Source organism: Phoenix dactylifera, chromosome 11 (genome assembly GCF_051530095.1).
Source record: "Phoenix dactylifera cultivar Ajwa chromosome 11, Ajwa_hap1_PhDact_Kaust_v1.1, whole genome shotgun sequence".
Taxonomy (NCBI): domain Eukaryota; kingdom Viridiplantae; phylum Streptophyta; class Magnoliopsida; order Arecales; family Arecaceae; genus Phoenix; species Phoenix dactylifera.
In genome coordinates, this window is record NC_143200.1 from 26,425,282 (window position 1) to 26,539,843 (window position 114,562).

At 38.0% G+C, this 114,562-nt stretch overlaps 9 protein-coding genes across 21 annotated transcripts; 5 read left to right on the plus strand and 4 right to left on the minus strand.

Moving 5' to 3' along the window:
- Nucleotides 1–3,113: 3,113 nt before the first annotated feature.
- Nucleotides 3,114–13,592, minus strand: LOC103702319 (uncharacterized). Of its 2 annotated transcripts, XM_008784687.6 has the most exons (6): nucleotides 12,977–13,592; nucleotides 9,385–9,496; nucleotides 9,097–9,268; nucleotides 8,824–9,014; nucleotides 5,160–5,297; nucleotides 3,114–3,456 (listed from the first exon to the last, which is right to left on the minus strand). In XM_008784687.6, the coding sequence occupies exons 1-5, from the start codon at nucleotides 13,387–13,389 to the stop codon at nucleotides 5,178–5,180; spliced, it is 1,008 nt and encodes a 335-aa protein (XP_008782909.3). In that variant the 5' UTR covers nucleotides 13,390–13,592; the 3' UTR covers nucleotides 3,114–3,456; nucleotides 5,160–5,177. The 2 variants fall into 2 exon arrangements, with proteins under 2 accessions (XP_008782909.3, XP_088563653.2); XM_088707527.2 differs by lacking the exon at nucleotides 5,160–5,297 and having other exon boundaries at nucleotides 12,977–13,515.
- A 4,654-nt stretch (nucleotides 13,593–18,246) lies between these two features.
- Nucleotides 18,247–24,356, plus strand: LOC103702320 (ER membrane protein complex subunit-like protein (Protein of unknown function DUF106, transmembrane)). The gene is made up of 8 exons (XM_008784689.5): nucleotides 18,247–18,468; nucleotides 18,707–18,800; nucleotides 19,608–19,727; nucleotides 19,799–19,847; nucleotides 21,301–21,400; nucleotides 21,482–21,543; nucleotides 21,675–21,733; nucleotides 24,049–24,356. The coding sequence occupies exons 1-8, from the start codon at nucleotides 18,317–18,319 to the stop codon at nucleotides 24,151–24,153; spliced, it is 741 nt and encodes a 246-aa protein (XP_008782911.2). The 5' UTR covers nucleotides 18,247–18,316; the 3' UTR covers nucleotides 24,154–24,356.
- Nucleotides 24,357–28,663: 4,307 nt separating this feature from the next.
- LOC103702321 (protein ENHANCED DOWNY MILDEW 2-like) lies at nucleotides 28,664–49,274 on the plus strand. 8 transcript variants are annotated; one of them, XM_088707531.2, is made up of 21 exons: nucleotides 28,741–28,900; nucleotides 29,035–29,137; nucleotides 29,326–29,364; nucleotides 29,458–29,980; nucleotides 30,057–30,153; nucleotides 33,294–33,341; nucleotides 33,451–33,611; nucleotides 35,717–35,813; nucleotides 35,900–35,998; nucleotides 36,443–36,690; nucleotides 36,789–36,878; nucleotides 36,980–37,420; nucleotides 37,845–37,989; nucleotides 38,102–38,203; nucleotides 40,308–40,400; nucleotides 41,161–41,202; nucleotides 42,985–43,095; nucleotides 46,978–47,049; nucleotides 47,155–47,273; nucleotides 47,403–47,466; nucleotides 47,566–49,274. In XM_088707531.2, exons 4-21 carry the CDS (start codon nucleotides 29,571–29,573, stop codon nucleotides 48,790–48,792), a joined length of 3,666 nt encoding a protein of 1,221 aa, XP_088563657.2. In that variant the 5' UTR covers nucleotides 28,741–28,900; nucleotides 29,035–29,137; nucleotides 29,326–29,364; nucleotides 29,458–29,570; the 3' UTR covers nucleotides 48,793–49,274. The 8 variants fall into 8 exon arrangements, with proteins under 8 accessions (XP_008782914.3, XP_088563656.2, XP_088563659.2 ...); XM_088707529.2 differs by having other exon boundaries at nucleotides 28,761–28,900; nucleotides 33,448–33,611; XM_008784692.6 differs by lacking the exon at nucleotides 29,035–29,137 and having other exon boundaries at nucleotides 28,664–28,900.
- Nucleotides 49,275–49,996: 722 nt separating this feature from the next.
- Nucleotides 49,997–55,315, minus strand: LOC103702322 (uncharacterized). The gene is made up of 7 exons (XM_008784693.6): nucleotides 53,907–55,315; nucleotides 52,570–52,686; nucleotides 52,267–52,445; nucleotides 52,084–52,177; nucleotides 51,473–51,550; nucleotides 51,180–51,281; nucleotides 49,997–50,366 (listed from the first exon to the last, which is right to left on the minus strand). Exons 1-7 carry the CDS (start codon nucleotides 54,447–54,449, stop codon nucleotides 50,232–50,234), a joined length of 1,248 nt encoding a protein of 415 aa, XP_008782915.2. The 5' UTR covers nucleotides 54,450–55,315; the 3' UTR covers nucleotides 49,997–50,231.
- Nucleotides 55,316–60,929: 5,614 nt separating this feature from the next.
- Nucleotides 60,930–73,930, plus strand: LOC103702323 (DNA topoisomerase 1 beta-like). Of its 2 annotated transcripts, none has more exons than XM_008784694.5 (16): nucleotides 60,930–61,192; nucleotides 64,752–66,063; nucleotides 66,288–66,482; nucleotides 67,558–67,638; nucleotides 69,444–69,503; nucleotides 69,710–69,804; nucleotides 69,934–70,090; nucleotides 70,244–70,369; nucleotides 71,649–71,729; nucleotides 71,819–71,909; nucleotides 71,990–72,144; nucleotides 72,681–72,749; nucleotides 72,829–72,918; nucleotides 73,018–73,121; nucleotides 73,201–73,369; nucleotides 73,656–73,930. In XM_008784694.5, the coding sequence occupies exons 2-16, from the start codon at nucleotides 64,792–64,794 to the stop codon at nucleotides 73,722–73,724; spliced, it is 2,814 nt and encodes a 937-aa protein (XP_008782916.4). In that variant the 5' UTR covers nucleotides 60,930–61,192; nucleotides 64,752–64,791; the 3' UTR covers nucleotides 73,725–73,930. The 2 variants fall into 2 exon arrangements, with proteins under 2 accessions (XP_008782916.4, XP_088563661.1); XM_088707535.1 differs by having other exon boundaries at nucleotides 60,994–61,192; nucleotides 69,444–69,552.
- A 3,099-nt stretch (nucleotides 73,931–77,029) lies between these two features.
- LOC103702324 (cell division protein FtsZ homolog 1, chloroplastic-like) lies at nucleotides 77,030–82,768 on the plus strand. The gene is made up of 6 exons (XM_008784695.5): nucleotides 77,030–77,474; nucleotides 79,870–79,969; nucleotides 80,301–80,530; nucleotides 81,327–81,494; nucleotides 81,608–81,841; nucleotides 82,356–82,768. Exons 1-6 carry the CDS (start codon nucleotides 77,223–77,225, stop codon nucleotides 82,605–82,607), a joined length of 1,236 nt encoding a protein of 411 aa, XP_008782917.3. The 5' UTR covers nucleotides 77,030–77,222; the 3' UTR covers nucleotides 82,608–82,768.
- A 900-nt stretch (nucleotides 82,769–83,668) lies between these two features.
- LOC103702325 (Beta-ketoacyl synthase) lies at nucleotides 83,669–91,811 on the minus strand. Its single transcript, XM_008784697.5, has 14 exons — nucleotides 91,567–91,811; nucleotides 91,245–91,474; nucleotides 90,539–90,646; nucleotides 90,394–90,465; nucleotides 90,137–90,223; nucleotides 89,845–89,996; nucleotides 88,403–88,483; nucleotides 88,292–88,325; nucleotides 85,604–85,670; nucleotides 85,437–85,513; nucleotides 85,041–85,101; nucleotides 84,835–84,917; nucleotides 84,389–84,460; nucleotides 83,669–84,229 (listed from the first exon to the last, which is right to left on the minus strand). Exons 1-14 carry the CDS (start codon nucleotides 91,676–91,678, stop codon nucleotides 84,065–84,067), a joined length of 1,401 nt encoding a protein of 466 aa, XP_008782919.1. The 5' UTR covers nucleotides 91,679–91,811; the 3' UTR covers nucleotides 83,669–84,064.
- A 9,626-nt stretch (nucleotides 91,812–101,437) lies between these two features.
- Nucleotides 101,438–104,261, plus strand: IAMT1 (IAA carboxylmethyltransferase 1). Its single transcript, XM_008784698.4, has 4 exons — nucleotides 101,438–101,622; nucleotides 102,212–102,634; nucleotides 103,244–103,519; nucleotides 103,688–104,261. Exons 1-4 carry the CDS (start codon nucleotides 101,512–101,514, stop codon nucleotides 104,039–104,041), a joined length of 1,164 nt encoding a protein of 387 aa, XP_008782920.3. The 5' UTR covers nucleotides 101,438–101,511; the 3' UTR covers nucleotides 104,042–104,261.
- A 492-nt stretch (nucleotides 104,262–104,753) lies between these two features.
- LOC103702328 (65-kDa microtubule-associated protein 1-like) lies at nucleotides 104,754–113,823 on the minus strand. 4 transcript variants are annotated; one of them, XM_017841638.5, is made up of 12 exons: nucleotides 113,650–113,823; nucleotides 113,056–113,111; nucleotides 112,541–112,619; nucleotides 112,374–112,462; nucleotides 112,086–112,289; nucleotides 109,670–109,927; nucleotides 109,380–109,595; nucleotides 107,548–107,703; nucleotides 107,112–107,423; nucleotides 106,554–106,641; nucleotides 105,377–105,525; nucleotides 104,754–105,288 (listed from the first exon to the last, which is right to left on the minus strand). In XM_017841638.5, the coding sequence occupies exons 4-12, from the start codon at nucleotides 112,443–112,445 to the stop codon at nucleotides 104,974–104,976; spliced, it is 1,770 nt and encodes a 589-aa protein (XP_017697127.3). In that variant the 5' UTR covers nucleotides 112,446–112,462; nucleotides 112,541–112,619; nucleotides 113,056–113,111; nucleotides 113,650–113,823; the 3' UTR covers nucleotides 104,754–104,973. The 4 variants fall into 4 exon arrangements, with proteins under 4 accessions (XP_017697127.3, XP_008782929.3, XP_038983903.3 ...); XM_008784707.6 differs by lacking the exon at nucleotides 113,056–113,111 and having other exon boundaries at nucleotides 113,650–113,795; XM_039127975.3 differs by having other exon boundaries at nucleotides 112,699–113,775.
- Nucleotides 113,824–114,562: the final 739 nt, after the last annotated feature.

A 114,562-nucleotide genomic window follows, 5' to 3' on the forward strand; every position in this document is an offset into this window, starting at 1 on the left:
TTGGGTTAGGCTCAATCCAAAATTACCCACACAGTCAACCTGATCATTGGATGAAAGTCGGAGGAAGTTTTAAAAACTTAGATTGAGCTTGGGCACAAAACTTCCAACCTGACTTTAAATACAGTTGCGGGTTAAGGTTGACCTTCAACCCAACCCAATCTGAACCCGGCACGGCTTAACCTAATTAGACCAAATATATAAATAATAAATAATTTATATTTATATTTCATATATATTCATATAATTAGCAATTGTATTGTTGAAATTATTCATGATCGGATCTCAATTCAATAAAAATTTTCTGAACATTTTTCCGATCCTAGAATTACTATTCAATTTAATTTAATCTAATCAACATGGCACAACCCAACTCATCTAGACTAATATGAGCCAAATTTGGCTAGCCAATTTGGGATGAATTAGCAATGAGGGATTTAGATGTTGTGTTGGGCTAGGGTTTGCACTAATCTCAATCCAATCTAGCTGTGTTGTTATAGCTAGCTTTGGGAAGCATTTATGGCACCTATTAAAGCTCCTAGAAAGCGCCAGGAAGCTGCTGACCTATGAGGGCATTGGCGGTTGGATAAAGAAACATGAGAGGAAAGGATAGGATATGTTGATTGTTGCAGAGAGATTTGGTTGGAGAGGAATGAAAGGCTATCTAGGGATCATGGATATCATCTGCAAGGAGAAAAAGATGTGTTCTTGGCTGCCTCCAGTAGTTAAGAAGGATGTTAATGCTGTGAAGTTCTCAAGGAACATTAGAATTAAAGAAGCTTCTGTCTTACAATACCCCTCTTTTTAGAAGCCTTGTTTGCTTTCATCTTCCTTTGCAACTTTGCTAATTTATTTCAGCAAATATCTTCAGGCACTCTGTGCCTAGTGCTCTCTCAAAAAGATGTAATGGCCTAGCGTGGCCGTATGTAGGCTTGAAATCCGCCCATTAGACAAGACTTAAATGGCTCCAAAACATTGAGGGCTCGTTTGGTTCGCGGGAAAAGAAGGAGGGAAAGTGTGGTCAACGGGAAAGTAATGATATGCCTCTTGTTTGGTTGGAGTTTTCAAAGGAGAGACAAGGAAAAGTTGTATTCCCATGGGAATGTGATTCCCACATTTCGGGCTCGTTTGGTTCGCGGGAAAAGAAGGGGGGAAAGTGTGGTCAACGGGAAAGTAATGAGATGCCTCTTGTTTGGTTGGAGTTTTCAAAGGAGAGAGAAGGGAAAGTTATATTCCCATGGGAATGTGATTCCCACATTTCATGGAAAAGTCTTTCCCATGAGAAACATGGGAAAGTTACTTTCCCATGAGGCGGGAATCACTCCATTTTTACTTTTTCCCAAAAAGTCCTTTCAGCATTAAAGAAGCATTAAAGAGGCATTAAAAACCTAATTTTTATTAAGGGCATAATAGGAATTATATATAACTTTCCTAGGAAAGTGGATGGCCAACCAAACATAAGCACCTTGGAAATTTGTCAATTTCCCATGGTCAACCAAACGAACCAAAAGTACTTTCCTAGGCATCCTCTTCCTAGGAATTTGTTTCCCAGGAATCATATTCCTAGGAAGGAAAATGCTTCCCGCGAACCAAACGAGCCCTTCATGGGAAAGTTACTTTCCCATGAGGCGGAAATCACTCCATTTTTACTTTTTTCCAAAAAGTCCCTTCAGCATTAAAGAAGCATTAAAGAGGCATTAAAAACCTAATTTTTATTAAGGGCATAATAGGAATTATATATAACTTTCTTAGAAAAGTGGATGGCCAACCAAACATAAGCACCTTGGAAATTTGTCACTTTCCCATGGTCAACCAAACATGCTAAAAGTACTTTCCTAGGCATTCTCTTCCTAGAAATTTGTTTCTCAAGAATCATGTTCCTAGGAATCATGTTCCTAGGAAGGAAAATGCTTCCTGCGAACCAAACGAGCCCTGAACTGTGGGAAATAAACGTTTTAATTCGCCATTATCTGATCTTGGTCGCATGGCCATCTGACTTGAAACGAGCGAATTGATATTTTCGAAATTATGGGCTTGGATTCTTGGATCAGAAGGTTGCAGGGTCCCATAAAATGAATGCAATCTCCTATCATCATCATTATCATCTTATCATTCTTCTTCTTCATTCTTCTGCGGCTATGAAAAATTAAATGAGCTTCTAACGACAGATACATACTTGGGCGAATCCCACTAATTTCTGATAAGGGCGAGCCCATGAAATAAGCACCTCGCTGTTGAAGGTCCAAAACTACATCTAAAAGTGTTCTAAGTATCAGTCAGGCCAGAGCTATGAAAAGAACCGATGGTGGTGGGAAAATATAATATTAACTGAAAGCATGATTCATTTGGTTGGATCAAAGATCATGTTGTTGGATTAATACATACCTACCGCACATCCGATACACACTTATTAAACATCCAATTCATATTTATTTAGATTACCATCTGTCCAGTATGAGACTCAAATTCAGAAAAATGATCATAGACAGCCCCTTCACAAAATAAATGAATCTAACTTTTTAATGTCTACAAGGAAAACAAAGTTAACTTTTTATACAAAATTAATAATTATTATCATTTTTTTTTTAGCAAAATCCACTCGAAACAAAGTCCAACGACCTTCACTTAATCTCCACCACTAATGCTGAATATGATCATTAGATTCGTCACTGCTTGAATAAAGCTACGAGGTGATAGAGAGATCTAACGAGTTGGTTTAGGTGGACCAAACGGAAGGGCCCCAGGTGCCACCAAGTGAGAGAGTCCACTCTACATGTTAACAGCAACTCTGACCAACGACCAGAGACATGTTCCTTCTGTTATTTTAGATGTTTTTTCCTGACACGGAATTTTACAGGTTGCAAAAGAACCTAGATACACTTGGTCAAATGCAATTCAGAGTAAGTTTGACGTTTTATCTTTACTACATTTCGAGTAATTATAAATGCTAAAGAATTTAGTGCATCTACTTCAAAAAGTTTAAAAGAAAATAATTTTGTTTAAAATAAAAATGAAAATCAAGTATAGTGGGGGAGAAACAAAACTTGTTACCTTGTGCGTCTTGAATTCCTCATGCATGGTACCACCGCATTGTTGATGACACGGACATGATATCATATATGTGATTTTGAGTTCTTATTTATATTGTCGGGAAGGAGGGAACACACCCAAATTGCTACCTGGTATCAACCTTCCTTCAAATCTTCTATTCTACATGGATTAAAAGTTAGCAAGGGAAACTGAGACCGTTGTCAATAAATCTTCAGAACAGCACACCAACTACAATCATTTTCAATACCACTAACCTAAAATAAATTACAGATTTTTCTCTCAGTATATAACCTACTATGTTTCACATAATCACATACAAGCAATCAAGCATATAACAAATTGGTTTTTTTCCAATCAAGTTTTCTATGTTGTACTGTTAGAAGAACTTGATGCCGCTGGAATGCACGTCTGCAAGCAAAAGAGAAAACATGACCTATCATTTCTTTCAGTCTTGCTGACTTCAAAAGAAAAATAATCAGTTTGAGTAACAAAGAAATGCATGACATCTAATTGGTAAAGCCTAATATTAGAAGCAAGCATAAACCCAGCAAGTGACCATAGAGCCCAATTCACGATAAATAATAAACATCATGCTAATCATCACCCTCAGGTAGCAAGACAAAATGAACTCGAGAATTTAATTTCAAAAATAGTCATCGGTTTTGTTCTTGAAAACTGACTGACTTAAATGATTATGTGAAGTTATGGACAACTCTCAAGAATGCTCATAGGGGTAAATCTAGTACCAAATCCTGCTGAGTATTGTACTCAGAAATGTCTTGAACAAGCATGAGCAAGCCATATGACCAAAAAACTGACACTGTCAGAGGAAGGACACAAAAGTTCCAGTACAGAAGTTGATAATATGACCACAGTTACCTATTTCAATAAATCAAAAGCATACTACGAACTGGGAACAAAATCAACCAGCTTGCACTATTTTTCAGTCTTAGACGAAAAAGATAAAGCGACCAGATTCAGAAGTTTGAACAGAGGTTTCTATCCAATTAATTCCTTGAGGTCATTATCTCCTTGCCCTTCTCTTTCTAGATCTCAATTAAAATATTATTTATCATGTTACAGTTTTATCTTCTCAGCAATTGATGATACTAAACCATGCCATTGCTATAAAAATTTATCGAAATGTGATGTTGAATTTTATATATCAACAAAAAGGAACATTCTCATTCTACTCCCAGCAGACTTAATTTATTAGAAAAGGCAGGTTTTGAATACTGAACTTATACCAAGTACACCACCAAACCAGGCATATCTGGATAAAAATAACTCTGGAGGGTCGGCTACATGTTGGCTCCCGAGCATGACTTGTTGAACTACAGTCCTGCCTTGCAAATGATTGACAGCCCATCAGGCTAGCCATCAATTCACGATTAGGGATTCTTTAAGTTGAAAAAAATGAATACATATTTTGAATTATAGTTGCAACATGGGAACACCAGTTTCTGTAATATATATATATATATATATAGGAATTCAATTTTCACATGCTTGTACACATCTATATATGTACATATTTTATATTCATAATGCCATCTCAAGATATCAGCAAGCCTAATTAAAGAATTTAGGCATCAATTTGGCCCTTGAATTCGTACCCCAAAAAAATGTCCCAGCCAATCTTATGCAGAAGACAATGACTGATATATCATGACATGCTATATGTATTTGAAATAACTTGCAATGTGAATTGACAACACTCCTCCAGCAGTGAAGCAGTATCACAGGAACTGTTGTCTAATATGCTATCCATGTGCATGATCTTTGAGTTAGATTTTCGCATAGTACACAAATCATCTCACTGTCATCACCTTCATCATCAAAATCATCCAAGGCTCCAATCCTTTTCGTCTTCTATGTCAAGATGATCCATGGAATGATTGAGCAGTTAAATAAATTAAAACAGTTGGCTGTTCTAGAAGTATACCAAGCCTCCAACTAATTAAGCCGAAAGGCAAAAATAGATAACAATTGCATGACACACCAAAGATTGTCCCACCAAAATCAGCATGAGGAACATGATAATGTATCTAGAGAGGGAAGTGACATATTGAGAAGCAAAAGAAAGTGTGTAGAGGCATAGATGACGTAACCAGTAAATGCCACCCATGTCATGACCGCTTGACTAGATGGCCAGCCAATATCTCAGATAACCCCGAGGCAGGAAGGCTTTCACATCCAAAAAGTTCCTGAAGCTTAGGGTCACACAGTATCGATACATTCTCTGCATCCTATAAGAAGTTAAAGCAAACACACTCAAAGTCAAGAGAAATCAACTCTAAGAGGGTCAGGATTGAAATTAGTCTAAACATAATAAAATAAAGAAGGAAATAGAAACTCAGGTTTAAAAAAAATGTTAACTTATCATAGCCAGAACGTACAAAACAAAGGTGTGGAGATATCCTGTAGAATTAGCTAGATGTGTTTTTCTGTATATGTAACTACATTTGCATACGTGTCTATACTACCATCAGAAGCCGATATGTTTTACTACTATCAGAAGCCGATATGTTTCACTGCAACTTTAACTTCGCTCGTAAAACTGTCCAAAATAATATAAATTAAAGGTCAATGGTCTGAACATACAAAACTGAAGTCCAAATGTTTAGATTCCTCTTCAACAACTAAGACAAATATACTTAACATAATTAAATTAACATCAAACCGTGTATATCAAAATAAAAATATAAAGAGACAGTATAGAGCTGATCACGGGCCTTCCAGCCCGCCCAGCCCGGCCCGAAATTTTTCGGGCTTGGGTATTAAAAAAAGGCCCATGGGTCGGGCCTAGGCAAGAAAAGCGGCCCGACCAAAAAAAATCGGGTCGGGCCTGGTCGGGCCATTCTGGCCCATTTCCAGATTCCAAACAAAGAAAAAATCGGACCTGTCGGGTTGGGCCTATCGGGTCAGGCCGGGCTAGACGGGCCTAGAACTAGATTTATAAAGTCGGGTCGGGCCTTGACAAAAATTTAAGCCCGACAGTCGGGCCGGATCGGGCCTAGGCATAGCCATCGGGCCTAATTTCTACTGTAGAGCCCGGCCCGAGCCTGGCCCGGCCCGGATTTTGATCAGCTCTAAGACAGTATTATGCAGGTCATCATACATGTTCTCTATATTATTTTAAGTTTTGGTGATTAAATTGGAAATTTTTCTATACCCTAAATAAATTGCTTGTGCTTTTTCAAAAGACTACTTAGAAGGATATTTGTACCGTGTTTGATATATTTATTGTTATCTTGTTATAGCAAAATGTGGTCATAGATTTGGTGTTTTTCATACCACATATGAAAATTTTAAATATTAATACAATTTGTAGCAGATCAAGCTTTTAATTAGAAATATATATCATAGTCCTATGCCGCCTGGACTTAGCTTAGCCAAGGGCCCCTCCACATACAGGAGAGGTCCCGGGATCGAAACCAAGTGGCGCATCCCCACCAATGTTTTAAACACCGGACCAAACCCATAGAGGTTTTCCATCGAAACAGTATCGTATTTGTAATGGTACCAATACGGTCAGTACAGACCGAGACTAAAAGAACCAAAATGAATGAAAAGCAAATTGGTCAGTATGCATCGGTCCAACCAGTTTCAGTGTACCTAGGCCCATAGAGGTGCCGGTTTTCCATCAAAATGGTACAGTATTCCAATGGTACTAGAAGAATTCTACATATTTCTGACTGAAAACAAAATAGAAAAACATAACTCTACATGAATACATAATATAATTGCAAGATCAAGATCAAGGAGGATCATGTATGATCAGTGGTTGCAAAATTGATGCCAAGTTACCTTTTCTTCCCCTAACAATGAATTCATATATTTTATATGAAGGCACATAGAGATAGAAAAGTTAATGTGTTAGGTTGTACCACGTGCATCATTCTTGCTTAGCAATGTCTACCAAAAATAACATGCGATTCAAGTTGCAGAACTGCATTTTCACTATTCATGAAACCGCTAAGAGTGTTAGGGAAAAAATGAAACATATGATCATTGCATTGCATTAAGAATAAGACCATTACACAGACTGCAACATATAGATATTACATAGGAAGGCATATATAAGAATTAATGAACATACATGGACAACTAAGGTTTCAGGTGCCCGCCCATGCCAGGGCAATACTGGAGCCCAACATAGGTCAACCAGTACCAATTGATTTATTTTTTAAAAATATTTTTCGTTTTAGTAAAGAAGGTATGAAATCTTTTACATATATATCTTAAAAAGGTAGAGCACATGTGCCAAAACAGCATGGCATGACCATGCTGGCCAGTGGCCAGCACAATCACCGGCATCGGCACTTGCAAGCTTGTGGAAACACAATGAAACATTGAGACACCGAGGTACATATCAAAGTATAAGCTGCGGAGACTCTACAATACCACCCATCAAACTTGGGGCAGGGAATGCACCAGCCCCAAGAACCGACCAGAAGATATACAGTCCATTTGCTTAGAGGGCAGAAGGAGCAGAAGGTACATCTAGGTTGAATCAAAGATGGGCAAGCTATTGAGTCCGGCAAATGCCATCAGATGCTCAAGGATGTACAACCACTAATGATTAGCGAAAGATTAACAGAGTCTATGATATGCAGTGCTGATGGCAATGCGGGTCAGCAGACAACCCAAGAATCTCTAAAGAGAAGTTTTAAATAGTGCAAGCAGTAACCTTGCAGGTTGCATATGCCAAAGAACACGAGACGATAAATGCTGAAGGAATGGTCCAGCCTCTAAAGGGCCAGATAAATATCAAAGAAACAGTCCAGCCTCTAAGGAAGCCTCAAGCAACAGTGGAGATATTTAAGAAACACATGAAATGGTAGCACTGGCGTTATAGAACTGAGAGCCAAAGCCTGCAATGAAGGCCAGCGGCAAAATGGAGGGAATTACGCTGGATAATACAAATTGATATAATACGCATCTTCATGTTAATTCTAAAAGAGTGGATTTCATTTTAGACTAGAATATCAAAGGAGTGGATCAGACCCAAATATAATATCACCAAATACATGGAACCTACCCAGCAAAAAAAAAAAAGAAATTTTATCTAATTATATAAGTATTCATTTAAAATTTGGAAACAAATTATAGCTGTTCCTGTTTTCAAAAATACATGACTGCAAACCAGCTCGTACTGAAAAATTAGAAAATAAATCTAACTACACTAATCAGCGATGTGGGAACCCCCACTTAACCAATGCAAAGCAAAATAAATAAATAAAAACTCACAAGCTACTAAAAGTGGTCCTGCTTTAACAAATTTTGCTGCTCATTAAAAAATCAGCATAACTATCTGTCAAGAAGAAATCTTCCATATAAATTATTTTTTCAAACTCTTGTTTTCCTTTCTTCCTCTCTTTTTTATGAGGGTGGACTTACCGGCTCATACTACGGCTAACTAAAATAAAACAAGTGCAAGCAGATGTTTTCATATCAAAACTTATGGAAAAAACAAAATAGAAAGGTCTTGAATCAAAAAAAAAAAAACTCATTATTATAAGGGAGAAGTTTAACTACAGCTATTTTAATTTGGACCTCATCACTTAAAAAGCAAAAAAAGTAAAGACCCTCTATGGTAGCTGAATGATAAAGCAGGTCCCCACTTTTGGAACAAAGCTTACTAACCACAGAATATTTTTTAACAACTGCAAACTTTTGTGTGCATCCATTCAATAGAGAAGAACATAAGATATCAGTTGTTTAAAAATAATAATTAAAAAAAAACTGCATAGTTATGCATATGGTTGATACCTCCAGTTGGTTAGCCTTTATGTAGTCCCATACACGCCTCAAAGCCTCAGTTTCGAGCATTTCCTTTTCTTCAGTACCAAAAAAGTTAGCCAGTGCATCAGAAACAACCACGTGATATTGACTAGCATCAGGTTCAGCTGGGGCAACCGCATCTTCAGTCTTTAATTTTTTAGAGTCCGGTTCTGCATCCTCTGCAAGAATAAGAAGAAGATCCAATTTCATCCTCACTATCGTGACTTTAAATATAGTACACATTTAAAACTGACCACATACTTGTGGTATCAAGTGGAATGATGTGCTTAGCTAACAGCTTGTTCATTTTAAACATGTCAGTACAGTCTGTCTCAAAAACTACACGAAGTTCATCATTGCAGATGATCTTCCTCCTGTTATTAGGATCTTGCAGATTGTTTTTCCTGATATATGCCCATAGCTGCTTCACAATCTAAGGGAGATAAGCATGATTAGTATTTCCAAATACACAAACAACACTAAGTTCCAATGTGTACCAAGCAGGAGAAGAAGTGAATGCTTCAGAGAAAAATTCGTTGAAAATAGAACCTGAGTTCTTGGCATGGTTGCCTCACCAACAATGGCCTGAAGTTCAGGTGAAACACCACACATTTTATTTAGACCACCTGGGCCACCCCTTCTTTTAACTCCAGTAGAAGCACTACAATAAAACAATTAACTGCCAAAAATCAGCACAAATACAATAAAAATAAAGAAGACATGTCAAAATGTCTAGAAAGCATGGATGCAATGCAGGTTGGTAAAGTCAATGTGACTTATTGTAGAAGATCGAAATGTAGAACTGATTTGCAAAAGATCGAAATGTAAAACTGGTACCAAGGAAATATGGATTAGGGGCTTTCCTTAAGTCATATGTTCTTTTAGAAAATCATGAGTACAATGTGACCTACATTCTAGGATTTAATTAGGGAAAAAATTAGTTGGCATTTGAGTTTATTTTGAAATTTCTACATGGAATATAAACTTGAATCTCTACTATAAGCAATGAAGTTATATTCAAAACCTTCTATGTTGCTTTATATGTAAGAATAGGCACAGCAAGAAATTTAGGGTGAATTAAATATGAAACTAGTTTATTTTCATAGTGATTCCAGGTTATATTTCTTCTTTCTTGTCCTATTTCTCCCCCTCCCTTCTTCTTCCTTTTTCTAGGGCCCTTCATCACTGCAATACTACTTTTAGAATAATCTCTATCATAAGGTGTTATCTGTATTTTACTTGTTATGGTGCATTCAAGCCAAAAAATAAATAAATAAATAAAAGGCTACCTGCAAGCCCATTAGGTGAATAACTGCTCATTTATATCTAGCCAAAGACCTTTTGTTGTACCTAAAAACATGACAATAAAGCAGCAGGGATTTAAGGAGAGAAATAAGTGGAGGTTCACTAACAAATCTGAGGGCAATAAATGGCAGATACCATGAATTGAAGTACTAGAATTGAAGTACCAGTGCCTACTGGTCCATACCAGCCATATTGCACCGGTGACACGTCAGCACCTGTATGGCCCTCGATACAATACCATATCAATGCATGGTACAACAGCTCAATTCTACTGTACTAGCCCCAACAGGAGTGCTATGTGTTGGTATAGTATGGTACAATACCAGTCCATATCATAGTGGTAAGACACCAGCAATTTATTGGTATCACCGAGCTTGTACCTTAAATATTGCAAGATATAGTTCTTTTCCACATGACTAAATAGAGGCATATATATGTACAACAGAAAAAAGGTCCTGCCATATACAGATGGAAGATTTGTTATTCTCAAGCACAATGTCTGTCCAACAAACACCCCAGCTTAACTGTCATGATGTGGATTGCGCAGCATATCATTAGCCAAATGGTATGAGACACTAATGATACATTATCATTCTTTCCCTTTATGTTAATAATCCCTAAAATCAGGAGAAATACTATTACTTCATTTCATTATCCATAAAATAAAAAAGGAAAAAGAAACAAAAAGCAAATTGCTGATGGTGGATACACAGAGTAACTATTACAGCAAAAATTAGCATTCTATTAATCATCATTTCTTGCAATTTAACAAAAAGTATGTGAATCATATACAAGGGAATTTGTCATATATCCTGGTGGAAAGATAAAGTGGGAGAGGAGTGAATTTTGATACATGAGTAATGTGTTTAAACTTACAGAATGTCCTGTTGCATATGGGTCCATAAGTAACTTATATTTTTCAGTTTTATTTTGCTGATAAGATTCCTAGTCAAGGTAGAATTCTTACTCAAAATAAAAATTCTACATAAAATACAATTTCTACATTATTCACCCAAGAAAACAATACCTACATGGAGCAATTGGAAGGTTCTACTGGTTTAAGCAAATTCAAAGCTCGTGAGGTCTTAGTTCATGCTCTGGTAATTTGGATATTGATTTTAAGTCTCATTGCCCTAATTTGGGTGACAATTAGACAAGTTTAAGAGACCTGTGTTGTATATAGGTTGGCAACTTGGCACTGATCAAAGCTTGTCTTTTTAGATCAGCTTCCATGGAAATTCAATAGAAAATTTAGCAACTTTTGGTTACCTTTTTCAATAGAAAGAACTTGGCTTTGAGAAAGAGTCAGTGGAGGTTTTTATCTTCTTGTAATCAGCATATGCAGAACGTAACAAGATTTTGAATTTTCTTTCTCTCGCTCTTCTTTCTTCAAAAAAATCATGGGTGTGATGCCCATCTATTTTCCAATACAGTGAAAATATTGTAGCATTTCCTCTATAAGTTACTGAGAAATTAATTCATACCATGATACAAGTACTCGAGGTAAGTCCTCTAGCAACTTATCTACCTTGAAGTGTATGTCTTATGATGATTAAAACCAGTAGAACCCAAGCACATGCAATGTATGTCCTGAAGAACATTAATTAAACATTACACATCATGGCCGAAATATAAGTATTTAATTCATTAAGTAATCAGTTTTTTTATTCTAATTATTTATATTAAATAATCAACATATATTATTTATCTATAAATATCACCCCTTTCACATTTAACAAAAGGGATGCAAGACAAAGATAGAAGGTCTTGTAATTAAAACATAGGCCCTGATCATGGGTCATCTTGAAGGAACATACAGAAGTTTGGGATGTTTTCGAATATATTTTACAGAGAAAACGTTAGAACAGGTCTACAGACCGATTAGATCAAACCCCTCCATATGGTGGAATCAAAATATTTGAGGTTGAATATGCAAATTGAATAGACAAATGGAACCATCTTGCCATGATCCCAGCATCCCGATCAGCGCATTCTAGGATATCCACCGTCCCAAGTGTGGGGACAAGGCTGGAGGATGGCACATCCGATTCGACGAGAAATCTAGGACAGCCCCCTCGTTGATTAGAGATCATAGCACATGGACAACCTAACTCTTTGCAGTGCCCCTGAGCACAAACAATAGCTCACCATTTAACTATATTCTAAAGAACCTCTCCTTCCCTCCAAACCTTCCTCTGTCACGACCAACATCAGACTCTTCTCCCAACATGCTATATGCAAAATATTTAATTGAAGATATTAATTGATGAGACCTTCCGGGGAAACTAAAAGAAAATTCCACTATTATAAATCGAAGGAATTTTTTTGATGATAAACTTCCCGTGTGAGCATTAATCTCATTTCAATCCTTCTAGGTTATTCAATAGGTAAGAAAGAATCAGATTCCCCACATCAAAGCTGCAACATGCAAAATAGATAAATAAAGAAACCAATAAACAAACAAATAGACTTATTAACTCCAAATTTATGGGGTACAGTTAGAAAATTGCGATTACGACAATAATAATGAAAAACAAAACCTATTTTTTTAGAAGTAGAGCCAAAGTCTCCACCTTTCCACGTCAGCCGTGCATCCCTCATTTGGGTACAAGAAACAAAGAAAAAACCTAACTATTTTCATCCATTTACAAGAAGATTAAGAAAAAGAAAACAAGGCAAAACCTACTTCAAAAAGTTACACGGTTAGAAGCGTAAGGGAGACGCCATTCCGTCAGAAACTCGAACAATACCTACTTCCGTTCACAGAAAAGCGGATTGCCGCAAGATAAAGCAAAGATGATGGCAAAAGAGAAATTAGAAGCAAAAAAGGAGGCACCTTTCCTTGGGGGCCATAGCCGCAGGTCGAACTGCGGCAGGGACCGCCGGGGGCGGCTGCTGGAGCTGCTGCTGGAGATGGTAGGCGGCGACGACGGCGGCTGCGGGGAGGGGCGGGGGGTACTGGTAGGCGAGGCCCGGTTGGTGGGGGAAGGAGCCGGAGGCTGGGGGCGCGTGACCCTGCTGAAGGAGGTGGCGGTGGTGGTTGGGCGGCGGCGGGGGCGCGGGGCGAGGAGGGCCAAGGAGGAGCTCGATCTGGTCGCGGATGAAGCCGGCCTTGTGGGAGAGGTCGAGCCCTAGCTTGGCCTCAACCTGGCGGACAACGGCGCTAAGGTTGGCACCGGCGACGGTGGAGGGGTCGGACTGGCGGAGGAGTGACTCGACGCAACTCGCAATCTCCTGGTCGGAAACCATGGCGGCCGGCCGGCATGCGTCGGCGATTTCGCGGCAGGGGACGGAGGAGGAGAACCGAAACGAAACGAAACTCAAATCCCTCTCCCTCCCCGCCCTCGGCCCCGACCCTTTCTCGTTCTCCCTGTGGATCTCCCTCAATATAAACGGGATCAATGGATTGGCGAAAATGCCCTCGAGGGAAGTCGGCAAGTAATGCGTTTGGTTTGGTTGTTGGGGGGGGTTTCCATTTTTAATTATAAGGCCCAGTTTTCCGGATATCTGCAGTACTTGTCCTAAACTTTCCCATTTAGGCATTTACCTTGGCTCTTTAATTTTTTTCTCTATATTAAAAAAATAAAATATTAGACAAGACCGCTTGGGCCCAGGCTGCCGATGTGGCTGACGTGGTGCTCGCTGAATGGCTGGAGTGCACACTTGTACTGTGCATTGTGCCAATCCCTGGTTGACAAATGGGTCTGCAACTGGGAAACCAAATTGGACTGGTGACCCGTAGTAATACTTTTCAAGAAAAGAAAATAAAAATGTAAATTACATTGTATACAAATTATAAAATGATTTTTTATAAAAATAATATTATATAAAATGGATCATTGTGAGAATAGAAACAATGATGTGAGATAGAAAATTCTAGAGTTAGTAGGTATGTAATTTAAAATTTGAATTTGAAAAAACAATAAATCTTAAATATTTTAATTGATTTGTGATCCGAGATATATATTTTAAAAGATGAAAGTAGAGTAGAGGTAAGAAAGTTAATACATTACCGTATTTATTTTTTTAAAAAAATAATTGTCAATTAGCTAAATTTTTTATTTTTAGTAAAATTTATTTGGATTGATAGGTGAAATTTACACAGGAATTTGATAAGATTCAATAATATTTTTTTAACATGGCATCGAAAAGAGCTAAATTAGGTTACCATGTTAAATAATTTGGAATATCAAGATTGCTGTGCCACTCGTAATTTTACACTCTAGTTTTGGAGCTATGCAATTGAAGACCGGACTGCATAAGAAACAATCTAAATAGAGTGAAAAAATTGAACTAAAGCTGGAAGTAAAACAATAGGAAGCAAAATTTAAATTTTGACTAAAGGAAACTGAGGATTGAACTAAGCACAACCATACCATCTTAGTGAGATATCAGGAGGGCTTTTCGTGACCAAGCACTTAACCAATACTATCATGACATACCATGACTAAAAGAACTCCACAAACTGGCCTCACTATTGGATACCTAAATTCCATCATAGAATAATAATTAAGAGCAAACACGAGTAAACATAAAAGATAATTTCTTCCTATAGTGAACTAGTTAGTATTGAAAAGATTCAAATGACAATTATGTTGCCATTGAATATCGTCTGATGGTGGTAGGTCTACAATTTGGTGTACCTCTTAACTCTGTCATCTTCAAATGATAATTTGTGGTCTTTTCCGGTTAATTTGCCGTTGTCAGATACGATGGAGTCCATCTTGAATTTGGTTGCTTCCCAAGCAAGTCTTAGAAGTTTCCCTTTGATGGTGACATGGGCACCATTGGTTAGCTCCTAGCAGCATTAACAACCTTATCGGAATAGTATGGTTGGGGTATGGACCCTCTTACTCCTGGTGGTGATCTTGTGAGCATTCGATTATCTTCCAATGGTGAATAGTAAATCATCAATTTTGTATCGAAAGATATTATTTGGATTTCTTGATCCTATATAAGTACCCAAAATCTACCGAGTAAATAACCGATGTGGAACTAAACACACGTCCGTACGGATCCTCACATTCTCCCTCCATTCAAGCCTTGACGTCCTCGTCAGGCTAAGAGTTCAAATTCATTAAATCTAATCACAAATACCACGATTGACTCATGGTCAGCTCCAATGGATATGTGCTGCAGTGTTCCCTAGTCCATATAGGTTATGGGCCAGGTCTGCTCTGATACCATTTGTAATAACCTAGGATTTTACCCAAAAATGGTTAGTCGAAAGGTATTATTTGGATTTTTTGATCCTGTTTAAGTATCCAAGATCTATCCAACAAATAACCGATGTGGAACTAAACACACGCCCGCACGGATCCTCACAACTAGTTTATGGTTTGGTGATAACAAACTCTTCATCCTCGTTCTTAGAAGTTCCAAAACATTAAGCCTAATATAATTTGAGCCAAGATTAATTGCCAGATTGTGGGGTCGTATTTATCGGGCTGCATCATTTGGTTTATTCTCCTTCTTCTTCTTTTCTTTTCTTTCTTGGGAGTTCCAAAACACGAAGCCCAGTATACTTTAAGACTGTAGTGTCGGATTTCTCTGGCTCACATCATTTGCCTCCTCTCTTATTTTTCTTCTTCTTCTTCTATAAAAAAAACTCACCATTAGACCAGTGTTTTTGCATATGTTCAGCTATTGATAAAATGCATGGTAGAAGTAAATTTGTAATATTGCAAACTCCAAGTAAAGCTTTCAATCAATCTATCTCGGCATTAAAATTAAACTTCCATGCAGTGCATGTTCTTCTGAACTCACCATTAGACCAGTGTTTTAGCATATGTTCAGTTGTTGATAAACTGCATGGTAGAAGTAAATTTTTAATATTGCAAACTCCAAGTAAAGCTTTTTTTAATCAATCTATCTCAGTATTAAAATCAAACTTCCATGCAGTGCGTGATGCTTTGACCATGTGCTGAGGAGGAGGAAGCCTAGGGGATTGGAGACCTCGTGGCTGTGGTTAGTGAGGCCTAAAAGGGCGAACATTACAGACAACTCTCAAACCGCTAGTCCTGATGATGCCAAGCAGCTACACTTTCTCGCAACACTGACTCTAACCTTTAATATGAAGGTGGTCAAGACTTGCATCCCCGACTTCAAGCTGGCTTCATATAGGGCCCGTTTGGTTCGTGGAAAAAGAAGGAAGAAAAGTATGATCAATGGAAAAGTAATGAGATGCCTCTTGTTTGCTTGGAGTTTTCAAAGGAGAGAGATAGGAAAGTTCATGGGAATATGATTCTCACATTTCATGGAAAAATCTTTTCTATAAGAAACATAGAAAAATCTTTTCCATGAGAAACATGAAAAAGTTACTTTCTCATGAGGCGGAAATAACTTTATTTTTATTTTTTCCCAAAAAGGCCCTTCAGCATTAAAGAAGCATTAAAGAGGCATTAAAGACCTAATTTTTATTAAGGGCATAATAAGAATTATACATAACTTTTCTAGGAAAGTGGATGGCCAACCAAACATAAGTAATTTGGAAATTTGTTACTTTCCCATGATCAACCAAACATGTCAAAAGTACTTTCCTAAGCATCCTCTTCCTAGGAATTTGTTTCCCAGAAATCATATTCCTAGGAGGGAAAATGCTTCCCGCGAACCAAACTAGCCCATAGGAATTCTCTCGCTGCAAGGGATTGGATCCAACCACAACACTCAAGCAAAACACTTGAAGCATGTGAATTGGGCGATACTTTTTTAGCACAAAAAAAATCAGCACAGACACCTGAAAAAACTTTATCAACCAACGTGGAAGATATCAAGTTCTTGTGGGGCATTCTTTGAACAATTAATTGGAGGGTGGATTCCACATTGTTGGAGCCAATGAGCATATAGATAAAATTGCATTCAAGAAACTTGGCTCCTTCATGGAATTTGTTCGAATATCGACTCGTTCTACAGCATTTGTTCAAATATCTCGTCTCCACCTGGCCATTGCTCCTACATCCGTGATTATCTTTGTCGGGTCAGGAAAACCAGGAGCTTTGGCATTGCTTATCAAATCAAAGCTCTCTAACGGGTTTGATTTTGGATTTTTGACCTATTTAATAACAACCTAGGTTTGAGTTGATAAATTTTCGATCTATTTGTATCCGGCGTGACCAATTGTGGCTTTATGAGAGGAGGTGGGCCGCCCTAGCTAGATCATTGTAGCAAGCAGTAGGACAAAATATATAATATAATATAAATTTTTTTAAAATTTAAAATATAATATATTATAAAGATAAATTTTTAAGAAATTTAAAAAATACCAAAAAATAATTGCGTGTTATGCATATAAAGATACACAAGGTAAGACTCTCTCACGTAGTCAATGTGGGACTATGCTACTATGCTACCGAAGAGCTTGACGTCCATACTCTCCTATACTTAGGGGTGCAAATAGATTGAGTCGGGTCGAATCATGAGTGATCCCGACCCAATTCAGTTTCTTATTCGGATTCTAATTTTGGATCCAAATCTGACCCAATAGAAGATCGGATCGGATCGGGTCGGGTCCATCGTTGCAATTTTTGACCAAATGGGTCATTCGAGCTAGATCCATGTATACCCCGAATTCGACCCAAAAAATTTGAATATGGTTCGAATTAATCCATCCATGGCTTCGGAACTTGTGTTTGTACTCTCGCAGGCTGCAGCTTGCGGACCCAAATAATTTTATAGATTCGGATCGGATCAGATCAAGTCGTAGATGGAAAACCCCAAATTACCCAATTCTCAAATAGGTCAGGTCGGGTTGGAATTCAGTAAACCAGATCCAAAAAATGGAACAAGTCCAAATTTAAGACCCGACCCGGCCTTATGGGTCCTCCAAAATGGGTTGGGTCGGATTGGGTCACGACTCAACCCCTGACCCATTTGCAGCATTACCTATAGACTATAGTCGTCCAGCCGTCCCACGTTTTAACGGCAGAGATAATCCCGCATATGAAATTCTATGAGACGCTTTAAAGTCGGGAATTTCCCATAATCATTCCGATCAGAACTCCACCGTCCATCAAGCACAATCTAAAACAAACTCGAAGATGGGATCTCCGCCGTTGAAGCGATCGAGTTCCACGTTTTTGATCTATTTACAAGGAGATGAGAAGACCGCTGAGGAGAGAACGAAACCTTACCCCCCACCCCCCTCCCACGCTTCCGACTCCCCGTCGCTCGGTCTCCCATGGCGGAAGATCTGGTCCTGGACACGGCCATCAGGGACTGGGTCCTCATCCCTCTCTCGGCGGTCATGGTTCTTATCGGCATCCTCCGCTACTTCGTCGCCAAGCTCATGCGCTCCTTCCAGTCCCCCGACCCCAAGGTCCTCAAGGAAGGGTTTGTTCCTATCCTAACCCTAATTCCTCCCCAGATCCCAACCTTAATATTTTCTTGTTCTTATTCTTTTTTTGTTCCTCGGCGAAATTGCTTTCTTGATCTTGATCGCGATCCAAATTTCTCCTTTTTTCGTTGATCTGCCCCTACCCCCCAACAAAACCCTGATTTTGATTTTAAACTCTGTCGGGTTATTGTTCTTGGCTGCGTTCGGCTTATCTTGGCTTTGGATGGTCTCTAGGCAGGTGCTTCTTAGAGCTAGGAACTTAAAGGCGGGCGCCAATTTCATCCCGGCGAAGTCCTTTCGGGCGCGAAGGTTCTATTTTACGAACGAGGTAGCTGAACGTTTCATAGACCCGTATCTGTTGCTCTGACGCTTTCTGAGTTCTATTTTACTCATGATTTTCTATGTCTTGGAGGAAGGTGTAAAGACTGTTGAACTTCATGTGCAGAAATTTGTTAATCTTCATGTATTCTTCATTTTTGGGTTCTAAACTGACATGTTAAATATTTTTGTGCAAGTATAAATTGGTTTTGATTTGCTGGAGAGAAAAAATATTCAGAAAACCCATTAGAAATCGGTTCAATTCAGTAGAAGCTATCATATGGTTTTATATAATCACATCATAAAGTTGTTAGACATTCATGAGGAATTTTAGAGTGTCATTACTAAAGGAAGTCTCGTAATATTGCTTGAAATATTCTAGGAAAGCAGCAACTGCAAACATAGAGAACCTAGTTAAATCTCCTTAATGTCGGAGAATTTGTTGCAACCATGCATACCTATGTAAGGTCGTACAGTAACCCTTTTATGCTTCCTCTATCAAATTCCCATCACATATCTAGATGTTATTTTAGGCATTCATCCAGTCATCTAATGCAGTCTAGCCCATTTTTACTAGTCTTGTGGGGCTCACTTTGCTTATGGGCACTAGATTAGAAGTCAGTTTGAATCTAACTAATAATCTAGTGTCCACAGGGATTTATGGAAAGTGAGCCCTGCAAAATAAGTGAGAACTGGAACACGATAAATTTAAATTGTGGAAGGTATAGATATCTATCCACATTAAAAGAGGTGCATTTGGTGTTGATAGTTCATTGCTTATTTTTTAAAATGAAAATTGCCTTACTTCTTGATGCAGGAGAATGGCCTACTGCATGTTCCCAAAGAGCAGGCCCAGAATGCCCAAGCACAAATGTTTTCAGATCCAAATATGGCTATGGACATGATGAAGAAAAACCTTTCAATGATCATTCCACAGGTATTGCAAAACATACTTTTGAAGGTTCATAAGCTCATCTTTTCCAATGAAGTTATTCTCTTCTCTTTCAGACGCTTACTTTTGCATGGGTGAACTTTTTCTTCTCAGGATTTGTGGCAGGTATGTTGTTTCACATCATTGTTAGATGCAAGTTTCTTCAATTCTATTAGTACCTGTCATTAATGGGCCTGACTCAAATTTTCTCCTTCATTCGCTGCACCATTTTTGAGTTACTGTCTTTTGTATTAATATTCTTATGATGCAATCATCCTATTGTTGTTTGTTAAATTAGTGTATCCTACCTACCTTCATGTACGGTCGTTTTGGTTCTTGAAAAAGGTAAACTTCATATCTGATGTAATGTACGCGCGCACAAAAGTAGAAAAATTGAGGGGGTGGGGGGTGGGGGGTGGGGGGGTTGCGGTGGAGGAAACACTCAAATAGACAGTTCACCTTTATAATAGTTCATGCACAGTCACAACAATTAATATTTTCCTCTGTCTTTCACAAATGAGTTCTAATTTCTTAGGTTCTTCTCATTTTTCACTTGCCTCCTTACGGTGCTCTTTTTCCGATAGAATCACTCAAATGTGAAGTTAGAGATAACAATTTTATTATAAGAAATGACCCATATTTGTTATAAGAAACTTGAAGTTAGTCACTCAAACTCTCTCAAACCCTTGATATCTGAGCTTTGCTTGTGTGAACCTTTAAACCTTTGGTTCTGTAAACCAGTGGCAGATGTGAGAATGTGGGAGTGATCATTAAGGTAAAATGTAGTAACTAAGTTCTGAAGCATGTCCAAAGCTACAATAGTGTCAGTTTTTCAGCTAATTATAATCTATGATTTATATGACATCTACTTTCATTATAAAGTCACAGAACAGGTGACTACACATTAGGGCTAAATTTATAGGTCAAAATATTTTTCGTGTTGAGCCAAATCAAGTATCTCCTAGGAATGATTGGTTCTCTTTATTGTTGCTTTTCTCAGCATTCACTTTACAATGATGCATCACTTTTGTTTTTTAAAAGTATCCATATGCTTATTCACACTGAGTATTCCATCCAAGATTTGTCCACCTTCTATTAAACCTCTCAGAGTATGCAAAAGCTAGACACAATCCAGAAGATTTTATTTGGAAAACCAATTCATAAGTAATCAAAATGAGAACAATAAGTTTATTGTATCCTTTCCTTAGAAAAATATTTTTATTTTCATGATAAGAGTAAATTCACCTTATTTGCCAACCAAACGATTTTATGCAATTCTTCAGTCACAAGAACAAATTCCAAAATTCTGCATGTCTGTATTTGCAGATATTGTTCTAGCCACTGGCATCTTGTCTTGTTTTCTGTAACCACCATGTCTTATATTCAGTTGAACTGTTTTGCCAGCGCCATTATACATGATGTGATATTTCATTATTCTTATGGAAGATATATAATTTCAAATACTCTTCCCTTCTACAAGTTCTTTTGCATCCAACACCATAATATAGATTAGGCTTTTATGTGATGTTTACTTCTTTTGTTGATGATATGCATCCGATCCTGGTTGTCTTCTTTCCAGCAAAAATACCCTTCCCATTGACCCAAAGGTTTAGGTCAATGCTGCAGAATGGTATTGACCTCAGCACCGTTGATGTGAGCTATGTCAGTAGTCGTTCCTGGTATGCCTTGTTACATAAAGATCTACTCAACTATTTTTGCCCACTTGAACAAAACTGATGATTTTCTGTTATGTTCATTAGGTATTTTCTTAATTTGTTTGGATTGAGGGGTTTATTCAGCCTTATTCTTGGGGAGGAGAATGGTCAGTATTAAACGCTCAGTTTGTTATACAACTTTTTTCAATTTATTTTTTACTGATCTGTCGGATAAACACTTTATTTATAATCAATCTCAATCATTAATTAAAAACTATTTTATCATTTTCTTATTCAGCCCAGGATGACACACAAAAGATGATGCAAATGAGTGGATTTGGTTTTGATGCATCAAAGGTATAATGCTTCTAATTATGTGAAATTATGTCTCATTACAGTCAAATTGCCTTCGTTGCATATCGTTTTCAGCTAGTTTTTCATGGAATTTTTTGTCCAGACTCCTGAACATCTTTCCTAACCATAAAAATACTTAGGACCTACCTCGTTGTTCTCCATCCTTTTTCACTTTTTCCTATTGTTTTCTTCTATGAGAGATGCATGTTTGTTGCTTTCAATTGATTCAACAACTCAAGGTTTCTCACCGAGGTGGCGGCAAGGAGAGGGCAGGATGTGGAGCAACAACAATGTGATGCAGTTGAAAATGGATTATCTGATTATACTTCTTTCCATTTTGAAATTGTCTGAATATGAATAATCTGGGCATATCCATCATGGATTCAGATTCTGAACTGGATACCTTAGCTCCAACCATAATTGTTGAGCCTTCTACCAACTACTTGTAGTCGGTTAGCTTTACATATCTTCATTCTCAAATCATCCCTATTAAAGGTTATCTCCAATGGTTTTATTAGCATCCAAATCCTTTATCTCGACTGTTATCCATACTACCTTAGATCCCCCTCCCTTTCCTTTCCTAGATATGTCAACAAGGATTTGATATTTCACTCCTTAGTGAAGCTTCCCCAAATCTTTGTCTTGCATGCCCATAATAGTTATTGATGTTTTATCTGGATATGGATATAAGGAATGGTTCTAGTTTGATGGTAATGATGAAGTTGATTTTTGAATCTTAGTGGACATTTAGTTTTATATTGTTTACTCCAAAAGGCTAATCTTTATTAGATTTTCTTGATTTATTCCAATGGATTTGCTATATCTAACGTATGTATATTATAAAACAAGTATAGATATGATGAATGTTCAATTATCATATGTGTCTTCTAAGTAAATATTAATATTGCAGATACGCTATTGATATCAACAATTGCTTGCAAGAAATATGAACATTATTCACATCCAATATCTATTCATATATGTAGTTTGGACAAATATGGCTACTGCTGTGCCCAATTCATATGTTTATTTTTTGAGAGCAATTACAGATATATGCATGTGTGCACATATGAAGTATCCGATTATCATGTGTTTGTTTAAGTAAAACAGAATACAGCAAATATGATATTCATATCGACACTTGCTTATAAGGATTATGAAATTATTGATATCCAATTTGTGTGCATTTACATAGTTTGAACAAATATAATATTATTTTACCTGATTCATTTATATGCTTATTTAGAGCAACCATGGTTATATGTATGTATGCACATATGTTGTATCCAATTGGTATCTGTATCCTTTTATTTGTATGTAACTAACCCTGACTAATTGATTCATATCATTATCTGTATCAGTTTAAATGAAAGTGGATAAGCTAATGGATAAACCAATATCTGACCCATATCTAGTCCATTTTCAGCCCTTTAGTGCAGTATCCAGTTTTTGGAAGCCTTGGTTTGTGTAGCTGTTGTTGTTGGGGATGGTCCAGTCCAGACCTTTGGCCTCCTGTTAGCCTATTGGATATGCATTCTGTAAGAAAAGATACCCTGGATAATAAAAAATGTCATTATAGCTGCTGGTTTCTGTTGCACAATATCAAAAGTTAGTCTGAAAAGCTTTCTTTTGTGCTTTTTTGGGTAATAACTTTCTTTTGCTCTTTGCATGTTTGCAACAAGATCATATATTTACAGCCATTATGGACTCTGATCATGGATACAAAACAATATTGCTAGAAGTAACCTTTGCATCATCACCTTTGTTACCCATATTGCTAAAATAGTTAACAATCTAATTATTTTTAATGAATTAATGCTTTTCGAACAAGAAAAAGAAAGAGTTGAAGCGTTGGGCTAAATGCATATATGAAACAGCATTTTATACTAATATTGTTATATAAACTTTTTTGATGAGAATAGATGGCGTCCCCGAGACTGCAATTCCTAATGCAGTTGAGATTTCCTTAGGTTGGTTAAGTTGTTTTTCTCACTACATCATGAGTTAAATTTTTTTAACCTCATAAATAGTGTTCTAGATTACTTGTCCAGAAGTATATTTCAGTTCAGAACAATTAGATTTGAATTCAGTCTACAATAGCATGTTCAGGTCATACATCATTGCTGGAACATTAGGGCAATTGACTACTAGTTTTAATCTTACATCCAGATTTACTCTCACAGTCAGCTTACTTTGAAGCCTCTTGTTATTGTTCATAGCCGAGCACATTTATATGACGCATTATTTTTTTTTAATCTATTCGTCACAATTTATATTTTGAAAATTAAGCCAGCGGGGTTTTCTTCTGGATGTTTCAGAGCTTGAGTGCAGAGAAAGACAGCCTGGACATTATTCAGCATGAGTGGGTCCTTCCGAAGATGGAGCAACGTGCTGAAGAAATGTTGAGAAAATTTGTTAAGTAAAACATTTGCCCATTTAGTTAAGTGAAATCACCTGTCAACAAAGTGGAAGTTATATGGTTGCATACTGGATTTTAGACACTCCAGTGTTGGTGTGTTTCTAGCTAATGTATTTTATTCTGCCGTTATGGAAGTCCCAGAGCCCTAATCTGCAAAGACACAGCAGGCTAATTTTTCCTGAAAGAAATGTAGACTGGTTTTATGAATTTTGTTTTCATTTGGTTAAACAAGATTAACTGATGCATATGCCATAATTCTAGTTGCATTTTATAGTGATATGCTGCTTATAGTCTTTACAAGTTAGCGTAGCATCCAACTCTGGACTTTGAAGGCTTCCATGTTTATGAAGACAAGTATAAATTATACATGGTGCATATAGTGTATATGGACACTTCAATCCAAAGTCGATTATGGTGAAAGGTTCTTTTGTGGCTTTTTTGTAATCAAATGGTGCCTGAAAACTTTACCTGCTGCATATATTGGTTGTGTCGATGAGATTTTCCTTGAGACCGAGGCCCATAACTGCTTATTTGACAAATTGCATGCTGTTAGCTCCTGACTACAGCTAACTTGTTTTCCTTGGAAGCCCCTCCAATGTATGAGGTGCTTAAAAATATATTCTGGATTGTTGATAGAATAAAATTGTCTGAATGGAACAGCAGGGACTAAGAAATAGTGCTGTATCAAATGACGTATTGAATAGCGTTTTTTTTTTCTTTTCTTATTCATTTGGGTAAGTTTCGTTTTTCTAAATGCTAGTAATGACTCATGGGAGCTGCATTACCATTATTTGTTGTCCAACTACTCTTGCTTCATTTGGCAAGCAATTCAAGAGGGGAACATGAGTATGCCGGATGGGCAACTATAACTCCAATCCTTTAAATAAAAATTAGCAGAGTTACTCGAGACCCCTTATCAGGAGTGGGATGGGTCATATTTGGGAATTGGTTGGGTAAGGTCAACTTTCAGGTCTAGCTGCATTTGGATTGAACTGATGAAGTCCAATTCACTACATTAAAAGAAAGCTGGATGTAAAATTCTGATTCTTGTCCAACATGTTGACTAATATTCAAGAAACATGTTAATTACTTGACTCTGGTGATTTCTGCTAATTTCCCTGAATGCAAAATTGTCCAACATGGAAACTAATGTCCCTTACTCCACTTGTTGATGGCTTGCTGTCATCCCTTTCTCCGGTGGCACTGAACAAAACAAAATACTGACTTTGCCAACGGCCTCAGCCTTCTCATTCCGTTAAACAGCCTTCACTCTTCAACTTGATCCGAGACCAGTTCAAGTCTCCGCTCCTCTTTTATGCCCTCTCCAAGTACATATTTATCTGTGTTCAGCACTTGGGTGATCCTAACACCGTCAGTACATTTGCTAGAGGCCGGTGCACTTGGAATATAGCTGATTCTTTTGGAAAAATTCACGTCGATTCTTGGTGGATGAACCAGAGTATTAGTAGCAGTGCGTATACATCATTTCCAGCTGCAGTCCCAGGAAATATCCTGGTAACTATTAAGTCTGGTGCTCTAGGATTGTTGCGGTTGTTCTTGATTTTTTCTGGGTAAATTTAACTAGTGTTGCTTGGTTCATGGCTGGCTCCATAAGCCAGGTAAACAGAGAAGGCGATCAGGTGGAAGTCGACAGAGAATTACTCCGCAAAAAGTTTACTAAAAAACAACTCATTTTCTACGTCATTATCTCTCGACAAGACATCTAAATCTACTAGAACACCATCTTCGTCGCTGTGGAGGGGACCTCCACTGCTGCTGCATGTCCCTGAGCTCTCTCATTTTGGCCATCGAGATGCATCTTGTTTTTATTTTAAGGGATGGATCCTATATCTTGTATGTGTCTATCGAATGATTTTGTCAGCTTGGTTTCTTTCAGCTTTTGGCTTCGTTTTAATTGCAAATAGATGTTCTTCCACATTTAGATCCTATATCAGGGCCAGCTTGATATGATTCACAGAAGCACAGCGCAGCACTCGGCTTTTTGTTTCTCTTACTTTTTGGCAACTTCTCATGGATTACAAACTGCAAGCTCCGAAGCCTTCGTCTTTTGTCCATTAGCCAGAGCAGGCTCAAACTTTTGTCAATCCATGGTGCACCTTTGCAGTGCATCAGTGCATGTTATTGCACACCATACAAACACTGTTTTACTTGCATAAAATAGCATGTATTTTTGGACCGGAAGAGTCATTTTGTTAAAAGGTCATAACATAGGAGGACATGACCTATGATAAAATTGTGGCCATTTGTAGGAATGATCAGCCTGATCTGTTAACCTAATCATATATTGAAGGCTTAGTCGTTATAATTATTATGGTCGGATCTATATTGGCCAGCCATGATACTTTCTTTAGCTTCACAAAACCAACTACACATTAATAGGTCAAAAACCATGAGTTTCTCTATTTTTTTTTAATATATTTAAAGTGAGAGTCAAGTAAAGGCTGCCCATTGATCAAGTTCTCTCACTAGCTATCCACCCATAGGAACTGCCCATTCCTGCAACCATAATTTATTCAAAAATCCAGGTAAATCATTCAACTTATTTCCATGTCGTGAAGTATGATAAGGTCTCGGTGCAGGAATTCCTCCCAAGTTCATATCTATTCTCTTATTTTCTTCAGAGGAACCCTGCAAAGTAAAACCACAGAAGAACACATAATTTAGTAAATAACCGACCCGATAACCCGTTCCTCAAAATAAATGGAGAGTGACCTGCCAATGAGAGGGCTGAGAGAGAAAACTCTGATTCCTTTTCAGGTTGTAGGCCAACAGCAAGCTCTCATTCATGGAGGGGCGGTCGCTGTAAAAGACGGCATGCTCCGTCTCCTCCGTCTTCGCGGGCTCAGCAGAGAAAAAGGATTCTTTTTCCACCCTATGTTCTTCTCTTTGTTCCCCTTGACTTCCTTTTCTCCGGCGCTCCATCACCGTCTCTCGGCTGTGAGACATCGAAGGAGGATTAAAAACCGGCGACTGCGTCTTCTGGTTTTTGAATTTCGCACTGAATTGAGCTCAAAAGGGGAATATCTTGAACCGATGGCAGTGAATGTGGTTACAAGATCAAATAAATTGAAAAGGAAGAAAAAATGTCTGGTTATGTTGGGGTTCTTGTCTCCCATCCCTGGCTCATTGGTGGCGGCAAATTAAATGATGGGTGATTTTGATACCATGTTAAAATATTTACAGAAGAAAAAAAAATAAAAAAAATTATTTCCCTGTTCTATTATATTCGGTACGTTCCAGAGGTTATATATATATATCCATATACAAACTCCATACAAGAAAAAAAAATATATTGATGTAGGATTATGCTAACAAAGAAAAATAATGTTCGCCGATACAAATTATTATGTGATCTCTAAAATCACTCGAATAAAATTATGCCGACAAAAAAAATAATACTGACCGATATAGGATCATGTTAATAAAAAAAATAATATGAACTGATATATGTTGTTAACAATAGTAGTACAAGACGTGGCTATTAAGAGGTTCATTGGCAAAACCAAATGCATAAAACTAGTGATTAATTGTAGTATAGCCATTAGATTTGAGAGCATTTCATTATCTACATAACATTTATAAGTGCATCGCATATGCTTAAGTGTTCGACTGGTAGCTATTTTAGAGGAGAGAGTTCCACGACCGATACAATATTAAAAACTCAATTTTGAAAAGAGATCCAACCAACCATGTATTTCTATCTATAAGCAGTAACCTAAGGAAGGTCCAACATGCTTTGCTAAGCTCGATAATCAAGTAAAAAATAATAAAATATTCTATATTTCATCATTTCCTATAGTACCAATGATGTGTTACCTAATCCATTCAATGTCTATGTTGTTAACTTTTTTTTCTTGTGTAAATTTGTATTCTACCAATTTAAGAAGCAAAAACCTAGTGGAAGCACATTTATTAGTTATTTTCTAACGTTAATTTTAATAGATAAATAATTTTGGGATGAAATTACAACCGGGTGCATGGGATGGGTTCCATGGTTATTACTACCTGATTATTTTTCAATTAATATTTTTTTTATTATTGTTAGTACACTTACACGCAACGAGTGGAGCCCATAACATGAGAAAGAAGCAAAAAAATATAAAGTAGACGGAACAGAGCCGTATTTTTTTTTCAGATAACACCTCCGAAGTATTGGGCCACATAGGGTGCCACCCACGCAGCACTATTGGCCTTTTTGAGAAGACCGGGAGGCAATGCATTCACATATTTTTATCATTCATTGGTTCCATAAATAAACGCTCTATTTTGGTTCGTGCACTCCTGGAGATGGGGAAAGGGTCGGGGCGGGGTGGATTTATCAAATATGGGAGTAATGGTATTGATGCGGGGCGCGTGGTCGGCTGCAGGAGGCCTCCGGACGCTTGGAGTGAGCGTTAACAGATCGGACGACGCGTGGCGCGTGGCGCGTGGAGCCCGAAGTCCGGGTAGGGTTCGGTAGGGTTTTAGCCGCCATATATGTTGCGTCCCGGGCCGGGGTCGGCACTTCTTTGTTCCTTTCTCTCTCTCCCGCCTACCTTTCTTCTCGCTCTCTATCGCGTCCGGGCTTTTCGTTCTGGGCCGAAAATTTAGGTCTTTTTGGGCCGGCTCGCCTTTTTGTGCAGGGTAAACCACACCGCCAAGGTTTCCATGAACGATATCTGCGCCGCTGAAGGTGCTCTTCCGCCGGTAGCGGCTCTTTTTTCTTCCGGTTTCTGATTTCCGGAGATAAGGTACCACGCACTTCTCTTTGTAACCCTAATTTCTGTATATGAAGAGAATCTAGGGCTAGGGTTTATGTTTCCGTTATTCCACCTCGGAAATTCCTTTTCTGCCGATGTATTTGTTGATTTGTTCCCTCTTTAAGGTTGAAAGCGGTGGGGCTTTTGGTTCATGGTAAGATAAATTCCTTTGGTTGCGGTTCTATTTCCAGTTCTACCAATCATCGGTATTTCTTGGGAAATTAAGCGGTTCGTGTTTTTTTCTTTGATTTTTGAACTTTATCTCCGTGCATTAGTAGTTGCTTGTTTTAAATTTCGGTTCTTGGGATTCGGGAATGTTGTGGAGAGTAAATTTCGGTTTTTTTTTTTTACTGCAAATTTTGGTGCATTTTCATTGTTGTCATCTAGATTCCATGCTAAAGAATTAATCCTTGCAGGCCTAGGTTGTTGATTGCCAATCTGAAGAGACGTTGATAGTATGTTTTAGATCGTTGTTCTTGATTGATACTTTTTTTTATTGATTAAGAGACATCATGCCTGATAGGTTTTGTTCCTCTCTGTCTTTGCAGGTTCGTCCCTTTTGAACAGATCGACCTGTTGTTTTGTTTTCCCAAATCAAGGGATAAGGAGGTGTAGTTCTGCCTTGTTAAATCGCTTTCATTGCATTGGGTATTGGTAAATCATGGAATCTTCAGATGACGAGGAGATTATGCCGCAATCTGTCACGAATTATTATTTCATAGATGAGGAGGAGTCACCCATCTCGTTTGCAGTCTTGCCTGTCCTGTTTGATGATGCAGAGAGACCAGGTGCTGCTCAGAGGGAAGTATTCTTGCGTGGAACTGCTGATGAAGGCCTTCAGAAAGTATACAAACAGGTTACTGCCTGGAAGTTGGGATTTCAAGATGATCGGCCTAACGTCATGGTGCTTTTGACGGAAAACAAATGGATAAATCTTCTGAAGCCGAGGAAGAGCTACTATGAGGATACTATTAGAGCAACAATGATCACATTGGAGATGCTTCACTTTCTCAAGAAAAGACCAGAGTCATCAGAAAAGGGCCTTTGGGATCATCTGCGTAGAGTTTTCAGGTGGGGATTTGCTTTGTGGACCGTTTCATTTTCTGTGTGATTCGTCTAAATTCTTAAAGTTTGCTGAACTGTGCAGCACATTTGAGGTCAGACCTTCTGAGGATGACTTCAGGGATCATCTTTCACTTATTAAGCTGTTCACTGAGAGAGATGAGACACTAGCAAAATGCCAGGTATATTGGCATTTGTTATCTATGAATAATTTAATGGAATATTCATGGTGCAGATACATACAATGATATAGTATTTTTTATATGCTTATGTGGTAGGTCATTTATGTGTTTTTAATTAGCCAAATGCAAAAGTAGAGTTCAAAATGATAACCAGACACTTAGCATCTTTTCTTGAATGCAAATTCCCTATAACCCTCCAGTGCACATAATCTATAATCCTGGTAGGTATTTTATGCATTCAGGTATATGGCAAATTTTTACTTGTCATGCACTTCTAGCCTAGCCTATGTCCAACTCGAAAAAGGGAAGGTTGGCTTGAAATAGAAGGAGAATCCAACTAGATTCTTTGACGGGCCTATCAAAATATGCCAAAGGGAATCTGCTGCCACTCTTTTTTGAAATTTGCAGGCTTTCATTGTGAATCATAGAGCAGGAAGAGTGGAAATTCTTTTAAAGATTGGTGGAAACTTCCTGTTATGATAAAAAACTGAGAACACATAATCATGTCTTTTATTGTCATTGTTCAACTTCACTCATAGTAAAGTGGGACACTCGGTGTAATCATAATGGTTTCAGATATATACTAGCTTCTTTATATCTTAAATTCTTTTCTTAATCAATAGAAAGGAAGAGACAAGGCCCTCAACAAAAAGAATCATTACCTTAATGCATAGGGAATCAAACTGATGATTAAGGGCCTCTGACCAAACAAAGGATAATCATAAAAAGATCATTATTAGCTTCTGTGGAAGCTCCTATGGCACTGTAGAAACCCTACATCAATCATAAGTTCGTAACGGTAATTTAAATCATCTTATTTCATGTAAAACATGTGTTCTATGTCAATAAATCTGTTACTAGTGAGCTCTATTTTATCTAACAAGGCATTCTAAAAAATAGCTATAGAATAAACTCCATGTATATTCATACCATATTAGAAAAAAAAGTGAGTTTTGATTTTTCGAACAGTCCATCGAGATATGTCTATAATTTTTGAATAGTCATCTCCCCCTCCCAAAAAACCCTCTTATTCTATAATTAAATATCCGTGCATGCGCGCACGCGCACACACATATATCAGGTATATGAGCATGATATTATGGACTTTTTTTAAAAAATTCTCATGCAAATAATTGCTTATCGGTGACCCATTTTCCACAAGTAATAGGTAGGAGGACAGAAACAAGCCACAAATGAGTCTACTAGAGACAAAAAGGTGGGCTTTCAAGGACAGAATACCCGATCTAATTATCCGTTTTCCTGGTGGGCCTGTCTCTTGCTTTACTTGCTGTATGATCATGCATAGGGCATTTTAAGAAAACTTGGATTGAAGAAGTGTTGAAAGTGCTTAGGCAGCAATTGAAGGTATATGTTTCCATGGAGTTTTTGAAGCGTATGCTACCTAAATAGGAGTTTCATAGTACTAAGATTCATGTACAGATGCTTCACATGCGATCCATATGTTATAATATTATAATGGGCAAACATCAGTGATTATTTAGATTTCTTTTGTTTATATCCAAAACATGAGGGGATGGGCCAGCCATTATATTAGTTATAATATTATTTCACCATTATTTTGCATATGGATACTAATCAGCCAAATTCAATTTTTTATATATAGTTTATTAAACTTCAACATTAATATGGCTGCATGGTTTATTGCTTGTTGCTTCTGCACGAGGCACTGAGGTGTGTCACCGTCACCAGAATTGTGGAAGAAAATCTTAATATCTTCTCCTTTTTTATATAATTTATATTCCCTTTTGTTTCTCCCCCATTTTTTCTCTAAAGAGAAAAAAAGTATATCAACCAAAAAATAAGAGTGCATTTAATAATAGACATAAATATAAGATAAAATAATAACTTCAAATATTATCAGCATTGAAGATATTGCATCCACCCATCAAAAACTCTTCTATTTTTATATCTTTATTTCTATTTTAAATTTTATTTCCCATTGTTTTTTTAGTTTATTATGTTTTGCAATTTATTTTTGTTTTGGTAGTGTGGCATTTTCTATTTTATTTTTTGGTTTATCTTACTGTTCTTTTTTTTTTTATTTTGCATTTGAAGTTCATTTTTTTTTTCTTTATTTGGTTCTATATATTTTTTTCCATGTGCATTGCAGATGTTGGTATGCTAGTAAGTTAATATTCACAACCATGCTAAATTTTTTAAAACAAGGCATGACACATATCATAAACCTCCTATTTCTCTTCAGTAAAAATGATCTTAATTTATGTCATTGATGTGGTGCCTTAGTTTTTGTGGAACCATAGCTTTTCTAGGGTTAGTCAGATGGCATATTTTGGGTGAGGTGGTTGAGCTACTTTTCAGGTCATGACTCAAAATATTCTCAAGACTAGAATATTTGTTCAAATTGTTCATTAGTTGATTGCCAAAAAAAGAGATCTGCTTTGGCCTATATAGATGAATTAGACTTGTCTTATTCAGTTGCATGGCTTCAAAGGAACTTTTTGAGTTTTGCAATGAAAGGTCTTTGGCCATTGTGCAATTCTACATGGTTTGCTATGATTGACTGAAAACTGATGATTTTTTGATCCGCTTTACTTTCAGCAATTTATTTTGTCACTTAGTAACTTTTGGCTGGATTTATTTATGTGAAGTGCTTGATTCTCGGTGCATTGGCCTCTTCTTCCTTCTATTGTTTCTGTGGATGCTATTCTTTTAGGTGTGTTGTTTTTATTACCATCTCAACATTGGATCTGTTTGAGGTGTCTGGGGCTTTTGTTTCTTCTTCCTTGTACCTTGTTCTTTACAGGGTCCTTGGTGGTGCTACTATGACTTAAAAAGAAAATTATTAATATGAAGTACTTGGCAATTGAGATTTGTCTCTAACAAACTTGTCTTGTTGAAGGGTGGTATCTTCCACTTATCATTATGAAATGATTGGTTGGGGATTATAGTTTAGTTTACCATTGTTCTGGGGCCAGCACTTTCCCCTTTATATTTTGGATTTACAACTGCACTTGTTCACTTAACTTTTGTTGGAAGAGTCATTTTTCTCAAGTATATGCCATTTGACAGTTGTAATTTACTTATTTTCTTTATATGTTAGAATATATTGCTGGTATTTTTTTAAAAGTATATATCTCATTACAATTTTACTTGAACAGTTGTTGCTGGGGTTCCTTACAGATAAGCCCAGAAAGAGAACTGGAGAGGTCAGTACTGACCTGTAAATCTTTCTTTCTGTTAGATTTTCGCTTAAAGATTATTTGTACAGAAAATGTAGTCCGGTATCTATCCACCACTGAACCGTTGTTCTAGCAGGAAAAATCTCGAAATGATCCAGATGTAAAGCCGTCATTTGTTACTGCTGATGATGATTTGGATGAGGATACAGGAGATGATGATGGAGATGACTCTGACGAAGAGTCGGATTTGTTTGATTCAGTTTGTGCTATTTGTGATAATGGAGGCGAACTTATATGGTACTCTGTTTTAATTTAGATTATCTTTCCAGTGTTGTCCATAACTTATTACATACATCTATATGGACACATCCATATGCAAGCCATAAAAGTAGCACTTCTGGTTATGGCATCTGTATTCATATGTCCCACTACTGTGAATTCAGCTTTTTCTTGTTAATCCATCTTTCTTAATAATAAGGACCACATTGGTTAACTTTGCATTGATTAGTAAATCAAATGAATTTGGAAAAAATAGATGTATCATGCCCGCAATTTTGTATGATTTTCTATTTTGGGTGCATATCATGATAAATAACTCCATCCTAAGATAATATACTTCTTGCTGAATTGCCTTCATAGCTCACCTCATATATAGCATTCTTATTTTCTGTTTCTCTCTTTTCACCTTCTTCCTCCTGTTTTATGCGATGCTAATAAAATTTAAGTTGGTTTGAGCAGTCATTCTTATCCAAGTTGTAATGTATTCTGACATGTCTCATTTAAAAAATTGCTTTGTTTAAGAAATAATGCATTAGCATGGATGTTTGAGTAATTCTAAGTTATTTGAAGTGCAGTTTGGTTTCATATGAAATGATGGAAGATGATGTGGAGTACGGAAACCTTTTTAGGATTTTTTTAATTTCTAAAGTAGACTACCTCTCCCATATCATTTGGGCCATGTGAATTGCACAGAAATTTGCATGTGTTTTTAATAATCAATATAGAGGAAGATGTACCTGTTGTGGTTACAATGTCAAACTCTGTACACGTGTCTTGGGTATGGTCATGTCTGGGTGTTTCCATTCGAGACAATGGTATATCCTTTTTCACTAATTACGGGATTTTCGAAGTTCAGATTTCTGGTAGGGTTTGTTTTGAATGTTAGACTTTTTTAAGAAAATGATAATATGAGAGGAGGGAAATCATAATATCCAAAAAATCTACTTGATGGGCAAATTTTCAAATTTTAACCAATTTTTTAATTCTTTAGAGCCCTTCCAAACATATTTTCATTTGAAACTGCGACTTCTCTAAGATCTGTCATGATTTGATGGCCCGTTTGCATCATGTTCTCAAGGTACTTGTCACAAGTGCACACGTCTAGCTTGATCTGTTACGCATTCTTTATCTAGTAGGAACACCCTTTATACTTTGTCCCATTTGTTTTGAACCCTACTGAGGTGCCCCTTTTATCACTGGCAAGTGTCTTATGTACTTTGCATCTCCCAATCTAGCATTCCACATGTCCTTTGTGTCAGGATGGATTTATTGTTCTTGTACTAGTACAGGGTGCATCTATCCTAATTCTTATGCGTACTTTGATACTTATGAGAAACATTAGTCACTCCATGCTGAAATCATCCAAATTGATGCTGATTTGGTTAGTAATTGTGTCGGCCCATTTTCTTCTCCTGGCTACCTTGGCTTCTTTGGAGATTCTTTTTCTATTCTAAAAGCAAGAAGAATTACATAGTCTCTCGTTCAATAAGTTCAGTTGGTTAATAATGTCCAGTGCTTCAGTATTTAGCTTTCTAGCTTTATTTATTACTTAGGCTTTGCTTGCAATTACCTCATCCGCTATAATGTGATCAGTTCAGTGCTAATTAGAATTTTGATGGACAATAGGACAGTTTTTATAAAATGCACAATGTTTATCATTTCACTTGTTGCCTGTACTTATATTTCTTCTCTATACTTTTTTGATTTTCCAAAACCTCAAGGACTTCTCACTATCGTCCAAAGCATGGATTAAATGCACAAACATTGGGCCTGTAATCCTTCTATCAGGTTGCATACCTGGTAGAGGTAAATATTGTATACTAGACTCTATGTGGTCATATTTTTGTTTACGTAAGATGCTTGCATTTGCTATATGCTGGTCTGTGTCTCATTGTTATTGTATATAGTTGGGTGTTTGAACAGAATCATTTTTCTGTTTCATAGTCCATCATATCCGCTTTAATTATTAGATAATTTCAGAACATCACTGAAGATATGCATGTGTAAAAGTATATTAGTGATGTAAAGGGTATGAACAATTGGTGCTGGCAGGCATCTGTTCTATAATTCTCCATGTTTTTTCTTTTCTTCGAGTGATAATGAAACATATTTATATAATGCAGTTGTGAAGGGAGGTGCATGAGGTCCTTCCATGCAACCAGACATGCTGGTGAAGATTCAGATTGTAAATCTCTTGGCTACACTAGGGCACAAATTCAGGTATATGGAGCTTGGCATGGTTATTTTTTGTTCTGGTTTGGCTGAGCACGTTCTGCTTTTGTGACCATTCTTGAGTTACTTTGCAGGCAATCCAGAACTTCCTGTGCAAGAATTGCCAATATAATCAGCATCAATGCTTTGCTTGTGGTAAACTAGGCTCCTCTGACAAATCTGCAGGTGCTGAGGTAAGATATCACTTAGTGGGAATGCACTTCAGTTCCATCGTTGTCCTTTGAACATATTTTTAGTTATTGTTTGCCCTGTCTTAATATACATATAGACATATGTATACACATATGCAGCACACATAACAGACATACAGGCATGCACATTCATACACACACATGTATGTATTTATGTATGTGTCTTGGAAAAGTTGCTATGATGTTGACTTTGTCCGGGGATACCACCAAGTAGGTCCCTATTTATCTTGGTGTCCTAGTATGATGGGCATCGAGCTACCTATCAAGTTATAAAAATCCAGATTGTTCAATTTTTATACCTTAAATTCTACCTTGCTATTGATTTCTCCAGTGTAGCTTTTGGATGTGTTAACTTTGTGGATTAGTATATCTTTTGCTTTACATTCTTAAAGAATATGCTAATTTTTTGCTCATGTTGTGAATTAGGTATTTCGTTGTGTTTCTGCAACTTGTGGTCATTTTTACCATCCAAAGTGCGTTGCAGAATTACTATTCGCAGACAAACCAGCTGAAGCATCTGAGTATCAGAAAAAGATTGCAGCTGGGGAGTCATTTACTTGCCCCGTCCATAAATGTATCATTTGTAAAGAAGGAGAAAACAAAGAGGTTAAGGAGTTGCAGTTTGCAATGTGTAGACGGTGTCCAAAGTCGTACCACAGAAAGTGCTTGCCAAGGTACTTGGATTCTTCATGAGGTTACTTCTAGGTAATGATTTCAGCAAATAAATAGTGCTTCTGTATGTTTCTTGCTAAGGTCTAATTAAATTGTGCAGAAACATTGCCTTTGAGGATATAGAAGAAGAAGATATTATCCAGAGGGCTTGGGATGATCTTCTTCCTAATCGCATTTTGATTTACTGCCTGTATGTTTTATGTTTCTGTTGTGAATTTTGTATTTAGTAGATGAACATATTTACATGCTGTTAGTACTTCATTTCTTTTTTTTTTTCTTTTTTCTGGCCAGGAAGCATACAATTGATGAAGATCTTGGAACTCCAATAAGAAATCATATCATATTTCCTGATATTCCAGAAAAGAAAAAACTCACAGATGTGCAGAAAAATAAAGTTAAGCTTCTGGCTGAGAAGAAAAGGCAGGTTTCTGATGACTTGCCCGGAGATCAAACCTCCATAAAGTTAATAAAGGTGGCAGAAAAGCCTTCTAGTGGAGAGAAAAGCCATTCCACAGGAAAAAATAGCAAAGGCATTACAGAGCAAGTACTTCACTCCCAGAAGAAAGTAAAGGCTTTAAAGGAAAGGTCACAAACTCCCTCATATAAAGCTGATGGGGCTGTTATTGAGGTCAATAAGATATCTAAGAAAGAGAAGGCACTTACTGTTATTCCAGAATCTCGTGGGAAAATATTAAGCTCCTTTCCTGAGATAGACAATGAAACAGAAAAGAAGTAAGATACTTGCCTTTCTTGTTTTCATTTTAATGTTAACTGTAGCATGTGGACTTCTTCATTTGTTGAGTATGCTTGACTGTACTTGTTCTCAAATCAAGCCTAATTTCTAACTCACCAAATGAATGGATCAGCAACATGAAAGTGCTCTACAGCCCAAGTTGCATAACATGTTTACTCTTCCTTATGGTAAAGAATTTCTATAGAATATTTGACCAGTAAAAATGTTGAATCCTTGGTTGATTCCATGGTGAACTTTGCCAAAATTAGTCAAGGTTTGAGTCAAAGTTGAAAGGTAGAAATGAGGTGATAAAGCTTTTTACAGAATGTAGAGTTCTGGTGCATTTTGTTGGTCTTGAATGTGATTTTGTATTCTTAAACCTCCTGACTGTAAATTAACCTGCTCTAATTTTTTGCGTTGCAGAATGAGTGCTCTAATGGAGGAGGCATCATCTTCTTTAACATTGGAAGATGTCAGGAGAAAGTGCAAAGTACCTTCAACTCATGCATATTCCGCTAGGCACATTGACAAAAGCATTACACAGGGCAAGGTTGAGGTTTCTGTTGAGGTATGTTGTTGATGGCAATGGTGATATCTAAAACTGATAAAATTTGATTTCAGAATATTTCAACTTGGTACTTCTTGTTTGCTGATTTGGCTAATTAAATCTGTATGCATAGGCCATTCGAGCAGCTTTACAAAAGCTAGAAAAAGGGGGCAGTGTCGAGGATGCCAAAGCTGTTTGTGAACCAGATATTCTGAAGCAGATACTGAAGTGGAGTGTATGTACATATTGTTAACCAATTGACATAAGAATGCTGAATACTTATTTTTCTTGATCTATATTTGATATAATATGAAACAAAGCTGGTGTTCCAAGAATTTTATACTATTCTCATCCACAGTCTGTTGACCTTTTTCCCATTTCTTGTTTGTTTAGCCTTTACTGGTACATGATAAATTGTCATATTGGTTAAATTCTGTTTTGGTATTTGCACATATTTTTTGTCATTTGCACAGTTTGCCTTTACACTGTCAGCTAGTGCTGGCTATATGTGGTACATGTCATCTGTTCAGGAGGGGGAAGCATTTTGTGGATGGCTGTGATACCATTTTTTCTGCTTTCTTTCTCTTTCTCATTTATTAAGGAATATATATATATCTACTAAAAGAATAGTGTATTTAGAAACAAAGTGAGACGTGTGACCTCATGCGCGAACATCCTGCCATGATGTGTGTGTCCGTATATAGCAGAGATAATTTGTATAGTTATTTATGTAGCTGTTTTTGTCGGTGTTTGGCCATACCAGTCTTCATGGAGACACTAAGTGACCAATGGAATTAATGTATTCACCCAAGACATGCATTGGGGGTACCATCTAATCCTTAAATATGCATGATGACCAAAGTTCGCAATCTTGGTGCCCAATACGGTACTGGTCAGGTATAGGTATGATATGGTACTGAACTGAACCATATGGACACTAGTATGCAGATATGTACGTATGCGGTACTGGTTCAATATTTTTTTGCCTTTTTTGTTTTTTCTTTCTTTTTGGTCTTGAAGGTATTTTAAGGTTTATGGATCTATAAATTATGATTTTATTGATCTCGAGAGACTATATGATTTTTGAATGAATGCAATTGTAATAACTAAACATAGATTTGTATCTTGTTATGCAGATGCGTATCATTGAATGTCCTAGTTTTCGTCATCTACATCTTTCTTTCAGTTGTTACCTTCGTTTTAAATTCTTGCTTTTGACTTTGTTATCCTCTCCTTACTTTTTAACTTACTATTTTTCCTTCATTTCGTAGATTTATATAGGCTACATTAGAAATTAATTTTATTTGTATTAATGTTGAATTAGGGTATGATAAAATTTTTTGCATGATTTTCCTAATTTTACCAATTCTCAACCTATTTAAGGTATAATGTAAATAAAAAAGAGAAGATTGAAGAGAAGAGAGGAGATTGTACTTGATTTGGCTTTGGATTTAGTCTCAAAATCTGCAAACCTTCCCCCTTTCCTGAATTTTCCTCACAAGATCCACTCTCTTTTTGAAGAAAAGGAGAGAGAAGGCCATGGGATGCCTTCTCCTCTATTACTAGGGTCAGTAAGGGGCTGAACTATCCCAGATTGCTCCAAACTGAGAGGAACCACGTGATTCCACTCAGTTTGGGCCGGTTTGAGCCCCTTACTGACCTGACCAGCCTTTTCGACCCGATACTGCACCGGTTCCGGTTGGTATGCCCCGAACCGGGCGGTTTAGGTTGCTTTGGCATACCTTGGTTCTAATCTATATTTGTTCTTAATTTATTTTTTGTGCATCTATGATTGATTATTATTTTTTGAGCTCTAGAAATTACATATTAATCAAGGCCTGATTTTGCCATTGCGGACAAAGTTAAACTGACATTATGAAAAATTTACTTTTTTGTTTGGCTAAAATACAATTTTGATGTCTACATTTATTTCATATCTTGATTTACTTGTCATCCTTTTTTCACTCTCAAAAGCCATTTTTTAAGGTATTAAAAATGCTGACATGTACCAAGTTCAAAATAAAATAAATATTTAACATAAAAAAAGACTTATGCAATATATTCATTTGATTTGAGAGCATATTAATAATTGAAACAAATATGTGACACCATAGGAAGGCATGTCAAGAACAGTTATTATGGTAGTGTGTCCTTGCAGAACAAAACTCGAAGCATGCCGACAAACAAGCAAAAAGTAAAAAATAAATTAATCTTCAAAAGAAACATGTTCTGATATTCAATAGATTCATCTGGTTTGAGAGCGTGCTGATTGAAACAAGATGTGATGCTACAAGACAATATGTTAACAATTGTTATTTATTGGTACCGTGTTTTTGCAGAACAAACTCAAAGTTTATCTTGCACCTTTTCTCCATGGCATGCGTTACACATCTTTTGGACGCCATTTCACAAAAGTGGACAAGCTTAAAGAGGTTCGTGCAAAATAGTAGGAAGTCAAAAAATGTTTAATATATTCTACATTTTGTTCAGCAGTCTACATATTGTTGAAAGGCTTGTTGCTGGGTTATGTTTGATTTGGCTTTTTGATATGACAATTTTATTTAAGATGAGTTCTCATGGAGTGCATCATCCCTTGCTAAATATGTTTCCCTTTTTGAATAGTTTTATATCCACAAAATAAAGAAAAGTTACCTAGTTTTGAGAAAATTCTTAGCATACATGATTTCTTGACCTATTTGTTAAAAAGTCAACAACTCCTGGTCTTGTTCATGAAATTTTCTGGTAGGTTATCCCAGATTGCTCCTTGAGAAATTCATTATCATTTATAGGAAGTATATAAAAAAATATAGCAAGTCTGCTTGGTCTTGTCGCACATCATACCACATATTATGTTAGGGATTTCTTTAGTAAATTAATTAGCCTGCTAGAGTGGAGTTTATGCTTGTTTTGTTCACACATATATGACACGAATAAGATTTTCTGATCTGCTTGTTTTCCATGATTTGGGGATTTATTCTATTGTTCTCCTGTTAAGCCAATCCTGTTTGTATATTCTTTTATTAGTTTTCTCTTCCATATATATGCTTTTCGTCAATTGTTGTTTGTTTGTTTTTTTTTTTTTCCTTTTTTTTTTATTGTGGGGATGGGGGAGGGGAGGGGTTTTTGTCTTTCATGTGGCATTTGGCTGTTTTTTTTTTAAAATTTCTGCCAGTAACACATCTTCATGTGTAGATTGCTGATAAGCTTCAGTGGTACGTGCAAAAGGGTGATATGGTATGGCCTTTTTCTTTCATTTTCATTATTCTGTATTTTATATGAACAATATTTTGCTTAGAAACTCTTTTAACTGTATTTTAATGGAGATGTGGAGTGGGCCAAGTATCAAAGTATGTCTTATCGTACCTGTGCTAGTCCATAGTTGGCTGCAATTGTGCCAGAACTGGGCATGCACCAACATGGAAGAAAACACCAGGTTTTAATGGATTTGAAGATTACATATGAGAACATGCAATTTAGTTCTGCTGCTTTATTGAACTTTCTAACTTGGACCAATTTTTTTCTTTATTTATATTGGTGTCAGAACAAATGAATGTAGTTTTTAACTGGTGTATGTAATTTGTAGCAGCATAAGCTGTCCTATATGTCTGCTTTGATTGTGGTTTAGGATGTGTATAACATACTTTTGTGTAAATACTTGTAACATTGTGCAAGTACATTTGCATATTAGCAACAAAAACCATATCATAGTTCATGACAAAATCTGTAAGGAATATATGACTTTGTTTACATCATACGTATTTGTTCAGTCTAGGTCATCTTTTCTTCTTGGGTTTCTGAAAGCAAAAGGAGATAACAAAATCAATATCTAACAGGCCCTAATATAAAATGTAAAATATATAAGCTCAGTGGAAGTTGTTTAAAATTTATACATCTTCTGTGCCTCTCCTTATCCGTGGAAGGGAACTGCAAATTTTGATATCAAATCCTGATCCACTTGTGGAGATGTGATTGCTGTATAAAACCATGTGCAACATGATATTCAACAAGTCCTAGTGAAGTAATGTGAAACATAAAAAATCAGTGACTTAAGGATGAAGGCAATACTAGAACACCAAATATCCTTCCTTGCAGATGCTTGTTCTTTCTAGATTATTCCTGCGCAATGTCTAGTATGAGGAAATCCATGGTGAACATCACCCCGTTAGAGATGAATATGCAGTCAATGCCTTGTACAAGATTAAATTAACAACTCTGTATATGAACTTCTTAACCAATCTTAGGATGTATCCTATCAGGAATAACCGAAATCTCCTCTTGAGATGCTTGTTTGCAATTGTATCATGTTCAATAACGAGGCTAAATGATTTACTTTGATTTTTTCAATGCCACGACGAGCATCAAGTTTCTATAGTTCCATGGAGACCTGATGCAGTTATGAGATCAAGTTTCAGAAACTCTGGGTTGGCCATAAGTTTTGCCATGCTTTCTTATCTCAATCATGTAGACCTATTAGGTAGCATAAATGCCATTTAACAAATGGGAAGATTCTAAATATTTATTTGATTTGACCTTTTGACTAGTCAGATTTATTAACCAATCACTTAAAGAATTCAATCTAGATCGACACATTGCATGGGAAGCATGTAGTTTGGTTTCTGTCTTTTTTCCTTGTCATTCAAAACATTAGTACCTGATGGAAATCCTATGAGAGCATTAAAATTCAACCCTATTCTTTTCATCTATGCGGCTAATGCCATAAGTATCACATAGAATATGTGATGCAAGCTTGTATTACGAAGAAAACAGTGGAGTTGAATGATTAACCATTTTTAGCAATTCCATTTGATGAACGTAGAAACAGCATGAAGCGCTCAAATTATTTGTTTCCATATAGCTTTTTTCTTAAAGCTTTGCTGATATGCAAAACCTTTTTAGATTTTGCGCTTCCTTTCATGTCAACAATACAATAACAATTGTTAAATTGTTGGACTGTAACTTGGATAGTTTGATTCAGGTTTTGTCTAGCTATTTTAATACTATGTTGTTTCTTTTCAGATAGTTGACTTCTGTTGTGGCGCTAATGACTTCTGTCAAATAATGAAAGAAAAGCTTGATGCTGCTGGGAAGAAGTGTAGTTTTAAAAATTATGATGTCATTCAGCCAAAGGTAATCTTTGTTATGTACAATAGTTCAATTTGCAATTTGTAACTTTGGTTCTTCTTTCATGTTATTCTGTGTTTCTTGTTATAGCCCTTCACTATTAAAGATAACATGTTGCACTATTCTTACAACCTAACCCCTCCTTTTTTGAAGGTATCAATCTAATAATCTTGTCATCAATACCCTGTTGGTTTTCACATAAGTTTAATTGGCACATTTAAATAGGTGAATAACTTTAGGTACTTATTCCTCTTCGACTATAAAAGTTTGGTCAAACTGGCTGAATGATTTTAACCAGACTGAAGAGGAGTCTGTGCCTAAAAAGTGCTTTGCAGATTTTCTGAATTCACAAAAGTATCCTTCCCTGTTCCTTCTTTATTGAGGTGCTAAAATGGCTGTTCACCTGAATAAAGATGGGTAAGTGTACTTCATTCAGGTTTGGTCAAGGATATTTGCTAACCAAAATGGGATCAAAGTCTCATAAAGCTGGTTGTGTATCTTAGACATAGATTGGTCCAGAGTGAAGGAAAGCTCAAGTTTGTAAAGAGAAAGCTCAAGGTGCGGGATGAGGAATTTTTTTGTCTGAGTTAGTTACTATAGAATATTTGAACTTTGAAGGAGGGTCTTACATTCAAACATGAGTCTGATGAGGGTAGGAGAACACTTCTAGTAAGTCGATCATTAGTGGGGACAGAAATTCTATGAAAATGGAGATGTTTGATGATTTCTGAAAACAATACACAAAAGACAATATCCTTCCATATGGTGCTGAATAGGAAAGGTAGAACAATTTACACATTGGGTAAGGCAATAAGCAGCATTTTGATTTGAGGGGTAAGCCAAATAATCATGTGTCGCTTATTCAATTAGCAACATGTTGTTCTTTCTTATTGTTAGAGTAACTCAATAACGGAAGCATCCAATTTTGAATAGAGATCAAATTTGAAGGTTCTGTCTCAAGTCTCAAGTTACTTCTTGAATGTAGAAGGGAAAAACAAGTTTTTATTTTTTTTGGCTTGCTCCTTTGTGTAGGATTGAAGTAATAAGCCACACTCTGCCCTTCATTGCAGTTTAGTATGAGCTACTAGTCTTGGTGGGTGAACATCACATTCTAGTCCAAAGCTTACCTAAAAGGAAGAAGGAAATTGAGAAGATGTGGCACCTAATAATAGCTCATGCATTTTGATGGCAAATCTATCAGTGAGAGATACAGAGATAGTGCTATTTCTTATGCTTGGCAAGAACGTGGAGGGTTATTGGTATATCATGTAATCCATTTCTATGACACTAGGCAGACACATTTTTTCCCCTCCAAATTACTGGCAGTGATAGCAAGTTTAGCTTACTTGGGAGCCTTTTGCCAGCATTTCCTTTTTTGTTCCTTTGTTGTAATCTATGTTCTACTTGTCCTATTCTTTTTTAATTTTCTTCTTTATTCTGCTTCTTTTGTTCCTTCTTATTTTCATATTATCTGGTATGGTGTGGAGTGCAGCTCACGCAGGAGCTCTTTGCACTCTTTTCTTGTTCCCCTTCTTTCTTTTTTCCTTCTAATCTTCCTTCTCCTTCAACTAGCAATCTGATTATTGTAATTCTTCTCAGCTTTCGAATGAATATTGCTGTGTCTTGGGAATTTAGAGTGTTAGCACTATTCTAGAGTTTAGACTATCAATCTGATTATTGTAATTTTTATCAGCTTTCGAATGAATATTGCTGTGTCTTGGGAATTTAGAGTGTTAGCATTATTCTAGAGTGGCTGCTTTAATTTAATGATTATCAGTCCATCTCACTTTATTATAGTCAGGTAAATCACTTGGTCTTAGAGAGGGTAAGTTTGCTAGCTGATAAGATTTCCAGTTGTTCCTGAATCTTTCACATTTCAAATTCTAGCATTAACTACGATGATGTTATTGTTTTCTTTCTTTTTCTTTCTTTAAAGCTTCCTTTCTTTTTGCTATATCTCTCCAATTCCTTTTTATGTTCATCTTCTTAATTTTAGTAACTTCTAACAGTTTTCTGTTGTCTCCCATATTTTAACTTTTGTATACTTCTTGTTAAGCCTATCCTTGGTCCCAAGTTCTTGACCATGAATAATGGACTGAAAACACTGGTTAGAAAAGGAAGCACAGATACTTCAAATCTCATGCCTTGTCCGTATCAGATACTGATACTTGACAAATACTTCTTGAATATATATTCGATACTTGTGTTAAGTGACCTATTTTTCACTTGAGATAACCGGATATTTCTTGCACACTTGAGGTACTTTTCCGATACCTCCTGAGGGAAAGGGCTTTATTGAGGTTAACATTTTAATAGTGAATGATCAATTATAGAGTCTATTAATATTAGAATATGAAGTATTGATTGGGGTCTATGAATTTGAATGCTGACCAAATAATGACTTTATGAGAGTTAATGTTATCGCTTGAGTTTGGATGACATCAATTTAATAGCCTACTCCCTGCTATGCTTTATAGATTTTTTTACATGCATGGATATGTACATACACATATACATGTACATGAATGTGTGCACATGTGCATGTTTTTACATATAGAATGCATACACACACACAAACATATACTTATATATATATATACGTATACATTAACATGTCCTAGCCATATCATATCCTCTTTTTACAAAATTTGTTGTACCGGTGTACCCACAGCATGCTGTATTTATATCCCGTATCCATATCCATGCTTCCTAGGTTAAAACCATTAAGGATACTGTTGAAAGAGAAACCTACACAGTACACACCATATCCATGCCTTACATCTCTGCGTATATGTCAGGTGCTTTGCTCTACTCAAAATACTATTTGTAATGAAGTGTAATGTGAAAATGGATTGAGCCCATTGTTATAAATCTTGTTCTTAGGATCTTATTGGCAAATAAAAACCTTGAGAGGTTTTGAAAGATTTGTTTTTTCTTAGAGTTTCATGCAAGAAATTTTAGAATAAAAAGTTTACATATAGCTATGAAAGCTGTAAAAAGAAGTGAAGCAAGTTTTTTATATGTTTTAGAGCAAGGTTCACCGTACATAGCGGAATTCATGATTTTACTATACAAAAACCTAAATTAATGTTATTGTTGGTTAACACCAATAATTCAAGTCCCGATGTTACCGGCATATCTCGCCAGTACCATACCCCGTTCCAACAAGGGTGGCAATGGGTTGGGTCAAAACCCCTTGCCATACCCACCCCGTCTTGGCACCCATGACCCAAAATGACCCATTCGACCTAAACCTAATCTATTTTGTAATACTCAGTGGGACCTAAAATATCAAATCCAATCCTTACACTTCATAATGGCTCATTTCCAAAATGATTTTAACTAGCACTAAAGAAAGAGACCAACCATTAAAAAAAATTCTTATCCAACATCATGGCTCAACCTGACCTAAATTGTTTCCATTTAAATAGAGCTCCATCCTCATAAGTCATAACCCGAGTGGGGTCGAAGCTTGGACCCATCCCTATGTCCCTAATCGAAACCCAGCCCAAACAGGGTTGGGTTGGGTCACATTTTTTCTGGTAAGGTCAACTTTTGCTGCCCCTATGTTCTAGCAATAAGTGAATGGTACTCTGGAAGGGTGCAGGATGCTGGTTCTTTCATGAACCCGGACGTCCCGACTATCCAAGTTGGTACCGGTCAGGATGGAACAGGACAGTTGCGCCCCAACACTTGGGACCATGATATTTTTTATTTTCTTTATTTATTGTTAGTGACTGTTTCAGTCCATTCTGACCTGTCTCAACCCTGTATCAACCTGGGAACAAACTGGGACAAGACTCGGAACTGAGATTTAAACCATTGGTAAACAACATTTTATTTATTTCTTTATTTTTGTGAAATGAGGCTAGATTTTTTTTCCTGCAGAATGATTTCAATTTTGAAAAGAGAGATTGGATGAAGGTGCAGCCAAAGGAATTGCCTACTGGATCACAGTTGGTATGATTTAGATTTTCCCACTCTTTTCAGGGAGGATGCCTTGAAACAGCATAGTTTAAGAGATTTTTTTTTAAATTGCAAATTTGTAATCCTAGTCATGAACAGATCATGGGCCTTAATCCACCTTTTGGGGTTAAAGGAGCTCTTGCGGACAAGTTCATTGACAAAGCTCTAACTTTTAGGCCAAAGCTCCTTGTTCTTATTGTTCCTGAGGAGACGGAGAGGTACAACCTTTTTTGCTTCTCCATGCATCCCTTTTGCTACAGTTCTGAAGCAGCAAAATGGAGAAGGATCCGCAACTGTTCTTTCTCATTATTGTTTTTCTTTTCCATTTTGGGTTTTTGTGTGGCCAGATTAGATAAGAAGAAGCATCCATATGATTTAATCTGGGAGGACAATCAAAGCCTCTCTGGGAAGGTAAAGAGAAATATTTAACATTATCATGTAATTTAGATGAGTCTTGTCTGAATGACTTTTGCTGCAGTTTGATGATTTTGTTTCATATCTTGTCTCCAGTCCTTTTATTTGCCTGGGTCTGTTGATGTCAATGACAAGCAAATCGAGCAGTGGAATCTGAAACCACCAGGGCTCTATCTGTGGAGCCGTCCAGACTGGACAATGAAGCACAAGGGCATAGCCATGAAGCATGGTCATGCATCTGCAGAGCAGCAGGAGCATCCTGCTGATGAGGAAAGCCAAGTGGAAAAGCAGGCAGAGGCTATTCTAGCAAAGGAGCACAAAGAAGGATATGAAGAGAAAGATGCCACCATAGTAGATGCGGACATCAGAAGAGAAGACAATAAGAGCAGTCGACAAGGCAACAAGAGGAAACCCGTAGAAAATAGAAAAAATAAATCTAGGAAGAGGAGAAAATCACAGAAAAGGGCTGAGGTATCTGAAGGACGAAAGCTGGATGGGTTTATGGACATGAGCAGCCGCTCATCTCCCAAAAATAGGGACACCAGAAATCATTCTGAGAGTCATCTCACATCAGAACCAATTAAAACTCCCTTAGAGCGGGGAAATCATCACAGTTCTAACTCTGGGTCTGGAGTGGAATTTGGAACATTTTCTGGAACTGGCCGAAGCACTGCTTTTCATCATGAGGACTTTGATGAGATTGCAACGAATTATATGACTGCCTCAAATAGAGACAATCCATATAATAGCAACTCTAATAATTGGTCCAATGGTGGAACGAGCAGTCGGGAATATGGGATCCGGAACTCGGAAGAACGGTACTCAGGCTATAAGAGAGATAACAGCGTCAACCCTTTTGGCGGTAGCCCATATGCCGGTAATTTTGATGCTTATGGGAGACCATCAGAAGCAGATTATGGGAGACCATCAGAAGAAGATTTGCGGGTGGAACAGAGGTTATATGGCATTCAAGGCCAAGATGATTTCTCACTGAGGAACAGATTTTCACTGGGGGGTTTAGATTCAGGATTGGCACAGGCAGGGTTCTCATCATCTTCCTATGGGCTCTCTAGTCCAAATGTAGGAACATCAACAATGCAGAGGTACGCTCCTCGTCTTGACGAGACAAACTATGGAAGGCCCGGAAGTCTTGGTCCAGGTGTGCCCCTTCATGGCAGAAGTGACATGTATGACATGCCTGGAATGAGACGGGAAATGCCTCCCAACCCGATGAACTTTGCATCTGGATCATATCCCCCAATCCCTCCATCTGTATTATATCCCCCACACCCTCCATCCTCTGGCGGGTGGCTCTCTGACTGATAAGGCAGCAAGACTATTATGTCTATCAACAACTTTGACTCCTTTGCAGTTTGTGTCAAGAGAGTTGTGTGACATGTGACTTTGTTTGGGTTTAACGTGCTAAAAATCTGATGGGTTGCTTGGCCTCGACAATAAGTAGTTGCATCTGGGCAGCATACAATTGGTTTACTGAGACTTGTATCTGGGCAGCATACAATTGGTTTACTGAGACTTGTATCTGGGCAGCATACAATTGGTTTACTGGAGACCAGGGAGATGCTATTGCTAAGGTGTTACTGCTGTAAAATATACTAGGAGTCTATCATCTTGGTTGGAATCAGTTAATGGCTTGTCTCTTTTGCTTTCTTGGTTGTAATCTCTTGGCTTTATCTGACATCAGCAGTGCTGCCTGCATTGTTTTGCATCTCTGGTGATTTTGAAATGTGATTGAACAGGGATGGTGCGAAAACAAAGATGACGAATCCATATTATTAGTTCATTCATTAGCTAGCCTTTGAAGATGCTGGTCTTTGTGGTATACATCCGGGACTAGAAGGATGTGAGGAAAAATATTAACACGCATAGGTGTGAAAAGTGAAGGTTTTGAGTGCCCCTACTAAGGGTTTAGGTCAACTGAGTTTTCATCAATACAATAATGATTTTTCTGTTTCCTACATAGTTGCATTCTTTCTTAATGAGCAGGTCATGTTTAGTCGGCATTGCTAGCTTGAAAAATCTGTTTGTAATTTTGTGCCAATTTGATACTTGTCTGACAATGAGCTCTCATGAACAAGACATACTTGAAAATGAGCAAATACGAGGGCAGACAAACCGCTCGAAAATGCTTTCAGCGCAGAACGAAATTGTCTCTGGTTGAAGACTCTGAATTTGTCCTATTTTGCGGGCTGTTGATCTGGTAGCTCGTCACCAAAGAGAAAAATCTGCGAGCTAATATAAAACCAGCAAATCTTGCAGAGAAGTAGAACTCCCTGAAGGTTTCATGTCTAAGATTTGAACTCATTTTAGACATGGCATTCCGCAAAGAAGGGAAACGAGCCAAAGTGAATATGGAAGAGACGATTTAACACTAAACCTATTGAACAGTTACCAGGAAGCAAATGTTCCCAACTACGACAGAGACGATGCACCATGGCTGGTGGCTGCATTGATCATTTCTCTGTTTTTGACACTTAATCTCTCTGTTTAAACAAATAAATATAAAGGCTTGAAGCTACAACCTTGCGACTGTTCATTGCATTACGAAGAACGAACAGAATCCTTATACATGACCAAAGAAGACTTATAGGGCTGGTGAATAACCAAACCCCAGTTACATACATGACATTTTCAGATTGAGTTTTTAGCTCATAGAGATGCAAGCCTTACACCATCTCTCTAAAAGAGCACCAACCTTCTCAATGATTAGAGAACTATTCTGGCTTCGAACTCATCGAAACTGATTATTTTTCATCCGTCTTCAAAGAATTCAGCCGTCTCAGTCTTTGGTCAAGCTCGGCCATAACTGCTGTTTCCTGCTTTTTTCTTTGCTTTGTTATTGTGTTCGTTGTCATAGAACCAATCTTATCAAAAGCAACCTGTCACAGACCAAAACGAGTTGCATTAGTTGAGGTTGGGATGACTAATCAAGGATAAGGAAATCTCCCTTGCAAAAATATTTTACTTGTGAACAGGAATTAAACATATCAATAATTTTTGATGAACGACAGTCATCATCCAGGTCTTTTCCCATCAAAATGGGGCTTGCTAAGAAGGCTCCATGAAGGACTGAATAGATTCTTACAACCAAGTGTCAAATTGATATTTACCTCTACTGGTCGGCGCAGAATAGCTGGCCTAAGGCAGCGCATGCAAGAAAGAGGCAGAAACCTAGGTGGCTTGCACAAGCCCTTCTTTATTAGCCCGTTAGACACAACACGTTTCTTAATTTCAACTTGCATTGATTGAATAGGTCTACCGTTACCAGTGGATCTATATTTGCTCAACTGACTTGAAACAGCATTATGCCACTAATGACCAGCCAGAAAGTAGAGGGTTGACACTTATCACAAGTTCACAACCATGTGTTATGAGAACCATATTATCGGGGCTCGCAATGAACCTCTCTGCAGTAAGTTAAACCAATTTTGCCTGCTTTGAACTGATATTCAGTACATAGTGTTGAAGCACTAGGACATTGGGTATCATAATCAATGTCGTTCAAGAGTTCGAAGTTCCGATACCAGAAGCTGGCTCGCTAAGTTAAAAGAATTGCCATTACTCACAAGATTATGGACTTAACCCTTCAACAGAAGTATCAAAGCTCTTCTACAGTTGAATATCTATTTAATTGAAAAGATTTGTATTTTCAATTCTCTAAGGTAAAGAAATGTTTCAGAAAATCTTCTTACCCTCAGCAGCTCATCGGGGTCATATAGATGATGGGTGGTCGTTTGCAAAATATCAATCACATCACCAATTTGATGGGCATGTAGTAACTCCTCTTCCTTCATCTGCAGTTATCTCTTAAAGCTTAGAAAATGTGGCATAGGTGACTGTTACCATCATTTGTGTTTATGTTTTATAAAAATAGACTTGCAACAAATTCCACATTTTTTTGTTACTATGCAACACAAATCAATGAAACAAGAATATTTGTAATGGTGAAGTAAATAAAACCAATAGATCAGTTCCGACAGCATACCTTAAATATTGCCAGGGCTACATGAAACAGAACCTTTGCTCCCTCATTGAATAAAACATCCCAGACCCGCAGTGTTGTCTGGGAACAAATACCAAAATAACATAAGTTAATTCTCAAAGGAGATTAATCGAGAGAGTTTTAGGTAAAAGTATTAGATGTCACATCAACAGAATGATGACAAACTAAAGCACGATTAGATCTTGCATTATCCAAGTGGCATATACTAAATGAAGCCACTAATAAAAGGCCAGCCTCATGAAGCTCTGCAGTTTTGTCAAGCATAGTTGCTGCTAGGGAGAAAATAGTGAGGCAAAATAAGGTTAAAAGAAACTTGATCAGGTCATTTGAGCGTGAAACATGAGCTTTCTTTCCAAGTCAAATGGCTAAGAATGCAGTTCAACCCATATCAAGTTATATTTCAAAAGGTGGATTCATCATGTTCAAACATTAAGGTAACATTTCTCACTAGTAACAAATATACAGAGCCTATGTCGAAAAAATGGTCATGTCAAGGTACAAGACAATCCTTTATTCATATTATCTGGTTTTAGATTTTACCCCCCCCCCCCCACAAAAAAAAAAAAAAGAAATTTGCAGTGGAGTCATCTAACCTCTGAAGGTAAGCTCTTGGAGAAGAGGCATAGGAACCACTCTGTGGCTACAAGAGAGACATCAAACTCCATGGCTTCGAGATGAGCAGCTATCCTGCATTTTTATAATTCTAGAAGTGAAAAAAAGAAATGTACGAGCATTGACAAGTTGTAGAGATTGATGTTAAAGAAGATGACATAAACCTGGGGCATTTTTTGGCTAGCAGGTCTTTGAACACCCTTTGTTCAACGTGGCAACCAGAAAGGTTATCAGTGTAGCAATCATTTACCAATACATTTTCCAGCAAGACAGCAAGCATCCAAAATGCATCTTCCTCTGTTTTCATTACTAGCAACAACAGTGCAGCTACATAATTTAAACCCTGTAAATTATTTAAAGTCAAAGCTTTTGCAAAGGGTCTGCAATTCAGTGTTTAAAAACAATGAAAAAATAATAACAACAATAACAACATCAACCCTAAGTGAGAAAGAACTAGATCGAGTTACCTGGCAATAACCAACATTGGAATCTCGAAAAGAATATGCAACAAGGACACGTCGAAGAGATGCCTGACCTTCTGGAGTGTCCAACCAAGGATGACATGGGAAAGTTCGCGGAAGATCCTGCATATATACCAGATGATACTGATGATGTAATCACCATGGCGCTGCTTTATTTTTTTAACTATTTACTGCATGCTACCAGACATGAATGTTCTTTATGAAATATATTTTATATAAGATTTTTATTGGCAAGCATTATTCCCGCATCTTGCTTAAGATTGAAATTGTTGGCATAACCATGCAAAGAACTGCACAAGAAAGAATTCTTTTTAAAACACAGCTAAAATGATGAATAGGTTTAGCACCATATCCCTGATAGCCAAAAAAATGAAGATATATTTTGACAAGAATATGAAGGCTTGGGCCACCTTTAGTGACAATGTGATCTACTAGAGTTCAATTGACATCACCTCCCCGTTAGGCAGGAGACGAACTCACAATCGTTACATGTAAGAGGACATGATCGTTGATACTTGATATGTTAAGTTATATTGACATCATGCAGCAACTTAAGAGACACAAACCATTTGTGTTGCATTCAGGATCTTCTCCACACACCATAGGCATGTAAGTGAATTCTGGCATATTTCTATAAGCAAATAAATCACACAGCTTAATAATTCCACTTTAGTATCCATCAAGCAAAGAATGTACCAAATCTTTGTATTTCCACAAGCTAGGACTATGATGTGCATATGATTAATTATGACCATTTTTGACATAGATTGTGAGAATATCTTCGACTACTTTTGCTAATATATTCCCTTCTATTGCTGGCATATTGCACTTTAAAGCTCCATAAATTAGGATGGTTTTCTTTGGTTTCTTTGGTCTAGCAAGAAACTTATCTTTGAACCATTTTAAAATTCTGCACTTGTGGCATTAATTTCATTGATCTTGCAAATTTATTTTCCATGAGCTAATATCATGCAGGTTGCCAATTAACCCAAGGTCATGGGTATTTCTGTAGGTTTTGTGAGGGTTGTGTCTGTGGTGTGGTGGCTCCTAGAATGTCGATTAAGAAGAATTATCTTACCCTCACAACAGCACAGAGACAGACCAATCATCCTGCATCGTCGGTCAAGAGGAAAAAGGCTTCTTTATGATTCGAATTTTTACAAACATCATTTAATCCTCAGAAAAATCCATATAAAACGTCATCAAATTCCATTTTAAGTGCCAATTAAATAAGTCCTTCACGGGTACCCATAAGCAAGATCAAAATAATGGTATATATCGTATTAATTCACCTCAAGAATTCAATCAAACATATAACTTACATGATCGATTTGCCGTGTGGCAGGCGTGACCTTCCCTTCGGTAGCCCAGATGAGATCGTCATAGTAGCTCTCCGGCACCGTCGACCGCTTCTTTGCGGCACCGGAGACAGAGAGCCAGACCTTCGGCCTCAGCACCGGCGGTACCCCCTTCCTTATCAGCTTCTTTAATGTGATGGTGTCGGCGAGAATAGACAGCTTCAGCGATGCGACCGACATCCCCTCGCCGTTGGACGAGATCTGCGGCTGGAGGTACCAATTGGCTCCCTTGTTCGCCTCGAGGGCCCACCACACCCTGCCCTGCTGCCTCACCCTCTCCCTCACCTCATTCAGCATATTGACATCGTCGATGTTCCCCTCGACGGCGAATCCGTAGAGGTCCTCAAATTTGACGGTGATGGTGTTGGCCTTTCTTGCCACCGAGCTGACGGTGGAGGAGGCGGCGGCGGCGGCGGCAGGGGAGGTGGTTAAAGGCTTCCAATGGAGTATTCTTCTAGGGGGAAACTCGTTATTGGAGAGTTCTCTGCGGGCTTGGGGCCCAAACATTCTTAACTCTAATACTTCTATATGGCTCTTGAAAGGTTGTGGTTGTGATAGAAGAAACAATGATAATTATAACAACAGCAGCAAGATCACATTTTTGAACACATGAAGGATCTGTTCATCCAGAATCAACGGAATGGCTTTTGATACAAGGAGATTGGGGAAAGGTGGGATTTTTATGGATGGGAACGGACAAAGGTTCATAAGCATCACAAGCTGATGAAATGGTGGCAACAAGAGATCTTGGAGATGAGCTTGGAGGACGGGAAATGGTCAAGGTGCATTAGGTGTTGAATGGTTGCAGTTTGATGAGGGAGAGTTAAAAAATCAAGGAGGAGGGTTTTTGGAAAGAAGTCTTCTTTATATAACAGCCAAGGAGGAAACCAGGTAGCTTGAGATCAGAAGGTGCCCAATACTTGTCTTCCATGGAGATTGGAATAGAGGGGGAGAATGGCAGCAAAATACCCCTTTATGAGTCTCTTTTCAGGGCGTCACCTAGAACAACAGAGACAGCATTCCCCATTGATAAGACCAGGAACCAGGAAAAATGCCATTTTTCCCCAGTGGGAGCTGCCTTCCCGCGGTGGATCTTCTCAGGAAGGGGGCAAGGAGGGGATTTGCGATTCAGAGACGTTCGGTGACATAAGTGATGAGGGGGGCAAGATGGGTGCGATGGCTGGTGGCTGGAAATCGCACGAAGATCTTGGATTTGGAACATTCATTCTGCTGGATCGGATCGTTGGAGAGGAAAGGACAGGTAGACCCCCTTCCTTGTCCGGACATGCTTTTTTTGCTTTTTTTTTTTTCTGAAGGTCCGGATATGCTTGATTTGGATTTAGGGTTTGGTAGACTCCTATTCAAGTTGTAATTAGTCAACCGACCTTAGTCGTAAGAATTTAAGTGCAAACACGTGCCAAAGAGGTCAAACCGGGAGTCTTGATTAAAAGTGCAATGAGGTCCAATTTGATCAAATTGGATTCGAGCTTGGAATACAGGTTCATTGTCATGCCAAATATAACCGGGAGTAGTTTATAAAGTAAGCAAGAGTTCATGCTAGATAAAAATAAATCTGGTTGAATCAAGTTTGTTTCGAGATCGGCTTAATATCACCTGTTTTAATTATTTATAGGTATAGCCACTTGATGTATTCGAATGACTGTATTCACACCTTTTTCAATCTAAATCATGCTAAATATATGCTCCTATTTCAAGAAAATATTTTTATTCTAGTTTGATTAATTTATTTAGAATTTAATTAGTCGGAAAATCAAGTTTTGATCATAATTCTTAACCAATTTTATCATGCAAGTATCGATTTGAAAATCCTTACCAAAAGTTCATCCATACGAAAGATTTGTCGCAACCATTCTTCTAACACTTAACAAATCTTACTTAATCCGTCAAGTGCCATCCGATCGACACCCATGTTTTCTTTTGCCATGGCTGTCAAAGAAGCCATGCTAGCCACCAAGATGGTAGCCTAGTGGTACTGGGCAGCAATTCTAACCACAAGGTCTCAAGTTCGAATCGCTGCGGCGACGATTAAATTGTGGACCGGAGCTTACTACTTTGGCCACTGCTTGGACTTGTGGTATAGGACCGCTCTTGAACCACTAGTAGCCGGGGTGGTGCCGGGTGTGACGTACTCACACGTAGGACTCGAGCCAGAGCTCAGAGGAGTAGCTGAGCCGGGCCTACGGGTGGGGAGGGTATGAGTAAAACCGGTCGGGGTGCCCAACACACGGCCATTTCTGCCCGCATCGAACATTCTCCTGGCGGGGCGGGGGCCCAGTGGGGCTGCTACGCGGGGGTGGGCTTGTCCCTTCCTCCCCCCTACCCCTTTCCATTAGCAAAAAAAAAAAAAAAAAAAAAAAAAAAAAAAAAAAAAAAAAAAAAAAAAAAAAAAAAAAAAAAGAAGAAGCCATGCTAAGTATATCATATTTCATCAAACGGCGAGGATGCCATTGGCATTTCCTCATGTCATGTTATTATCTACTTCACGTTTGGGGGTATGGATGTACTCGAAGGAAAGGCCATGGGCATTCAAAAGGCGCATGCAATCATATGGCATCATGTGAACACGTACTGTGGAAAACAGCGACCCCATCCCGTCCAAGCCAAGTCAAAAGATCGAGGACGGAGTCGCACGTGAGACTTCGCCAACTCTCACGTTTCCCACCGAAAGGTAGCAGTTGAATAAAGAAATATATATGTATGCATGTATATTTTTATTTGGGCATACATATATATATTATAATGACAAATGCATGACAAATAAATAAGGATGAATTATTGGCACAAAACACCTCCGATTTTACTCTTGCTGTTCCAAGAATCGGGACTGGTTGCACATATCAATGTTAAGAATATAGTTGTGCATTAAAAAAAAAGATTATATAGTTGTTCTTTTAACAATTAACGCCATCTTATTTGATGTTGAACAAAATGGTATAATTTATGACCGTGATTTAGAAAGCAACGTTGGTAAATTAATTTGATTATCTTTGACTGCAGATTTTTTTTTTGTTTTAACAAATGAGAACATGGAGTTTACCTACTTTATTGGAATCTGATAGGAGTTATATGCAAAAAAATTTAAAAAGTAAATATAAAGAAGGAGGTGGGGATCACGAAGGAAGTGGATGTGGCAAAATGCAGCCCACGAATGATTATTATTGAATACGGCCCATCTAGCAACCATCAATTGAATGAAAATTAAATGGAAAATAATTTTGATGTTGATTTGATCGACTCAAATTTAAATTAATTTGGTATCCAATTAATGAGGTTGATGGTTGGGTCCATAGCAGTCTTTGATGCAAATAGACTTCGTTCAAGTCGAGTGTTCAAAATTTTTAATTAAACTAGCTCGACAATCTAGCAAAATAGTATATATTGGGATGATCTAACCGCTTATTTCCCTCCCTAGGTAAAGTTTGGAGCCTTGTGTAATTAAAGCAATTTTGACTGATGATGTTGGGTCCAAGACTTTAGCCATGTTATTTTAGTTGTGTGCATCTATTTAGGTCGAGCTTTGTGATTTGCATCTATCCTCATAGATTGTAACATGACAAATGGAGTTGGTGTTAGCATGATGTTGGCTCAATAAAAATCAATTAGTCAGGAAAAAATCAGTTCAAGAGCATGGGTAGGGTTTAGCCACAAGAGCTCGGATCTGAGCCGGAAAGAGGCTACCTAATCCAAACTCACCAAGTGATAGCTCATGTATATAAATCTAATTAAATTTTACATCCAAACTTTGACTTCGTTGGATTTATTGAACAACCCAACTAACTTGGTGTAAACCCAGAAAACTGGGCCCGGTCCACTTGACCGGCCCAATCGCTATGGCCCAAAAGGAAAAAAAAAATAACGCTGGTGCACGTGGGAGATGGGAAGAGGCTCCCCATGGGAGCTTTCTTCTTCCCGTGCTCATAGGAAGGAATCCGACTCTGGCTCAGATTCCGATCGCGATCGAGACAATTAAGGACCCTTTTTGGTATCCCCATCCTCCCCGTCCTCCCTTTCCGGAGAGATAAGCTTGAACGGAGATCTTCGCCAGAGATTTCCTTGGTTTTTCTCTCCGAACGCTGGCGGCTATCGACGCCGTTGTCGCTGCCATTCGACGCCGGTAACCAAGCAAGGTCCTAGATAGCCTTGATCTATCTTCTCCTCCTTCTTCCTCACTTCTTAAAGCCTTGAATTCGGCCGACAATCGTCGGATTTTTTTGTGAAGAATCGGATGCTCTGTTTTTGTGATAACCGGTGCCTCCATCCCTTTTCCGGCGTTGCTGCCTCTTGATTCCAGATCTTGATCGACTGCCCCTGTCTCCAACCCACCCTTCTCGGCAAAGCAATGGTCGCCGATGAGCGGCCAACGGCCAAAAAAAAAAAAAAACCCTATCCTATAAATAAATATATTAATTTTTTATTAATAATATATTTTATATGATTAATAAATATATTTTTGTGAAATATATCGGAGGTAATTTTGATATAATAAGTGAATGATCTTAGATCCCCTATAGAATATCAAACAGATTACAAATGGAAACCTAAAAATCTTTAATCACTACACCATAGCATACCAACAATAATGATCTTAAATTATTAGATGACCCAAGATAAAGATTACCAGTGATCTAAGACCACATCGGAGATCCCACTTAAGTCACCAAATGCACCTGATGAAATATATGGTCCCATGGTCCTCCTGTCTTTTGGCAGAATCCACTTTGTTCAATTGGACACAGGAAAGCTATTCGGTTGTTAATCTCCACATACATCTTGATGCACTGATAGACTCTTTCTTTTAAATTAATAAAATGAGGTCTGCGTCGATTTCACCAAAAGAGAAGAACAAAAAAAATTAGTTCAACAATGATAAGAGAAGCTATTGGATCCATACCTACTATGAATTATGGAAGATCATAGCCAGACGTGTTTCCCTCACCTCGATTTAATAGAACCAACGAGGCAAGTCGTCAATGTGGATAAGTATATTTGTGATGGAGATAAAAATTATCTATAGATTAAATCAAAATTGTCCATCTGTTATCACATGTACACATCGCACGTGCCCGATGCTAGCTTAGAATTACAATGCTTTTCCCTCTATTCCCCAATTTGATTCGATCGATTCATGGTTAGCCGGTTTAGCCAAACACGGAAGAAGCTAGGTCTAGATATCTCGGCGGAGTATGCATCATTGACCGAGTTCTTAAGAGTTGATGACGAACAAATCAACATAGGAATCCTTTTTGTCACACTTAGTTAATGACCCTTTGTTAATTTCATAAAGAGTTCTCTTCCATCCAATTAACTAGCAAACAAGGTGCTTCTTGACCTAAATTTTGTTTGTTGATGACCAGGCCTTAGGATCATATAAGGCATGTCATTCAAACAATGAAGAGCGCACCCTGTTCAGTGTTCAACAATGCAGGATAAGTAGAGCTTTAGATGAAAGTTCTTGCTTGGAAATAATTCAGCACCATTTATAAAAATTCAAAAACGAAGGACAGCACAACGTCGATATCACCCTAATTCATAAAATACATATATTGGTTTGTCCTTTCCCATGCGATCATATCAAGATATAGATGAATGCGTTGCAGCAAAATCTGGCAGCATTTTATAATTTGATTGTTGGTGTCAGTCCAATGGGACGCCTAATTTATTGAATTCTTGATTTCTACTTCAAAGCCCATGTTGCCCAACCACATCATGATGCATAATTTCCATTTGTAAATGTATTTGATAGCCACCAAGGTAGTAACCCGGTGGTAAGGGGGTTTGGACTCCACCCGCAATGTTCGGGTTCGAAACACACGAGCGTCGATTAAATCAGGAGACTGCATGCCTACGCCCGAATGGCTCTGTATGGATATGCTTTCCTTTCATCAGTACTGAGGTGGCATTGTAGTGATGTACTCATACGTGAATGGCTCAATGAGGTTTTCTATAAATTAGGGAGGACACGCGAAAATTTGCAATCCGCATCGAACATCCTCATTCATCAAGTCCAGGTAAAAGGAGATGCCCTTCCATTGGTCCATAGAGATGCAGCCATGCAGGGCGCGGAGAAAGGGCGGTATACTTTGAGCGGTGACCGCATGCCGGCCTCCCGGCTTTCCCCAATAAATGGACAAGGACGTTTCCGTAAAGAAGAAGAATTATAGGGACGTTTGGTTCAAATCCTTTAACGTTGGAGGGCATTCCTGTTATTTTAGAAATTCTTACATCAACCAAAACGTCCTACCATTATACTGATTAACATCCATGTCCTCCGTTCTTTTCTCAAACATAATCATGCTGTCGAGCCTGGTATTTATTCACTAAGGAAGAGATGTTAAAGATTAGAAAAAATCCAAATCAAAAGTTTGTAAAGAGTTTAATCGATTGATCATTGGAAAAACATAAAAAAAATAAAGGTATTGTTATTTTTTCTCCAATAGTCGGTGAATAAGATAACAAAGATAAATATTAATAATTATACTATTATCACTACAGATGATAAATATATAAATAATTTCTTTTCATGAGCAATCGTAAAAGCAAATTTAATAATCCTAGCATAATAGAATAATAACGATACCTATAAAGCTAATAATATTATATGAATATTTAAAAAGTACAATAATTAAATAAGACAACTTATAAAATGTAAAACTGAGCACATTTAATTATACCTTAAAAATATATACTATCAATCACCATATTATGCACAACTCAATTTCTTAACATATATGGCAATTAAAGATCAATTTCTTAGCTGCGTCTACATATTAATAGTTCAATGACTCAAAAATTTTAATTATTTATCGTACAACACATAAAAAAAAGAAAATCAGAAAGCAGAGCCATGGTTTTGGATTTTTTTTAATGCAATTAATTGAGAATATCTTTATCTGCTAGAAAGTAAAAAAAAAAGGGGGAAGGGCATTTTAGTCCAATAATAAAAAGTGACGTGTATAATTCAGCACAATAGGAGGGGTTTTATGCAAATTAAATCATCCGTTAGAAACGGAGCCTTTGGGCTTGGGGAGGAAAAGAGGGCCAGAGGAGGCAGCCAGCAGTAGGAGAGGAGAGAAGCAAACATGGCTCCGGGCAACCCTAATTCAGCTCCAAGAAGCCCTAATTTTCATCCCGCAGCTTGAATCGTTGCAAGAACCAGTTTGTGGATTCGCTGACCTCCTTCCACTTCGATCAATCTGTGCTGTTCAAGGGTTTGCAGAGGAAACAATCAGGTATTTTCTCCATACAAAAATCTAACGTTAGGGATATTTTTAGGCTTTTGTGTTATTGATTTGCGTAAAAATTGGTTCCCTGTGATGGGTTTCATAATCTCTTGCCATTATCTTGATGTTTATTGTTGTTCTATTGCTTTGGAATCGAGATTTTTTATAGTTCTTGACGTAGGTGGTTTCCTTTGTTTGCTCAATCCATATTTGTGCTGAACGATGAATTTTGTTGATATTGAAATGATCTTTTGGGATGGAATCAGTGATCGGAGAGGCATGACAGGTGCGTTGGCCATCTTCTTGACTGGGGTTGTCTTTAGGGTTTTTTTGGAATTTTAGGAAATCGGTTATTGGAGTTTTACGGCGGGAGTGCTGATGTTTAGGCTAGTTTCCACCATAGTCCTTTCATGTCTTCTGCTATCTTTTTGAGACTTGACAGGTTTTTCTTCTTTCCTTCTTTCCCCCCTTTTTGATTGGGAAAAAGAAAAAAAAGAGGACCCAGTAGAGTAAGGTAGTGGAAACATCTTGGTGTGCTACAGTACGCATTTGGTCATGATGATAACCAGCCAACCAGTTAGGCGGCATGTCTTTCATTAAGCATGCCATGGTCTTTTTTGTCCCCTTTCCATGAGGAAGTCACATGATCCCTTATGAGTAGTAATGCTATTGCCATCAGATATGGGGGTATAGAAGGATATGCACAGGCTTCTTATAACTTTATTACATATCACACTTGAACTTGAATGAAGTTGTGATGACCGAAGAAAGCTTGACCGTGGAGCGGAGAATGTCAGGGAAAAGATCAATAAAAGAAGCTCCTTATTATATGCCCGATGAACCAAATTGCTGTGTGATTATACTTTAGTATAAGGTAATCCTGTTGCTGAACAATTTCCATGTAGTTTATCTCCTTTAAGTCCGGTGGTTCTTTTGAAGGATGCATCATGAAAATGACTTCATCTTGACTGTTTATGTGGTGGAATAACCTGTGGACTCTTTCTCAACTTGTATGAAGACAAACTGATCGTTGAGGCATCTTTTATTGCTTTCTATTGCCTACAAATAGTTCACTTTGGTCGTGGGAAGGGAATGGTGCTGTTATTATGTTATCAGTAAGCTTTGGTACTAGTATCTTTCAATTAACCTTGTGCTTTATGCTGTGAGTCCAGCTGTAGAAAGTCATCATTAAGTCCTAAACTCAAGGGTTATAGCTAAGGAGCTTCCAGGAAAGCATAAATCATCCTATATAAGTCAGGAGTGCATGCCCTTTAGAGTGTTCAAGAAGTTTTAAAGATATATGGTTTGGGAGTCTAACAAGGAGTATTTGAGTCAACTACTATTGAGAGGCCATAAATTGGTGAATGCTCTTTTGGTGCATGTAAATATTTGATTTGAAGATGATGCTAATCTTTAGAACTTATTCACTATGGACATTGAATATAATACTAGTTTGAGTATTTGTGATCTGTAAGTAGTAATTAAGATCATGTTAGCATAAGTAAGTTTGTTGAACTGGTAACTGTATCGGTCGGTGATTGGTTCTGTATGGTTCTGGTACATATTGTACCGACTTGATGCACATAAAACCGGGGGAGGGAGAGAGGGAGAGAGAGATCAGCTCGCTTGGCCCATGGAAGATGCATCCCTTGAATCCAAGGGCCCGATCCCTCGATCCAACTTAGAAAGATCCTCGAATCCAAGCTTCTTGATCTCAAATCTGATGGCTTGGTTGTCGTTTAGTGCAAATCATCATCGAATGGGAGATGGGGAGATTCAGGGACTTCGGATCCATGACCTTCTAGAATGAGCAATTGGTGAGGGACGCTTGTTGGAACTAGGAGAAGGGGAGGGAGAGGGGAGGGATAGGAGATCAGCTTGCTTGGGCCATGGACGATGCTTCCCTCAAGAGAGCTGCGAGATCCTCGAACCAAGCTCCCGTTCCTTTGATCCGACCTAGAAAGATCCTCGAATTCAAGCTTCTTGATCTCATGTTTGATGGCTTGATTGCTTTTAGTGTAGAACATCATCGGTTGGGAAATCGGGATGTCGAGAGGATGTAGATCCTGGAAAAGTGGAGCATCATTGTTAATGAGGCCCAGTCTCGAGGTGCCTGGGGTTCTAGAGTGGCGAAGGTTGCTGTGAGAGTGCCAACGATGGCGGTAGTTGGAGCACTGAAGGAGAAGAGGATGACAAAGCGAGAGAGGAGAGTGATGAGGACATGAGCTGGAAGCTTTGAGAGAGGGCGAAGTTGAGTCTGGAGCTTTGAGAGGGAGCAAGGAATAGAGCGAGCCATTGAAGAGATGAATCAGAGATGAGCCGAATTAGACCAACAAATAAACCACCCCGAACTAAAGGGTCGTCTTGTCTCGGTAACTGATTGGTCGGTAATGCCCCGAACTAGGCGGTTTGGGATGCTTGGCTGTCCTTGAACATAAGTGTTCGAGGTTGATTTAGAGAGCCCTTGTTAGGCTGCATTTCCAAGTAACTGTTTTTGTAGTCAATAAATTTCTTTCGGATTTGCTCTGGTGGCTTTGCATGTGCTGCGAGTAACGTCCTTCAGTTAAACTTTTAACATGATGAATACAAGACTAATGACATTGATTTGCAGCGCGCTCAACTATTTCTTGTGAATTTTGTTTTTTTCCTTGGATCATGTAGTTTTGTCTTTAAGATTCACCTTGAGAACTCAAAATTGCATAAGAGTAAGATGAGTTAAACTGGTATTATATCAACTGGAAGTTTACTGTTGGAAGCTTAACGTCTGGTTTCAATACTCAACTCATTGAAAAGCATTATTTTAAGAAAACGTAACTCATCAATTTAATTACTGAGTAGATAATATCTGTATCTTTATTTGTAAATCATCTCTTAGGTGGTTGGACGCGTGATTTGATATTAAGAAATAGGGTATGACTTCTTGGTTAAACCCTCTGTTTCAGCAGAACTCAAGAATAACATGCATCATTTTTTTGGCTTTCCTTTACTTTTGACAGTACATTACCTTTTCAAAGAGATAGTAATCATTGAATTAAAAACTGAATATTTAGATCTGTGGTTAACTGAATCTGGGTCCTAAATAATTGGCCATATGCAGGTCTGAATAGGGAGACTTATCAATTAAAATTTCAAACATGCCTCCATCTTGAAACAATCACAGTCTTTTTTTGTTTCCTTTACTTTTGACAGTACATTACCGTTTCAAAAAGATAGTAATCATTGAATTAAATACTGAATATCTAGAGTTATAATTAACTGAATCTGTCCTAAGTAATTGGGTACATGTAGTCTGAATAGGGAATACTATGCTGACTTCCATTAAATTCCAAACTTGTGTCCTTGAAACAATCATGGTCTTGACTCCACATCAAGATATTAAAATTCAAGAATTTTGTAGTAACTTGACACACTTGTGTGTGTCAGGGCAGTTTCAGGCTACTAGATCAGCATTTAAAATCAATTCCTTGTACCATATATATATTTTTTATGTTGCATCAAGTTAATACCTAATAACTTATATTTTACATTCATATGCTTAACCCTTTAGCAAATTTATTGAAATTTGCAGGTGGAAACTAGGACACCTTTGCAGAAGATAAAGTGAAATAATGGCTGTTCATAGTTGCATCAAACAAGTTATCTATGATGATGGTGATGATGATGATGGGCCTGCAGTTTTTAAAAGATCAAACTCTGCATCCAAGCAAAAACAGTTAAATTCTGCTTCGAAGAAATCAACATCTCAAAGATGTGATAGTTCTTTGGGAAAGCTTAGATCTGAGAAAAGTGTTACGAATTATGGGAATTCCAATTTTCAGAAGAATAAGATAACTTCTACTGTGAAGGCAGCAAGCGAGAAGTCTGAGTCTATGGTTGCAGGCTCAAATTCTAGGATTGCCGATCAGTCAAAACATTTTGCAGAACATAAACTGGCAAGTAATAGTAAGGAAACAGCGCATCTGGATAATATTTGTGCTGATGCTGAAAGCTCAGATGATTCAGATGATGACAAACCATTAAGCCATAGGCTTAATGCAGCTTCTATGGTATTTCATAGGAACAATTCGATGCATGCGGATTCTTCTGAACATAAATTGGCAACTAGCAGTAAGGATAAGATGGATTTGGATAAGCCATGTAATAAAAGTGAGGACTCCGATGATTCTGATGATGATAAGCCATTAAGCTCCAAATTTTCCAAGAAAGTGTTTGAGTCCCCCAGGCATACTTCACTATCATCACAAAAGTTAAAAGAAAGGACCAAGGAAGATTCTGATGATTCAGAAGATGATGAACCATTGCTCTCCAGGTTTCAACCAAAATCCGCTGGTGGTGCATCTACAAAAATTTCTGATGATGATGAGAAGCCTTTGGCTTCTAAAGTTAAGCCTAATGGTTCTGTCAAGAAGGGAACAAGTAATGAGTTAAGGTTTTCAAAGGGTGCAAACAAGCGTCCTCTTGGTGATACCAATAATCGTATAGATTCTTCAATTAAAAAGGCAAAAGTCTCAGATTCCTCTTACCATGCAAAAGTTAAACAAGAAGTTGTAGAGAAAAAACCAGGTACAGATGATAATGACCACATACCAATTGCACAAAGAATAAAAAAATCAGGGTCATCAGACAACAAATCATCCACTAATAAAGTGATGAAGAAGATCACTTGTTCGCCATTCAAGAAGGATAGCAAGAAAATGAAGAAAGCAATGAAGAATTCGAAATTCTCAAAGTCCCTGAAGGTGCCTCCTGGATCTGGTGGGGGCCAGAAATGGACTACTTTGGAGCACAATGGTGTCATTTTTCCTCCACCTTACAAGCCTCATGGGGTCAGAATGCTCTACAACGGACAGCCAGTTGATTTGACTCCTGAACAAGAGGAGGTGAGTTTTTATGGATGTTTATATTGCCTTGCTTGATCAGACACTCTTTATCTTCGATTTTCTTTCAAGTCTTGCTGCATGCTGCAGTTGCTCTGAATTCGCTGTTCTTGTTTCTTTTATAAGAATAGCAGCCGTTTAGTAACTACCTGTCAAATTACATTGAGTTATATTCAGTTAAGATTTGCATTGTTCCTTTGTTTTGTTCTGAAACTCTTAGATTGCAGGTTGCGACAATGTTTGCAGTTATGAAGGACACAGATTATGCCACCAAGCCTAAATTTATTGAGAACTTTTGGAATGACTGGAAACAAATACTGGGTAAAAATCATGTCATTAAAAAATTTGAGCTCTGTGATTTTACCCCGATCTATGAATGGCATCAGAGACAAAAGGAGAAGAACAAACAGATGAGTGCTGAGGTAAGTCCTGCTGTCTCTACCACAAAATCTGAGCAGCTTAAAAATTTGATTATGCTGATGTACTTTGATAATTGATATTTTGCCAAATTGGACTTTATATAATCTATGCCAGTAAAAATGAGTTTTATGCTTGTTCTTTTTTACACTTGCAAAAGATCTTCTACGTCTATCAGTACTGCAGGAGTAATATGCATTTCTTTGTCTTCAAGTTTGCAAGTGTTGCAATTCAATCTTATTTTGTTGCCAAAGATACGAGTGTTGCAATTCATTCGAGTTATGCCAACCAACTGCAAGAGGGGTACTTTTTCAAGAGTTTTCTATGCAAAATAATTCCAGCCATGTTATGCCGTACCGGCCCAAACCGGACAGTATGGAGCATACTGTACCGTATTGGTTCAGTACTGGTACCTGGCATGGGTGGCATACCGACATTTGGTATGCCAAAAAAATTTCATACCGTATTGTTCCAACACTGTGCTAGTGTGGCATCGGTATGGGGTCCGGTACCAAGACATCGAACCTTGATTCCAACCTATTGAATCTATAGATTCTATCTGTGATGCCATCTAGTCAACTTGGTGCAATAGAGATCAGCTCCAAGTTCTGCAAAACTAAGGCCCATATTGCTTTTGCTGAAGCATAGCCCTTGTCAAGTTGGCACTAATTTCCAATCTTTTCTAGAGTACATGAAAAAGCGTAGGTTGTCCACCCTATAAGATTTGATTGATCTGATGTAGAATTGCTTAATACCACAAGAATAATAATCCGTTTTCTTGTCATTTTCATCGATGCAATTTAGCATTATTTATGAATTTCAGACATGATTGATCGGTGCTATTAAGAATGCTTGGTTGCCTTATTTAGCAGTCATACTTCCATAGAAAAAAACTTATCAGTTGATGCTTCATATAATGTATTCAGTTGTTTGTTTGTATGTCCTAGATATAATTGAACATTACCGATATCAAAATTGAAGAAAGTGTATTTCCCTTAAATCTTGCATTCTGAAGCAATAACTATCGAAAATATAATTACTCAGTTTGTGTTCCTGACTTAAGCTTTGTTCCTTATATAGGAGAAGAAGGCCTTAAAAGAAGACAAATTGAAGCAAGAGGAGAAATACATGTGGGCTGTTGTTGATGGTGTTAAAGAGAAGGTAACTTCTGACTTGTGTTTAAGTAACAAGTTCTTATCAATATCGTTTTGGTTTTTCTATGCCAATAGCTTAAGTCACTCTTACATGGTAATGACCTGGAAGGTTGTTAAAACACATTTTCATTAGCATCTGGGTAGATGATAGTTTCTATGTTCTATCTGTTTCCATTTTTATTAAGTTAGATTTTAGATGAAATACTTAGTTACTTGAAGGCTTGATACTTGGTTTTAGATATTGCATATATATACTTTGCAGCAACACTTCCCGACATATATGTGTTTATGCATTTAGTTGTGTCATCATTAGTCTCTAAGGAGGTACCACTACGGGCACTCCTACCAGCAGTCATGTAATTTTAGAAATTATAATCGTGTCATATCAGAGCTCACAAAATTTTGAATATAGCGTGTCTCTTATGTCTTCCTTGAAGCGGAATGAATGACTGATTTGCTGCATGAATAGTTAGATTCTTTAATTTGAGGGAAGAACATATACAGGGAAACCTTTTTTATTTCCTGAAGCATGGGTTGGAATTTCTTGTATTAAAAGTCGATGTCTTCCAGCCAAAATGCTGATATATTATAGTTGAACAATATGATTAAACTTGTAAAAATCAATGATATAAACAACTTTCTGAAAAAGTGGCATCCAATCTCGACATTCTCTGTCTCACTCAACTTTGCAAATTGCTGTCTGTGGAGTCAATGATCCTCCTATATTTTGTTGGCATGTAATGTTACTGTTGCAAGGTTACTGATATTTCATCAAATCCGAAGCTGATTGAACAATCCTAGCATTCTATGACATTGTCTTGCAGCCCTGTTAATATGCTAACTGTTGATTGCAGATAATTCTGTGTTGAACACTGATAATACTAGACTATGCATTTATTCTGAGGATATCTGGTACCTTTTGGTTTCCTGACATAAATTTTTCTTGGTGCCTTCCCTTTTTTTTTGTACATTTCTTTTCTATTTAGCTTATCCTTTATATATTAAAAAATTATACACTGCTTTCACCAAAAAAAAATAAATATACACTGCATCATTTCGAGTTACAGGAGCCAAACATTTAGACCCACATATGCATTTGCATGTGCTGGGAGGGATATAAACCTGGTTTTTCCTGATCATTGGTAGGGATTTATCTTTTCTGCTGATACTGTTGGCTTCTGTTTGCATTCCTATAATGCATTAACTCATACAAGATGCAAGATGACTGATGTCCCCTGGATCAACATCTGAAGTAGCTTTCCTCCAAGGGAGGGAGGGATGTCACTCTTTGGTTCCTGTTGATATATGAAAAATCATCTAGTGACATTCAGGATTCCTCTGGATGTCTTGTATTTGCTCAAAACGATTTATAAGCTATGTTATTTATGTTGTAAATTGATATTCTTTTGTAAGATAGTGTCTATCAAGGACTCAAGTCCTGGCGGGATGTTCCGTGGGACACCAGCATGGGGTACCATCCCAAAGTGTCAGGACAAGATGCCCCGCCATTGTCCCAGCATCTCGATCGGCACGTTTTGGGACATCTCCTGTCTCAAGTGTCGGAACGGGGCTGGACGGCGGCATGTCCCATTCCATGAGAAAACCAGGACAAACTTGTACCGTGGGATTTAAAACCTCAGTATCTATGCTATTTCAAAGTAGTGATGCTTGATAGTGCATTTTAAGTGAGGACCTGATTTAGTATTATATCTCATTTGTGGCCGTTACAACTGTTGAAGTTCTGTGGCATCAATAGCCTTTCTCTTTTCCTAATGTCTTATTCTGTGAATTTGACCATGACATCCATTTCAGGTTGGGAATTTCAGAGTTGAACCACCAGGATTGTTCCGAGGCCGTGGAGAGCATCCGAAGGTTCTATACCAACATAATTCATGGAAACAGTAGTTAGGAGTTAGAACATGTTAAGCTCAATCCACTGTGGTCTGAATAGAATTTTCAATTACTTTGTTTTCTGTCTTCTCCTCCTCCTTCTCCTTGCTACTATCGTTATCATTATTGTTATTATTTTTATATCTTGCACGGCTTTGTTAAATAGTATGTGTTAATTATGATGCCAGATGGGAAAGCTGAAAAAACGCATTCGGCCAAGTGACATTACGATCAATATTGGTAAAGGTGCACCAATTCCAGAATGTCCGATACCTGGTGAAAGGTGACATAAAAATGGATAACGAGATGGCATGAGACTGGAAAAATCTTATTGTTAAAGCTTATGCTAAATGGCTATGAATTAGCAAAAAGTGGCCTTGGAGATGTTTAACCATGTGAAGTACTTTTGCAGGTGGAAAGAAGTAAAACATGATAATACTGTTACATGGCTAGCATTTTGGAATGATCCAATAAATCTGAAAGAGTTTAAATATGTATTTTTGGCGGCAAGCAGCTCATTGAAGGGGCAAAGTGACAAGGAAAAATATGAGAAAGCCAGACTGTTGAAAGTAAGCTATTAAATTGTAGGCTCTTGTCAGTGCTTTTGGATCACATGCATTACACACAAGTTTTGGTGATTGACAGTGTTCTTTAGCAATCTTCCCCATGTGTTGTTGTTCTTTGGTACTTATTTTGTGTGCCATGTGTAACTTTTTGTGCAGGATTACATTCATAATATTCGTGCAAATTATACAAGGGATTTTACTAGTAAAGATGCTGCAAAACGGCAAATAGCAGTGGCCACATACCTTATTGATAAGCTAGCACTTAGGGCAGGCAATGAAAAGGTAACAGCATGTAATTCTGAGTTTTTTGCTTCTGCTTCCTCATTTCTTTGGTTTGCTTTTTCTAGCTGTTTGTCATACTTGGGAGAAGCTATTGTACTCTTATTTGTTCAACTTTTCCCTATGATTTTATTGTCACTTCCTTCCACGCTGTGGTGTCTGACACCAAACTGACACCCCTATCCACTCCTGCATTTTTCTCAATGATAATAGCCTGCTAGAGTCAATTGTCCCATCTGTGAAACATTAGCAATATGTACTTCCCTTGTGGATGCTTGTTCTCGTTTGCTAACAAAATTGTAAATCTGTATATGGGTGAGCATTTTTCCTATGTGGCATGACACCTTGAGTTGAACTTTGAACTGCAGCAAAGCTTGCTAGCTTGGTTGCCTTCTTACATGAATACATGTATCTGATTTATATATGTATGTCTTGTCACCATTTTACAGTTTAAAGTTCTTACTATATGTCGTGCTTTGCATATACATGTGAATGGAGATGTTTGTGTCCAGTCAATCACATCACAGTTTTATCCAGTGAACTCTAATTTAATCATGATTCACCATAAAGTTACACACATATATTTACCATATGTTTTAGTTATTTGAAATATACCCTATTTCCTATTCACAATAAGTGGAGTTTAGAATTTTTAATAAGCTTAATTCTTTTATGGCACTCATTCTCACATTATATTATAATAAATGAAGTTTCAAGTTACTGGGCGATGTTTATGATCTCTTCTGTCCATCGTGTTCCCTGAAGTTTCTGTTTTAAAAAAGTGGTTTTCTGAAATGTATGGAAACTCTTAGTGATAGCAGATCTTTTCTCGATTGCACCCAGCAGTTGCACAGAATTTTTAAATGTTCAAGCCTTAAGTTATTTTTTCTATCTTTTCTGTTTTTGCTTCTGTTAACCTGCAGTTGACATTGTGCTAGTTCTTCGTGGTTTGTCTATACATAATCTGGCAGTCCTGGGCACTGCTGATAGTCTGCTGAAATCTGTTTTTTATGGACCACCAGCATCCATATAGAGTACCTACTCATTTTTTTAGGTTCATTTTTAAGAAAGTTAATTAAGTGCGCTTCACAGTTTTTCTGGCGTTCTCAAGACATTTTGGGCTATGTTTTCATCGATCTTCCTTGATATTCATTACTTTTCACTGTCCTGACAATTGTTGGTGTACTTAATGTAACATATATCGTCCAGCAGAAGCAATTTAGTGCAGTTGCATCGTATGTTAACAAGTTACCTGAATATCTGTCTCTTACATCTTATGCAGGATGATGATGAGGCTGATACTGTAGGTTGCTGCACTTTGAAAGTGGAGAACGTTGTTTTGGTCCCTCCAAATAAGTTGCAGGTAGGTGATGTTTTCAAAAGATTTTCAGCTTTGGTGCATTCATTCTTTGCTCAGATGATTTGATGTTTTTGTTTTTGGGTTTCATCCAGTTCGACTTCCTTGGTAAAGATTCTATCAGATATTTCAATACTGTGGAGGTTGAGCCACCTGTCTATAAAGCTATTGGAGAATTCCGGACTGGTGATTGCAATATATGTTTAATTTGTCCTTTGTTATTAACCCGAATGTTCAGTTGCTAATTTTTGCTTGCAATTCATTAGCAAGAAAAAGTCATGGTAGTAAGAAAAGTGGTGGAGATGATCTCTTTGACTTGCTGGATACGAGCAAGCTTAATGCTCATCTGAAGGAACTCATGCCTGGTCTTACTGCGAAAGTTTTTCGTACATACAATGCTTCTATTACTTTGGATGACATTGTGAGTATTAACTCACTGATTTCCCCCCTATTCTGTGTATATATGAATATTTTGTTTTATACTTTTGAAGTTTTTGCTTGATGAGCCTGAGTCATCACTTGTATAAGCACCACTGTCTTCAGAAAGCTTTCAATTAGCAAATTATTTTATGCGTATTGGTGAATCTAGAAAGTATGCTTTGTGGAAAGTTTTTTTTTCCCCTGAATAAAACATTGCAAAGGGGTATTAAGAGATGCAGTAACCAAATCTTGAAGTTTTCCTATCTGGTTTAAAAATCTTTTTTTTATTAATACACAAGCTTTCATCTTTATCAAAAATTAAAGTATGTATATGGTTAAACTTTATCAGATTGAAGGCTATAGCCTAGTATTTAAATGGTATGGGCTGTATACATTTAGATTAAATTATTCTCTTCATTTATATGGATGATTTTTCCCCTCACAAATTCATTATCATTACCCAAATTTTACAATGCTATGATGGACAAACAGCTAATAAAACACTTTGTCTGATTTGATTCTGGTATTTGGTGACAGTTGAATAGGGAAACCAAGGATGGTACTCTTCCAGAAAAAATTGCTGTTTATCAGCATGCAAACAAAGAGGTGATGATTGTACTTAGTTTGTTCAATGAAAATGTTAAACATGAATCCTCTATCATTGATAGATTCCTCCGCAAAACAGGTTGCAATCATATGTAATCATCAACGCAGTGTCTCCAAGTCTCATGATGCCCAGATGTCAAGACTGAATGAAAAGATAGCAGACATAAAGGTAATATGCTGTTTAATGCACAATCCTCTTTCCTTTCCGATTTATCTTGTGTGTTTTTTACTAAAATATCCTTCATGCTTCGTGATATGATGCTTGCAGGCCCAAAGAGAGGAGCTGAAGGTGGATTTGAGTAGAGCAAGGAAAGGAAAGCCCCCACTTAAAGATGGAGAAGGGAAGCCAAAGAGGATCATGTCCCCTCAAGTGTAACGAACTCAGAATGAATCTTAAGGTTTTGAAATTTCCACAAAATTACCATGCCATCTCATTTAAATTAACTTGCAGGTTAGAGAAGAAGGTTGCTCAGATTGATGCAAAGATAGAGAAAATGGAATTGGACAAAAAAATAAAAGAAGATTTGAAGACAGTGGCTTTGGGTACATCAAAGATAAACTACCTTGATCCTAGGATATCGGTTGCATGGTGCAAGCGCCATGAAGTTCCGATTGAGAAGGTAAAACACTCCTAGACTGACTGATTAATGATAACTCTTTAATGACAATGTGAAGCACGTTCTTCATTGTTTAATTGCATGCTACCTTTTATTTTATTCAATTTCTTGGGATTATTTGTTTGCATTTTTTTAAAAAAGGTCAGTAAGATTTTCCTTCTTATTGCGTGTCCAATTAGTATATTGTTTACCCCTTCTCTGTTTCTTCTACTTTGTTTTTTTCGCCCCTGTAACGATTTCCGTTGAACATTTGCTGATGGTTTTTGCCAATTCTCTGTTTTCCTGTTAGATATTTAACAAGTCACTACTTGCCAAATTTGCTTGGGCAATGGATGTCGACCCCACCTTCAGATTCTAATGAATCAGCCATTGGCGGGCTTCAATTTTCTTGCACTAAGGGGAAGAAATTCCTGCTGGCTGCTGTATTAAATTAATTCTATTCAGAGGGGGAAAATACAATGGTGTAAGATTGTGTTTTCCATGCCCATGGCATCCAAGAAGCCTCAGGCATTATTACTTGTAGAACTGCCATCAAATGTATTATGATTCAAATTAGTTGAGAAATTGAGTTTGTCATTGGACATTCATTTCTTAAACACATTAGAACACGATAATCATCTTAATGTTGCTTTAAGAATTTGTCATTCTCTGCATTTCGAATTGATTTGCAGTTGTGAGTTTTAGGCTATTTAGCACGATATCTAAAGCAAATGCAACGACAGAAGGGATTTGGCACAATTCTCATCTAACAATTTGAAACATGATGACGGATAAGGCCTAATGCACTGTCAGGTGGAACCATGCATCTGATGGTGCTGACTGGAAGAGGTTAATTTGTCCTCATTCAGAACATAAATCTAGAAGAAATGGCTCGTTAAATGAATGTCAAATGTATCAGTTTTCTAAAGCCATGATCCGTGTAAAAAAAAGCTACATTTTCCGAGGGACGCAAGCATGATCCGTGTCAAAAAAAGCTACATTTTCCTAGGGAGGCGCAGATTGCATTGGAGAACAGTTCCAGAACCTCCGTGAGATCTGGATGTAGGGATGATAATTTATGATTCCGTTTATTAACCTGATCCGCAGATAATCTATTTTAACTAGATTTGGATTTGAAATAAATAGAGTTAGCTAAAAATAGGTCAAAAATATGTAATTTATTTAGATTTATTTATTAAATAGATCGGATTCAATTTTAAATTTTTGATTCGATTAATTTGTTTAATAATTAAATCGGTTATGCTCCGATTGTTTTTAACTCATTTAAATTTATTGAATTTATTAAAAATATATTTAATTTGTTCAGTTTATTTAATCTGATTTGATTTATTTAATAAATAAATTATATGAATTGATTTAGGTGTTTAATAAATAGATCACATTAAATTTAAATTTTTGATCCGATTAATAAATAGATTAGATTTGAATTGCGGCTCTTTGATGAAAGGCATCATTATTATAGTCCAAGAGGGTAAGAGTTTTGGTTGGATGCCACGAGGCACCTATACAAGTCCCGTCGCCTAAGGAACCTCAAATAACTGCTGCTATAGAGCTTCGATATTATGCCCAAGAACATTAGGCTTGCCAATTAAGTTGCCAAGAAAAAAATTAATGGAAAAAAAAGGAAAACGGAAATGAAAGAAAACAGAGAAAAAGCGCGGCACTGTCTCATGTTTGGCTGATATGAAAAAAACGCAGCTAGTGGATAAGATATCGTCATGCGAACCAGTTGGCTTCTCGTTATTTTCTCTCTAAATAACTAGCACCGGGAGTAGAAAAAAATTAGATTAATTAAAATTTTAATTTTTTTATTTGACTCTCTCTTCTTGATTTTTATATTATCTTTTTTCTTTGACTTTCTCGGCACCCAAACCGGGCCTAAGAAATAAAAAAAGGAACAAAATTCTATGAAGATATCGCTACACTAGCTACGTTTTCAAATCCTGTATCCAAAAATCCAAACAGGGCTCTTTGCAAAATGATTAGTTCATATAATCTTGATTCTGAACCAATTGAATTTGGTTTTAAAAAAAATTATTACGGTGGATTAAAATAAATATCTAAATGATAAGTAAAATATTATATTTTAAGTGAAATTTATTATTTTACTATTTTCATCTTGTTCTTATAGTTTGTCGTATCATACCGAATCAGACGGTATCGATACCGGTAGCATATCGACATTCGGTATGTCAAAAAAATCACATATTGTACCGTACCGCTACAATGCTATTATGGTGCCGGTGAACATTAGTTGGCTTACTGCATTCTTTTGAATTGCAGTTAGGCCTGTCAACGAGCCGAGCCGAGCCCGAGCCACTGCAGGCTCGGCTCGTTCCATAACAGTATAGGCTCGGGCTCGGGCTCGGGCTCAGTACCGAGCCCTGTACTAGGCTCGGGCTCGGGCTCGCTTGGCTCTGTACTAGGCTCGGGCTCGGGCTCGTAAGGCTCGTTTGCCCGAGCCCGAGCGGCCGAGCCCGCCCCCACCCCGGTGCCCCATCCCCATCGTTCGTTCGTCGGAGAGAAGAACGAAGGAAATAAAGAAAGAAAGAAAAGAAGAAGAAGAAGAGAAGAAGGAAGGGGGCGGCTGCGAGCACCGCCGATGCGGGCGTCGGCCGCAGGCGCCGCGGGCGCCGGGGGCTCGGCCGTGGGGGAGGAAGTAAAACTTTCACTGTGAAAGCAGGGGGGTAGGGGGCACCTCGACGCGGGAATGGCCGGATGGGGCGGCGGCGCTTCACGCTTGTTGCCTCCCCCGCCGGGGGCGACGGCATCGGGGGCGGAGAAGGGAGAGGAGGAGGCGGCGAAGCTTCTCAGAGAGCTGGGATCGGGTGCACGGCGTCGTCATCGTCGTCGTCCTCGTCGTCGTAGCCGTTGTCGGAGGGGAAGGGGCATCGGCTTCGGGCTTGGGGGCGAGCCGGCGAGGAGAACGGAGAAGAAACCGAGAGGCGAGAAGAAAGGAGGTGTTGGGATTCTTGGGAAGGTTCTGGAGAAACCGAGAGCTGAGAAGGATTTAAATGGGCCTTGGGAAGGTTCTCCGTGAGTCCGCGTCAACTGTTCCCATCTCGGACTGGTTGCTCATATTCTCCTTGGGAGTTGGGACTTGGGAGGGTAGTTTGATATTTCATAAGGGGTATTTTGGCAAATGTGTTAACATAGATAGCCCTCATTTAGGCTCGTTTGGGCTCGTGAGCTGCTCGGGCTCGAGCTCGGGCTCGGGCTCGAATTTAAACGGGCCTCATTTTGGGCTCGAGCTCTGGCTCGTTTGACTAACGAGCCGAGCTCGAGCCGGGCTTTTACCGAGCCGGGCCCGAGCCGAGCCCGAGTAGCTCGGCCCGTTGACAGCCCTAATTGCAGTGCAAGTCAAGCTTGACCATGGATCCAACTTTAATCACTTCAATTTGGAGCTTAATCTAAATCATCCATTTGGCCAGTTAGTCCTCTTCCATGTTGATTCAGATCAAGTTTGTCCCTGGTCTAAATTTAATAAGCAGTTTGCCCTCACTCAGCAGTTTGCCCCGATTAAGAAAAGTTAATGTAGGTTATCGGCGACGGTTTTTTTTTTTTTTACAATAAATCTGATTTATCTGGGATTTGTGAGGAATCGAAAAAATGTCATGGTTTTACCCATCAGCAAGTTTTTGTAGGGGGTTACTTGGAAAAAAAGGAAAACAGAGAAAGAGAAAGAGAAGTTAAAGAGAAAGAGAAAGAGAGAGAGAGGGAGAGAGAAAAAGGGAAAAAAGGGGAAGGGATTAGAAGACAGAGGAAAGGAGAAAAAATTCAAAACCCTCCAAAACCCTAACGGCCAGATCTGATTTCTGTCCCGATTTCCCTCTCTCCTCCAATCCCCCATACTCCAATGGCTGCTTCTCCGTGCCTTCAGCTGTGGAATCCCACCCCTTTGTGCTCTCCTTCTTCTCTTGGACTTGCCCTCTCCCCACGTGGCCTCGCTCCGGCAGACCGGAGGAGGGCCTCCCATTGGCGAAGGGGCTTGACCTTGCAGTGCTCCTACTCCTCCTCTGCGTCGGTGGACTCTGCCAGGATCAAGGTGGTCGGCGTCGGAGGGGGCGGGAACAATGCCGTCAATCGCATGATTGGAAGTGGACTGGAGGTTTGGGTTCACAAAGCGAGCTCTTTTTCCTCTTTTTACGCGCTGTTTTCTTTCAAGATGCGATTTTGTTCATTTTTTTTGGGATAATCCACTGCGTGTGTTTTTTTTTCCAAGACGTGTTTTTTGTTTTTAAAGTACTTATGGGTCTTTCCATGGCTCTTCTTGGATTCGAAAGGGGGAACTGATTGTGCTATCTTGTACGTTGTAATGCTCTTATTAAATAACAGTTGTCTGGCGAAATATTGTGTTATTCTTGCTTTTGAAATGCGGTTCTATTCACGTTTTTGAGAGTTTTTAACTTAAAATGTACTTATGTATCTGATATTGTATACTGCTATACTTTGAATCAATACATTCATATTCTCATGACGCTGTAATATTGTATGCTGAGATGCACTGTGAAATATATTTATTAGATAAACCAAGGTAACCGTGCCGATTAAATCAGGTAATGTTCTATTGATAGATTGAGTCAAGTTTCATTTTTAATTGAGTTTCACAGTAGGTTATGTCAAAGGCATAGGAATTTAAATTGTAAGCTTTTGTGTTTTATAATGTATAGGATCTAATTTTGCACGCAAATATTTTCATGAAGGAATGAAGGTTTAACCTGAAGTTCAAATACAATGCATCAAGTGGGTAGATAACACTCTCCATACCCATTAAGTCATAAATAATGCACTCAGTAGTTTGGGATCAGTTTTTTATGTTATTTATGAAATCCAAGCAGACTTGCCTTGAATTATTGTAACAGATAGTCTAACCAGTCAATGGGATCCGTATTATCTACTAGTTTGATATCTTTAGATTTTTTGTGCTTAAATTCCTCAAAGGTGTGCAGAACTAAATTATATGCTGGAGGTGGTTGCTTTTGTGTTATGTTGTTGTTTCATCATGTTTGGGACAAAGGAATTGCTGTTTTGGGGGGGGGGGGGGGGGGTGTTATTTTTCAAATAAAGTTTTACTGCTTGCTTTTTGCTTTCTTTATTTGCCTTGGTGTATTAGCCTTTTGGTCTTGTAAATTTCTTCTTTTCTATTGATTAGAGACTGACAAAATTCAAGTGCCTATCTTGGTGCTAAATTTGGAAGAAAGCAGGAAATTTCTTATTTTTTCTTGAGGGAAAATATGGGGGTACTATTTAATTCTTTTAAAGGGAGACAATGGAAAAAATTCAAGAGTTCAAAAGAAGAAAGAGAAAGGGGGAAGATATTCAAAAGGTTGAAGCTTGCTTAAATCCCTTAGCTACCAATTTGGCTCATCTGTATTGCCTTTTGTCTCCTCCATTCCATACCAAAATGGGGCCATCTGTCTAATCAAACTTACCTGGTTATTCATCTCTAGCCCACAGCCTTCACATGTCAGAAAATATTAGTGGCATGAAGAAGGGCGTGCTTTTATTTGTTCCCTTTTGATATGGAACTAGGTTACTTCTATTATTTTGGTTATTGTGTTTCAGCATGCAACTGCCTAGGTGTGCTTATACTTTAGTATTCTCTTGGATCAACAATTGCAACAGTTTGTCAGTCCAATTTATGGTGTTTGATAGGATAGTTTGATTTAGTGGTAATTCTTATGATCCATTATTGTATTTGGGAGAGCCAAATTCTTGCGAATAATAGCTATATTTTTCCTTCATTTGTGCTTAACTATCTTTTTCTGCATTATCATTGCGCTTTGGTTGATATTAATAGACCAATTGCTTTACTGTTTCTAAATCTTTGTAAGCATCCTTTTCGGAATTACGTTCTTTCTTACATACATACTTACATAATCTTTATTATATTATAGGTCACATACCTAATATTGTTGTTTAAACTAAATGACAGTTTTTCTTTCAGTGGTCAAGGGAATTATTTATTGTACTGGTTCTGTTTCTCTCTATTCACAACTTGCTGTAATGTAGGTCTAGCTAATTCAAATCACTTTTTTGTCTACAATTTTGCTTGTCATTTAACTTTGCATCCTCCTGCTTTTCTGAGTATTTATTGGTGAACCAGACAGGACTATGTAAATTTCATTTGCTTTAGTGTTAGCAATTGATACATACCTTTGTCATATAATTTATGGTTTTAAGCAAAAAAATACTCAGAAAATTACTTTCCTATTTGCACTTACCTATTGTTTAAAACTATATGCTGTGTATACCATGTGAGATATAATATAATTCCCTACTGGAGAGGACAAACTTTGAATATTTTTGTAAAGTCTGGCTTTTCACAGCAGAGCTATCAGTTTTTTATCATAATTGTTTGGCTGCCTGTACTTAAACAGTTACGACAATATGGCATAAAGCTGTTGTGGTTCTTGATACTTCTATTCTTATATTCAACTGTCTTATTTAACAGTTGTTTTTAGTTAGTCATAGAATATTCATCATTTTTTTTGCAATGTTAGGGAGTTGAATTTTATGCAATAAACACCGATGCCCAGGCTCTGTTACATTCACAGGCAAAGAATCCTCTACAAATTGGAGAGCTTTTAACTCGTGGTTTAGGTCAGGCACTCTCTACGCTATTTTCAAAACTTCAGTAAAGAATTAATTGCACCAGCTATATCCATATTTGCTGCAATGTAAATTATGATCCGTAAATGTGTGTTCTATGGGATTTAAATTTTTAGTGGTCTTGTTTAGGCTTGCTAAAGCATGTTAACTATCCAAAACACATAGCATCTATCCACTGTTCTCAATCAGTTGCCAAGAAGCATTAACAGGTCAAAAAATGAATTTAAGTACTTTGAAGAAAACAATTCCAATATTTCTTTAGTTAAAAAAAGTTGTACATTTTTTAATTGGTGTCACTAGATTTTTTTTCTCAAAAGTGCAGGTACTGGTGGAAATCCTCTTCTAGGAGAGCAAGCTGCTGAGGAATCTAAAGAAGCTATTGCCAATGCACTCAAGGACTCAGAGCTTGTTTTTGTAACAGCTGGTATGGGTGGAGGCACAGGATCTGGTGCTGCTCCAGTTGTTGCCCAGATATCAAGGGAAGCTGGTTATCTGACTGTTGGTGTGGTCACTTATCCATTCAGCTTTGAAGGCCGAAAACGTTCATTACAGGCAAGGTTCAAAATGTTCTTTTTCACCTTGAACATGCTGTGCCCCTTGCAGACAGTTCCTTGGATTCGAGACTTTTATATTTATCTCTTTTTTTTCTGAGGGGGGTCAAGTACTTTTGTCTTTTCTGAACATCATTAGGTTGCCTTCACCTAATTCCCTGCTGTCAAATGAATCTTCCATGATGTGTATTCATTGCTAGTGCGACATCAGGAAAATCGCTGAGTTTTACTAAAGCTGTGGTGCAGGATTATACACCCATCTACATATAGGTTGTGATGCAAGCAAAATTGAGTGTCCTGAACAATTTACTAAAAGGTAAAAAGTACTGAGTAAAATTATTGAAGAGCCTGGATAAAAGGCCTGTGCCATCAGAAAGCCCTCAAACAGTGCCAGTATTGATTACTTCTATTGCACTGGTATTGTGCATCATTTTATTTCATGGAGAGCACAATCTGCCTTTGGATGATTGATTGAAGAGTTTTATAGCCTTTGCAGGTCACTTCAGTTGAATCTTGTGCCATGTGTGCTAAGATGTGATGTGCTTGAATGCAATGTCTAGGTTAAATTTTAGTCAAACAGCATGCTCAAACTACATAATATTTGGCATAAAATTTTCTGCTCTATTTCTGCATATAAAACTTCCAGTGCACTAATTGAGGCATCTTATAGTAGATAATGACACCCAGTTGCTATGACATTTTTAGATCTCAGGTAGCTGTTTTCCGGTCTCTCCTCTTTAACATGCTTGATTTTAATAAGTATCGAAAGCCTTGATTTGTGCTTTCAACATTTGCAGGCACTGGAGGCTATTGAAAAGTTGCAAAAGAGCGTTGATACTCTTATAGTAATTCCCAATGATCGGTTGTTGGATGTTGTTGACGAGCATACACCTCTTCAGGATGCGTTTCTTCTTGCTGATGATGTTTTACGCCAAGGGGTGCAAGGGATATCTGACATCATATTGGTGAGTGGGCGTAACAGCAACCATTATGTGGGGTAGGGGACTATTTAGTGTTCAGGGACAGCACATTGGTTATGCTACCATTTAATTTTAAAATTATTTCCAAAATTTTGCAGATTCCTGGACTTGTAAATGTTGATTTCGCTGATGTGAAAGCTGTCATGAAGAACTCTGGAACTGCCATGCTTGGTCTTGGTGTTTCCTCTAGTAAAAACCGGGCACTAGAAGCTGCTGAACAAGCAATCTTTGCTCCCCTAATTGGATCATCAATTGAATCTGCTACTGGGGTTGTGTACAATATAACTGGGGGAAAGGATATAACCTTGCAAGAAGTAAACAGAGTCTCCCAGGTGCTTAATATCTGCAACATGCCTACACACAAACCTTTCTTCTAGTGTTTACAGAAGTCATATCTTGTCTCTCATGATTCCCAGCATTCCTAGTACTTACCATACTTGATATTGATAACCAGATTGTTGGTCCTATATTCAGATTGCGCATTATGCCTGTACGTCTATCTATACATAATTATGCACAACCACAGACATGTATACTTAAATGAATGCGGTGATATATATATTTATATATACATATATGTACACGTATAAGAATACATTTCTTGTACACATGTACATATTTATACATTTATGCCTGAATACATGGATACATACATGTACAAACATAGGTGCTAGGCCTTTTCTCTGAACTTCTACGATATCATGCTCTCTCTCAATCTCACAATGTTAGCTCGTCTCTGAGTTGAATTCTGTTGTATGTAATCCTTATAGTCTCTCTCCTGTGCAGGCCAGATGACAATGGTTGGTCTGATAAAAATCTCATGTTTATGCTGTTTTTTTTTTACAGGTCGTAACTAGCCTGGCAGATCCTTCTGCAAATATAATATTTGGAGCCGTTGTTGATGACCGCTACACAGGTGAAATCCATGTGACAATAATTGCTACAGGCTTCCCTCAGTCTTTTCAGAAAACCCTCCTGACAGATCCAAAGGTTGCAAAAGCTGTTGATGTCCGAGAAAACAAAGGTTGGGCTCTCCGCCGTAACACTGCCACCGACTCATCGCCGGTGCCCTCAATGCCCCGGAGGCTGTTCTTCTGAGTAGTTTTTGCTGCAAAAGGCAGCCCCACTAAAAAAAAACAGTTGGATCACATTCACCCTCCAATCCATGTATACGGCATCTCATTTTATTTTGTTTTTCGAGTGTATGTTGCCTGATCTCATCCTTGAAAGATGAAAAAGAACTGTTTTGGTCCCACAAATCTTTTTGAATTTTCCTTATTTTTTGCGATTATAATGGTGTAATTAATTTGTGTCGGTCTAAGTGGAAGATGAGTGATGGTCCGAAGGTTTAATTGCACTACCGAGGGGGTAGTTCTACATCAATTTTTAGTGCGACCTTGACTTTCCTATTTTATTGTAGCTGATGGATGGATATTGGAACACCTTGGTTGAGAGATTCAGTAGCAGTGCATTATACATTTGGGTTGGGGGTGGAATTTGGCCATCTAATACCATTCCAGAAAACAAGCTACCTTGAATTGACATAAGAAAAAAAAGGGATTTGGCGGAGAGCATGCTGCCTAATGAGTGCAAGCTATAATATCCATCGGATTTCACATTAGTATTTGGTAGTTCGAGTATTCATTTTTCCTAAACCAACCAGGCCTAAGCTATATATAGCTGCTTCTTTAATGTCACGAATTCTTGTTGAGGAGCTCTGGGATTTTAAAATTAGTGCAGTTGTGGTGCTATTGGAGTCCTAAACATTAATGCCTAGGATATTCTATGGCAACTTCAAACAGTCTCCAAGATTTAACCGCTGCAATGAGAAGGGGGGAGAAAAATTCATCACTTTCCAGAGACATTCAGACCTGGACGAGTGCAGCTCAGGCTCCCTGCAGGGGAGAAACTTCAGGCTTCAGCTGCGACTAATGGCAGATTTTGAGATCTTGGAGTAGAAAAATGGATATCCAAATGGTCTAAAACAACTTTGGGCAACTTCTAACTACTCCGTCTATAACTTTTTCCACATCTTTTTGAGCTCAACAAAACCAAATACAAAAATCGAGTTCAATAATTTTTTGAATTTACTAGTATACAGTCCATGGCTAAGCGATCCACATCCAGCAATTGAGAACTTAACAAAATGGGCTCCCAAATGGAAGAGAACATTGTGGCCACAAAGAGGGTTCCAACCCTTTACTGGACAAAAGATTTTTATTATACAAACAAAAACCTCCAGTCAAAATTTTACAGCTCAGAATACAGCCAACATTTTGAAAGAATACAGCTTTTCTGAGGATAAATCAGAAATAAATTAATAAATTCTCAAAGGTAAGAACATCTCGTTTTATAAGAAATTACATTCCTTTAATCCTGATCTTGATAGGGTCATTGTGAAACCTGGACATAAGCTCCAGCCACTCAGAGCTCAATCACCAGTATATTGTAAGGCAGCATTCCCCCACTCCTACAACTGTGTCATCCATACGGCAGCAGGAATAATTATTAATGATTTGAAAAGAATTTTTAACTCATGGCCTTAGGCAGTGATGCTATGGAGGTTGAATAAACAGCAAGGACGCATTGGTTCCACCAAAGCCAAAAGAATTCGAGAGTGCAGCTCTTATTTGCATCTTCTTTGAAGCACTTAATGGCATGTATGCACCATTAAAAACTGGGTCTGGTTCATCTAGATTAAGTGTTGGTGGAGCAATTCCCTGAAAATAACAAAATAAATGAATGAAATTTTCTGATCATGGACGGACTTCAACATTCTTATTCTTAGCTGCAACAAACAGTTGAAGAGGATTGACTGATAAATTGAAGATATGAACCAAAAATAAGTTTGCCTCTGAAAAGTTATAAAGTAAACGTACATGGTGGATGGCAAGAACAGCAAAGATTGCTTCCACAGACCCAGCTGCTCCTAGTAGATGACCAGTTGCCCCCTAAAGATCATTAGATTGTAAGCACATGATGAATGAAAAAATCCAGGGAAAAAACAAACAGAGTAATGCCCCTGTTACTCCAAAAAGTAAAACTGTATAAGACTTAAAGTCTATGTGACAGACAACTGTGTAACTAGCTGAGGTGAAAGCCTCTGTAAATATACCCCATTCTTTAATAAATTCACCCCTCTTGAGAATCACTATTCACGGAGAGACAGAAACCCAGAGTAGTTCTTTAACCAAAACCAAGAGTGTATTTATTATTTCAGATTTAAAAAAAGCAGATATTACAAAAACCTAATCCCCAGCATCCCATGAGCAAATGGGATTGGCCACCCGTCAAGTGGCTGAAAGGAACACAAGTACAAGATTACCTTTGTGGAGGACAGTGCTAAAGCACCTGATGTTGCATGATCTAAGAATAGAGATTTTATTGCACTGGCTTCTACAGCATCACCTGTTCAAGAGTGGAATTTTGAATATTTAGTAATTGTGTGAGGCATCCAAATCAGCTCTATATAATCAGCACAGCATTCAGTTATTTATTCTACACAGAAGTTGGAAAGGCCAAGGCATATACCAAGAGGTGTTGATGTTGCATGAGCATTCACATAATCTACTTCATTTGGATGAAGCCCTGACTACAGGTGAAAATTAAAGGAGTAAGCTGCTTTGCTGCAACAAACCAACATACATTGGTCGAGCAAACTATTTGCACTTTTCATAAACGAAAATTGAAAAATATAATCCCTCTTGTTAGACATAAAAGGGACAAAGATCTAAGAATTAATGTGATAATAGACATGACAACAAAATTCAGTAATAATGAAGACTTTCAGACAATCAGCAAGCTAGTGCAAATTTACCTAGATCCCCAACAATGGAACCTGAGGCGCACAGCATGCACATAACCTAAAAACCTCTGTTATACAGCAAGTTGCAAGGGCCACTTGTAATAACAACAAAAATACCATACCTGTTCTATTGCACGTGTCATTGCCAAAATAGCACCCCTTCCTTCATTGTGTGGCTGAGTTATGTGATAAGCATCACCTAACATAGTCAATTTCCCAATCTTTTTATAGGCCGACTGAATGATGTAAAAGCAATCATAAGTATTGCTGTATATAAAGAGAAACATACCTGACATCCCATAACCTCGAAGCTCTGCATAAATTCTTGCACCTCGTTCCTTTGCATGATCAAGTTCCTTAATAAAGAATAGAAAAAATCAATGCACAGGGGAATTCAAGCATTTTGGACAAGATAATTGTGATACTTGGAATTTCATACTAAAACAACCAAACCATTTACCATTAAGGGAAAACAGGCATGCAAATACTGAATGTAAATATATAGCTACAAAAATTTAAAAACCATAAGTACTTGGGGTCAACTTTATAAACCTTTCTCTCCCTTTGTATTAAGGGCTTCTTATGAATCAAAACCTTTTCTTCTCTTATTTTTCCATCACAGACCATTCAACAAAAGTTTGAACCATTTACATTAGTTCCATCAACATCAGACCCTTCTGAAAACTTCAATGCAGATGCTCAAACCATTTACCTTAGTCCTTTACTACTTCATGCTCAGCTGTTGTAATGCATACTCATGCAGGGGTCATTATCGTCATGGTTGAGATCTGAAGATCAATTTCGATCTTGCATTTTATTTTAAATTTGAGAATAGTTTCAGATTTTTATGAAGAAAATCTGGGTGGAATCAAATTCATGACCTGATGCAAATCCTCAAGCCAAAAGATGAGAAGACAAACATAGGAAAAAAGGAAAAATAGAGAGGAAGAGAGAATAATATTTACATTCTTAATCCTGCCATAGCACTTTCAGGTGAAGTTGGTCAAAACGAGCTCCTACATTTTAAAAATGCATCAGGATACCCCAAAATCATACATAACAAGGTGAAATGATGGATGAAATATAAAGCTATGGCCCTAGACACGTATGGCTATCCTTAGATCCGAACAAAAAGAAGACCTCATCAAATTTTAATATTAGAGACACACCTAATCAAGGATCATTGTGCCAGTATCAGTCCCGTACCGGTTACCTAGCAGTACGGTTCGGTACGTCTCTGTGCTATTTCATGTCGGGCCCATACCGACAAAGTAGAGAGGGCGGGAGAGAGGGGGAACAGGAGAGAGGAAAAGAGAGAGGGGAGAGAAGGAGAGAGAGGAAGAGTGGAAGAAAGAAGGAGGGTCGCGGCCGGCCGACAGAGGACCACAGATATTTTGAAAAAGATAAGTGAAATCGGCAAGGAGGTTGTCGACTTCATTTAAATTCTTCAAAATAAAAAAAAGGCGCCCCTCTGAGATCCTTATTTCGAACGAAACGGAAAAACTGGAGGGCGGAACCCTTCCTTCGCCCCTTCCCGAGCCCTCCGCCGGCCGTCCACCACCCTTCCTCTCTCTCCCTCCCTCCCTCTCCCCCTCTCTCTCTCTTTCTTTCTCCCTCTCCCCTTCTCTCGTCGCTTTCTTGAAGTGGAACCATCCCAGTCCGTTGCCGGTACAGCTCAGTATGCTCCAAACTAGGAGGTTCGGGACAGTTCCGCCAATGTTGCGCCTAATCTAGACAACATCCTATGTCTTACCATGATATACTAAATTCAAACACTATTGATCAAGATCTAGACACATCGATCTACAATCTCATCATTGTGATGCTTATATGCATGAATACTTCTTAATGACCAAAACTTTACCACTCAAAATCCCAATCCTTTATTCGTGTATATGATTTCCTATTAGTTTAAAATATCATTCAACACCAAAGAAACATCCCTTAATTACATCTATCTACTTGGTTAAAAATGTTCCCATCTTTCTCTCTATTCATCCATAAAATAGAGTTATAAAAAAATAGAGTGTCATGGTACCTCTCATCCATCAACACGACTATCTAACCCAATTCAACTCCAACTCATTGATCCACATCTATGCAGTCATGCCTCTTCTTTTATTTTACAACTTGAAAATAGATAGATACTCTCCCATTCTGTAAGATGTACTTGTTTTGTTTCACAATCACCTTCTATGGAGGAAAAGAGTGACATACATCACAGCACATCTTGAACAAAACAGATTTTGAAACTTGGAATCTCAAAACAAGAAGCATTAAACTAGTCATAAATTAGGGTGTAGATGATAAATGGCTGACTTTTGTATTACCTAGTACACAGAAACATCTGACCAATAATGTGATAAATGGACACTTACCAATTCTTTTTTATCAGCACATATTGTAGTTGGAGTACATCTCGATGATTTGACGTCATAAGACACCAAAATTCTGCAATAGTTGCCAACAAAACATGCTAGCTACCAGTTGGATTTACATCTTCAATGTAAACAATGTTTCCAATGTTGTAGTGCTTCTTGGTCAAAAGTGGAACTCCCATTGTTACCAAATTTCATTCCATGTAAACAACAATAATCATGTGCCAAGTTAATCAGGAAAGACTACTTCTATCAAATATTAATGGATTTTTTTTCAAGATGCCTTGCGAGTTTTCATTTTGTGCATTGCCATTTCACTACTAGATGGAGATGTTGCAAGGTTTCATTTTGTGCATTGCCATTTCATTATTAAATAGAGATAGAGTGCTAATTTATCACCCTTAAGAGTCTTATAATAATAACACAGACATGAACAGGACTCTTGTGCATCTGATTATCTATGCAATTAAAATGAACAATTTCTAGTACCTGACTTAACATCTGGAGACATACATATAATACAAGAAATGGAGAAAAACCTCAGTGATCAATACAATTGCAGGAGAAAGAATAAGTCGTAAATCTTTCACTAAACTGACCTCCAACACCATCACTCCACAGCCTTCGCCCATCCTGTAAATTTCTGATAGATCAGATGTCAGCTCCAAACCAATGCAAAATAAAGGGAAGGTGTTAGGAGCATGTCATACACAAATCCATCTCTTTTGCAATCAAAGGGCCGAGAAGATGCATGCGGAAGAAAGTTATACTTCGTAGTCAATGCTCTTGACCTGAAAAGGAACATACTAGATTATAACAAGATAATCATTTTGGGTATAGAACTTAAATGCAATAGAGACAGATAAACATGTATCCTAGTTATATAAACAAATACATATGCATGTAATGCAACAACTTCATACTCATAGCACATACATATGTGATGAGTAAAACTTTGTAAAGTGTCCTCATTGTCCTATGTGATTGACTGTTTTGGTGCATTTATAGCATCATAAAATACATACATATGCATACAGAGCACATAGAGGACAGTCTGATATTTGTGTTACATACATGCTGCAACACTTAGATCCTAATGGTTAAAGCTGTTGTTTAAGATCACCTTAGGTTCCGGCTGAGAAGTTTTTTTTTTCTTTTTGAAATGAGCAATTCTTCCATTTCTTTAATAAATAGGACTGACCAGGTCTTAGAGCACAATGCATGCCATCTAAGAAGATGATTGTGTCCATAAATGGTGTTCTAAGCTGCACAAAAGGGTTGACTGTATCACCTACTCAAATAGACATATTGATGGATGTTTAAAAAAATACAGAAAATGAATTACAGAATTTCCACCTGTGTGGAACAAATGTTTATTTTTAACATGACTTATGTAATACTAAGAAGATCAATCATGATGGATGGCGCCTTAACAGCATCACAGCCCCATGTCTATACTATTCAGAATTATACAAGTAATGGAAATATGAATCAGAAGACAAGAAAACATAAGAACACCTCAAAAAGGAAGCAAGCTTTGGTACCCAATCATAAAGAAAAGACCAGATTGCAAACCTAATGATTATAAAGGGAAGAAAATAAATTGATAAAAAGGAGACATTATTAGAGACCAAAACTGCTGCTTTTAGAATTAGTGGCGCATAAATTAGTATTTCAAATTTGTATGTAGAGAATAAATTCTAAAAGAAAAAGTGAAGTAGTTGAAAACAACAATCTAAGTCTTGGCAGGATGTCCCGCAAGGCACCGAGACAGGGTATCATCCCATGTGTCGGGACATGACCATCCCACCATCGTCCTAGTGTCCCGATCGGCACATCCTGGGGCATCCTCTGTCCCAAATGCCGGGACAAAGCGGGATGATGGCACATCCCGTTCCATAAGAAAACTGGGACAACCCCATCCCACGGGATTTAAAACCTTGGTTGAAAATGCTTAGAAACAACATAGATCTTCAAATGGCAGGACCATAGGAACCCCTAGTCTACCATATGAGTAAAGCTATTTTAGAATATCGTACATTCATAACTAAAGTTGCTCAATTAAAAAATCCAAGATGGAGGGCCAAGATTAAATTCCATAAGAAACAATTAAGTAACAATATTTTGTCATAGAGGATCAGTTGAAACTTACCTACAGAATCCAGCTATTGATAAAGCATCAATACTAGACTCTGTTCCTCCTGCTATCATAACATCTGCATCTCCAAATTGAATCATCCTTGTAGCATCCCCAATAGAATGCGCCCCTGTGGCACAAGCTGTCACAGCAGCATGATTGGGACCCTGTATACAAGAGATACAATATTGTTGTCATTCTTGACTTTCATGTTAAAAACTACAATTCAAACTATCATGCTTTAAAGCCGTAAAACATATAAGGAATGAGATCAATGACAGCACATGGAAAGAACTAATTTACATACCTGGAATCCATATTTCATGCTGACATGACCTGATGTCATGTTGATTAATATTCTAGGTATGAAGAACGGACTAAGCCTACGTAAACGCTGCGCTCAAAATGTAGAAAACATCAAGTTATTTGATAAAGCCATGTTTATGATGCATGGTATTGTATGGGCCAGTAATCAAGACCACTGGCAAGGGAAGCATCATTCATAAAAAAAGAAATCAGATGAAAAGTTTGTTGCAGTAACAAATTTAACAATTGAAAACAAACCTTCTCACAGATCATTTGTGCTGCATCTAAAATGTCGGAAATGCTTCCAATCCCCCCACCGATGGAAACACCCTGGTGCCTTTCAAGTTAGAACATACGCACTAGCAGTACAATCTTGTAAAGTGTCAAAAGAAAAAATGAGTACCGTTCTTTCCTTCTTTTCAAACTCAATTGGCAGCCAGTTTGCATCTCTAAGAGCCTCGTCACTTGAACATAGTGCATATGCTATAAATCTTGCTATGGATCTATGATCCTGGGAAAAGGGGAAAAATAAACCTAAATAAGAAAAGCCTACAAATAGATTTATTAGTTGCTGATTGTAGTTCCATTTATGGTTGTTTTATCTAGTGAGTTGCTGGAGAAAAGAAATACAGTCCATTACTCAATATAATACGGTACCCTCATGTTCACCTTCAAGCTTGTGAGATTCCTAAAGAGAAGGGAAAAATGATAGAAATGGTCTGTTGGTTAAATTAATATGTTTGAATAAAATACTAAGAAACTCTGTACCACTGAACAAAAAAGTAAGACATAAGTATGCAGTATAAATATTTTTTAAGAGAAAAAGCAGTCTCCAGATATTTAGTATCAGTCCATCACAAATCCAGAATGTGGTGCAGGATTCACTACGAAAGAAATAAGCGAGCAATGTGCATTCAGTAATATTACGAACGAAGATCATTTCATATACAAAGAAACAACTAGAAAGCGGTTTCCGGCAAATTGGCTTCTTGATATCAAGAAAAGAAACAAACTGATAGCTAAAATTGAAAATGCCCCCGCAGCAAAGCTAAGAAGCAGGAAAAGGATACAAGAAAAAAGAACCCACGTCCAAAATTCCAACTTTGTACCTTGGACTGAAGCCATTGTTCCTCATCGAACTCTCCGCCCTCTTTGCCGGAGGGCACGATGGCGGCGACCTTGGACGCGAGCTGCTCGTAGGTGTGCATCACCGTTGCTTCATCGAAGCCGTCCATCTTGAGATCAGAGGGCACGAGCGCCCGGATCCCGCATTGCCCCGCTACCAGCCGGCTCCACGTGCGCTCCACCCCGCACCCGAGCGGCGTGACCATCCCCAGACCTGCCCACGGGCTCGAGATCACCACCATGGGGTCGAAAAAGAACGACGAATAAGGAAAAGGGGCTGAAGGTCGGATGGCGGTGATCGATTACCTGTGACCACGACGCGGCGGCGGGGAGCGTTGGGAGGCGGAGAGAACGGTTGGGACGAGAAGAAGCGGCGACCAAACGGAGGGCGGAGGGCGCGGCGGAGGAGGGCGGCCATGGCGGAAGGGGAAGGTCTCGGAGACTAAAACCCTAACAAGGTCGGAGAGGAGAGGGGAGGGTTTAAGGAGAAGGGAAGAAGGTGGAGGAGAAACCGGGGATCAGCTGTTCTGGCCATAATATCATTTCATGCCGTCTGACGATGGGGGAGTGGACGTGTATTTTCTATGAACATGTGGGGCCCGCATGTACTTTCCTAATGTATTTTCCTTTTTTTTTTTCTTTTCCATCGGTGGGCCATGTCATTTTAGCATAATGCAACCAGTAGAATCAAAAGAAAGAAAATAAAAAAGCGATGCAGAATTGCCACTTGACAAGACCAGCAGATCTCTCTTGAATACTGGATAGTAAAAGAGGCGACTTAGTCTGCTGTCATGTTCGCCTCTTGATATACATGTACAGTTTGGAAGGTGTTGCAGTCCTCCATCATCTAAAGTAAGTCATAGAGTAGAAGGTTTTCATCTTTCCCTTGCCTCCCGCCTTGTAACCTTTCGATCACCAAGGTCGAGTCTCCCTCGAGGATGATGCGCTCCACCTCCAAAACTCGTCTAGCATAAGTAATGCCTTTTCATGCCGTCCTGAGCTCTGCCCTTATAACTGCCGGTCCACCGGTGCTTCGCCCCTAGCAATAATCAATCTAGCATGGCTCCTATGGGATGTTCAGATTTTCAAATGTTTTATATATAATAACTCCTTACCTTGATTTTATTTTGATATTATAAGATTATAGTTCCATAGCATCCAACGTTTTATTGTGTTGTGCAATAAATTTTATAATGATTCTAAAATTATAAAATAAAGTTGCTTTGCTGCTAGATTTTTAATATTTGCAATGTCATCTTTATTTTTTTTATTTTTTTATTTTTGAGTACAACAATAGCTCACATCTGACGGGCATGGGTACAACCTGTAAAATTAGAAGGAAAAAAAAAACACAAAATGTGAGGCACCAATCCATGGCTAACCTAACTAAAAGCAATGTCATCTTTATTTTTCAACTTTTTTTAATAGCTATTTATCTTTTCAAAAGCTTTAAAATCTAAAAATTTTAAATGGAGAAAAATAACAAAATCATGTCTAGACCAATATATTAATGCTTTAAAATTAAAAAACTTTAGATAGGATTTGAACCCACACTATTGGATACCTCTCCCATCTGAAAATTATTTCACCAACTTAACAAGTTGGTACCAGAAACCTTAGTTTTATTCTTTTTTTTCATTGATTTAGTAATATAATTTTTCTTAAAATATGTTTCTTATTATTGGAGAAGGTTGGAAAAAGGTCGAAAAACAATCGAAAATGTGAATAGATCTATACTCTGCAACTGTATTATTAAGTGCTTAACCTCGGCTGAAATCTTGGATTGCTTTGCTTTAGAGAAGATCAATATTTCAAATCAGAGAAAACCATACCGATAGGTATTTAAGTTGCGATGTGATTATCCAGCTTAAAAGCTTAAGTTAATTGTGGTTGACTATGTTTAAATACTTATCCAGAATAAAAATGTAATATAGCAAATAGATCTAAATAATTTTGTGTTGAAAGCATATGTATATAATCTATTGTATTCTCATTGTCTGAGTCAGCATTGTCAATTGTGCCACATAATGAAGCATGATGAATGGTGCAAGAGTGACTCTTTTTTTTTTTTTTTTGAGTGATTTTTTGTGATCTACCATAGCATTTGCATTTCCTAGAGCGCAAATGAGGCTGCTCATGAACAGCAGTGGCCATACTTGCTAGAGCTTATTCTAAATTTGGCTCAACTCGAAAACAAGCCTAGCTCAAATATAATTTAAAGCTTGACTTATGTAACATCCATGATCCATCCACTTCAAATGCAGTGGAAAAGCTTCGGCTTAGCTCGACTAGAACTCGGCTCAAAATGTAATCAAGCTAAACTTGAGCAATTTTTGTTGAGCTCGACTCAAGCAACTTGTTTAGAATCCAGGCCGAGCCCGAGCAGTCTGATACTCAGCTAAGCTGATTTCCGTCCCTGAGCATTTTGCCTATTTTTCAAAACTTGCATTGTAAATAAGATCTTTGACAATAATACATACTTGCTAACTGATAGTAATGGATAGAAATTGTTAGGTCTTCGATCGACTTCAATTGGCATCCTAGCTGTAATCACACTCAAATTTTGTTAAATTGCAATGGAATATTAGCATGTGCTATAGGCAGTTATGCCCTGGACTTTGATTACTGGCAAAAAGTTCTCTAAGTTTGGGCTTTTATGAAATTTTTCAGTGCTAAGTACATTGCAGATTAGATATAGTTGATGTTTGCATTCGTATATCCTGCAATGTTTGCAATTGATATATCTTATGTATCAAAGGAAATGCATTTACTTATTCTCTCTCACGCACACGTTCATGCGTGTACACGAAGATCTCATACAATCCAGGCTCGCATCCCAACCAATAAGAAGTCTCCACATGGAAGGTTGTTCGAACTTTCTATAGTTAAGGTTGTAGAGGATTCACCATGGTTGGATGAAACTGGCTGACCAATTTTATACCCATATGCTTAAATCTTATGTCATTTCGTCTGTAAATCTGCATGCTCTTTTCTTGATGCAAACCTTAATAGCTAGGAGAGAAAGAACAGAATAAAAGGAGATTGTAGTAACTATAAAACATGAATTCTACACAAAATCCAAAATGATGAGCAGATATTAATTCAACATTTATGCTTCGAAGCTTAAAACAAATTGTAAGTCGTCAAGGAAGATCTCACCATCCTCGAAGCTTCTTAAAGATCATGCGAAAAGGCTTAAGCATAGCAATTGCTCCCTTTCTTCTTTGAATTGTAACTATAAAACATGCATTCTACACAAAATCCAAAATGATGAACAGATCTTAATTCAACATTTATGATTCGAAGCTTAAAACAAATTGTAAGTCGTCGAGGAAGATCTCGCCATCCCCGAAGCTTCTTAAAGATCATGCGAAAAGGCTTAAGCATGGCAATTGCTCCCTTTCTTCTTTGAATTGTAAGCATAGCAATTACTCAAGCAAAAAATTAAAAGAGGGCTGATTTTAGAATCCAAGATCCAAACACAAGCATAGTGAGAAAAACAACAACTAAAGTGGAAGGAGCAAGAAAGTAGATGACAAGAGATGAGCCCATTAGAGGGCCATAAAACAAAGTAGAACAAACCCAATCACCATCAAAGCTGATTGTGTTATATGGCTCGAGCCCGATGGTTGGGGCCCTGCTGCCAATTCTTTAGCTTTCATGACCTGCTTAACCTGATCCGCTTGCTCGCCGGCTTCAACTTGGGGCACCACCTCTGCATGCAATTTGAGCCCATTCTGGCAACTCTCGAGCTTACCACTGGAAAAGTAGCGCGCACCGGCTCCATCGAGGCTCACCCGGTCGAGCCTGCTGGTGTACATCCGAATTGGTTTGTCAAGCTCACAAGACTCAAATTCTTCCTTGCTCGCTAGCTCGATGATGCTCTCTCGAGTTGCAGAGTAAGCGAACCCTGCAATTACATGCCGACCGTGAATTAATTATTGATCGGAGCTGAAATCTTGACATATGAGTTGGATATGGATCCTCCTCTCTAGCTAGCTTGTAAAATGTCGCTGCACACTTGGATTTCAGTCCCAACTAGTTACAACTTTGTACATTCCATGATTTCTATCTTCAGGGACTCAAGTCTCAAATTTATGATTGCAAACTTAGAACAAAACAAACCGTTGAAAGTTTGATAGTAGACCGGATCGAATCCGGTCTGAAGTGTTGGGCCGACTTTGATGCTCCTTTGGCTCAGCTCTCAGGGCATCATCTTGTTTAATAAATAAAAGAGATTTCAATGAATGATTTAATATGCATCGGCTAAAAACTGTCTATTAATTTGTTTGTGGAGATAAGAGATATGTGGGTGATAACGAGGACAAGACATCCGGAATTCTGGTGCTTGCCTCCTTGCTCTTTAAATATACCTCCTAGGCGAGACTTCATGAAGTATCTTTGCAGTGAGAAAATGATATGCCATGGCTCTCTGGAAAGCACGTCATATGCTGCAAATATCCTTAGATACATTTTTTTTTATTTAATGAAAATCATCAGGGGCATGTATTAATTAGCATATGGCATGACATCAATAACTTGAAACCACAAACTAGCAGAGTTTAGATGGTAATATTAAACAATAATGATGTAAACTAATCATACTTAAAAGAATTTTGAGCATCACAAGTAAATACCCACCACAACGCACTGCTACATGCCTACATATGAACATCGAACTCCACCTTAATACCCTTTTTTTTTTTTTGGCTAAAATCAGTATTTCATACATTGTGAGTATGGATACACTCAATAGAATCAGTAAACAACAGGTCCCGAAGTGTCCTGAGCAACTCCCTCTCTCCAGCCCACAGGGTGCCTCCTAAGTGGCTTGCTATATCATCTTAATACTTCTTGGCATCGGACCATATATATAAGCAAGACTTTATTCATGGCTAACTAATAAATGGGCCAGCTTCAGAGAGGAAGCAATCTTAGCTACCATTCTTAGCGTCCGATTGCCAACAACCAAATATGCCCCTTCCACTGGACCAGGTGACTGTATTTTTTATTCGGAGAACTACCCCGAACTAGAACCATGCATAAGCCTTTCAAAACTTTAATAGTTTATATAGATAGATAGATACTGAGAAAACAAAAGTCTAGTATATTTATAGTCATATTACAAGGAAGAAGAAGGAGGAGGAAGAAAAAGAAGTCTCACAGATGTTATCTCCAACCCTGAAGACCCTGTCAATGGACCAAGCAGCCACATCAGAAGCAGCATCCCACCCTTGATCACCTCCAACAACATGGTCCACCCCTTCTGCTGCCTCACATCTTCCATTCCCTCCCCCTCCACACCCCGTAGCTATTAAAACTACCACTCCAACAACAACACTAATATAGCCCCTTAACAAGCTAGCCATGAGAGAGAGAGAGAGAGAGAGGTTGAAGGAAGGCTTCAGGTAGGAAGGTAAACAAATAAATGGAGGCTCTGTCTCTCCCCTTCTTCCACCCTTCTTCTTAACCAACAGTCCTTTAAGTGGGGGGAAGAGTGGTAGGTTTCTTTGTTGTTATGGTCAAAGTCAGGCGCATAACCTGTAGCTTGTCCAGAAAGAGCCCGAAGTCCTAACTTCAAAAAAAAGTTTAAGGCCCTTTGGCTGAACCGTTTGTAGAATTTTTTGAAATAGAATTTTTATAAAAAACCATCTATTGTTTGATAATTACATTTTTAAAGTGCTATGAAACTTTAATGTATTTAGTAAATAAATTGAAAGAGTATATTTGGTATGACAAAATGACCATAAAAGTTGCTTGATTAGATAAGCCTAATCTAAGGGTTTTCTTTTGTCACTCTCTTAATTATCATTTTTTTTAACTTTACCCACTGTAGAAAATTCTCTCTTTGTATCACCCCAAGACCGGTTAAAAAAAACAAGGTACCCACCAAGCGGCACACGACAAAAGTCAAGAGAAAGTCTTTTTAAAAAGAAGAACCTTGTATCGGAAAAAAAAGAAACAAAGGGAAGAATCTTGTTCAATTTACAAAAAGATGTATCCTGTCAAAATAGAAAGATCAAGTCCAGAGAATTGAACGGAAACCTTTCTCCATTGTGAGGCCAAAGTTGGTGATGCCCGGCAATAGTACTCTTGCTCTACTAGATTTCTGACCGGATGCTTATTATAATCGCATCGAAATGGGAGGAAGATTCACCAAATCCGTCCAAAAAGCTAATTAAACCTCCTATTCCAAAATCTTTGGCGGAAGTCGATGCCTCGGGGCTCCGTATCTTGTTTGGCTGCAACAACAATCCAAACTTGCGACTTGCTACTGCTACTACCGGCTTTCTTTATGGCTACTTGGGGCTCAGTAGACACCTCTATAAGCAATTATTAGATGAACTAGGTCCACAGACCTAGGATGAAATGAATCCACCTACTAATTTTATTTTAGGTGATTTCATTCTAGATCTATGATGGATCTGATCCACCTAAAATTTTTTTTAGTTCCATAGCTGCAATTTATCACGTTATTCCAAAATCCTCGGCGGAAGTCTTAGGGCTCCACTCCGAATTTTGTTTGGCTGCACTACCAATCTAAATTGTGATTGCCACTGCTCTGCCTTAAGGTTACATTTGGCTCGCTAGACATGGTTCTACATCTAAATTCAGGCGTACGTATATGCAAGCTGTGGGATTCCCTAATAAATAAGGTTATTTTGTGGGAGGATATCACAACTTCAATATGCAAGGCCTTGAAAGAGAGAGATGAATCATATTCCATGTCGAGTAGCTGTAGTGGCCTGATACGTATTAGTGTGCAGAGGAGTACCTTATATTGCGAATCCGAGCAGTGGGCATTTGGCAATACTCGCAGAAGTTTTAGCCCCCACCATCTTGGTCGTTTTTGTGATGCATACCTGGATAGGCGACCTAAAGTTGTCCAATTCTTCTGCTAACCAAATTGAAGAAGAGGAATGATATTTAGATCCTGGGCTCCCATTCTTGAAACAAGATAGATCTCCTTGTATGGTAAAGCCCTTATTTTTGTCATGCCCAGATCTGGAGCATGGTTTGTTGCGTCCTAGATCCGGAACGTAATATAGCCGTACTATCGAGGGATACAGCCTACAAGAACACGTAGCTAACATTATTTTTAGCTTTCAGATTCCATTACAAGAAAATATAATAATTAAATATTTAATTTCAACATCCATTAAATAAAAACAAAAATTGGTTCGGAGTGTCTAAATCCAACATCATACCAAACCCATCACCCTCAAACATTCAGAAGATCATTAGATATTTAATTATTATATTTTGTTGTAATGAAATTTGAAAGTTAAAAGTAATGTTGGCTTCGTGTTCTCGTGGGTTGTACCCCTCGGTAGCACGACAATGTCATGTTCTGGATCTAGGACGCGACAAATTATATTCCGAATCTAAAGTGTGACAACAATGGTATCAGAGCGGACCCGATCTATAACCAATGTGGATTAGGAGACACTGCAGCACATATCTATTGAAGCTAACCACGGGTCGATCATGGTGTTTGTGATTAGATTTGAATGGATTTGAATCTTTAGCCTGATGAGGATGTCATGGCTTAAACAGAGGCAGTATGTAAGGATCCGTGCGGGCGTATGTTTAGCCTCACATCGGTTATTCGTTGAGTAGATTTTGGGTACTTATACAGAATCAAGAAATCTAAATAATACCTTCCGGCTAGCCATTTTAAGTGAGATCCTGGGTTGTTACAATTTTTACCAGTTGGGGTGCATGCAATGGAGTTGCCCCTTTTTTTCATACCAAATGAATGAAAAAAAAAATGATGTAACTCTTCATCTAGAAAGCTCCATAAAATTTAAATTTTCGAATATATATACGTATGTATGTATATGTATGTGTATGTATATGTAAAATATATAGATGTGTGTATTATCCGAGTATCATTATCAAACCAGTCAAAAGCAATCAACCTTGTACCAATTTTATTTTTCTGGGGACTAATAAAAAGCGTAGCTATGCATTCAAATCCCTCGCCATTTTATCACATGCATTTCACGTAGCTTCAGTTCTTTGATGGAGTAAAATAGAATTGCTTAACCAACAAGCAGATTCGGCAGGCGAAAGAAGACAATTAAGGAATTACTTTTGGTGGTCTCTTTGGAGTTGAAAGAGAGGTCCAATGCATTGCATGTTCTCATGAGTCAATAAAAAAAAAAACACGCCCATTAATTGCAGAACGCAGCAACCAGACCAATCTGGGCTGCTAATTCTCTCCAGTGCCTAAACCAGACAAAACATAGTCATCCAAACCCCACCTTAGTGCAACATTTGGGGCCTATCTCTCTTAGGGCTTGTTGGCCTACCTAAAACTTTCATCCCCATATTGGTCATGCAAAGGCTAAAGAAGAGAATTCTGGACTTCTGCACCTGGAAAACCACAACCTTGTACCCAAAATCCCATGCATGGAGTACACCCTATGACTACAAAATCCATGTAATGATGAACTATAAGAACAACTAGCCATAAGAGACCACCTGACCTAGGCGGAGATCGAGTAGCTCATTAATTCTATTCTCATGCTATAACTATGCATGAGATCAGCATAAACCAGCTTGCAGCCTACGAGGTTATTGATCCAATAGTGTGGACCGTGTGGTTTACCTACTTCGTCATATAGCTATGGTGCTCTGGGAGATGGCATTGATGGCTTGGTTTCTTAAAAGAAATGAGTAAAGTAATGAATTGCAGAAATAGGTTTTTGGAATTTTATTAATCTCAACATCAATATTTTTCTCTGGGGATGATCTGTGCAGATGGATGAATGGTAAGGTTTGGAGTGCTTTCAAATTTGTATGGAGGGCTATCCGATAGGCGACGTCGTGAAAAAAAGATCAATCATTTTTTTATGCGAAAGGTACAATCCGGACTTTTTTTTTCCTCTCTTTCTCTCGGAAAACCTAGAGCGGCAACTCATGGCCCTTATAAAGTGATTAAAAAAGTAGAGTTAATGTATTCATACATAGGTGTAGTTGGAAGAGAATGGTCTAGAGCTAGTTTCATGTGCCGGTGCGACCATCACGCCGGGAAGACATGGGTCAAGAAATAAGGACGGAATGTGGGTGGGTAGGTGTGTTTGAGTTGAAGAGTAGAGCAAAATCTCTATTTGCACAAGGATCGAAACCTCAGAGTCCTATTTTCCTGTCAAGATCGATGGCTACAATTAAGTCTAAACTACACTTTGCCCTGTTCGAACCTCGAGTTTTACCCCTAATATTTGACATGGGGTAATACTTCCATTATTTCTTTCAAATGACTAGCTGCGATTCTGAATCATTCTTCAGAAATTTAAGTTATAAATAACTAAAATCTTGTTATGATGTGTGATTTCCGGCCGTCGACATCTTCTTTTTTTTTTCTGAGGGAAACGTAATTGTGTCTTTTCCTAATGAAACTGGTATAACTTCTTCAGAAATAGGTAGGTATGCTGGTAGAATTCATTGAAAAAAAACAGTGCGGACAAATATAATCTACCTAGTAAATATAGATTGCAACTGAGGCATCGACATGAATGCATGTTAAAAAACAAGACTAGCTAAGGATATGTTGACCATGCAGGTGCACCACCATATGAGCATATGTAAACCAGAGGATGTAACAAAATAAAAGTTTAGATGAGTGCAGGCAAGCATTGTGGAATACAACTTATAAAGAAAAAATACTTTATTAAAACTTATTGCTATTAAAGAATAAAGATGAAATTATGTTGTTTTGGTAAGTCTATAAATATAATATAGAAATAAATCCCTAGCTATACGTTATTGTGATCCGGCAAGTAATTACAATCTCTAATTAGCTCTCGAGATAAGATTATGTTGTTTTGGTAAGTTTATCTGCTGCAAATATAATATATAAATAAATCCCTATACATTATTCTGATCCGGCTAGTAATTACATTCTCTAAATAGCTCTCGCTCCTTAGAGTCAGCTCCACCTTCGACTTGTGGGGTAAGGTCTACTGTCTCTTGAGTGAGAGAGCTAGGACCTTATTATTGTTCCTTAGAAGCCTTATAATGAAAATCCGGCGCGACTTTTGGGACTAGAGTGCATGTGAGGAGCATTTATATGCTTGTCATCTTTCAGATTTTTGAAGTATTTCTACTCTCATCCTTGGATAGGGTCTAGTACCTATTACTCTATGTCGACCTAGCTACATCCTCTCTATATATAATGGAGTCCCCTTCTTCACTTCCTACATTTAACTCAAGCCTACAAAGGGTGGTTCACAAAGAGCATTAGCCATGGCTCTCAATGGAGACAGTGTGGTGGTTCCTCAAATGAAGCTTGAGAGGATGTTTAGCATGAGAGGAGGCAAGGGGGAGGGCAGCTATGTGAAGAATTCGCAAGCTCAGGTATCACCCAGTAATACTCTCCTACCACCTCATCACCTTATTAAGTTTACAGTACCACACCTAGAACTCTGAAGTACTTCGTAGTCTGATGGCCAACTGCTGGCCCACCATGCTGCAAACTTTATCCACATGATTTGGTGGCTTTTCTAAATGTACGTTGCCTACGTGCCTAAACATCCATTCATTGTTCAGCATTCTGTTCACAACCACTTGTTGTCCTTCTATTACTCCAAACTTTTATGCAGAAAAACCTTCTACCTTCCATAACCTGTTACATGTCTCTCGAGAAGATTTCTAATGCTAGATGTGCAGATGTTTGTACATGAATAGCATCCACATGCAACACTTCGTTTCCCATGCATGAGACCCTATAGGAATTCTAGTGGAGCCTTTGGTAAATCTAGACCAACAGCCACAGAAGCCAGATTAATTATAAGTAGGAAAAGAACATGCTTGCTGTCTTTTTTGGTCTTTCTTCCTTGATCAGGATACTTGCAATTCTACCTTGCGCTTAAAAGATTATAAGAAACAAGAAGATGGTAGAAGAAGAGCTCTCAAGAAGATTGCTAAATGTTACGCATGCATGCAGGCTCGTCATGCCCGGTCCTTGCTTCACTTCCTGAAGGAAACACTAAACTCCATGCAGCTTCCTCCTTCCTCTGCGGACACTTCGTTCACCATCGCAGACCTAGGTTGCTCCTGCGGGCCGAATGCACTCTTCAACATGGACATCATAGTTAAACATGTGACCGAGATATACGACGCAGTTGGTCGCGAGGCACCTGAATTCCTTGTCTACTTGTCCGACCTCCCCAGCAACGATTTCAACACCCTCTTCCAGCTTCTTCCTCCACTGACAAGCAATAGTCCAGAGGAATCCCTGGCAGCGATCGACGAGCAGCAGCGATCCTACTATGCTGCTGGGGTGCCAGGATCGTTCTTCGGTCGGCTTTTTCCGGCAAGATCGATCCATGTGTTCCACTCGACCTTCTCCTTGCATTGGCTCTCCCAGGTATCATTTTGAGTGCTTAATTTGTTCAGCAAATAATATTTTTTGCACAAACTGAACTTCATCTCAGGTAGCCACTAGCCTGACAAATTGTATATACCGTGGTCAGCAGTCAAGGTACGTAGGGTGATCTGACGAAAAATATATCATACTTATATGACCTGAAGACTTGGATTAAATGTTACCTTTGAAATCGACTCAGGAGTTAACATTCCATCGATCATGTAAGGCTAGTAGTTGTTGAAGACATATGAAGACAGTGGGCTTAAATGGTGCAAGAGCAAAGGTCTTCTTTGGCATCATCATAGAGAGAATTGCCACAACAATTGTGGCACAGTCTCGTCTTATACTCCAACCCAGTATTAGTGCATCAAGTAATGTCAATTTAAATAGTGCAAGATTCCCTCTCTTTTTTTTTTTTGGTGAAAGAAAGAGGGAACCGATGGCGTAAGATTCGTCGAGTCTTATTACTGTGCGCTGTGATTTACTAAGAAAGTCTATCATACTTTCAAACACTAGACCATCACACCATCACCAAGAAGTACTAGCAACTATTTAGTTACCCTGAAAGTTGCATTCTTGATGTGATTTGGGAGCTGCCAATTAAAACAGGTGCCGGCGAGGGTGACGGATAAGCAGTCGGCGGCGCATAACAAGGGCCGGGTCTTCATCCATGGTGCACCCAAATGCACCACGGACGCCTACAGGGACCAATTCAAGGCAGACCTAACCGGATTCCTGCAGTGCCGGGCCAAGGAGATGAAGGATGGGGGTGTCATGTTCTTGGCGTTCCTGGGCCGGACCTCCGTCGACCCCACTGACCAAGGTGGCCCTGGCATCCTTTTTGGCACCCACTTCCAGGATGCCTGGGATGACCTTGTCCAAGAGGTGAGCATATACGTACGACTCATGGCGAAGGCTAGTCTGAGATATTTCTCGGCTCATAATGACTTCGATAAACAACTAGCTCGGCTAACAAGCTTAATATCCATGGCTGAAATATAACCAAGTTTGATCGACTCAACACAAGCATAAGTTTCATTCTTATACTTACAGGGTCTGCTGGAGAGTGAGAAGCGCGACAGCTTCAACATCCCAGTGTACGCAGCAAGCCTCCAGGAGTTCAGGGAGGTCGTGGAAGCCAACGGCTCGTTCGCCATTAACAAGCTTGAAGTTGTGAAAGGAGGTAGCCCGTTGGTCGTCAGCCACCCAGAAGATGCCGCTGAGATCAGCCGAGCACTCGCCAACAGCTGCCGTTCCGTGAGCGGGGTGCTCGTTGATGAGCACATTGGGGAAGAATTGAGTGAAGAATTATTCATTCGGGTCGAGCGTCGTGCGGTCAAACATGCAAAGGAGCTGATGGAGCAACTGCAGTTCTTCCACATTGTTGCCTCCCTCTCATTGGCATAGAAGAATGATCTCCATTGGACTATTGTGTGGGATTTGATTTGGTTCCATACAATATATATTTTTCATTCTGGATGCATATTGTATGGAATTTAATTTTGTCATTATATGAAATTTGATTCTGTACAATATATATTTTTTATTGTTGATGGATATTGGGTGGAAATTGATTCTTAATTTCATTGATAAAACCCTTGTCAACAGTCTTATTTATCTTGATAGCCCTCGTTCGATTGGATCTTGAAGCTCCTTTTTTGCAAAGCAAAAATCCTCGCATCTTCAAATTGAAGCAAGACATACCTTGAGTCATTGAATAAAATTTACAGTCCTTTTATTTTTCAAGGTTATCCACATCATCTAATTCTAGCACTCACAATTTTTTACCTTTTGTGTATGATTATTCACGGGCCACATGAGTTTACTTAATGCGCCTGAAATTCGATACCTATAGCTGCCTTCAATACTTTTAAGCCCGTACACTTTCAAGCTCATGTTAAAAATCATTGTTCCATTCAAAATATCCATTTACCTTTCTTTGCTTTTACCGAGCATCCCTTCCTGGAGTAACCCCTGTCCATCTCTACCTATTTATTTACCTTGTGATGGCATCTCCAATGAGTCCAAAGATTATACACGTCAAAACGAAATTATAGAATGCCTGTCTTTGGCCTTCACAAATATCTACAACCTAAAATAACATTACAAAAGATAAAAATTCAAATCATGTACTGGCTAGTACTACATTGCAAGATCAGTATTCATCACATAAACGCGTCTCCATTTAAGATTAATTTTATCAAGAACAGAACTTCCGGACAAGTCAACAACCTAGACTGGTCTGAAGCTACTCCCTGCTCCAAATCACATGAGCTTAAGACAGAAACTGCACCAACAAAAATAGAAGAAACAGCCTACCTATATATTCCACATTGATGTCAAGGTGAAGCAGGAGCTGGATCGCTGCCGGACGCATGAGAGACTGCATCCTCTTTTGCAATGGCTACATAGTTTGCTGGAGCTGCAGGACGACTAACTTCTCTCTTCCCATCCCTGCTCACAGATCTAACACCATTGCTGCTGCCATGATGGGTGTTAAGAGAGAGCCTTCGGCTGGGGGTTCCATTTGAGGCTCCTCCATTCCCTCGGGGTCCCACCATTTTTTTTGGCCCGAGTGGTTTGGCTGGGCTTGGCCTCGAGCCGAACAAGGCTTCTTGTTCCGTGTTCACCTGCTCCTGGAACCGCTTCTGGTCCTGGAAATTTTAGAGCACAAGGGAGTAAATTAAAATGAAAGCTCGAGGTATGCCTACAATTGATTCTGAAAGGGCAAAAAAAAGGTACCCTTAGTCTTCGTTTCTCTTCCTCCCTCTCCTGCCTTAGCATAGTATACTCATCAAGCATTGCAAGAAGAGGGACACCATCATACATGAATGACATGCCACGACTGTCCTCCCAAGCTCGAGTCTTGGCCACCAGTGCATCAACAAGAGCTAGGACCACATACCAAATTTTAGCCATTTACTGACAGTGGAGTGTTTAATCAGCCATCAAGTATATTTTTTCATTGCAGATTGAATGTTGATGGAAAGAAACATCTTTTGCAAACCCACTGCTGACAAAATGTTTAGTCAACCATCAAACACACAATGGCATATCCAATTTTAATGTTTAAGCAGCATTCAGTTTTTTGTTGTCTACTGCCATAGAGAAAATAAGAAAAATGATTATAGTGTCACATTGATGTTGTAATTAGAAATGCAATGCAGTAGAGAATATACTCAAGAATGATGAAACAGTTATACCATCAGACATCATTTATTAAGGGAAAAAGATGCCCTATCACAATTTCCATAACAATTGATCTCCTTGAGTCATAACAGAAGTATTTAGATGCAGGGGAAGGTAAAGGACATGGAAATGAGAGGATGGGTGCTGATTTTTCCTAACAAGAGTTTATTGTGTCTGGATTGACTAAAATTGGACCTCCATGTTCATTTTCTTTATTTTCCCAGCATCCAAGGAGAGCTATAATGGTGAATAAAATTAATACAGCAAACCAATTGAGAATTTTTTTCAGACTTCACTGCCATCATCTTACAAATACATGCAGGAGACAAGAAAGCATAAAATTTAAGCACATGAGCTCGCAAGCACCCCCATGTGAAGACATATTAGCCAACCCATTTGTCCACAAGACCCTACAACTGCAAGCACCAATGCACATAAATATAAATTAATAAATCCAGATGGTACACTGGCAGCAGCAACAAATAATATCTTAAGTAGTGGACCTTGAGATGGATAGAAGGCTAATTGTCTGTATATCATATTTTTACTGGGTCCACTTCTGTTCATATTTTGCCGGGCATGCAAACACTCAAAACCCCCCATAGTGCTTCAAATACATATGCATGAATCTTCCCAGTTAATTTACAAAAGTTGATCTTTTTATTTTTGAAAGTCGACTCTCAGCAAGAGAAGGATATTAAGAAACTCCAATAAAGTTGTTTAAAGATACCTGGAATTTTATTTACCAATATACGAGCTTTCTCTGCACGCTTGAGGTTTAAGTGTGCACCTCTGCTTGCATTATATCGGTTTTGATCCTGAAAAAGAAAGTATTATATTAGAAAGTTTTAAATTAATCGAGTCATAATGCCTATGTTAGGAAATTGTTTGAGCCTGGAAAACAACTCTTCTCCGGATAGTTTATTCTCTGTTCCAATGATTTTTCTCACTAAGCTAAAAGAAATTCCAAGCCATACATGATCTCTACGACAAGGCCAAACAAAAGGTTACAAGGAAGGTTTCAGAAAGAAACATGGAACATACATGGGAACTTTGAAATTTGGCAGTTACATTTAAGCTATTTGCACACAAAATGTACAGCACTTAAAAGTAGTTTGTTTTCTAATGGGCCGAGCTCTAGAGATGCGTTTTATAGTAAAATTTACTTACAAGCAACTACTACTGAAATATGACAAAGATGACAAATAATGTTAATTGAAAACAAAATTTGTATGATAGAAAACAAATAATCCAAGCTAACAAGGTGATTGTCTTTATCTGTCAGTACCCGATTATAGTCCTCAAGCCAGCTCTCTTCTTCACATGCTGACATCCATTTCTCAACCCTTTCCAAAATTTCTTTTCTGCTTAGGGCCTCTTCTTTGGCTTTTAATATCTGATTGTCCATGTCTGTTAGTAATTCTGAAGGTTCAAGATTCCCAGAGTCAATTAGAGATATTATTTTCTCTCGAGCAGCTGCAGAATCTATCTCAGTGTGAGCACGAGCATATATGTCTTCAAGCTCAGTTTGTCTCTTCAAAGCTATTTCCTTCATCTTGCTGGCCTTTAGCTGATCTAACCTTTCGACTTCAACTTCAGCCTTCCCAAAAGAAAGTAAAAGGTAAGTCAGCGCACACCAAGTGAATTCAAGTTTCATTCTTTTTACTTTAGGGATAAAAAGTTTGGTGTTCTAAAAAGCTCAAAAATTGATGTAATTGATCAACCTGCTCAATCAGATCAAGGGCAAGGGCTCCAGGAACTGTGACGTCATCCACTGTTGCAGAGATATTACAGGTAACATGATTGAACAAACTCTGCTCCTCCATAGGAGTATCCATTAGATTCCAAAGATCAGTTAACTGAGCTGCTAGCTCTTGTAGCTGAGTTGAGAATGAAAATCACTTGTTAAATCCATTTTAGAAAAACTCATAGAGAAATTACATAAAATTTCACAGTTCAAGCAAAGCAAACAGAAGAAATATTGATAACAGAAGCAAGAGAAATGATTGTACGATATGTATATATTGCTCCATGTTCTGTTCATAAAGATTTCATGCTTCCAAGTACATGGGTTGTACAAATTATGCTTCGCCTGTTTATGATTTGAACATATATAATGATTAGTATGCAAAATTAACTTTCTTTTTTTCCTTGGATATTTGGGTGCATGGATGCAGTTAGGCCTTGTTTGAGATTTCAGAAAGGCCAAGATAAGCGAGGAAAGGGCTCAGATCTTGGATAAGTGGCTGAAAACACATGATGAGACCAAAGTCAACCTAGATGGAAGTTGAGATATGCTAGGCACGTAATAAAAAGCTCATGGTCTGAATATGCATTCATTCTATTTGGCTAATTTCATTGCTGACCTTTTATGGCTGTTCAAAAGGTGGAGAATTTTGGAGACTCGGATAATAGTCAAAATATCTTATGAAACTACAAAGAGGTATATCATGAATTGATATGAACAATTCATTTGAGTTCATGTGCATAACAATAAATGGGAGTTCATATTATTTGAGTGGATACCTCCCCGGCACCTCTGTAACTGATGAATTAATCTAAAGATCAGGTTTGAAAACTGCAAAAAGATGTCCAGATTTTACGAAGTTCACGTTATGCATACTTAAAGCGACACATATGAACTAAGATAATTAACATATTTTGAACATATACAAGGAATGTAACAATATCTAACAAAATCTTGTAATTTATAACATGTTTATTTCTAGTTTGTAATTGTTAAATAATCCGCCTTTCTTTTCAGAAAGAATGTCTGTGCTGATATAACCATACATTTATCAAGACAAGCCAAAATGTAGAAACAGCCCTATCTAATTGGGTTGCACACTCAATCAAATAAGCTTTGTGAATTTCCTTCTCCTATCCTACAACGGAGCTTTTTAATCAGAACATCCCCATATTTACGAAACCTCCAACATATTTCCAAACCCACCAACCTTTCTAAGAGCTGTAGTTTATGTCGCATATGATTTTACATCTTAAGTCAAGGAAAATACATGTAAAATATACACATGTACATGCACGAGAATTGCATAAGCATACATCGTTAAAAACACATGTTCACAGACAAATAGAAAGACACAAAACCAAGAAACTTAAACAAACATACTGATGCAGTTTAAATCATATCATGACAGTGTGTTAAGGCTGGCAATATGATATAGGTCATAATATGCAGCAACGGTTAAAGCACATTCAAGTAATATGAGTGAAGCAGAGATAAGAATGATAAATGTTGCCATGTTAATACTCCATAAAAGGACAAGTTTGCAATGAGCGCATAATGAATTTTAACAATGAAGTGACGGTCATTTGATAGTGCACAAGATGAATGTAGGTCGATCTTCTACTTCCACTGGATCCAAACAAATTTGGCACACAGAAGGCCTAAAAGAATAAGCTGCATAACTATCAAGGGGGATATAGCACCAGATTTCTATTACAGCATGCTGGAAAAATGTACTACTAGTGGGACATTGAATTTGCATCATCTGTTTACAGAACAAGCTACATAATGTAGCAAAACAAGAATTACCTTCCGTAGCCTCATTCTTTTATCTTCTTTAAGTTCTATGACCATTTTAGAAAGCTTTGATAAGGTATCATTGCTAATGCTCTTGGACTGCACGCCAACAGAATCATTTAAGCTAGGATGAACTTCAGTTATAGTACTGAAGAAATCCATTCCCAGGACAGCACAAAGATCATGAACTGTGCTGACAAAGTTAAGAACCTTGTGCAGCCTCTCACTCTGCCAAGAAATACCTCAAATGTTAGAACACATTTAGTGGTTTCAAAATTAACATGATCAATTTCAACAGGAACCTTTTCTTTCTGGAGTTCTTGGAGTTGAGAGTGGTACTCATCCAACTTCTTCAGTGACAAATCCTCCTCATCAACTGCTGATGTCCCCATCTTCTCACCATTTTTTAGAGTTCCAGCAATTTCTCCCTGTATTTTCTGAATTTGTGAAAGTACATCAGCAAAGTCTTTTATTCTCTCCTCTTTCTGCTTGCATAATTGTTCCAATGCTGGTGCTATAGCTGCTAGTTGCTCCTTGATTGTGCCAGATGATTTATCGGGCTGTGGAGCACCATAAGACAACTTGTTAGTAAAGGGAAACCTAATTTGCAAGAATACAAAAAATAATCACATAAAAGTAGCTTTTGCAACTGCATTTTCCAAAAGAAACTAGTTATTTTCATGTATAAGTTATGGCATTTAGAGCCAGATACCACATTGTCCAATATACATCTGTGTTGTCCTACTTTGATTCCCTAATAAGCAAATTGTTAGTAATATCACATAGAACAGTGCAAGAACCGGATAAGCTACTTAACTGCATGAGGAGCTTGCACAGAAAGGAGAAGTGAACTTCATTTATATTGATTTCTAGTAGAGAAATAAAATGAAATATCTCACACTGTCAACATGCATTTTATCAATATTCAAGCTATTCAGGGTTACCTGAGTGTTAAACATGGCACGATCCAACAAACTGAAAACATGAATCTCTATAGGCAAGTTATACCAGCTACACACGCCTTCAAATGCATGCAGCCAAGTAAAGTCATATATGTGTTAGTGTAAGTTTGTCCCTTTTTTTCGGTGTGGGGGAGGGAGAGAGAAGTAGGTGGGAGCAGAATTCAAACCTTGAACTCTCTTAAGCGGAGGGATGTAAAATAGAAAATTCAGAGGAAATAATTTGAAAGAAGAAATGGGATATTAGACTGATTTATAGTTTGTATTTAAGTATTAAAAGCCTACTGATTTTTGAAAGAGTTTAATTTGTATCAAAATATCTTGAGAAGTCCTAATTCTTCCTCATCATGTTATTACAACACAATCTCATCCCACCTAGTGAGTACCACACTAATACTCTCTTTCCCTCCACCTACATGGATGTCACAACAACCTTCCTGTGCCAACTGCATAAATCATACCACTTCTGTTGGTCACCTTCCCACTGCCTCAGTGTCACGACCTTGCAACATTTCATCCAGCAAAAATGGCCACCAATCCAACCATCTCCTGCCCATCCTCCATTTCAATAATTTCTGTTCCTTATGCAGGAAGGTAAGAAAAGACTTTGAACTTTGAAGGGAATGCAACATAAAAGAGAGAGGCCAAACTGGAGTTCGGGGCCAGTGGTGGCTAAATGAACAAGAAAGGATGTGGGTTAAAGGACAGGTATAAGGAATGTAGGAATAAGTGGGATGGTAGGTTTGAGTAATAGAGACAGAGGAGGTTTAAGAAACAAAGTCAAAAATGGTAGGTTTGGATGGTTGAAATAGCAAATGGTGGGTGCGGTGAATTTAGGAAGGATAAGGCAAAAGCTCTAAGTTACGGAAGAGGATGGATATGAAGGATGAAGATTTAAGGGGCATGAAGTGGGTCTGAGTGTTTAAGGAGGATATAGTGGATCATTGAGGCAGGGGTACTTAGGCCCTTTCATTGCCAGAAAATGATCGGCATATTTATTTGACAGTGAAATTATGCAATTTTATTCCCCACAAACACTCACAATTGTGAATTCAAATGGATAATATATCTCCTGCTCTACACATTAAATTATATATATCCCAGTTCATATCTCTGTAAAGCATTTAATAAAATTATAATTAATAATTCAATGCAAAACTCAGAAGCTTCAGATGCTCATTAGCATCACACACCAGAAGCAGAACTCCATATTTCATATAGAGAATCTTCTGATTGTTCCAGAGCAACCAGAAATAAATTCTTTAACCATAAAAGAATTCAATTCGGATGCAGGATACCTATCTAGAAGTTAACGAAACTCGGTCATGTATGATGGAATCACCAAAGATTTGATCTTTTCTAACTTTGTATATCATAACTTAGTTTATATAGAGAAATTGAAGATTAACTATGAAAATTCAAGATTAAAATCTTGACGGTAATAGTTTTTTTTCCACTAATTGTCTTATAAAACATAAGACATCCCGGTTGATCTTGAGCAGAAATCACATCAAACTCTAAAAATTAAATTCTTATCATTCTAATTCTGGTTATTTTTCTTGGTGAAATAGAATATCTTACTCGTAAGCAGCAAGTGCTAGCTCATGCAAGTGCCTTTATTGCGGCATAGCCAAATGAAGTGCAAATAGTCATCTCATGAAGTTTCTGAAGGGTAGCCATCAAGAAATGAAAACACCATATAAACAGTTATTGTTCACTAGAGCATTAGTATTTTGTTAAAAAAAAAAAAAAAACTTACTATGCCAACAAAAGACTTTTCTCCAAGTGCAGAAAGAAGTCTGGCGAGCTCCACTCTGGAATCAGCCAAGGCCTGGAGAAGGAGCGCTCTCGACTTTGACGCCTGATCAACTTTCCTTTTGTAAACATCTAAGCACTCCTGTTCTAGCTGAAGCAGTATTCTGTCGCGTTCCTCTTCGCTCTCACCAACCTCGCTCCATATTAGCTAAAACAAAGAGGTCATGCATCCAGTACACTTCATATTGCTTCTTCTACCGAAAGCAGAAGTTGCGAATAATAAATGAATTACCTGCAACTGCTGCAGCAAAGACCCACATGTGGTTTCACCTAATAATGGATTCTCAGTTCCTGTGATGGCCATTCGTAGCACAAGACAACCTGCAGAGCAAAACACTCTGTAATTGGATGTGTTGCGGTTAATGTGAATGAAGAAAACAGACCCTAAAGTCGGTGTACCTCAGTAGATCGATGGAGCACATACAGTTCTTGTCACTTATCTTATGGTGAGTTTGAATGGAACAGATCAGCTGAGTTGCTGGAGTGCAGCGAGAATTGAAATGATCAGTAAGTTACACAACAACAGGATGAAACAGATATGATGGTCTTCCATGTACCTGAGTTGCTTCAAGTGCTGAGATTTGTAGGGGAAATTTGGGTATGCAATGTGAACATTAAAATCTTATAGATTTTGACAAAAACTGTGCATTTATGAATCGATGGCTAGCCAAGGTAGCATACGCCAACAATCAAACAGTTTAAACCATCACCCAATCCGTTATCGTCCCCAATTTCACACTATATCTACGGAGTGCAAAAGGAAAATAAAAAAAAACGAAACCTATTTTTTAAACATTTTTTTTTTTTTGGTTGAAACGGCAAATTTTATATAGCTATTTTTTAAACATTTGATCACCACACTGCTGGGAGCAAAAAAAGGTTGAATTTTACTCAAGGCATTATGATCGTATTACCATACAATAGAAATACCAGTTGAGTCTTTACGGCTCCAGACTGTGAGTATTTGAAGCTGAAAAGACAAGCTTTCAAGTCAAAATCCCAAAAAATTCACACTTTCCATTAAAGACGAAGAATGGTAGAAATATAGATAAAATGAAAGAGCACCAGATCAAAAAAACCTAACAATTGAAAACAACCAAACCCCACCAAAATCTCGACCAGGGGAGAGAAAGGACAAAAGAAGAACGATAGGAAAGCTCTCAAAACTTCAAGATTCTCTGCCTAACCACTTCCTGCACCTAATTTGTTTCAATCCCAGGGAATCCATGCCCAGAACCACAGCATCCGAGCATTCCAACAGAGAAAGACGTCAAGAAACCCTCAATCCACTAAACCTCGAACAATCCGGCCAAGAAACCTACATTCACCACGAGGCCACTCCGTGCCTCACTCCCCAAGCCCAAGATCCCGATCTCCGCCAAATCGAGACCGTTCGAGCGCGAACAGGGAGAAAAAGTACGGCGTTCTTCAGAAGACGATGGGAAAGTGGAGAGCTCCAGCAAGCCAGATGAAATGAAATGCGAGGAAAAAGAGACTGAGGGCTTAACTGAGACGCCAAAGCGCTAGGGTTTTGAGATCTTCTGATGAAATCTGAAGGTTCTGCTCGGTACTTCACACGACCTCGAAGGTGAGGTTGGGGGGAGTTCACTGCTCCTCTCCCTGACGAAGAGAGGCAAAGCAGGACCGCACCGTACGCTTGCGGAAATAGGATATACGGTCACCCCCCGGTGAGCGTACCTTCCTTAAAAATTTACCGTTGGAGATTTGCCTTGAACGCCCTCTAATTCCTTTATTTCCAGAAAAAGACTATTTACAGACCTTCCGTATTCTTTTCCTATGCTTTTTTTTTTTTTTGCCCCTATTAATTTGAACATTTGGAACTACAATGCTGCATCGATGTGAACATAAAATAAAATAAAATAAACTCGTGCCTTGGACATTGTGAATTGAGATGTCTTTTTGACGAATAAGAAAAACAACATATCAAAGTAAATATAAATCAAAGAAAAAGATCAAAAAATTACAAGTGCGGAGAGGTCAAAAAAAAAAATAGAGAATTAATAATCAACTATGTGACTTAGACCGAATGTTTAATCCCTAATTTTGAATCTATTATTTGAGAGCCTTTTGCATATCTTTTAGAAATATATTAAAATAAAATCCTCTAAGCATTTCACTTATTTATAAGATATGGATGGTAATATTTTTGGCATGTACAGTATGATTTAACTCTTGATCATCCATCTCTTAAAGGTTATAGAAAGAAGAGAAAGAAGCTTGGAATAAGTATAATGTAAGCACTAATATCTTTTGATATGAACACCATATAAGAAAATTAATTATATCTTTTAAACTTAAATTTTTTTCTTCCTTATATTTTTTTAGTCAGTAAGATAGCTCTTCAGACCAATTTATTCTTTATTTTCTACTAGTGGTCTGGGTCGTTTACATGAATCCTTA

Coding starts and splice junctions, on each gene's coding strand:
- LOC103702319 (XM_008784687.6), bottom strand. CDS start 13,389: ATGGTTTCCGACCAGGAGATTGCGAGTTGCGTCGAGTCACTCCTCCGC. Junction 9,497..12,976: donor GCTATGGCCCCCAAGGAAAG/GTGCCTCCTTTT, acceptor GTTTTATTGTAG/TGCTTCTACTGGAGTTAAAA. Junction 9,269..9,384: donor CAACCATGCCAAGAACTCAG/GTTCTATTTTCA, acceptor TATCTCCCTTAG/ATTGTGAAGCAGCTATGGGC.
- LOC103702320 (XM_008784689.5), top strand. CDS start 18,317: ATGGCGGAAGATCTGGTCCTGGACACGGCCATCAGGGACTGGGTCCTC. Junction 19,848..21,300: donor CTTCTCAGGATTTGTGGCAG/GTATGTTGTTTC, acceptor TCTTCTTTCCAG/CAAAAATACCCTTCCCATTG. Junction 21,544..21,674: donor TATTCTTGGGGAGGAGAATG/GTCAGTATTAAA, acceptor TTTCTTATTCAG/CCCAGGATGACACACAAAAG.
- LOC103702321 (XM_039127978.3), top strand. CDS start 29,571: ATGGAATCTTCAGATGACGAGGAGATTATGCCGCAATCTGTCACGAAT. Junction 35,814..35,899: donor ACACTAGGGCACAAATTCAG/GTATATGGAGCT, acceptor GTTACTTTGCAG/GCAATCCAGAACTTCCTGTG. Junction 41,203..42,984: donor ACGTGCAAAAGGGTGATATG/GTATGGCCTTTT, acceptor GTTTCTTTTCAG/ATAGTTGACTTCTGTTGTGG.
- LOC103702322 (XM_008784693.6), bottom strand. CDS start 54,449: ATGTTTGGGCCCCAAGCCCGCAGAGAACTCTCCAATAACGAGTTTCCC. Junction 52,687..53,906: donor CCACACGGCAAATCGATCAT/GTAAGTTATATG, acceptor GTATATATGCAG/GATCTTCCGCGAACTTTCCC. Junction 52,446..52,569: donor CCAATGTTGGTTATTGCCAG/GTAACTCGATCT, acceptor AATAATTTACAG/GGTTTAAATTATGTAGCTGC.
- LOC103702323 (XM_008784694.5), top strand. CDS start 64,792: ATGGCTGTTCATAGTTGCATCAAACAAGTTATCTATGATGATGGTGAT. Junction 66,483..67,557: donor ACAAACAGATGAGTGCTGAG/GTAAGTCCTGCT, acceptor TTCCTTATATAG/GAGAAGAAGGCCTTAAAAGA. Junction 72,750..72,828: donor ATCAGCATGCAAACAAAGAG/GTGATGATTGTA, acceptor TCCGCAAAACAG/GTTGCAATCATATGTAATCA.
- LOC103702324 (XM_008784695.5), top strand. CDS start 77,223: ATGGCTGCTTCTCCGTGCCTTCAGCTGTGGAATCCCACCCCTTTGTGC. Junction 79,970..80,300: donor GCTTTTAACTCGTGGTTTAG/GTCAGGCACTCT, acceptor TCAAAAGTGCAG/GTACTGGTGGAAATCCTCTT. Junction 80,531..81,326: donor GCCGAAAACGTTCATTACAG/GCAAGGTTCAAA, acceptor CAACATTTGCAG/GCACTGGAGGCTATTGAAAA.
- LOC103702325 (XM_008784697.5), bottom strand. CDS start 91,678: ATGGCCGCCCTCCTCCGCCGCGCCCTCCGCCCTCCGTTTGGTCGCCGC. Junction 88,326..88,402: donor TGCAAAAGAGATGGATTTGT/GTATGACATGCT, acceptor AGAAATTTACAG/GATGGGCGAAGGCTGTGGAG. Junction 84,461..84,834: donor TAGCACTGTCCTCCACAAAG/GTAATCTTGTAC, acceptor AATGATCTTTAG/GGGGCAACTGGTCATCTACT.
- IAMT1 (XM_008784698.4), top strand. CDS start 101,512: ATGGCTCTCAATGGAGACAGTGTGGTGGTTCCTCAAATGAAGCTTGAG. Junction 101,623..102,211: donor TGAAGAATTCGCAAGCTCAG/GTATCACCCAGT, acceptor GCATGCATGCAG/GCTCGTCATGCCCGGTCCTT. Junction 103,520..103,687: donor GGGATGACCTTGTCCAAGAG/GTGAGCATATAC, acceptor TTATACTTACAG/GGTCTGCTGGAGAGTGAGAA.
- LOC103702328 (XM_017841638.5), bottom strand. CDS start 112,445: ATGGCCATCACAGGAACTGAGAATCCATTATTAGGTGAAACCACATGT. Junction 107,704..109,379: donor AAAGAATGAGGCTACGGAAG/GTAATTCTTGTT, acceptor TTCTCAACTCAG/CTACAAGAGCTAGCAGCTCA. Junction 105,526..106,553: donor ATTGGTAAATAAAATTCCAG/GTATCTTTAAAC, acceptor ATGTGGTCCTAG/CTCTTGTTGATGCACTGGTG.